This window comes from Globicephala melas, chromosome 8 (genome assembly GCF_963455315.2).
Source record: "Globicephala melas chromosome 8, mGloMel1.2, whole genome shotgun sequence".
In the NCBI taxonomy this organism is placed as follows: Eukaryota; Metazoa; Chordata; class Mammalia; order Artiodactyla; family Delphinidae; genus Globicephala; species Globicephala melas.
In genome coordinates, this window is record NC_083321.1 from 107076053 (window position 1) to 107217915 (window position 141863).

Here is a 141863-nt window from a genome sequence, read left to right on the forward strand (position 1 = left end):
CTAATGAGAATCTGCTGTATAGCACAGGGAACTCCACTTCGCTGTACAGTAGAAACTAACACAGCACTGTAAAACAATTATACCCCACTAAAAATAAATAAGTAAATATTCACCATGATGTAAAGGAAATGTGCGTATTTTCACATCTTGGTATAACGCCACTTCAAACATACCCAAGGAAGTCAGGTAAACCACCCTCTCTGCTGTTTGCTTGCTTGCCTTCTTCCTTTTTTCTCTCTCTTTTTCATTCTTCCTCTTTCTTCCTTCCTTACTCCCTTCTTCCCCTCCTTCTTTTTTTTTTTTTTTCTGACAGCTTAAATTCCTCCTGACATCAGTCTAAGTGCTCAGGCAAGGAAAGCTAATTATCAAATTTCCCTGCTAAAGAAAATAAAAAACATTTCAAAGCCAAGTAAAAAATATCCTGTGATCTATTTTACATCACCCATGCCCTGTTCTCTTCCAACAGCAAGTACAAATCAAGACTTAGCCAAGAAGGGGAATGTCTGTTCTTGTGGAGGGCATCACAGCTTATGAGACACATTCACATGCGCAATTTTACCTGAGTGTGACGGCTGTGAGATGCACACAGGGCAGCTGCCGTTATCCACATTTAACTGACGAGGAGCCTGACTCTCAAACATATTAATTTCTCAAGAGTGACCGGGGTGGGGCTGGGGGGTGAGTGCTGCTGTGTCCCAGGCTCCACGGTCTAGGCGTCTAGGGTCACAGGCTGCCAGGGACCCTGGCTGTCCAGCTCCTGCCAGCAGGACTTTCCTTGACACCGGAAGCTGGCCCAGGAGCAACTCCTTGCTGTGTTCACTACATCTCGTCTTCTTTTTTTACTCAAGGGTAGATGATTTACAAAATTATATTAGTTTCAGGTATACAACATAGTAATTTGAAACTTTATAGATTATATTCTATAGTTATTATGAAATATTGGCTGTACAATGTACCATTGTAGCTTATTTATTTTATACATAACAGTTTATACCTTTTAATCCCTCACCCCTATATTCCCCCCCTCCCCCACCAACTGGTTACCACTAGTTTGCTCTCTGTATCTGTGAGTCTGTTTCTTTTCTGTTATATTCATTAGTTTGTTTTAATTTTTAGATTCCACATATAAGTGATAACATGCAGTATTTGTCTTTATCTGACTTATCACCAATTTACATTCCCACCAACAGTGTACTAGGGTTCCCTTTTCTCCACATCTTCACCAACATTTGTTATTTGTGTTCTTTTTGATAATAGCCATTCTTACACGTGTGAGGTGATATTCACTGTGGTTTTGATTTGCATTTCCCTAATGATTAGTGATGTTGAGCATTTTTTCATGTGCCCGTTGGCCATCTGTATGTCTTCTTTGGAAAAAATGTCTATTCAGGTCTTCTGCCCATTTTTTTATCAGGTTGTTTAGGGGTTTTCTTTTTAATATTGAGTTATATTAGATGTTTATATATTTTGGATATTAAGCCCTTATTGGTCATATCATTTGCAAATATTTTCTCCCATTCAGTAGGTCTTTTTGTTTTGTCAAAGGTTTCTTTTGCTGTGCAAAAAAAAAAAAAAAAATTAAGTTTAATTAGGTTCCATTTGTTTATTTTTGGTTTTGCTTCCTTTGACTTAAGAGACATATACAAAAAAAAAAAAAAATTCTACTACTTCTGTCAAAGTGTTCTGCCTATGTTTTCGTCTAGGAGTTTTATGGTTTCCAGTCTTACATTTAGGTCTTTAATACATTTTGATTTTATTTTTTATGTGGTGTGAGAAAATGTTCTAATTTCATTCTTTTACGTGCAGCTGTCCACTTTTCCCAGCAACACTTATTGAAGAGGCTGTCTTTTCTCTGTTGCATATTCTTGCCTCCTTTGTCATAGATTTGACCATAAGTGTGTGGGTTTATATCTGGGCTCTCTATGCTGTTTCATTGATCTATATGACTCTTTCTGTGCCAATACCATACAGTTTTTATTACTGTAGATTTATAGTATAGTCTGAAGTCAGGGAGCCTGATTTCTCCAGCTCTGTTCTTCATTTGGGGTCTTTTGTGTTTCCATACAAATTTCAAAAATTTTTGTTCTAGTTCTGTGAAAAATGCCATTGGTATTTTGATGAGGACTGCACTGAATCTGTAGATTGCACTGGGTATTACGGTCATTTTAATAATATTGATTCTTCCAATCCATAAGCATGGTATAGCTTTCCATCTGTTTATGTTGTCTTCAATTTCTTTCATCAGCATCTTATAGTTTTTCAAGTACAGGTCTTTTACCTCCTTAGGCAGGTTTATTCCCAGGTATCTTAATCTTTTTGATGTGATAATAAATGGGATTGTTTCCTTAATTTCTCTTTCTGCTATTTCATTGTCAGTGAATAGAAATGCAACAGATTTTTGTATATTAATTTTGTATCCTGGAATTTTACTGGATTCATTGATAGGCTCTAGTAGTAGTTAGTAGCAGCTATTCTGTCTTTTGGTTGGAGGATTTTGTCTATTTACATTTAAAGTAATTATTGATATGGATGTTATTATTGCCATTTTGTTAATTGTCTGGGGGCTGTTTTGGTAGGGGTTTTTTTTCCCCTTTCTTCTTTTGTTCTCTTCTTTTGCAATTTGTTGACTGTCTTTAGTGCTATGTTTGGAGTCCTCTGTCTTTTTTGCATGTCTATTACAGACTTTTGGTTTCTAGTTACCATGAGTTTTATATATAGCAATATATATATATATGTGTGTGTGTGTGTATGTGTGTAATTATTTTAAGTCGCTCATCTCTTAAGTTCAAACTTATTTTAACAACCCTGCATTTTTACTTTCCTTGCCTCACAATTACTGTTTTTGACATCATATTTTACATCGAATTGTTTTGTGTATCCCTTAACTGCTTATTCTGGATATAGTTGATTTTGCTGCTTTTTGTCTTTTAATCTCCCTACTAGCTTTGTACATGATTGATTTACTACCTTTACTGTATATTTGCCTTTACCAATGAGCTTTATCCTTTCACAATTTTCATGTTTCTAGTTGTAGCCTTTTCTTTTCCACCTAGAGAAGTCCCTTTAATATTTCTTATAAAGCTGTTTTGGTGGTCCTGAACTCTTTTGGCTTTTGCTTGTCTGTAAACTTTTGATCTCTCCATCAAATCTAATTGAAAGACTTGCTGGGTGGAACCAAGATGGCAGAGTAGAAGGACATGCTCTCACTCCCTCCTGTGAGAACACCAGAATCACAAGGAGCTGCTGGACAATCATCGACAGGAAGACACTGGAACTCACCAAAAAAGATACCCCACATCCAAAGCCAAAGGAGAAGCCACAATGAGACAGTAGGAGGGGCACAATCACAGTAAAATCAAATCCCATAACTGCTGGGTGGGTGACTCACAGACTGGAGAACACTTATACCACAGAAGTTCATCCACTGGAGTGAAGGTTCTGAGCCACACGTCAGGCTTCCCAACCTGGGGGTCCAGCAACGGGAGGGGGAATTCATAGAGAATCAGACTTTGAAGGCTAGTGGGATTTGATTGCAGGACTTTGACAGGACTGGGGGAAACAGAGACTCCACTCTTGGAGGGCACACACAAAGTACTGTGCGCATCGGGACCCAGGGGAATGAGCAGTGACCCCAGGGGAGACTGAACCAGACTTACCTCCTAGTGTTGGAGGTACTCCTGCAGAGGCGGGGGGTGGCTGTGGCTCACCATGGGGACAAGGACACTGGCAGCAGAAGTTTTGGGAAGTACCCTTTGGCTTGAGCCCTCCCAGAGTCTGCCATTAGCCCCACCAAAGAGCCCAGGTAGGCTCCAGTGTTGGGTTGCCTCAGGCCAAACAACCAATCCGGAGAGAACCCAGCCCCACCCATCAGCAGTCAAGTGGATTAAAGTTTTACTGAGCTCTGCCCATCAGAGCAACAGCCAGCTCTACCCACCACCAGTCCCTCCCATCAGGAAACTTGCACAAGCCTCTTAGATAGCCTCATCCACCAGAGGGCAGACAGCAGAAGCAAGAACTATAATCCTGCAGCCTGTGGAACAAAAACCACATTCACAGAAAGAGAGACAAGATGAAAAGGCAGAGGGCTCTGTACCAGATGAAGGAACAAGATAAAACCCCAGAAAAAAAAACTAAATGAAGTGGAGATAGGCAACCTTCCAGAAAAAGAATTCAGAATAATGATAGTGAAGATGATCCTGGACCTCCGAAAAAGAATGGAGGCAAAGATCGAGAATATGCAAGAAATGTTTAACAAAGACCTAGAAGAATTAAAGAACAAACAAACAGAGATGAACAATACAATAACTGAAATGAAAACTACACTAGAAGGAATCAATAGAAGAATAACTGATGCAAAAGAACGGATAAGTGACCTGGAAGACAGAATGGTGGAATTCACTGCTACGGAACAGAATAAAGGAAAAAGAATGAAAAGAAAGGAAGACAGCCTAAGAGACTTCTGGGACAACACTAAACATAACAATATTCGCATTATAGTGGTCCCAGAAGGAGAAGAGAGAGAGAAAGGACCAGAGAAAATATTTGAAGAGATTATAGTCGAAAACTTCCCTAACATGGGAAAGGAAATAGCCACCCAAGTCCAGGAAGCGCAGAGAGTCCCATGCAGGATAAACCCAATGAGAAACATGCCGAGACACATAGTAATCAAATTGGCAAAAATTAAAGGCAAAGAAAAATTATTGAAAGCAGCAAGGGAAAAATGACAAATAACATACAAGGGAACTCCCATAAGGTTAACAGCTGATTTCTCAGCAGAAACTCTACAAGCCAGAAGGGAGTGGCATGATATACTTAAAGTGATGAAAGGGAAGAACCTACAACCAAGATTACTCTACCTGGCAAGGATCTCATTCAGATTCGATGGAGAAAACAAAAGCTTTACAGACAAGCAAAAGCTAAGAGAATTCAGCACCACCAAACCAGCTGTACAACAAATGCTAAAGGAACTTCTCTAACTGGGAAACACAAGAGAAAAAAAGGACCTACAAAACCAAACCCAAAACAATTAAGAAAATGGTCATAGGAACATACATGTCAATAATTACCTTAAATGTGAATGGATTAAATGCTCCAACCAAAAGACACAGGCTTGCTGAATCGATACAAAAACAAGACCCATATATATGCTGTCTACAAGAGACCCACTTCAGACCTAGGGACACATACAGACTGAAAGTGAGGGGATGGAAAAAGATATTCCATGCAAATGGAAATCAAAAGAAAGCTGGAGTAGCAATACTCATATCAGATAAAATAGACTTTAAAATAAAGAATGTCACAAGAGACAAGGAAAGACACTACATAATGATCAAGGGATCAATCCAAGAAGAAGATATAACAATAATAAATATTTATGCACGCAACATAGGAGCACCTCAATACATAGGCAACTGCTAACAGCTATAAAACAGGAAATCGACAGTAACACAATAATAGCGGGGGACTTTAACACCTCACTTACACCAATGGACAGATCATCCAAAATGAAAATAAATAAGGAAACAGAAGCTTCAAATGACACAATAGACCAGATAGATTTAATTAACGTTTATAGGACATTCCATCCCAGAACAGCAGATTACACTTTCTTCTCAAGTGTGCACGGAACATTCTCCAGGATAGATCACACCTTGGGTCACAAATCAAGCCTCAGTAAATTTAAGAAAATTGAAATCATATTTAGCATCTTTTCTGACCACAATGCTATGAGATTAGAAATGAATTACAGGGGAAGAAACGTAAAAAACACAAACACATGGAGGCTAAACAATACATTACTAAATAACCAAGAGATCACTGAAGAAATCAAAGAGGAAATCAAAAAAGACCTAGAGACAAATGACAATGAAAACACAATGCTCCAAAACCTATGGGACGCAGCAAAAGCAGTTCCAAGAGGGAAGTTTATAGCTATACAAGCCTACCTCAAGAAACAAGAAAAATCTCAAATAAACAATCTAACCTTACACCTAAAGGAACTAGAGAAAGAAGAACAAACAAAACCCAAACTTAGTAGAAGGAAAGAAATCATAAAGATCAGAGCAGAAATAAATGAAATAGAAACAAAACAATAGCAAAGATCAATAAAACTAAAAGCTGGTTCTTTGAGAAGTTAAACAAAATTGATAAACTATTAGCCAGACTCATCAAGAAAAAGAGGGAGAGGACTCAAATCAATAAAATTAGAAATGAAAAAGGAAAAGTTACAACAGACACCGCAGAAATACAAAGCATCCTAAGAGACTACTACAAGCAACTCTATGCCAATAAAATGAACAAACTGGAAGAAATGGACAAATTCTTAGAAAGGTATATAACCTTCCACGACTGAACCAGGAAGAAATAGAACATATGAACAGACCAATCACAAGCAATGAAATTAAAGCTGTGATTAAAAATTTTCCAACAAACAAAAGTCCAGGACCAGATGGCTTCACACGTGAATTCTATCAAACAGTTAGAGGAGAGGTAACATCCATTCTTCTCAAATCCTTCCAAAAAATTGCGGAGGAAGGAACACTCCCAAACTCATTCTATGAGGCCACCATCACCCTGATACCAAAACCAGACAAAGATACTACAAAAAAAGAAAATTACAGACCAATATCACTGATGAATATAGATGCAAAAATCCTCAAGGAAATACTAGCAAACAGAATCCAACAACACATTAAAAGGATCATGCACCATGATCAAGTGGGATTTATCCCAGGGATGCAAGGATTCTTCAGTATATGCAAATCAATGTGATACACCATATTAACAAATTAAAGAATGAAAACCACATGATCATCTCAATAGATGCAGAAAAAGCTTTTGACAAAATTCAACATTCATTTATATTAAAAACTCTCCAGAAAGTGGACATAGAGAGAACCTACCTCAACATAATAAAGGCCATATATGACAAACCCACAGCAAACATCATTCTCAATGGTGAAAAACTGAAAGCATTTCCTCTAAGATCAGGAACAAGACAAGGATGTCCACGCTCACCATTATTATTCAATATAGTTTTGGAAGTCCTAGCCACAGCAATCAGAGAAGAAAAAGAAATAAAATACATATCAGAAAAGAAGAAGTAAAACGGTCACTGTTTGCAGATGACATGATACTATACATAGAGAATCCTAAAGATGCCACCAGAAAACTACTAGAGCTAATCAATGAATTTGGTAAAGTTGCAGGATACAAAATTAATGCACAGAAATCTCTTGCATTCCTATACACTAATGATGAAAAATCTGAAAGAGAAACTAAGGAAACACTCCCATTTACCACTGAAAGAAAAAGAGTAAAATAACTAGGAATAAAACTACCTAGGGAGATAAAAGACCTGTATGCAGAAAACTGTAAGACACTGATGAAGAAATTAAAGATGATACCAACAGATGGAGAGATATACCATGTTCTTGGACTGGAAGAATCAATATTGTGAAAATGACTATACTACCCAAAGCAATCGACAGATTCAATGCAACCCCTATCAAATTACCAATGGCAATTTTACGGAACTAGAACAAAAAATCTTAAAATTTGTATGGGGACACAAAAGACCCCAAATAGCCAAAGCAGTCTTGAGGGGAAAAGAAGGAGCTGGAGGAATCAGCCTCCCTGACTTCAGACTGTACTACAAAGCTACAGTAATCAAGACAATATGGTACTGGCACAAAAACAGAAACACAGATCAATGCAACAAGATACAAAGCCCAGAGATAAACCCACACACCTATGGTCAACTAATCTATGACAAAGGAGGCAAAGATATACAGTGGAGAAAAGACAGTCTCTTCAATAAGTGATGCTGGGAAAATTGGACAGTTACACGTAAAAGAATGAAATTAGAACACTTCCTAACACCATACGCAAAAATAAACTCAAAATGGATTAGAGACCTAAACGTAAGCCCGGACACTATAAAACTCTTAGAGTAAAACATAGGAAGAACACTCTTTGACATAAATCACAGCAAGATCTCTTTTGATCCACCTCCTAGAGTAATGGAAATAAAAACAAAAATAAACAAATGGGACCTAATGAAACTTAAAAGCTTTTGCACAGCAAAGGAAACCATAAACAAGACAAAAAGACAACTCTCAGAATGGAGAAAATATTTGCAAACGAATCAACGGACAAAGGATTAATCTCCAAAATATATAAACAGCTCATGCAGCTCAATATTAAAAAAACAAACAACCCAATCCAAAAATGGGCAGAAGACCTAAATAGACATTTCTCCAAAGAAGATATACAGATTGCCAACAAACACATGAAAGGAGCTCAACATCACTAATCATTAAAGAAATGCAAATCAAAACTACAGTGAGGTATCACCTCACACCAGTTAGAATGGGCATCATCAGAAAATCTACAAACAACAAATGCTGGAGAGGGTGTGGAGAAAAGGGAACCCTCTTGCACTGTTGGTGGGAATGCAAATTGATATAGCCACTATGGAGAACAGTATGGAGGTTCCTTAAAAAACTAAAAATAGAATTACCATATGATCCAGCAATCCCACTACTGGGCATATACCCAGAGAAAACCACAATTCAAAAAGACACATGCACCCCAATGTTTACTGCAGCACTATTTACAATAGCCAGGCCACGGAAGCAACCTAAATGCCCATCAACAGATGAATGGATAAAGAAGATGTGGTATGTATATACAATGGAATATTACTCAGTCATAAAAAGGAACGAAATTGGGTCATTTGTTGAGCCGTGGATGGATCTAGAGACTGTCATACAGAGTGAAGTAAGTCAGAAAGAGAGAAACAAATATCGTATATTAACGCATATATGTGGAACCTAGAAAAATGGTACAGATGAACTGGTTTTCAGGGCAGAAATTGAGACACAGATGTAGAGAACAAACATATGGACACCAAGGGGAGAAAGCGGTGGGGGGTGAGGGTGGTGGTGGTGTGATGAATTGGGCAATTGGGATTGACATGTATACACTGATGTGTATAAAATTGATGACTAATAAGAACCTGCTGTATAAAAAAATAAATTAAATTTTAAAAATTTTTTAAAAATTAGAAAAAAAAGACTTGCTGGGTACAGAATACCTGGTTGTAGGTTCTTCCCTTTCATCACTTTAAATTTATCTTGTCACCGCCTTCTGGCCTGTAGAGTTTCTGATGAAAAGTTAGCTGATAGCCTTATGGGAATTCCCTCGTATATAACTTGTTGCTTTTCCCTTGACTCTTTTAATAGTCTCTCTTTACCTTTAACTTTTGTCACTTTGATTACAATGTGTCCTGGCATTGTGTTGATCTTGTATGGGACTCTGCACTTCCTGGACTTGGGTGACTGTTTCCTTTCCCAGGTTAGGGAAGTTTTCAGTTATTATCTCTTCAAATATGTTATCAGCCCCTTTCTCTCCCTGTTCTCCTTCTGGGACCCCTATAATGTGAATATTAGTGCACTTGATGTTGTCCTGGAAGTCTTCCATACTGTCTTCATTTCTTTTTATTCTTTTTTTTTCTGTTCAGCATCAGTGATTTCTATTACTCTGTCTTCCAGTTCACTGATCCGTTCCTCTGTATCATTTAGTTTACTGTTGATTCCTTCTAGTGCATTTTGCATTTCAGTTATTGTATTCTTCATCTCTGGTTGTTCTTTATATTTTCTAACTCTTTGTTAAAGACTTCTAACTTCCCACTCTGTTCATCCATTCTGTTCCCAAAGCTCTTTGATCATCTTTATAATCATTACCTTGAACTCTTTCTCAGGGAGACTGCCTCGCTCCACATCACTTAGTTCTTCTTTTGAGGTTTTATCTTGTTCCTCCTTGTGAAACATGTTCCTTTGTTGTCTCACTTTGCCTAACTTGCTGTTTTTATTTCTATGTATCTGTAGGTTGGTTCTGTTTCCTGACTTTGGAGAAGTGGCCTTCTGTAGGAGACATCCTATGGGTCCCAGCGGCCCACTCCCCTCTGGTCTCCAAAGCCATATGCTCTAAGGCTGCCCCTGTGTGGGCTGTATGGACCCTTCTGTTGGGGCAAGCTGACTGCTGTGGGGTCCTGAAACTTCTGTTGGCTTGCTTTTGGATGGAGCCAGGGCCAAGCTGTTCCCAGAGCTGGTGCTGGCCTGCTGGTGGCTGTGGGGCTGCAGTTTTCCTGGGGTTGGTGTCAGCCTGCTGGTGGGTGAGCCTGGTCCTGAGACTAGAGCAGGCTCATTGGTGGGCAGGGCCACATATTCTGGGGCTGGTTCCTGCCCTCTGGTGGGCAGGGCTGTGTCCAGGGGAAGCTATGGGCTCAGAGTATCTTAAGGCAGCCTGTCTGCTGGTGGGTGGGGCTGTGTCCACGCTCAGTTAGCTGCTTGGCCTGATGCGTGCCAGCACTGGCAGCTACAGGCTGTTGGATGGAGATGGGGCTGGGTCCGGGGCTAATAACCGAGAGGGAGGATTCCACAATGACACTCGCCAGCACCAGTGTCCATGTGGTAGGAGGAGCTCCCATAAATGGCTGCTGTCAGTGCCTGTGTCCCAGGGGAGCTGCAGTGGCCTCCTGCCTCTCTGGGAGCCTCTCCAAGATCAGCGTTGGGTCTGACCCAGGCTCCTTTCAAATTACTGCTTCTGCCCTGGGTCCCGGAGCACGTGGGATTTTGTGTGTGCCCTTTAAGAGTGGGGTCTCTATTTCCCACTGCCCTCTGGGTCTCCCAAAAGAAGCCCTGCTGCCCTTCAAAGCCAAACATTCTGGGGGCTCATCTTCCCTGAGCAGGACCCCTGGGCTGGGGAGCCCGACGTTGGGCTTGGACCCCTCATTCCTCAGGAAGAACCTCTGCAATATTCTCCTGTTTATGGGTCACCCACCTGGGGGTGTGGGACTTGACTACATGGCTCCTCCCAACCCACCCATCTCATTGTGGTTCCTTCTTTATACCTTTAGTTGCAGACAATCTTTTCTGGTAGGTTCCCATTTTTATCATCTCTGCTTGTTGTTTTGGCAAGTCTGTGAGAGGAGGTGAGCTCAGGTCTTCCTACTCGGTCATCTTGGGAGCTCTCCTCTCTACATCTCTTCTGAACCCCTCTCCGTCCCCTCACATTTTGTTGACAGAAAGTGAGATCAGACATCTTCATTCTTCATAACTTCAATAAAGCCCAATTCTTGTTGTGTTCTCCATTTTCCAGATGGAAAAGTTGTAACACAGTAAAGTGACTTTTCCCTAAGACTTTTCCAAGGGTGGAGTCATCTTGAAAGGACATCTCACATGTCTCCTCAATTTCAGGCAGAACCACCCGTCAGCTTGGCATCCAGAGCGAGACAGCCCTCCGCCCCTCCATCTCCTCCACTCTCTGCCCACCCGTCAGCTCTCAGGTTTGCCCAAAGTCTGGAGGGAGATCAAACAGAGCAGTGAAGCCTCAGCACATGGGTCATTTTTTAATGGCAGGGGGTGATGTGAGGATGAATTTCAGAGTTTGGGGCCAAAGAATGAACCTAGAAATGGGTTTGTGTTGGAATATGAGTGTCAGAGGAGGACTGGAGGGGATGAGGTGGAGGAAGCCGGGGAGGGAAAGAGAGCTGTCTGCTTCTGTCAGGCCCGGGCTCCAGAGCAATAGAGATATACTGGGAGTTCAATTTCTGTTTGCCTGAGCCAAGGAGAAAATCTAATTAAATATGGTGTCTGAGTTTGGAGAAGCCGGGATGGGGCTGGAATATAAAGCATGGCAGCTACCCATAGATCATAGGGCAATATTAATAAACCCACAGAAAGGGACAGCAGGGTCCGCTGGAGGTATTGATAAAATGCAAAGCAAAGACAAAGCCGGTGGGGAATACTGCGTGGTAATGCTGATAAAGGCGTACCAGGGACGCCCCCACGTCTGTGGCCCTGAACTGCAGTGAGCGCGGCCCTGCGCTCGTCCCCGCTCCCTTCCCTTCTGCTCTTCACCCCGACTCCGGCTGCACTCTGTTCCCCACAAGCATGCAAACTCAGCATCCATGTGCTCTCCTGAGAAGGACTAGAGGCAGGACAGTAGACGAAGAATGAACAAGAGGAATAAGTGAGTCTCTGTGTCAGCAGGAAACATCAAGGCTACAGAAGGCCCTTCTCTGCAATCTCTGAGAGTGGCCAGATGCACACTGCCTCAAGTGGAGGAAAGTCTTGCCCAGAGGCGAGGGCTGCCTTAAGTGACATCTGTGGAGATGTTCTTTGCTAGGTTGCCCATCATGGGCCGGACACTCGCAGAATTCCCCAGCCCTCTGACACTTCCAGAAGTAAAGCAAAAGCCCCAGGGACTTCAGTTTTCAAAGAACACCAGGAACTCCTTAAGAGTGTAGATCAGTGGGGCTTGGGGTGAGATTCCTGGAGACACCTGTGGCTCCTTCCTGGCTCCTCTGGCTTAGGGGGCTGGGGGGAGTCTCTTGGTGGGTGGAAGCACCACCCCTGCACCCCTCCCCACTATGCACGCTTTTCTTTTTCAGTGGCCACTGTCACAGAGCTAGGCTCTCAGATCTTAGCTGAACTAGGTTGTTCTTTTGTCTTCTGCATTTAATTGCCATCAGCTGGTATGTTAGGACTTCACCTTATTTTGCTAAGCTTTCTGTGCTATAGCTAGCATCTGCTTGGACTATTTTCAGCAATTTCTATTGTGTATTAATCTGTGCTGTCTACGATGCTGCGTTCTTTCCCAGGGACTGTGTGTGTGACCGTAACAGCAGTTGTCACTCCAAGTAGATCCAGTCTGCGCACATACAACCAAATTTTAAGTCTAACCCTTGACCTCCCACCCACCTCTCCACAGCCCACCTCCACAGCACCTAGCAGCCTCTTCTCGGGAACTGAATCTAGAATCAGGCAGTGCTGGGTGAAAACCCACCCCAGCACTTAGTAGCTGTGTATTAACCTCTTGGACTTCTCTGAGCCTCAGTTTCCTTTTCTGTTAAATGGGAAGGACAATCGTTTCAACCGCTCTGGACGAGGTATAAACAGTAAGTGAAACAATCCATGGGAAAAGCGCTCTTCGAGTTCTGAGACTGAGACTCTTATCTGGCCACTGGCCTGGAGAAAGGGAAGCCGTGCGGCAATGAGCAGCGAGCCCAACTCCTGCAGCAGCAGCGGGCACCTGCGCCGCGCGTCACAGCTCCCCGCGGCCCTTCTCCACCATTTTATCTGATCGCGACAAAATCTTATAAGGTTTGGCAGCACAGCTGTCACTGTCTTCACTTAGTAGATGAGAAACTGGATCACAGAAGCACCAAGAGATCTTCTAAGATGCAAAGCTGATCGAGTCATTCTGCCGCTGCTTTAAGCTTTTGCCTTAGGAGGGAGGAGCAGAATCGCAGTCAGGGCTAAGGCCCACCTCACCTGACCCGGGACATCCTCACGGCCTCCTCCTGCGCCATCCGTCCCCACTCTCCAAACTAGCTGCGTGGCCTTGTCCATCTCCCAGTGGACGCTGCCATCTCCCACATCCTCTGCCATTCTGCTCACCCCGCTCCAGCCATACAGCGGTTCCGTGGACAGGCCAAGCCCACCTGTGCCTTGGGGCCTCTGCCTGAAACCTTCTTCCCCAGACGTCCGGGGCTCACTTCCTCACATCATGCAGTCCGTCCTCAACATGCACCTCTGCAGCAAGGCCACCCAGGGCTGTGTCACATAAAAGAGCAATTTCCAGTCACTCCCTCTCTCCTCTTTCTTCTTTTCTTCCCTACAAGGCATAGAGCGTCACTAGACCAGTTATCTACTATCCACCTATCTATCCACTTAACTACCTATCTACCTATCTACCTACCTGCCTATCTATTTACCTATCTATCTACCTACCTACCTGTCTATCTAACAATCTACCTATCTATCCATCCATCTATCTGTCCATCTACCTATCTAACTATCTACCATCTATCAGTTTGCTTACTGTCCACCCCCTGCCCTCACTAGAAGGAAGAGCTAAGACCTCCTTTTACCCACCACCCTTAAGTCAGATCCTGTAAGAGTGCCTGGCAAACAAAATGTGCTCAACAGACAACAGGAGTCATCACTGCTGCTCTCATGCTTCATCCTCATAATAATCTCACGCACATAGAGGCGGTGTTTAATGGTTAAATGAGCAGGCTGGGAGCCACACAGTATAAGCTACAGTCCTGGCCCCTCCGTGTACGACCTTTACCATCTTGCACCAGTGTCTTCACCTCCCCGTGTCTGACTCGTCGCCTGTGAAGCGTGGGTACTGGCAGCACAACAGCGTACGGCTGTTGAGAGAAGTGAACAATATGACCGAGCTTACATCAAAGGCTGAGTAGGTGTTACCTATTGCTGCTGTGATGATCGTTACCGTCACCATCAGCATTAACCCTGGGAGTCAGCACAACAAATGATCCTTTAAAAATAAAATTTAAAAATTTATAAAGACTCCAAGAAGTTAACAGCACAAAGTCACAAACGAGCCTCCAGCGGGACAGGAACCAGAGCCCCACCAGCTAACAGCCAGGGTTGCTGCCGCCATCCCCTGCTGCCCCCTTCACCACAGTTGGACACGCGGGCAGACTCCTGCCCCGGTGCCACCCCACCCTGCAGAGAGCGGCCGTAGCCACAGACACACACACTCTCTTCTCCCCGTCCTGAAACAGACGCTGCATGCCGCCCGTCCAGCCGCCACATCCACTCTTCTTTCCCGTAACAGAACCTCATTTGGGGGGACAGCCATGCAGCCAGGCCCAGGGATGAGCCACCCACTGCCCTGACACAATCACAGAACCTGAATTCCCCTGTGCCATTCCTGGCCAGTGAGACGTAAGGGGATGCAGCTGAAGCCTTGGGGGAATTTACAGGACCCCACCCACTGTCCGCTCCAGACACACTGTCCCTCAGCCAGCTGTCCTCACATCTCCTGAAAAAAGGACTCCAAGCTGCCACCCTCTCTGTCATCACCCACCACGTTCACAGCCTCGCGTCCAGCTTGGACCCTTCTCCGGGGCCTTCGTTCGTTCATTCATCAACACCTGCCCGTGCCCAGCACCCGGCTGCTGCTGGAGAGGCAGCTGTGACAGGGCGGCCATCCCTGTCCTCGGGAAGGTGGCTACACTGCTCTCAGCAGCTCAGAGCCCTGCTTCAGTCTTCAAACTGCCTCCCAACCACCCTACGGGACAGGCAGAGCAGAAATCAGTGTGTGTGTGTGTGTGTGTGTGTGTGTGTGTGTGTGTGTGTGTGTGTGTGTGTGTGTGTGTTTCTTTAAATGTTTTAAATGAGTCTCAGAGAAATTAAGCCACTTGCCCTTGATTAGACACATTTAGAAAGTAACAGAGCTGGGACTTCAAGTTTGGTGTTCTTTCTACCACAGGAAAACTTAAATTCTAAGAAATACAATTCAAAGAGGACTCCTAGGGTCAGAGACGTCCCGCAGTGATGGAGGAGGCCACTCACACAGCCACCCGCTCACGTCCAGCAGCACCTGCGGTGACCGAGGGTGGGGGGATGGGAGGGAACTGGGCCCGTACTCAGGGGATCATGTCCAAGTAACCAAAACTCGCAAGACCCCACACCGAGGGTCCTTCTCTGGGGAACTCTTCTGCCTCTTTGCCCGTATTTGTTGTCATTGTACCCAGTCCATGAAGAGCAGGAGAGGGCTTACTCCTGGCAACAGAGCAGGAGCCCTGATGGGGCCTGTGATGCTGAAGGTGACAGGAAGAGAGAACGAGAGAGGCCCCTGAGAGGAGGAAGTCTGCGAGAGCTGTTCATGCCCGTCTGCTCTGTCAGCCTCTGTGTTCCTTAGACGGCCTTTCGTGTTCAGTGACAAATGTAAACAGCAATCCCAGAGGACGGCCCCCAAGGCTGTTCATCGCTACAGGGACCCTCACCCCAGTGACCTTGGGGAGATGCTTCCTCCACTGGGGTTCATTCGGGCCTCACACACCCATGAGAGATTCCATTCGGAGAGGAGGCCCACAGTCTGTACGTCAGACCTTCCACGCCCGGGGGCGGTGGTGGGTAGGGGCACTGTGGAGAGACGCAGGGGTCAGTACCACAGACAGGGTGTGGGCCAGCCAGGGTCTGCACCTCCAGGGGGTCGGCTAGGCTGCACTGCATCAGCTCAGCCCCTACTGGGCACCTACTGAAGATGAACAAAACACCAATCTTGCCCTAAAGAATCTTACCATCTAGCAAGTCTGACAGGACCACAAATGAAAAAAAAAAAAATTTAAATACAGTATGAAAAGAAATTATGCTAAAGAGAGAGACAGTGAGATATGGAACTAAACATGATCCTATTAGCAAGTTAGGAGCAAGGAGAAAGAGGAAACATTTCCAGGGGATGTGGCATTTGAGCTGGGCCTCAAAGGGCGAGTGGAATGTCCAGGACAGGGACTGGGGTGGGGGGCATTCCAGCCTGAAGACCCAAGGTCCACACCGAGTCGTAGGAGAGGATGAAGCCTGCAGGACAGCCCACTGGCGTGTGGACAAGCAGGGCCCTCACCATCTGGGAGGGTTGGGTCTGACCTAATGGGCATGGGCTGTGGATTAGGAGAAACTGGAGGCCCCATCTCGTCATTCACAATAACTCTGGGAAGTAAAGAAATGCACGGACCGAAGACGGGAATGACATACATATAATCCTGCCTACCACCTGCTCACTGAGGAACGTTTGTCCAAACCGAACTTCCCGATGCAAAACCTGGAGGGTCCTGGGGTTGAAGCTGGGAGGGTCTCAGATCTGGGGGTCTGGCAGGGAGGCCGCCTCGACCCACAGTGCAGCTTCCTCCTCTCCTCTCGTGGGCCTTTCTGCCTGTCGCGAAATTACGCTTGGTCACTGACAACATCCCCCAGGCTTCTCCCCACTCCTTCAAAGCCCAGGGTGGTGGATGCCTAGATGGAAACACAGCTTTTCTGATGAAAAAGACCCCTGAGAGCTGGAGGAAAGGGAAAGTTACCATTCTTTCTGTGCTGCACTGACTGTACCCACATCACTGGGATCTCAGCGGCGTGCAGGACACCATCAGAAGCTGCAGGTGCCTTGCTCTGGCCCTGCTCAGAGTTACTTTGACTCCCATTTTACCCATGAGCCCAAGGCCACAGTCAGCCCAGTCTTCGAGTCCCTCAACGCACCTTGTTGAGGGACTCCTACGTGGCTCCCAAGGCCAGGCGACCGGACCCAGGCCTCAGAGCCAAGACCCAAGACCAGCTGGACCCCAGAATCCTGGCCAGGCACAGAGAGCAGGAGGGAGAGAAAGTACCGATCAAATCACAGTTGCTTTCCCCGCTCCAACAACACGACCACCATCGGTTCTGGGCAGGGCTTCGACAGTCCCACCCCCAGGGCAGTGCGGGGAAGGGGGTGTAGACACCTGGGCTGATTTGCCCGAGGACTCCTGCACATGCTGGAGCAGTGGAGGTCAGGGAGGGGCGGCAGGGCACACAGCACAGACTGTGTGCTGGCTCTGCCACCTCTGATACCGCCACCCTGAGAGGGACACTCGCACCTGACAGAGGGGACAGCCCACCGCTGGAGGAGCTAAGGGACTCAGCCATGGCCACACAGCCAGCAAAGGCAGAGCAGGGACTCAGTGCTGTTGCCCGCCCCCCTCCCCAAGAGCTGGCAATGGCCCCATAAAAGGCAGCCGAAACAGTGCCAGCCCCAAGGAAAGCACCTGGGTGCACCCTTTGCTTCCCAAGGCCTCACTGGTCCTGATGGCAGGAGACCCGCGTAAAGAAACGCACACACCCCAGGCTGACACTTGAGCGTCTCCCCTGCAGGAAGTAGAGACAACTCCCTCCAGGAAGTACTCAGAAAGCGCTAGAAACCTAAGGGGCCCTGGATGGAGGCGGGGGATGAAAGGTGAGAGAGGCAGGAAAGTGAGGGTGTGGAAGGGACTAGAGCTGAAGAGGGCCCCGGGGGAACCACGCTCTGCATGACTTGTCTCTCTGTTTCTCTCCCTTTTGTTAATTCTGGGACCAAAGCAGAGCAGGATGCCCCTGGGTGGTCATCAGCTAATTGGCCAAAGATGCTTCCACAGACCGGGTAGAGGAGGCAGCAACGAGAGCAGCACGTTCCCTCCCAGGCTGACCCAGGAGTCCCCAGATTCTCTTCTGCCAACAAAGGGCCTGAGGACAGCTGTCTCAGAACAACCTGCATGGGCCTCATAAAAATGCAGGTTCCTGGGCTCCCTCCCCAGGCCACCCAGTAAAATGAGTCGGGTGGTGCTCAGCAATGTCCACTGTTAACAAGTGCCCTGGCACTCTGGTGGGATTCTGACGCCCACCAGCTTCGCACAAAGTGGACACAGGACTTAGGTCCTGAAAAGGGACTCCAAAGGCCCAGCACTGGTCACAGTGACGCTCCTTCCTTGGCTGCTATGCCCTGCGTAGCCCCCATCCCTCCCCTCGTGAAGGGGGCCCTGGAAGCCCCGAGTGGTGTGCAGGCAGGGACTGGGCTTTGTGGACTAGGAAGGTGACCGCCCTCCTCCAGCCTCTGCCTGTGCAGCCAAACAGAGCAAGGGGCCTCCTCCCCCATAAAACTAAGGCCTGAGGTCCTCTACCTGCTCCCCAAACCAGGGGCCCCGAGTGGGCGGAGGAGCTGAATGCAGGTGCTGACGGAGGTGCTGGAAGCTGGTGTGCCCTACGTGGGGGACAGTGTGATCAGAGGCACCGGCAGCTGGCAACACCAGGGCAACAGCACCCTCTGCTGGACACAGGATACCACATCACCCTCCTGCCTGGAGCAGGCCAAGCCTGGCGCCTCTCTCCCCAGACCCCAAGGGAGCTCAAGGCCAGAGGAAGTACCTTTCCTCAGTTGGCACACTGACCCAGAGAAGGTCCCTCCCCAGGGTGTGGGGCGTCCCCGGGTCCAGCTGGTCCCCAAGGCAGGTCTCCAGAGCCCGCGGAGCTAGCAAACCTCACCCACCTGAGGGGCCAACCTGACTCGACCATGCGTGGGTCTGAAAACACACCCCTCACACACCGGCTCCCAGAAGCGCTCCCAACAGCTTTATTTTCACCAGACGTTGTCTGGCGCCCCAGCATCTTTAGATGCACCCAGGGCCTGCCACTGTCCAGCGCCAACTCCTGGGGGCAGTGGCTGAGCCTCCCTCTGGGAGTGACAGGTCGCCATCTCCCCGCCCCCGGAAGGCGGGAGCTCCTGGCTCGGGGCCCCCCCCCCCCCCCCCCCCCGCACACCACACAGCTCCTCCTGGGACCAAGCCCTTCATTCGCGGGCCTCCAGGCCCACCCACAGAGAGCTGCCTTAGGAGGGCGCCCCAAGTGACAGCCCTGCAAGGGTGGAGGCTCCGAGGGGAGCACTAGGAAATGGCACTGCAGACCTGGAGGTCCACACTCTCGCCTGAGGCCCAGCAGGGCATCCCTTCCACAGGCGGGGGGAGCACCTGAGCCGGCCGCCCTCCCAGTGCTACCGCGAAGCAGAGGGAGGGCGGCTCAGCCACACAGACAGCCTTTGCCATCTTCCCCTCAAATCCCCCAGGCTTCCCCACCCCAGCCAAGCCCACTGACTGGGGACCCTGCACCTGCAGGCCTGGGGCCCGCCCTCCTTGACAGAACCGAGCCCAGCTCCCGCTTTGCCCTCCAGCCACGGGCGCCCGCACCCCGCACCCTGGGGTGGTCTAGGAGCTTGCAGAACTCGCCTGCACAGGCGGGAGCCCATCCCCTCCCTGTCTGGCGCCCCACATTCAGGTCCTGGTTTGCCTGGGCATCCAACACCTTCCTCTGGGCATGGACCAGAGCCACCCCAGCTCTCGGTGGACATCCAGGGCACAGAATAGGCCTCCGTCCTGGGGGTCCCCATGACGCTGGGCCCCTCGCACCTCACTCTGGGTGACAGACTCAGGAGGTGCTGCTCCCACGTCCGTGTCCCAAGGCTCCACTTTGCCGAGACCCAGTCTGTCTTCTGAGGCACCAGAGGCCAAGGCTGGGTCTTGGTCCCGTCTCTTCCTAGAATTAAGTTCCCCGTTAGGAAACGACATACATCCCACCGCCAGCAGCACCTCCGCCAAGTCCCAGGGAAGGCCGCCATGTGCAGCATGGAGACCAACTCCCCGCCCACCTGCGCCCCCCCCCCCGCCCCACCCTCCCCTCCCGGAAGGATCCATGACCCACAAAGCCTTTATTAGCTCTTTCAGCTTCATTTAACTACACTAATGGCTTGGTCACAGCTGACTGGTCCCAAATTTGCCAGTGATTTTCTTTTAATTTACCGTGGCTCAGTCCCCCTGTAATACAGGTAGAGGAGGCATATTTGTTCCCAAACTCCCCTCCTGGGGTTAATCATGCACAGAACAAAACTCCATCTGAGCCACTTAATGATTTCATTTCCACCCAGGGTCTGGAGGAGCTGCGGCTACAACACCAACGCAGGTCCCTCGCTCCGCACACTCCATGTGCTTGAGTGAGAGGGCGGGCCAGCCGGGCCCAGGACTGCGGTCTCCCTTCCTTCCCGAGGGCTACAGCGCCCCTGCTCCTCCAGGTGCCTGAAGCTGGAGCCGAGGGCACACCGCCCGCCCCCGCCCCCGGCCAGCACGCACGTCTGGCTCCTTTCCTCGGGTACCCTGGCAGGTTCCACGGGGTTCTCTTGCACACACCTGTAGGCTACCCGCCTCCTCTCCTGCTGTGATCTCCACCACACCCTGCCTTCCAAACATTCAGGGCCAGGCCCACGTCCCTAACTGTCCTCCACACCTTCCCGCAGGGTGTCCCCTGCCTAGAAGACCCCTCCTCGTTGCCGAAGCCTGGAGAAGCCTCTGCTAAATGTCCCCTCTCAGGGAAGTCCACACTTTCTCTCAAGCAGAGACCACTCCCTCCTCTGCTCTCCCGTCTATGCTCACACAACCCTGAGTTATGTCTGTGCCTGTCGGCCTTCCACCACCCTGAGCCCCTGAGGACGCCACAGAATGTTCGCCTGGGGAGCCGCTCACGGCTGCACGTAAACGCTCAGGACGCTTCGAGTCAGTAGCCCTACCGCAGTTCATGGATGTGGACGTGCACTGTAGTCATCATTAAACTAAGATGCTCAAAGGCTTCCCGTCTGCTCATGCTTCCCAAGTGGCAATAAGATCTAAACCCTGAGTCGCACACAGGCTTCACCTTCCGGAAACCTGTTTTTGCATGGAAATGGCACCATCTGGTGGTTTCCGGCAAAACTGGCGCTCAGTTTGGACTGTGGAGCACGTGTTGTCCCTTCACTGAACTGTGACCCAGGAGCCTGAGGCTGAGAGGCCTGGCCAGCTGAGCGTCTCTTGGCGCCTCCCCAGGAGTGTGAGGAGAGGTCGGGAAGGCAGAGCTTCTGGGACTGCAGAGAGTGGCCCGTGGACCTCTTCCCTCCCTCCATCCTCCTGCCGAGGTCTGGACTGCAGCCCTGCCCGCAAAGGTCAGCCTGGTCCTGCCCCAGGCACTCTCAGGGGCCACCCCTCCAGCCCAGCTCTGTCTGTCCATCCACCTCCTGGACATCACATGCAAGGCCACATCAGGACCCAAACTGAGCCTACCCCATGAAACCCTTCCTGCACAGTGCACCCCTGTCGCCAGCTGTCCCCACATCCCTCCTTCCCTACTCTGCAGGTGCCACCATCACCAGGTCACCTCCGTCCTGTCTCAAGCCCATCCCCTCGCTCCCTGGGGACCCCTCCCGGGCTCCTCGCCCCCAACCTGCACCTCAGCCCGGTTCCACAGGTAACACTCCTGGGCTTCCCATCTCTGCTGGGGCAAGGCCCCACCCGCGTGGCCTGGCCCGGGTCCCTCTCAGCTCCCTCCTCTGTGTCCCTCTCCCTCCGCTCCTGTCCAGCCAGAGCAGCCTTGCTGCTTTTCCTCCTGTCCTGGAGCTCCTGCCTGGCCAGTTCTACTGCCGCTCTTCTCACTCCCCTCCTCTGCTACATGAACAGGCAGAGGGAAGCTGGGAGGGGACAGGAAGTGATGGGAAGGAAGTGCAGGCATTCCTGACCTCTAGATATAGTGGGGCAGGGGCTAAGGAACCATCCTACCTCTACCCCGTCCCCTCCACAGTGTCGGGCTGGCCAAGGTCACCACCACCACCACTACTGTCCACCGGAACGACCCCTCACCCCAGCATACTGCACAGTACGTACTGCACAGTGGTATGGCCTGAGACGGCCTGCATTCCAATCCTGGCCATGCATCTAATGGTTGTGTGGCATCAGGAAAGCCACTTAACCTCTCTGAACTTCCAGTTCTTCACCTGCAAAATGAGGTGATGATTTTAAAATAAGCGAAAGTAAATCTCAGTTCTCTTCTCTGATCAGGGCAAGTTCCCATTATACATAGTACTCCTTTATGGTAGTTGAGAAAATTGTGACTAATGTAGTCTAAAACTTGTCTCCCCTGTCAACCCAAAAGTTCCACCAGGACAGGGACAGGGGTTTTGTTCACTGCATGCTCCCCAGCCCAGCCCAGCCCAGGGCCCACACACAAAGTGGCTGGGAAGGGGGGCCTGGAGCCAGAAGGCTAGGCTGGGCTCCATCACTCCTCTATCGCAAAGTGACTCTGGTCAAGGTAACCACCTCGCGGTCTTACGTGGTCTCACGTGGTCTCCTCGCTAATAATAAAAGTACCTACACCAGAGGGCTGCTTGGGTTAAGTGCTTATAGTCTCTGGTACGTGCTAAGAGGTCACCAAACACTGGTTGTTATTCTACTAGACACTCAGTAAATGTGAGACGGTACCTCCAGTCTCTGGTCTGTGTGTAAAGAGCTTGGAAGTCCTCACCCATCCTCGCAATAAGAGAAAAAGCTGAATAAACCAAAGAGCAACAACTCTTCCCAGATCCATCAGAGAACTAAGGTCACGGGGCAAACCGCTGACCTGAAACTAGGAGAGACAGACAGGTGGATACAGAGACTCACAATGTACCAGAGCAGAACCTCCAGGAACCAGGGCCAGGGAGCAAGGCTTAAACTATAGCTGATGGACTACTGGTAACTCAGTGTGGACAGGCTGGAGAGTTAACAAGTCCAGGAGGCCAGTCTTAGGAAGGACCTAAGGAACCCCACCAGGAACCCCACCCCTATCTCCCAGCAAGAGGAGGGGGAAATAGCCATTTTGAAATATGTCTTAAGCATTCTGTTTTCCTTAACAAAGGCCTGCTCTCAAGGAAAACTATTTTGCCAGAGCCTACCTGGCCGAGGGAAGGAAAATATTCAACTGTAGCCCCCTCCCGCTTTCCCGTCCCTCCTGAGGTAGGAGTTGGAGGAGAAACACATGTGAAGGTCACAGGCCAGGCGCACAGGTTAACTGAGACCAAGACCAAGTTAGAGGATTACAGGATGCTCCCCTCCCTGCCCCTCACACCTCACCACATCAATAGAGCTCCTGTAAAGTAAGAGGGGATTACACCTCAAAGAACTGCAAGCTTCAGGCCCTATTTAAGGAAGAATCTCTAGGGAAACCCAAAGACAAAAAGCAAGGACATGAAAGGAAATTTTAGCCTCTGACACCACAGCTGCTGGAAGGAGTAAACACAGCCTGACCCCTAACCAGACAAGTATAAAACCTCACACTGAAGGCCTGTCTACCTCAGTTCCTCTATCTCATTCATCTTACCTGGCTTTCAGCAAAAAACTACAAGGTATGATGAAAGGTGAAATATACATTCTGAAGAGACAGAGCAAGCATCAGAACCAGACTCAGACATGGCAGAGAGGTTGGAATTACCAGACTGGGAATTTAAAACAACCTTGATAAATAGGCTAAGGGCTCTAGTGGAAAAGGTGGACACCATGCAAGAACACATGGGTAACATAAGTGGAGAGATGGGAACCCCAAGAAAGAATCAGAAGGAAATGCCAGAAATAAGAACCACTGAAATAGAAATGAAGAATGCCTTTGATGGGCTGATCTGCAGACTAGACATGGACAAGGAAAGAGTCAGTGAGGTTTAAGAAACGTCAGTAGTAATTTTCCAAATGGAAAAGCAAAGAGAAAAAAAAAGGAATGAAAAGAAGTGGAAGAGAATATGCAAGAACTGGCGGACAATTACAGAAGGTGTAACATTTGAGTAATGGGAACACCAGGAAAGAAACAAAAAGAACAGAAAAAATATATGAGGTAATAATAGTTGAGAATTTTCCAAAATTAATGACAGACCCCAAACAACAAATCCAGGAAGCTCAGAACACCAAGCATGATAAACACCAAAACATCTACACCTGAACGTATATTCAAACTGTAGAAAATCAAACACACACACAAAAAATCTTGAAAGCTGGGGTGGGGGGACCTTACCCAGAGAGGAGCAGGATAAAAACACATCCAACTTCCCTTCAGAAACCATGCCAGCAAGAAGAGAGTGGAGTAAAATATTCAAAGTGTTGGGGGGGGGGGGAAACCCCTAGACTTCTGTATTCTTCAAAGCTGGCCTTCAGAATGAAATGGAAATACTTTCTCAGACAAAGGAAACTGTTGCCAGCAGACCTGCCTTGCAAGAAATGTTAACAGTTCTTCAGGAGGAAAAAGGATGTAGGTCAGAAACATGGGTCTACATAAGGAAAGGAAGTGCTCTAGAGGAGGAGTAAATGAACATAAAATACTTGAGTGAAATAGACATGCCACACCTTCCCCAGGAAGTCCTCCTGCCCCAGCACAGCCCTGCCCCTAACACCCCAGGAGCCCCAGCTAGCCTGCTTCACACAATGGTAGGGGCCTGTCAGCTGTCTCCCCGCAAGGCTGAGAGCCTGTGTCCCCAGAGGCAAGCCCGTGACGTGCTCAGGGTCCAATGAATGAATGATGGCAAAGCACTCACACCAGAGGCTGGGATGGTGGTTAAATAGAGCATCTCTTTATCAGCAGTTCAGCAAGAAGACTCCAGTGCTGCCACTGTCACAAGGAAGGGCTCACCCACTGGATTCTCTCTGCCCAGGTGTGGTCGCTCCTCAGGTCAAGGGGGGTTGGACATCCTTCCGACACAGGCAGCTCCTTGACCCTGAAGGGCATCAACCTGGGAGGCAGGGAAATGCCCAGGGGCGCATCACGGAAATGTGCGAAGCCTGACAGGCAGGGCTGGCAATGCCTCCTTAAGCCCGCTGCTCTCGACATTCACAGAGCAGGATGCAGGAGTGGGAAGACCCACGAGGAGGAGGGGTGGTGTGTCAGGCAGAGCTGGTGCGGGAGCCCTGGCTCTGCACCTTCAAACACAGAGGTGCCCGCAGGCACCCCCGACTCCTCGTCCCTGCTGACGTTAGCAAACCACTGACACGGCGCTTGCCACGTGCTGGACCCCATGGTCCACAAGGCAACGTCCTGAAGTCAGGAAACAGGCACCAGGGCATGAAGCAATCGCCCATGCTGGAGCTGGAAGAAAGCCATCACCTGCTCCCCAGGGTGGCCTAACCTGTACTGTGAGTACAGCTGCACCACCACACCCTCCTCTTACAGTCATTTGGGTCAGATGAGAAACCTGGGCAAAGTGTCTTGTGCAGAGCTGGCATACAGTAAGCGCTCAATAACTGCTAGCATACACCTCCACGGCCCTCCTCTAAGCATGCTGGTGGCCCCCCCATCAGCCGCCACGATGATCAGCATGGGCTCTACTGCGTGGCAGGGGTGCAGCAACCTTTCCCGGACAGGTACCTCCTGGAGAGGCAACTCCTGGCCTTGGCACGCCACCACTCCACCTTCCAGAGCAGCACGAACAGCCGCTGCCATGACCGCTGGTGCCGTGTGCAGGCCGAGAGGCCACACGAGCCAAGGTCACAGCCCTGATCGGGGGCTGGGCCAAAACCTGTGCGCCCTCGCTCCCACCCCAGTGCTGTGTGACCCTGTGACTCAGAGAGGGGTCAGCAGACCAGCAGCAGCTACACCCAGACCAGAGCTGCACGTCCCACCACAGCCTCGACCGCCCAGCCCCTGAGACCCCGGGGCCCATGGACAACTGAGAAGCACTGGTCTGCGACCCCACAGTGAAGACTCAGAGACGCAAACCTGACCTTGACTCCAAGTCCTTCTGGAAATCTAAGAGGCGTGGCAGGAGCCTCAGGCAGCTGCCTGCTCCCTGACCCCCAGTGGCCCAGGTGCAGACCCCTTGCTGGTATTCTCAAGCGCCACCCAGTGCGCCGGCTCCCTGCCCAGGGAGGCCGTCCTCTCGGCCCGGCCCCTCACCTGTCAGCCCTCTCACCTGCTGCTCTCAGCAGTCTGAGTAGGAATTTGTCTTGTGAAGCTCCTGAGATGCCTCATCCGTAAGATGGCATATGCTGCAGGGGACAGAGGAGAGGAGAGGAAAGGCAGTGGGGAGACCACAGGGCGGCAGAGCCCCCCCGAACGCACACACCCAGACCGTCGCACAGGGCCGGGTGGGCCGGCAGCCCGAGCCTTGGCCCAGGAGCTGAGTCCCGGGAAGAGGCGCTCAGCCCAGAAGGGTCCCTGGCTTGGCCGGGCCCAGGGCTGGAGCTAAGGGAGACCCACGGAGAGGCCAGCAGCGCTCCACCCACCTGCCCCCAGTTAGGACACAAATCAACTCCTCTCAAACACTTACCTTCGTCTCACCTGCTCTATCCGTTCTCGCATGGCATCATTTCTCACCTCGCTTGGCACTTGAAAGATACGGGTACGGCTGCAAAACACCATCAGACGTTGGGGTTCCCGGGTTCCTTCTCTTCTAACCAGTCACCGTGGAACCTCCAGGGTTGGAACCACGGGGGACCATAGCTCTGACCCTGTCACCATGAGCTTTTGAGCTGCACCTTCACCCTCCTTGTATCAGTAACACAAAGCGTTCTTTTTACTAACCAAGTACCCCTGAGCCCCCCAATGATCCTGGGCAGGTAGCAAATGGTCCTAAGGAGAGTCAAGGAGACAGAGAGGTTATGCGCTTTTGCTAGAGTTACAGAGTGAGTCTGAATTCCTCTCCAGCTTCGTCACCAGCTCTCTATCATCAGCATTGTGCCACAGTCACTATGATTTAGAGATCCTTCTAGAACATTCTGTCACAAAGAAGCTGCAGGCTCCTCTTTGCTGCTGTTTTTGTTTCATTTCACTGTTCTGGACTTGCCTTCCTCACCACAGTCCACTTCATGTCCTTCCCAACTCCACACCCCAACAAACCCTCACAAACCCTCCACTCCAGGAAAAGCAGCCTGCCCACTGGACCACCATTCTTGTGCCCACCGGACCACCCCATGCTTGACAGTGCCTTCTGGGTAATGCCTTGCTCTAGGTGCTTTGGGGTTTTCCCTGTGAATTCAGCTTTGATACCGCCTATGAGGACCCGCAGCCCAAACGTGCTCCGGAATATGGCTCATATAAAATGGAGCTGGTCAGTGCCCAAAGAGAGAGAGAAGAAAGGACAGAGGGCCTGAGGGGACAGGGGGATGCCTCCGAGAAGAAGGGGACACAGAGGCTGGACGGGGTGGGCCAAGGTGCCAGGCTCCTGCCCGTGTGGAAGGCCCTACCTGGCTCGGGCTTCTGTGTGTCCAGTCCCTGCCCAGACACGGGTCAGCCCAGGTGAACGTCCTGCTAGGAACCCTTCTGAAGCCTAGGCAGCAAAGCCGAGAACCTGTGCAGCCCGGCCCCCTACTGTGCCCTCCTACTGGTGTCCCCAACATGTCCTTCAGTGCTCACATGCTTCTCCATGCAGGTCACTTGTATCCTTTCAAATGGGGAACTTGGTTTATGTTGTTCTCTCTTCCAGAGGCCCTAGCAAACATCAGGTGGCCAGTACACATCTACCATATAAATGAGCATTCAGTGGTGCTTCATAAAGGGGTATGCAACCCTGACTACGTACTTAACGAAACTAATAGGAGGATGCCAAAATCAGTGGATCGGAGGGAGAAGCAGGCTGAGTTTATTGGTTTAAAATCTCCACAGAATATCCAGAGTGGAGAACTTGTATGCAGAAAATTGACTGATTTCTGTCCCGTGTCTCCAAAGCTGTAACCTACTTACGCTACACAGCCAAGCTCTAAAAAATACCAGAGGATGATGTTCAGATTGTCCAAACCAAGGAACTGCAACAGCTAGAGCAGGTAGCGTGGCCAGGTCAGGGGAGGACAAGCCTCCCACATGCAGGGTGGTGGACGGGGGACAGTCACCAATGTTCATGATTTGGGCGACCTTGGCCGGCTTCCATCCAAAAAAACCCTTTCCCAGGGAGGCCTCAAATTAGACCATTCCTCTTATGCAATTCTTGAGCATTTGAATCCTCTTTTAAAATGCTAATGCCACTGGAAGGGGTAAACACAGGAAAACTGTACATCCTGAAGCAAAAACAAATTTCTTGAGAAACATATCTTCCTTGATAGGAGACAGCAAAGCTGGCGATGGGGGCACAGAAAGGAAGTCAAGTCCAGAGATGAGAGAGGGCTCCTTCACAGCGGGGGGAAGCCCAGTGGAATCCCACAATGACTCTACTGGGAAAAGAGACCATCCCAGAAGGAGGCAGGGAAGCATGTGCCGAGGCAGTGAGCCAGGTTCCAGGCCCAGCTCCCCTGCCTGGAGTCTTGCTCTTCAGAGCCAGGAAAGGTGGTGGCGGTGTAGATGGTCTGTGCAGGCTGGGGCTGACAAAGCAGCTACTGTGGAGCACAGAATTCTAGCCTCAGGGCTGAGAAACCTCCTCTCACCTCCTCCCAAGACGAGGGCTTTGGCTTTTGCACTTTATGAGCCTATTTTTTTTTTAACATCTTTATTGGAGTATAATTGCTTTACAATGGTGTGTTAGTTTCTGCTTTATAACAAAGTGAATCAGTTATACATATACATATGTTCCCATATCTCTTCCCTCTTGCGTCTCCCTCCCTCCCACCCTCCCTATCCCACCCCTCTAGGTGGTCACAAAGCACCAAGCTGATCTCCCTGTGCTATGCGGCTGCTTCCCACTAGCTATCTATTCTACATTTGGTAGTGTATATATGTCCATGCCACTCTCTCACTTTGTCACAGCCTACCCTTCCCCCTCCCCACATCCTCAAGTCCATTCTCTAGTAGGTCTCTTTAAAGTGCAGCCACTTCTGGACAAATCAAGTGCAAAAACAACAGAAATCTGAAATTTATTCAGAAGCATTTAAGAAATGGTAAGCAAGCCCAGTTTTCCAACCCCTCTAGTCATTTTAAAATTTAGCAATGAGCTGGGCTTTCAAGATAGCAAAAATATTCCCTTAAGACCCCAAAGTAAGGGCTTCCCTGGCAGCGTGGGTTCGAGCCCTGGTCTGGGAAGATCCCACATGCCGCGGAGCAACTGAACCCATGTGCCACAACTACTGAGCCTGCGCTCTAGAGCCCGCGAGCTGTAACTACTGAGCCTGGGTGCCACAACTACTGAAGCCTCCATGCCTAGAGCCCATGCTCCGCAACAAGAGAAGCCACCGCAATGAGAAATGAGAAGCCCGCGCACCGCAATGAAGATTCAACGCAGACAAAAAAAGAAGAGACCCCAAAGTAAGGCTGAAAAACTCAAAGGAGTCAACGTCTCTAGAGAAGGAGGGCCGAGGGTTTGTGTTGGCCAGTAATCCCAAAGAGGGGGGCTTGTGCTTTCTCTGCTTCCCCCTCCCCACAGCGTGCCGAGCTTGGGGCAGATGAGATGCTTTACCTCCATCTTATGAACTGGATTCTTGTTCTTTCCTCCAGGACCTCCTGACTCTGGTTTGTTAACAAACCAGACTTTGAGAGGTGGTGCTTCACCTAGGAAATCCGGGTGGAGTCCAGTGGTTACTGCGCAGCAAGGACCCCACGGCCAGGGTGGAGCCCAGCCTGGACAAGCTCTGCCCACTTGCCCAGGACCCTTTGCGGTAGGACCCACCTCCCCCTTTCCCTCCCCTTGCCCCCTCCCCAGGATGGGCGGCTCAAAGGTTCCATTACCTCATCTCTGGTCACATGTACATCTTGGCCATGCGTGGGAGGGCAGTTGGTGGACATCTTCTCCTTTATGTCCTGGGAAGCCTCTTCTTCAGTCTGAAAGACAAGCAATTTCCCTCAGAAAGTGTCACTCTATCTGGCCCCAATTCTCCCTCCTCTTCCTTTTCCTGTTTCTTCTTCCCCATCACAACACACACATGCGTGCCCACACAAACACGCCGTATCGCACAGTTCCTGCTATTAGCTCGTCTACTGCTACCTTCCTGTGGAATTCCAGGGACTCAGTAAGTCATGGGCCCAAGGTCCTCCTGAGACACCCTGCAGTGGGGCCACGCATCTGAAACCCCCTCCCCTCCTGTGTGCCTGAGAAGCAGGGCGGGGCTGGTGGTGACGCCAGCCCATCTCTGGCGAGGGGACAGCCTGGGTCCTTCTGGACATGTGGTGAATCAGACACGGCTCTAGGCAGGCTGGTGGGCAATGAGCTTGGGTTTCCTGGTTGTAGGGGGAGGGAGTCCAGCTCCCTGCACCCACTGAGGTCAGCTCTCTACAATCTGTGGTACCCTGAGTCCCAGAGGAATCTCACTCACCTTTTTCAACCAATGCTGTACTACAGACACAGCCTCGCTCTCCACAACTTCCACGTCCTGCAACAAAGTGGTAAGTCGATGCCCTCAGAATACAGAGAGACCCAGCCCCTCCTCCATTATCCACAGTTAGCACTGTGAGATCTTCTCTCCAGAAGTGCAGCAGGGGCTCAGAGGGGAAACGATACCTGACACACTTTCCACGTGGCTACCACCAGCCCCACTTACCGAACTGACTTTCGGTGGGAAGGGGAACCCGGCACCTTTCCGGGCGAGAATGTACACAATCCATGTTGTAATTATCATCTTTGGACTTACACCAGGCCTCCTTCGTGGCTCCCTCCTTCCACTGAAGCAGGCTGAGAACTCCTCTGGCACAAGGAGGTCCTTGGAGGGAGGTGCCCACCTGATTGGCTGGCCAATGATGATGTGACAATGACCTCCTTTAATCCCCAGGGTCAGAGTATAGAAAAGAAAGGTGAGGAAGTGTCCACATTAGTGATGGCCACAGCTCAGAAATGGAGGTAGGAGGTGGGCAGTCAGGATATGAGCCTGAGAAAGATACAAGAGGGAAGTTACTGAATCAAAGATAGAAATTATGGAGGGTAAGGGAGGCTTATGGCTGGTCACCCACTCTTGAGCACTGCTGAAGCAGAAAGAGATTTTATAGTCAAAAGAATACATTTGTAACAAAATAACCTGGGCCCTCTAGACATTCGTTCAAACCACGCCACAGCATTTCTTATTCTTCCTCTTACAAATGGGGAGAAAGGGCCTGTCCGCCCAGAAAACATCAAAGATGGAGGAGCACAACTCTCAACAAGGACGTTTTACTTTTGTGTCTATTTTGTTTACACAAGTGATTCAAATCACAAAAAATAATCCAAACAATAAGAGGTAAAGGGTAAAAAGTGTAAGTGCCATTTCTTGTGAAGATATTTCCTGATTTTCCCAAGCCACCCACAGTGGACTGCCTAGGTGGAAATGGAAGGGGGGCTCTGTTGTGACTTCATAGTTGGGGGCAAACAATTGACAGGGGCTCAGAAAACTGCTATTCCCATCTAGAACCTTCACCAGGGAAGTGAAGTTCACGATATCCTAAAGCAAATGTTTAGCTGCTCTCTAAAGTAGTTGTAGCCTAACCCTGAGACTATTCTCAAGGTCTCAGAAATGAGGGTTGTAATCCTGTCTCCACCACTAACCTGTTATGCGATGTTGACAAAATCATTAGTCCCTCTGGTCCTAGTTTCTTTGTCTTCAAAATGAAAAGAAAAGGATAATGTTTCTAGTTTTCTTCCAGCTCTAACAGTCTATAAATGTTCTATTCCGATTCTTCTGAAGAGTATAGAAAACCTTTATCTCACTCTCCCCAACGTCCCTAAAATAGCCACTATATCTCCTCACTCTCAACAAATCATCTCAACTTTACATCTTCTCTAGGCTATGCCAAGGCAACAAACAAGTCCCCAAATGAAAGCCGAGACTCAATCTCACTCTCAAAACACAAGTTCAGGGTAGCTGTGCTCCACTTGGTGACTTAGAGATACAGGGATGAATCCGTCCTCTGGCTCCATGCTGTCAGCATGTGACCTCTATGACTGCCAAACAAAGGAAGAGAACACATGGAGGAATAAAATCACCTCTTCTGTTCCAGCCCAAAGGCTTCTTCTTAAAGCTTTTTGGCCAGTATTAGTCATATGACCCCAAACCAATGCCAAGGGAGACTGGAAACTGCAAACCAAAAGATGAAATTACTCATCAACACCTCTGTTTCTGCTACTATCTCCTAAAAACTCTTTCCATCCTTACTGATGTAATTTCATTGTTTGAATACTTAAAACATCAATGTTATTCAAAAATTAAAACTACATGAAAAGACAAACTCAGGGAAGTTCCATCTCCTTCCCTGTCTCTTCAACTTTGTTCTTCAGAAGGATTTTCATAAGTTTCTAGGCTGTGCATCTGTGTTTATGTTTCCAAAATGAAACACATACATAAATCTATTCTCACATTTTATTACTATGTTATGAAATGCATACAGTAAAATATATAAATACATTCACAGCTCAGAAAAAAATTTTAAGCATGTGTGCACACACGCGCACACACACATACGTGTGTTTATATACACACACGCACACACATACACATGTTTAACCACCACCCAGATCAAGACATAGAACATTTCCAGCACCCCAACAGGCCCCCAGACCCACAAGGGAACCAACATTTTGACATCTATCACCATAAGTGTTTTGCCTAGTATCCCACTGTATTACCATAACACAAATTATCTATCAAATTTACAACTGATGGACATCTGTGTTATATCTAGAAGTTTGACGCTTTTTAAAGTACTGCTGCTACGAACATTCTTTTACCTATCTTTTCCTTGACATAATCACTAAATCTTCTGTACATATACATAACAAAGAGCAGAGTTGCTAGGTCATAGGCTTTACATATATTTAGTACTAGTATATAACAGAGTACTGGGGACTTCCCTGCTGGCGCAATGGATAAGACTCTGAACTCCCAATACAGAGGGTCCAGGTTCGATCACTGGTCAGGGAACTAGATCCCACATGCATGCCGCAACTATGAGTTCACATGCCACAACTAAGGAGCCCATCTGCCGCAACTAAGGAGCCAGTGAGCTGCAACTAAGGAGCCAACCTGCTGCAACTAAGACCTGGTGCAACCAAATAAGTAAATAAACAAAATATTTAAAGAATAAAAATAGGGGCTTCCCTGGTGGTCCACCTGCCGATGTAGGGGACATGGGTTTGTGCCCCAGTCCGGGAGGATCCCACATGCCACGGAGCGGCTGGGCCCATGAGCCATGGCCGCTGAGCCTGTGCGTCCAGAGCCTGTGCTCCGCAACGGGAGAGGCCGCAACAGTGAGAGGCCCGCGTACCGCAAAAAAAAAAAAGAATAAAAATAAAAACAAATTCTCACAAAATGTTAAAAAAACAAAAGAGTACTGCAAGGCAGTTGTACAAACTACTGCCTGTAATAGTTACTTCATGTTTCTGCCACCACTTGTTATTGTCACTATTTTAAAGTTTAGACAGATGATTGGAGTTATAATGCTAATCAGGAATAGTTTACTTTTCACTTAAGTGATTAATGGCATTATGCATCGGAGCTACATGGTAACTCTATTTTTGAGGAACTGTCAAAATCTTTCCTAAATGGCAGTATCATTTCACATTCCCTCCATTAATACATGAGAGTTCCAATTTCTCCACATCTTTGCCAACATTGTTAGCATCTGTCACTCTGATATGAGACATTCTAGTGACTATGAAGTAGTATCCCATTGTGGTTTTGATTTGTATTTCCCTAATGATTAATGATGCCACGCATCTTTTCATGGGCTTATTGGCCATTTGTATATCTTCTTTGGAGAAATGTATATTCAAATCCTTTGCCATTTTACAATTGACTTATTTGTCTTTTATTGTTGAGTTGTAAGAGTTCCTTATGTATTCTGTGTACAAGTGTCTTATCAGATACATGCTTAGCAAATATTTTCTCCTATTCTATGGGCTGTCTTTTCACTTTCTTGATGATATCATTTGAAGAACAAAGTGATCAATAAAGTCATCATTTATCACACAAAACGATGAAGTCCAATTTATCTATTTTTACTTTTGTTGCTTGTGCTTTTGGTGCCATATCTAAGGAACTGTTGCCTAGCCCATGGTCATGAAGATTTATTCCTTTGTTTCTTCTAATAGTTTAACACCTGTAGCTTTTACATTTATGTCTATGGTCTATTTTCAGTTATATACGATGTGAGGTGGGGGGGGTCCAACCTCATTCTTTTGCATGTGGAATCCAGTTGTCCTAGCACCATTCGTTAAAAAAAGAAGTACTTTCTCCATTGAACTGTGTTGGTACCCTTGTCAAAAATTAATTAACTATAAATGTAAGGGTTTGTTTCTGAACGGTCAACTCCTTTCCATTGATATATGTATCTATCCTTATGCCAATGCCACACTGTCTTGATTACTATAGCTTTCTAGTATGTTATGACATTGAGAAGTGTGAGTCTCCAACTTTGTTCTCTTTTTTAAGATTATTTTGGCTATTGTGAGTTCCTTGCATTTCCACATGAATTTTAGGATCAGAACTGTCAAGTTTTGCAAAAAGAAAAAAAAAGCCTTGGCATCTTGATAGGGATTGCATTGAATCTGTGGATTGATTGGAGAGTACTGTCATCTTCACAACAATCTTCCACTCCAAGAACATGGAGTGTTTTTCTATTTATTTATATATTCTTTAATTTCTTTCATCGAAGTTTTGCAGTTTTCAATGTACAAGTCTTGTATTTCATTTATTAGGTTTATCCCTAAGCATTTTATTCTTTTTGATGCTATTGTAAATGGAATTTTCTTAATTTCATTTTTGAATTTGGCATTTCTTCTATATAGAAATATAGTGGATTTTTAAGTATTAACCTTGTACTTTATAACTTTGCTTAAATCATTGTTTGTAACAGTCTTTAGTGGTTTTCTTAGAATTTTCTACATACAAGATCATGTCTTCTATGAATAGAGATAATTTTCCTTCCTTTCCAATCTGGATGCCTTTTCTTTTTCTTGCACAACTGCCCCAGCTATGCATTGTTAAGTAAAACTGGAGAGAGTAGATATTCTCTTCTCACTCCTGATTTTAAGAGAAAAGCATTGTCTTTTATCATTAAGTATGGCATTAAATGAGGGGTCTTTGTAGATGCCTTTTATCAAGTTGAAGACTTTTCCTTCCTATTCCTAGCTTTTGAGTGTTTTTCTCACCAAAAAGCATTGGATCTTGCCAAATGCTTTTTCTGCATTTGAGATGATCATGTGGTTTTTGTCTTTCACTCTATTAATATCATATATTAATTTTTGATTTTCAGATGTTAAATGAGTCTTGTACTCTTGGAATAATTCCACTTGTATATAATTCTTTTTATATGTTGCAGGATTCAGTTTGCTAGTATTTTGTTGAGGATTTTAGATCTAGATTTATAAGAGCTATTGGCCTACAGTTTTATTTTCTTGTAATGGTCTTGTCTAGTTTGGTATCAAGGTAATACTGGCCTCATAGAATGAATTGGAATATGTTCCCTTCTCTTATATTTTTGGAAAGAGATTGCAAAAGATGGATAATATTAAACATCTAAATATTTGGTATATATTTAACTTTTTAAGAAACATCAAGCTTTCTTCAAAAGAGGCTGTGACATTTTACATTCCCACCAGGAATGTATGAAGGTTTGCATTTCTCTGTATCTTTATAACACTCATATTGTCTTTTTATTTTATAAATTTATTTATTCTTTGGCTGCATTTGGTCTTTGTAGCTGCATGCGGGCTTTCTCTAGTTGCAGCGAGTGGGGGCTACTCTTCGTTGCAGTGCGTGGGCTTCTCATTGCAGTGGCTTCTCTTGTTGTGGAGCACGGGCTCTAGGAGCACGGGCTTCAGCAGTTGTGGCACTTGGGCTCAGTAGCTGTAGTGCATAGGCTTCGTTGCTCTGCGGCATGTGGGATCTTCCCAGACCAGGGCTCAAACCCGTGTCCCCTACATTGGCAGGCAGATTCTTAACCCACTGCACCACCAGGGAAATCCCTGTCTGTCTTTTTAAGTCATAGCCATTCTAGTTGTTGTGGAAAGAGGTATATCATTTGGTTTTAATTTGTATTTTCCTAATCATTTATAATGTCAATAATCTTTTCATGTGTTTATTATTTGCATACGTTTTTTTTAAAATCTTTTGGCCGCACCACACGGCATGTGGGATATTAGTTCCCCGACCAGGGATTGAACCTGTGTCCCCTGCACTGGGGGTGCAGAGTCTTAACCACTGGATGACCAGGGAAGTCCCTACATATACTTTAGTTGGTGTAATATCTATTCCATTTTTTATATCAGGTTTGTCTTCTTTTTGTTGAGTTTTAAGTTCTTTATATATTCTGAATGCAAGTCTTTTATCAAATATATGATTTACAAATGTTTTCTCCCAATCTGTAGCTATTCTTTTCATTTTCTTAATAGTTTCTCTCTTTTTTTGAAAGGAAAAAGCTTTTACTTTTGATAACATCAAATTCTACGTTTTTGACGGAGTATGCTTCTGGTGTCATATCTAAGAACTACAAGGTCATGAGGACTTTTTCCCTATGTTTTCTTCCAGAAGTTTTATAATTTTAACTCTTATATTTAGGCCTATGATCCACTTTGAGCTATTTTTTGTGTGTATAGCATGAGGAAGGATCTGAATATATCGTTTTGCATATAAGTATATAATTATACCAGCATCATTTGTTGAAGACTATCCTTTCCTCCCACTCAACTGCCTTGGCAGCTTTGCTGGAAATCCAATTGACCATAAGAGTTTATTTCTGTAACTCAATTTTGTTCCATTGACCTACATGCCTAGCCTTACACCAGTACCACACTGACTAGATAATTATAGCTTTATAGTAAATTTTCAGACAAAGTAGTATAAGTTCTCTTTCTTTTTTTCTGGCTATCCTAGGTCCTTTGAATTTCCATGTAGAATTTAAAATTAGCTTGCCAATTACTTCTTTTTAAAATACTGTTGGAATTTCAATAGGCATTGTTTTGAAGCTATAAATCCATTTTTTCTAAGCTGTCTACTTTGTTGGCACAAAGCTGTTCATAGTATTCCCACAGAACCTCTTTAATACCGTGGGGTCAATGGCGATGTTCCCTCTTTCAATTCTGATTTTGGCAATTTGTGTCTTCTCTCTTTTTTTCCTGCTCATCTTAGCTAAATATTTGTGTTTACTATTGTTGTTAATCTTCTTGAAGACCACCTTTTGCTTACATTGTCTTTCCCTATTTTTTTTCCTCTGTTATCTTTTGGTTTTCTATTTCCCTGATGTCTAATGCAATCTTCATTATTTCCCCCTTGTGCTTGCTTTGGGAATAAATTCTGCTTCAAGAATGCAATGGAGAAATTCTGCCTGAGTTTCCAATCTGTGGGCCTGCCCTGCCCTGGACTTGCCAGCCTCCACAATCACATGAGTCAATTCCTTAAAATAAGTCCCATAGGTAGACAGACAGGTAAATAGATGATATAGGTACAAAGATGACATAGCTAGCCTATTGACTGCTTCTCTAGAGAAGCCAGAATAATATGAACTTTAGTATCAAGAATAGCTCTGGAAGAACAGAATTCTAAGGATGTTTTCTGAATTGGCTCTGGGGTTTCTGGAATTGGTTCTCCAGAGAGCATTTTCCATGACAAGATGTGGTAATAGAGATATTCATAATATAACTATTGGATCCTCCTAATCAATACTTATAAGAGGTAAGGTTCTAGGTGACTGAATTCGATACTTTAGAACATTTCTGTGTAACAAGTATAAGGAGTTTGACTGGCTGCTCCTAATTACAGTAGACAAAGTGGGGAAAGAAAAGGATGAGCTTAGGGATTCAGATTCCCAGTTTAAGTACTGCATAAATGACCTGAAAGTTTCAATAGCTTCCCTGAAGGAAACCTTTATCTCCTGTCACAGTGCTGAGATTACCTTAAACCAAACCCGCAGTCTCACCCTGCAAGTGGCGAAATTACAACCCAAGTTGAGTTTCCAGCCTCACAAGGTGTCTGCTGGTGCCGTGAAGGTGTTGACTGAGAAGTAATGGGATCCTGAAGACTGGAATGGGGACATATGGGCAGATCCTGATGAAGCTGGGGATACTGAACCCTGACATTCTGCTGAGTCTTCTTTTCCAGCAGAAGCAGTCCTTTCACCAAGTTTGAAGAGATTAATCCTGCTTTGCCTCAGGAAACTGTAATGGCCTAACCCAAGATACTTGCCTTGCAAGACACTGTTGATTCTCCACAGGACCCATCCCCACTACCCCTATTGGCTTTTACATTTGTAATTGCACTCAGCAGTCCTTAACAGGTGAGGGACAAAGTGTGTCCCACAAGGAGCTGCACTACACTCCAAAGGAACAATGTGGGGCTTCCCTGGTGGCGCAGTGGTTGAGAGTCCGCCTGCCGATGCAGGAGACGCAGGTTTGCGCCCCAGTCCGGGAAGGTCCCACATGCCGCGGAGCGGCTGGGCCCGTGAGTCATGGCCGCTGGGCCTGCGTGTCCAGAGCCTGTGCTCAGCAACAGGAGAGGCCACAACAGTGAGAGGCCCGTGTACCGCAAAAAAAAAAAAAAAAAATGTTATTTTTTCCAACTTCTACATAAATAAATCTGGGGAAAGTGTGTGGGTGAATATTAAGGGTCTAAGATAATGGTGGAAGGAACCTAAAGTCAGATCTGGACCAATTTATTGATGCGGGTCCACTGAGCAGATTCTCATTTAATATTACAGCTTGAGGAGTTAGAAAGCGTTCTAACAGTTTGTTTGGTTGAAACATGGACCAGCAGGTGACCTACACTCAATGAATTTGAAATGCCAGAATTGCTTTGGTGTGCTTTAGAGAAAGGTATCCAAAGGTTTAGGGAGGTTGGAATGCTCGAGTGTACTTATCACGTAAGGCATGCTCACCCACCCTCGGGTATCCAGAGGACACACCTTTCACCATGACTGTGAGGAATAAATCTGAGGGGAGCTCCAGCATCCTCGAAGAGCTCAGAGGTCACACTTCTCTGTAGGTCAGAAATTACAGTGGCAACTGCTGCCACCGAATTGGGGGGATATACATGCAATGGGGTGCTTGGATCCTGAGTAGCAGGGGCCAAGTGGCAACACTTAATCATCAGAGGCAAGGTGGGCATGATTACTGTAATGGGCAGCTGAGTGAAAGCAGTAATAAAAAGCCTGACTAACAGAGACCTATGGTATTGGCTAGTTGCTCATGGTATCCTCAGATGTAAAATAGATGGGCGGTCCACTAAATTCTTGCTTGATCTATTTAAGTGGGAGAATTTTAGGTCAAGTGAACAGAAGTCAACTTGAATCATAAAAACAGAGCCATGGTCCCTTGACCAATTGTGATTTGAGCCAGTGTACAGACCCAGAACTCCTTGAATAAGGGAGAGGCCAGATCCCCTTAAGGAAGGACCCTGCTACACTACGAAACACGCCTACTATTAACCTTTCTCCTGCCCCCACCTCGAAGGGACTTACAGCCTTTTACCAGGGTGACTGTGCCTGGATGGAAAGAAATTAAACTTTTCAGGGATTACTGGACACTGACTCTGAACTAATACTAATTCTAGGAGACCCAAAAAGTTACTGTGGTCCCTGAGTCAGAGTCAGGGCTTATGCAGGTCAGGTGGTCAGTGGAGTTTTAGCTCATGTCGATTTCACAGTGGGTCCAGTGAGTCTCTGAACCCATTCTGTGGTTATTTCTCTACTTCCACAATGCAAAATTACAATAGACATAATGAGCAACTGGAACAATCCCCACACTGCTTCCCTAACCTGCAGAGTGAACGCTATTATGGTAGGAAAGGCCAAGCGGAAGCCATTAGAACTGCCTCTACCCAGGAAAACAGTAAACCAAAAGCAATGTCACATTCCTGGAGGAACTGCAGAGATCAATGCCACCCCGAAAGACCTGAAAGGTGCAGGAGCAGTGATTCCCACCACATCCCCATTCAACTTGCCTATTCGGTCTGTGCAGAAGACAGATGGACCTTGGAGATTGGCAGTGGATTACTGTAAACTTAACCAGGTGGGGACTCCAACTCAGTTGCTGTTCCAGATGTAGTTTCGCTGCTTGAGCAAATTAACACATTCCCCTGTACCAGATATGTAGAAATCGATCTGGCAAGCACTTTTTTCCCAATGCCTGTTAGTGAAAACCCCCAGAAGTAGCTCTGCCACTAGGCCTGTGACCCAGTAGTTCAAGGGTGCTTGAACTACCAGTGGCACATAGGGAGGCTATCCGGAACCTCTGGCAGCCCCTACAGGTAAGTCACAGTGGGAACCATTAGGATTTGGCAGCAAAGCTCTGCCATCGTCTATGGACAGCTACTCTCCTTTTGATATACAGCTTTTGATTTGCTCTTGGGCCCCAGTAGAGACTGAATGCTTAACCATGGACCACCAAGTTACCACGTGACCTGAGCTCCTCAGGAATTGGGTGTTGTCTGACCCACCAGGCCATAAAGTTGGGCATGCACAGCAGCACCCCGTCAGTAAATGGAGGTGATATCACTGAACTCAGGCCCAGGCAGGCCCTGAAGGCACAAAAGAGTATGTGGCCCAAATGTCCGTGGTCCCCACTCCTGCCACGTTGCCTTCTCTCCCAGTCTGCACCCATGGCCTCCTGGGGAGCTCCCTATGATCAGTCAACAGAGGGAGAGAAGACGGGTCTGATTCACAGATGATTCTGCAGGATATACAGGCACCACCTGAAAGTGGGCAGCTGCAGCACTGCAGCCCGCTCCAGGAGAACACGCTAAAGGGAGATCCTCCCAGCAGGAGAACTTGGAGCAGTGCACCTGGTCGTGCACTTTGCTTGGAAGGACAAGTGGCCAGACCTGCAGTTGTATCCTAATTCATGGGCTGGGGGTAATGGTTTGGCTGGTCAGGGAACTGGAAGGAACATAATTGGAAAACTGGTGACAAGGAGGTCTGGGGAAGAGGTATACGGATAGACCTCTCGGAATGGGCAAAACACATGAAGACATTTGTGTCCTATGTGACTGCTCACCAAAGGGTGACCTCAGTGGAGGAGGATTTTATTAATCAAGAGGACAAGATGACCCGTCCTGTGGCTCCCAGGCAGCCTCTTTTCTCAGCCACCCCTGTCATCGCCCAATGGACTCATGAACAAAGGGGCTGTGGTGGCAGGGATGGAGGTGATACATGGGCTCAGCAACATGGACTTAACTCGTCAAGGCCAACCTGGCTACAGCCACTGCTGAGTGCCCAGTCTACCAGCAGCAGAAACCAATACTGAGTCCCTGCCATTGTGCCATTCCCTGGGGTGACCAGCCAGCTACCAGACAGCAGGTTGATTACACTGACCTACATCCATTATGTAAGGAACAATATTTCGTTCTTACTGGAATAGACACTCACTCTGGTCGTGGATTTGCCGTCCCTCCACACAATGCTTCTGCCAAAGTACCATCAGTGAACTTACAGGATGCCTTATCTACTCTCACGGTGCTCTACACAGCACTGCTTCTGATCGAGGGACCTTACGGCAGTTGCAGTGCAGCCATGGCCTATTCTAGCACTCATCTCACCACACTCCCTTCCATCCTGTAGCAGCTGACTTGCTAGAACAGCGGAACGGCCTTTTGGAGACTCAACTACAGCACCATCAATGTGGCAACACCTGGCAGAGCTGGGACAATGTTCTCCAAGAAACGGTACACGTCCTACACCAATATCCAGTGTATTGTTACTCCTCCCATAATCAGGCTTCAGGGGTCTAGGAATCAAGGGGTGGAAACGGCAGTGGCACCATTCACTATTACCCCTAGTGACCCACCAGCAAAGTTTTTTCTTCCTGTCCCCATGATCTTATGCCCTTCTGGTCCAGAGACCTTAGTTCCAAAGAGAGGGCAGCTTTCACCAGGAAACAGAAAGACTCCATGGAAATGGTACCTAATTCTATTGCCCGGCCACCTTGGGCTCCTCATGTGCATCTGAATCAAGAGACCAAGCAAGGAGTTATCCTACTGCCTAGGGTGAGGAAGAGATGATGGAGCACAGCAGACAGCCCAGTTCAGGCAGAAACTGTTAATGGCCCAGACCCTGTTATTAATTTACCAACGTTGTCCTTCATATTACGCTTCTGTTTCACGCTTAAGAAAATAAACCCTACCCCAAGGTCGTGAAGACAACCTCATGTCTTTTCCTAGAAGCTTTCATACTGATACCTATGTTCCATGTCAAAATCGTCTTGTGTGACGTGTGATGACTTAGAATCACGCAGTGCTACCACAGAACGTGTCTAACGAAAACCCGTGACATTAGTGGACCCGTACACTTTGCACCCAAGCCGCTCAGGGTCAATTGCATGTACACACAGCAGTGCCAAGGAGCCGGGCGGGGGCGAGCATGGTGCCTGCCTGCCCATGGCCCCGCAAAGGGTTACCTTCAGCTTCCGGTTCCCTCACCCTCAGGGACAGCTGTGACCAGATGCAGGGAGCCCTCTCAGCCAGGAAGACCAGGCTCCTGCACCCTAGAGCTGGTGGTCGCTGAAAGACTCTTTCTCCACTGGGTACCTTCCTGGGAGTAAGAGTGGGGCCACCAGACCCAGGTGGTAGAGAGGTGGCCGCTGGTAGCAGTCATGAAACCGGGGGCAGACTAAACGGCCCAGTCGTAACACCACTGATGTCGTAAACCTGGGGTCCACACGTAAACACCCTCAGTCGTAAACCAGGCCCAGACATGAACCCACCAAGTCATGAAGCAGGCCCAGACATAAACCTGGGGCCCAAATGCACCAATCCCCCAGTCGTAAACCTGGGGCCCGGACGTAAACCGCCCCCAGTCATAAGCCAGGCCCAGACATAAACCTGGGGCCCAAATGCACCAACCCCCCAGTCGTAAACCTGGGGCCCTGCCGTAAACCTGAGGCCCAGACGTAAACCGCCCCCAGTCGTAAGCCAGGCCCAGACATAAACCTGGGGCCCAAATGCACCAACCCCCCAGTCGTAAACCCGGGGCCCTGCTGTAAACCTGGGGCCCAAAGGTAAATCGCCCCAAGTCATAAGCCGGGCCCAGACATAAACCTGGGGCCCAGATGCACCCCACCCCTCAGTCAGAAACCTGTCCCAGCAGTAAACTTGGGGCCCTGCCCTAAACCTGGGGCCCAGACATAAACTGTCCCCAGTCGCAAGCCGGGCTCAGATGTAAACCTGGGGCCCAGATACAACCTCCCTGAGTCGTAAACCCGGCCCTGCGGTAAACCTGGGGCCCAGACGTAAACCACCCTCAGTCATAAGCCAGGACCAGACGTAAACCTGGGGCCCAGATGCACCCCCCCCAGTCATAAACCCGGCCCAGCAGTAAACCTGGGCCCCTGCCCTAAACCTGGGGCCCAGACATAAACCGTCCCCAGTCGCAAGCCGGGCCCAGACGTAAACCTGGGGTCCAGAGGCAACACACCCGAATCGTAAATCTGATCCAGCAGTAACCCTAGGGCCCTGCCGTAAACCGGGGGCCCAGACATAAACCGCCCCCAGTCATAAGCTGGGCCAAGACGTAAAACTGGAGCCCAGAGACAACCCCCCTGAGTTGTAAACCCGGCCCAGCAGCAAACCTGGGGCCCTGCCCTACACCTGGGGCCCAGACGTACACCACCCCCAGTCGCAAGCCGAGCCTAGATGTAAACCTGGGGCCCTGAGGCAAACCCCTGAGTCGTAAACCCAGCCCAGCGGCAAACCTAGGTCCCTGCCCTAAACCTGAGGCCCAGACGTAAACTGTCCCCAGTCGCAAGCCAGGCCCAGACGTAAACCTGGGGCCCAGAGACAACCCACCTGAGTCGTAAACCTGGCCCTGCCATAAACCTGGGGCCCACACATAAACTGCCGCCAGTCGTAAGCTGGGCCCAGACGTAAACCTGGGGCCCAGAGGCCACCGCCCCCTGAGTCGTAAACCCGGTCCTGTCGTAAACCTGGCGCCCAGACATAAACCGCCCCTAGTCGTAAGCTGGGCCCAGACATAAACCTGGGGCACTGAGGCAAACCCCTGAGCTGTAAACCCGGCCCAGCGGCAAATTTGGGTCCCTGACCTAAACCTGAGGCCCAGACGTAAACTGTCCCCAGTCGCAAGCCGAGCCCAGACATAAACCTGGGGCCCAGATGCAACCGCCCTGAGTGGTAAACCCGGCCCTGCGGTAAACCTGGGGCCCAGACGTAAACCTTCCCCAGTCGCAAGCGGGGCCCAGACGTAAACCTGGAGCCCAGAGGCAATCCACCTGAGTCGTAAACCCGGCCCTGCCGTAAACCTGGGGCCCAGACGTAAACCGACCCAGTCGTAAGCCGGGCCCAGACGTAAACCTGGGGCCCAGAGGCAACTCACCTGAGTCGTAAACCTGGCCCTGCCGTAAACCTGGGGCCCAGACGTAAACCGCCCCCAGTCGTAATTGGGGCCCAGACGTAAACCTGGGGCCCAGGCGTAACCTCCCCACCCCCACTTAACTCAGAAGCCGGACACCAGCCAAACCCCCCACCCCGCCCCTGGAGCTGCGCTCCTCTCTCATGAGGGGACCGCGCCGTCAGATGCTGAGCGCCTAGCGACCCCTGGGTCAGACCCATTGCCGGCCCCTCAGGCTTCTCCATTACCCTGAGGAGCCTCTGACAGGACGCCCGGCCATCATGCGACTCCGTGACAGGACGACTCCGTGACAGGACGGCCGCCTGATGGGGAGTGTGCACCGCCCTCAGGTGGGGTCTGCGGTTGGAGCCCTCGCTCCTCGGGTGCGGTCCCTCCCGACGGGGGCGGGGCGGGGGGTGTTGATGGCGAGACCGCCGCCCTCCCTCCCGACCCGGGCCACTCGGCCAGGTGCCTGGGAGGCCTCGCAGGGTCCGGGCAGCTCCGGGGGCTGGTCCGCTGCGCCGGAAGCCCCGTGACCATTTTCACGGTGTCTCTGGTTTCGGGGGTTTGGTTTTTTTGGTGCTGAAGATTTTCTGTGTGTGTGTCATTTAGCTTTTCTCTTACGCTGAATTATGAAATATGTTTAGGAGGATGTTTTTAAATCTGAGATTACAGCACACTTTCTGCTAGTTCTTTTATGATTTTATTTACCTCATAGGTTGTTCCTAGACTCAGAATTAGTTTGGTTAAACATATGAATTATCCAAATTTAGGTTTTTCTAGGTGGCTGTACAGCCCTAGTTCCTGAAGTATCAATCGTTTCCCGCTAATTCGTCCGTCTGTTTGCGTCTCTGCTGACAATTACTTGGGGTGTACACAGAGCAGTGAACTGCTAGGTCGTTTTCTGATTCTGCGTTATACGTTTTGAGGGGCTGCTTTCTGCAGTGGCTGCAGTGTTTTATATTCCCCCACGCATTGCATGAAGGGTCCAGTTTCTCCACATCCTCACGGACACCTTATTCTATACTTATTTCCTTAGATTTTTATTTATTTTTGTTGTTATAGCTGTCTTACTGACGTGGTGTGTCATTGTGGCTTTGAATTGCATTTCTCTAATGACTAACCATATTGAGCATCTTTTCATATATTTATTGGCCATTTGTATATCTTTGGGTAAGTGCTTATTATAGTTAAAGTTTTAATTGGGTCATCTCTCTTTGTTGTTGAAGTGTAAGAGTTCTTTATAATATTCAGAGTACAAACCCCTTTTACATACGCTATTTGCAAAAAATATTCTCACATTCTGTGATTGTCTTTTCACTTTTTTGATCATGTCCTTTAAAGCACAGAGGTTTTCAATTTTAAAGTCCAAATTCCTATTTTTTTCTTTTGTTACTCATGCTTTGGGTGTCATATCTAGGAATTCATTGCCAAACCTAAAGTCTTGATGATTTACTCCTGAGTTTCTTCCAAAAGTTCAGTAGTTTTAGCTTTTATATTTAGGTTATTGATCCATTTTAAGATGATTTTTGTATGTGGTTGATGTAGGGGGCCCACTGTCATTCTTTTGCATGTGGATATCCAGTTATCCCAACACTGTCTCTCAAAGAGACTGTTCATACCCGTTGACTGGTATTGCCATACTTGTCAAGAATCAATTGGCCATGGATGTATGTGTTTATTTTTGAAATCTCAATTCTATTTCATTGGACTAGAGTATCTATTCTTATGGCAGTACTGTATCATTTTTTATTACTGTAGCCAGCCTTTGATTAATTACCAGAGTTCTGAAAGTGTTGATTATGAAAATTTTTGCCATTTTTTTGTTGCTTTTTTTTTTTTGAAGGTGCAAATTTTCAGAGGTCATTATACTCCCATCCTCATGGATGACCAGTTTGTGTTCGTTTTTGCAAATATGTACAAAATTGTTCAATAGTCATTGTGTATTTCAAACTTCATCATTGTAGGAGTATTCGTTTCCGTCTCTCTCATTTTCTTTTTCCGTCCCTAAATAAAACTTTGTCTGATATTCAAGTAGTAACTCTGGCTTTTTGTTTTTTTTTTTTGGTTGCAATGACTTGTGATGTCTTTTAACATCATTTTATTTTATTTTAATTTTGAACTTGGAAACTAACTGCAATTGGAGACATCCCATCCTATTTGTAAAACATTTTATTTTGCAGTATAATATACAGAGAAGAGCAAATATCCTAGAAGTATGCCTTTCAAAGAACTTTCACAATCTTGACACATCTGTGTAAATAGCATCCAGCTCAAGGAAAATAACGTTACCCAAACCTCAAAAATCTGCTCACATTTCCCTTCAGCTGTTTCTACCCTTTAAGGGTAACCTTTATCTTGACTTCTAATAGTATAGGTTAGTTTTGTGGGTTTTTTTCTTTTTTTGTGTACTGTATGTAAATTATGTATTTACTCTGCGTTTTCTTTTGTGTGACTTATTTTGCTAAACTTTATGTTTGGATGTTTCTCTCATTGCTGTGTGATGTTGTAGACCATTCATTCACATTCTGAATATTATTCTGTTATGTTAACTATACCATGATTATCCAGTCTTCTGTTGAAGGGCACTTGAGTAGTTGACATTTTATGGATATGAGAAATAGTGCTGCTAGAAACATGCTGGTCTGTCTCATGGTGCATGTATGTTTGGGTACATATTTATTAAGTGTAATCTAAGAGTGAGATTACTGTATACGAGTATGGGTATGTTCAATTTTAGTAGGCGCGGGCAAAGAGTTTTCCAGCAGTATTTCCAGTTCATTTATATGAACTCTATAATACTTAGCATTTTAATCTTTTTATAAATTTTAGCCACTCTGGTGGTGTTGTGGTTCATTGTGTTTTTCATTTGCATTCCTCCAATCAAGTTGAGCTCCTTTCATGTGCATATTTTCCGTTTGCATACATTTTTTCAATTGCCTTTTCAAGTCTTCTGCCCAGTGTACTACTGAATTTTCTGTTTCCCGTAGTGATTTCTAGGAATTCTTTATGTATTGCGGATGTGAGTCTTTTGTTGGTTGTATGTATATATTACAAATGTCTTCTCACACTTTGGGTGTTTGTTATGTTCTAATAAACAAAAGTTCTTAACTTTGAAAAAAAAGGTTCATTTATCTTTTCCATTCATATAATCCTTATCCACTGAATTGGAGTAATGCCTTTGTCATAAACAGATGGCAGTGCATTGTAGAGCTATTTCTGTGTTCCCCTTTCTATTCTTTTAATCTGTCTCTTTTTTCTTTTGGCACCAATAGCACAATTCCTTAATTTTTATTTTATCTTTGGTCTTGGTATCTAGTTATGTAAATCCTCCTGCATTTTTTTTTTTTTTTTTTTTTTTTTTTTGCGTTACGTGGGCCTCTCACTGTTGTGGCCTCTCCCATTGTGGAGCACAGGCTCCAGACGCGCAGGCCCAGCGGCCATGGCTACCGGGCCCAGCTGCTCTGTGGCATGTGGGATCCTCCCGGACCGTGGCACGAACCCGTGTCCCCTGCATCGGCAGGCGGACTTTCAACCACTGCGCCACCAGGGAAGCCCTCCTCCTGTATTTTTATTCTTTTTCATGATCATCGCGGCTATTCTAGGTCTTTTGCATTTCCATGTATATATTTAGAATGAAATTGGCAATTACCATAAAAAAAAACTTCTGGAATTCTGATTAGCATTTTATTGATTCTGTAGCTCAACTTGGGGAGAAATGATATATTTTTAAAGAGATTCCCATTCTTCAACATGCTGTATCTTTCCATTTTTTTCATTCTACCAATGTTTTATAGTTTTCAGTGTAGAGAGTTTGCATATCTCACTAGATTTATCCCTAGATAGCTGATATTTTAGTGCTACTTTCAACTTATTTTCTTATTTTAGTTCCATTCTATTTCAGCTGCTTAGTCAATAATAAACAGATTTTTTATATTGTCCATGTATCCAGTAACCTTGTGAAATTCACCTATTAATAATGGTTATTTATAGATTCTTTTGGATTTTCTACATATGCAATCATAGGTGAATCATGGGTGAATTCACCTATGATTCACCTATGAATGGGTCATAGGTGAATAATGATCATTTTTCTTCCTTTCCAATTATTATAGTGTTTCTTTTTCTTGCCCTTGTGCCGTAGATAGTAGCTTCAGTGAAATGTTGAATAGAAATGGTATAAACAATCTTTGCCTTGTTTCTAAACTTAGAGGGAGGGGTGTTCACTATTTCACCACTGAATGGGTACTAGGTTTTGAGCAGATTCCCTTAAGTATAGTTTCTTCTATTCCTAGTTTGCTGAGAGTTTTTATCCAGAAATGGTGTTGAATTTTACCACTTTTCTTCTGCATCTGTTGAGATGATTTTAAGGGCTTTCTTTTATTCTGTTATTATGGTGAATTACATTGACTGATTTTCAGATGTTAAACCAAGTTTGAAATTCTGTGATACTTGTTTAGTGCTTATATAAATATATACACATACATATTTTATATATATGTATGTATAGTCTCATTAGATCTTTTGCATCTATGATAATAAGAGATAATTAGCCTGTGATTTTTTTTTGTATTTCCTTGTCAGTTATTGGTATCAGTATTATGCTGAACTCATAAAATAAATTTAGAAGTGTTCACTATTTCTCTTCTCTGAAAGAATAAATGTATGATTTATATTATTTCTTCCTTATGTGTGTGGAGGAATTCATCTGTGAATCCATCTATCTGGACCTGGAGTTTTCTTTATCGGATAGTTTTAAATTACAGAATTAACTTCTTTAATATATATATATATATAGGAGTTTTCAGATTTGCTTTTCTGCTGTGTAAGTTTTAATATTGTGTTTATCAAGGAATGTATCCATTTTATCGAAGTAGTTGAAATTATTGGCATAAAGTTGTTCACAATACCCTTTTGATATCTTTCTAATATTTGTAGAATTTGATGTGATTCTACTTGTTTATTCCTAAGAATGCTAATTTATGATTTCTGTGTTTTTATCTTCATTAATTTTGCTAGAGGTTTGTCAATGTTATTAATCTTTTCAAATAACTATCCTTTGTTGATTGTCGTGTGTGTGTGTGTGTGTTCAATCTCAATAATGTCTACCCTTATTACTTTTTTCCTTCTATGTTCTTTGGATTTAGTTTATTGTTATTGTTTTAGTTTTTTGAGATGGTATTATCACTGATTGTCAGCTATTTTTGTTTTCTAATATATGCATTTAGAACTAAAAATTGTCCTCAGAACATTGCTTTAGTTGACAATAATGATATTTTCAATAACAACCAACCCAAAATATTTTCTGACTTACATTGAGGTTTCTTCTTTGACCTTTACGTTATGTAGAATTGTGTTCCTTAACTGAAAAGCTTTTGGTGATATTCTAGTTATTAATTTATAATTTAATTCCACTGTATTCAGAAAACTACTCTGACTTTGGTCTTTTGAAATGAACTGAGGTTGGTGTTCTGGCCCAATGTATAGTCTATTTTGGTAGCACATAAAAGAACAAGTACATTGAAGATGTTGAAGGTCTGCATATGTCAGTCACTTCAAGTTAATTGATCATGTTGTTCCCTTCTATATCTTTAGTAATTTTTTCTTTACTTGTTTTATAAGTTACTGAGAAAAATATGCTAAAATTTCGAACTGTGATTGTGCATTTGTCTATTTTTTCTTTTAATTCTGTCAATTTCAATTTCATAAATTTCGAAAGTATGCTATTAAGAACATACGAATTTAGCATTGATGTGGCTTGCTGTTAAACTGCTACTTTATCATCATTAAATAGCCCTATTGATCAAAATTAATATTTCTTACCTTAAAGTTGACTTTAATGTAGCTATAGCAGCTCTCTTTTTGTTAGGACTCTTTATATTTTTAAATTTTATTATTTCCCATCTTTTTGTTTACTTATATAATATGCTTCTACAAAGGGTATACAGTTCTGGGTTTTTATCCAGTCTGACAGTGTTTATCTGTTAATTGGATCATTTAGTTCTTTTTAAGTCAATGTAATTACTAATACATTTTAAATAGTTTTAAGATTAATATCTTATGTTTTTCTATTTATATAATCTGTTCTTTCCTATCCTTTTCCTTATTTTATTTTAGATCACATATTTAAATTATTTCATTGTTTACTTAGAGGTTGGCTGTTCCTTTCAGCACTTTAAAGATATCTCCACTGTCTTCTGTCTTCCATTGTCTATGTGGAAAAGGTTGTCATAAATCTTATTGTTGTTTCTTTGAATTTAATGTTTTTTTTTCCTGAACATTTTAAGATTTTTCTCTTTATCTTTGGTTTTCAACAGGCTATGATGTGCCTGGTGTGTTTTGCTTTGTATTTATCTTCCTTGTGATTCATTGAGCATCTCGAATCTGTGGGATAGCTTTCACCGGTTTAGGAAATTTCTCAGACAAGATCTCGTCCATGCTTCTGCCCACTTTTTCTTTCTTCTCTGTCAGGGACTCCACTTACATGTATATTAGACCTTCTAGTTTGTGTCCCACATGTCTCTTTTGCTCCATTCCTTTTTTTTTTTCTTTTCTTTTCTTTTTTGTCTCTGCACTTTGGTTTGGATATTTATTATTATCCTAGATTCCAGTCCCCCAACCCTGTCTTCTGCCATGTGTAGTCTGCTCTTAAATATATTTTTCTGCTAAACATTTAGTTGTTCCCTTTTAAGATTTTAAGTTTAGCTTTTTAGGCTACCTCCCCATGCAGTTTCAAAATCAGGCAAATATCTTGAGGAAAAGGCAGGTTGAGTATTAGAAGACGCTCCTCTCTCTAGCAGGACTTGGTCTCCTTAGTGCCACGAAATTACAGGATAGTTTATTCTGTCTTTTCCAAGTCCGTGGCCTAGCTCTCCAGCTATGCACAGCCCCAGTCTCAGGAAAACATCTATTGGGAAGAATTTACCATACATTTGGAGTCCCTTGAGTTTCCAATCTGTCACACCAGCTCTGTGTGATCCCTAAAGCTTCCTGATTTCTGTTCTCCCAGTAAAGTTCCTCTGAGGGGGCCAAGACTAAATGTAAGGCTGGGCCTGGAATCAGTAAATACCTCCAGAGAAGAAAATCACTGGCAATGGTCAGCTTTCCTCAGAAGGGCTCCATTCTCTCCGGAATTTCAATTCTCTCCTTCATTTTTGCTTACATGATCTCCAAAGTCTTTTAAAATACACTTTTGTAATATATCTGGCTTTTTAAAGTTGGGCTGCTGTCATCCAACCCGGAAGAAAACCTACTCTTATTTTCTCTGCCTTCTTGCTAAGAAAAGCGCACGCACACACACCAACCTTGAAAATACGCCCCCCCCAATCATTGTCTCCTGGTATTCATGCCCTCGTCCAGTCGCCTCCCACTTTGAACATGGCTGGACTCTGTGTACATAAGGTGAGTTTAAAAGACATTGCAGCCTCTGCTTTGGTCTTTCCAACTGCTTGATTTGGGGGACGTTGGAGGACTTCACGTGGAGAGTCACTGGCCTCCACCAGCAGCCAGAATCAACTTACCAGTCACGTTGAAAGCAGATATTCCAGCCCCAGGAAAGGCTTCATGCCTGTAGCCCCAGGCTACAGGGGAGCTTGGCAGCCACTCCATGAGAGACCCTAACCCAGAACCACCCAGGGAAGCTGCTCCCAGATTCCTGATCCACATAGGCGCAGAGAACAGAACGGTGGTCACCAGGGCGGGGGAAGGGAAGTCGTTGTTCGGTTGGTGTGGAATTTCAGTTCTGCAAGATGAGATCTGCTGGATGGCAGAGTTGCAGTGCTGTGTTGTGTGCCCAACAGTGTGTTATAGGGTAGATTTCATGTTAAGTGTTCTTACCACCCAAAAAAGGGACACAAGGAAACTTTTGGAGGTGATGGAGTCACAGATGTATACGTATGTCCAGACTCTCAAATTGTATACATTAAGTATATTACTGAACACAAGTCCATGTGCCTGACACACAGTGAGGCCAAACAATACCAAACCGTCAGAGTTTGGAGTAGAAAAATGTTTATTACAGGGCCATGCAAGGAGATGGATGGCTCATGCCTTAAAAACCCTGAACTCCCAGAAAGCTTTCAGCAAAGCCCTTTTATACGTAAGGTGAGGGACGGGCGTGGTTTGTTGTTTCAAGCTTCTTGGTGTGAGATCCTTTGTTCCTGAGGTCAGGTCATGGTCAGGTAATGATATTCCCTTAAATCTCCACCAAAACAAATGTTATTCTCGGTTCTGACAAGCAAGGGCAAGGTCCCAAGTCACAGCTTTCACCCTCCGAGGTCCAGGTCCTGGCTAAGAGACGGGTGTCCCTGCTCGAGCCAGTTACCCTGTCCGGGAGCATTCGTCCAGCACTCAGTCTGGGTCCTCCCACCAGTGCCCAGGCCCGGCTGAAGAGGCAGATCCTAGCTGATGGTGCACCCAGGACCAGGTCCCCAGACCCTGCCCAGACGTCATCACTGAGGGAGCCAGGCACCCAGGACCCAACTGGCCCTCAGGTTCTGCAGGCCGTCCAAACGGGGGTTGGGGGTGGGGGGCAGGTCCTGCAGACTGCAACCCATGCAGACTTCCACTGCCACTAGGTCGCGGAGGCGGGGATGGGGGAGAGGTTTGCCGCTGCCTCAAGGCCTGGGCCCAGCCTGTGGGCGGCCATGGCAAGGGCTCCGGAGCTCTGTGGGGCACAGGCCCCAGCCTTCTCCCCGGGCTCCAGCTCACACGCCGGCCCCAGGGAGAAGGCCACAACCCGCCTCTTACCGCACTCTCGCAGCCAGGACCACAACCCCGCCAGCCACTGGCCCAGGGGGCCTCTAAACCCAGCACTGTGGTCCCTCGTCATGGTTGCCTGGTAACGGCTGTGCGCTGCCCCGCTGCTATTACAAGTATGTGCACTTTTTTGTACATCAATTATACCTCAGTAAGGTTATTAAAAAAAAGAACTGAGATAATAAATATTTACTGTTGCTTAAAACCATTAAGTTTAGGAGTAATTTGTTATGAAGCAACAGATAAATAATACTAAATGTATATATATGCATTTTTTGCACCTTTTTTCAATTTAATAGTATAGCCTAGAAGTTATTCCTTGTGATTTCATAAAGATCTTTCTCATTCCTTTTGTAGTTTATAATACTACATTGTGTGCCTGATTGAATCTGCCTCTTGTGAACGTGCCTTCCAATATTTTGCTAGTGAGATAACACATTAATAACCCTGTGCACGTTTGTTGTCGTCATTGTTGTTGGAGGTGGGGCTTCGGGGTAAATCTGTAGAGGTAGGCTTGCTGCTTCCATGTGTGATGTACGTGTAGTTTTGTCAGATGTTGCTAGATTTCCCTCCATGGGGTTGTACCGTTTTTACTCCCACTGGCAGGATGTGAGCATACCTACTTCACCAGGGCCTCACCAACAGAGTGCTTTACCAAGTTTTTGAACTTTTGCCAACCTGACAGATGAGAAATGGCATCTCTGTGTAGTCTGATTTGCCTTTCTGTAATTATAAGGAAAATTGAGCGTGTATTCATTTGTTCAAGAGCCATTTACATTCTTTGTGAAGTCTTCACGTGTTTTACCCATTTATCTATTGAACACTTAGTTTTTACTTTTATTCTTAAAAGTTCTTTATACATTAGGTATCTTAGTCCTCTGTTTATGCTATATGTTGCAAATATTTCCTCCCAGTTTATCATTTTCATTTTGGCCATGCTTTGCATGGCCTTTTTGCCATGTAAAAATTTTCCTAGCTTTCACATGGTCAAATTTATTAATTTTTTAATTGCATCTGGATTTTGAGTCATAGTGAATTATATAGGAATTCATCCATGTTTTCATCTAGTGCTTGTGAGAGTACATGTTTTTACATTTATGTCTCCAATTTGGGGGGAGTTTATTAAGAATATCAGTTTTCCCTGTGCATCAGTTATTGATTGCTCAATAATGCTACATTAAAAAATCAACTATAAAATGTTGTGGCATATAACAGTAAGTGTTTATTCCCTATCCTTCTGGAATCAGTTAGATGTCAGCTAGGTATCTCTCCTGACCTTGGCTAGGCTCACCCACACATCTGGGGATCAGCTGGTCTACCCTGGCTTCCTATATCGGCTGCCTCACACTGGAGCAGTAAGAGCAACGTGGCCCTGCTCCGTGTCCCAGTAGTCTTCCAGCAGCTACCACGGACGTGTTCTCGAAGAAATGGCAGAAGCACAGTAGAGCAAGCCTTAAAGCACAGGCTCACTCAGACTTTTGCCTGTGTAACAGCTGCTGAAATCCCAGTGGCCAAAGTAAGAAACCTGGGCTTCCCTGGTGGCACAGTGGTTGAGAGTCTGCCTGCCGATGCAGGGGACACGGGTTCGTGCCCTGGTCTGGGAAGATCCCACATGCCGCGGAGCGGCTGGGCCTGTGAGCCGTGGCCGCTGAGCCTGCGTGTCCGGAGCCTGTGCTCCACAACGGGAGAGGCCACAACAGTGAGAGGCCTGCGTACCGCAAAAAAAAACAAAGTAAGATACCTGATCAGGTCCAAAGTCAAAGAGGGAAGGCTAAAAAGCTACACAGCAAAGGATTTGAATACAAGAAGGGGTAAAGAATTGAGGGCATCCACTACATCCTGCGGTCTCCTAGATCTAGTTCATCCTAGATCTCTCCTTATCATCTCAGGCTTCTTGAAAGTCTTCATTGCTCACTGTCTCTATTTCCTCATCTCCCCTTCTGCTGTATTTTGGCTTCATCTCTTCACCTTTCTGCTAGAACTCTTTTCAACACGGTTGCCAATGGGCTCTAAATTGACAAATCCAACATGCATTTTTGGTCCCATTTTATGGGACAGAACATGTTAGTTGAGCATTAATCTAAGTCCTGATTCTGCAGGCAGATGTCTGTGCCAGACTCTTCCAACTGCCCCTCAGGACCATTCTCCACTCTGTTCTCCCTGCTCTCTTCCACTGTGGGTTACATCAGTGTACTCCTGTACTAGTTGGCTTCAGTCTGTGGAATCCTTGTCAGGAGATTGGAGGGAGAAAGGAGCATAAGGTCAATGTATTTGTTCCCTTGGTCCCATACCTGTGGTTATCTGGGGCTGGCTATGTCCTTTGTTACTGCTCCTCTCAAGGTGGCCTGCTCTGTGACTCCTTCTCCTTCCCAGTTATGGTGACCTCTCCTTCTCCTCTTGCCTCCAGGCCTAGGATGGTGTCAGTCAGCCACTAATTGCCCTCGGCGCCTGCACTGCCCCACGTCTCTTCCTACGCCCTCCCACACCTGTGAGATAGTGCCTGTATAAATAAGCCCTCCTCTCATCACCTGTTTCCTGGTGGAACTCTGACTGCCGCAGCGTGGCATCATGCATCACCCCCCTCTCCGTCTCGCCATATCCGTTTACATTTGGGCTTGGGTGGTGCGCCTCCTCACCTAATCACACCCAGTATTTATACTGAGGTAGAGAGGGAGGAAATGGAGGCAGTTCCTGATCCCTTTGAGATTCTAGGAACTGAGGTGTCCTCACAGGAAACAAAGACAAGCACATAAAATAGAAGGAGCTGGCACTTCCCGAATGCAGTGTGTGGCTCTCTCCAGGCTGTGGAGCTCAGCACTAACGTGCATCCTTCCGGCCTACTTGGCAAATAAGATATGGAGTCATTGAAATGTACGCTTTCAGTGAAGAGCTAACATGACTTTCACCCCAGCTCATGAAGACGTGCAGGTGATATTTACATGACCTTTCTGTTATCCTTGACCATACTGACCACTTCCTCCTTATTGAGACTCTCCACCCCCTGGTTCTCCTTCCCTTTCTGACCTATCCTGCTAGGTCTGCTTCTTAGGCCCCCTTTTCTCTGCCTGCCCCTTAAACATTGATGTTTCCCAGGATTCTGTCTTTGGCCCCCTGCTCACCCCTCTCGCCATGTTTGCATAAGGAATCTCAGCCACTTCCATGATCTAACATGAGGCTCCATTTGTTCTTCTTCTGCAACACATTGACTTAGGGGCGTGTTGGAAAAGCCAGGGTCGGGCGAGGAACCTGGTGGATCCCAGGGAGAGCTTGGTATGCAGAGATTCTGAGCCCCAGGGGGTGGGTAATTACAGCCATGGGACTATGCCTAGTCTCTCTGTCCTCCAAGGAGCAGAGGGAGAGCTGAACACGTGAGCTGCGTCTTCTCTTGTCCCAAGCCTAGAAAGATAAGAGATGATCAGGAAGCTGAGAGGTTCATCTTGGTGCCTTGAAAGAGGGTTGGAAACTCCCTGCTCCAATATTGCTTTCACAAGGAGCCAAAAAATGATATTTGCAGATAGGCATGGTCCAGAGACTGTATCACCTATGATTCTATCTGAGAAGAGAACTTGAGGAAAGACTTTACTCTCAAAAAATGTTTTCAAGTCAAAGACTTTAAGATAGAAGATAATGGAAAAGAAACAGTGGTAGGTACTAAACACATACAAATTCTTATATATGTACATAGATACATTCATAGATATCATTTTATATACATATGTAGTCAAATATATTGAAAATGAACATTGAGAATGTGTAATTTAAGAAATAAAAATTCTTAAAATTTATCTATTGCAAGATAAGTTCTAATAATTGCTTAGAATAAATATACTAAGCTATCTCAGCAAAACCTAGATATTAGGTGGGGAGGTAGAAATGTTCAAAGATGTCATTTCAGATCAGGAAAGAGGAAAGTAGGGATGTGAAAATGTTCTCAAGCCTTATCATGTGCGGGGTGTGGGAAGCAGTCAGATAACAGGTGGGGAAGGACATATAGACTTAATAATTAGGAAAAGGAATATAATCATTAATGGAATGGGAAACAATAGTTAATTTAATAAAGGGGTAAAATAGCAATAAATAGCAACTGAAAAATAAATAGCAAACCTGCAAAAATAAGGAAAAGGAAAATCAGGAAACCACAAAGTAAAAAGAATAAAAAATATTAAATAAATTAGAATGCTATATAGTGTAACAGTTGTTACTCAATGTGAATGAACTGAATGTTCCTTGGAAAAACAGACCCTGTTAGACTGAGTTAAGAAACATATTTATAGGGCTTCCCTGCTGGCGCAGTGGTTAAGAATCCACCTGCCAATGCAGAGGACAGGGGTTCGAGCCCTGGTCCGGGAAGATCCCACATCCTGCGGAGCAGCTAAGCCTGTGTACCACAACTACTGAACCTGCGCTCTAGAGCCCACGAGCCACAACTACTGAGCCCGTGCGCCTAGAGCCCATGCTCTACAAGAGAAGCGACTGCAATGAGAAGCCTGCACACCACAACGAAGAGTAGCCCCTGCTCACTGCAACTAGAGAAAGCCACGCACAGCAACGAAGAACCAAAAGCAGCCAAAAATAAATAAATAAATTTATTTTTTAAAAAAAGAAACATATTTATAAATATGCTATTTAGGAAAAAAAAAGACAGCATACTTTAAACAAAGATAAAGGTAAAAGATAAAGGTTGGAGACTTCCAGTGTTGGTAAGAAGGCCAACCAGATAACCTAAAAGCTTCCTGCCTCAAGGTCCTAGAATGCTGGATAAAATAAAACAAGCATACTCTTGAATGCATAGCCGAGTTTATAAGAAAGCATGGGTTATTGTCAGTAACCAAAAAGGGAATTGGAAACCAGAGTCCTAAGCTTGGGCTGATGCCATAGTTGACCTAAATGGGGGTGCCTGTGGAGGGAGGGGGTTGGGGGGAGGGTCCAGACCTGTAAGTAAAGAGCTGAGGTTTTAACACTGAGTGGCAAGCTATGAGTTGTATGCCTGCATAAGGCAGAGTGTTGCCCTGACATGTATGTAAATCCAGGACCCCTGAAAGACCACATCCTCTTGGCAAGGAGGCTCATGTCAATCAATAGCACTTCTCCGGCGATGGGGAACCTGTGAGCCATTAGCTACCAACACTCTAAGAAGCTGGGGATGGATGCACTTGTCCAGTGTAGGGGATCTGGGTGGGACACTAAAGCACCACCTACTGTGCTCCCAAACCTTTAATTGGTGTCCTGGGAGACTTCCACTCAGCAGTCATCAAATTCTGCCATGCTGTCAGAAATTTCCTGCCTCCTAGGCCAGGATTCATCAGTGGTCACTGTCCAACTTTCTCAGCCACTCTGTCCCCACCATTCCACTGAGGCTACCCTCGTCAGCATCATCAGCCACCTACCTCTATGCTGCCCAAACCTAAAGTCACTTCTCTGTACTTACCTGAATTTTCTTCACTCAGTGGCTTTTAGTACCTCTCTTGCGCACCCCTTCTCTTCTCTTTCGACCCTCTTCCTAGGATTCACATGCCACCTCTCTGAGGATGATCCCCCAATCTGTATCTCCAGCCCCAGTCTCCCTCTGGAATTCCAGACTCATATATCCAGTTACCTACTTGGCATCTCAAAAACGTTGTCTAATATCATTTCAGATGTTACAAACTTGACTTGCATCCCCTTTCATATCTCCTCTTCCTTCAGTCTTCTCATTCTCAGTCACCCAGGTAAAAATGTAGGAGTCATTCTTGATTCCTCTACCTCCCTCACCACTCACATCGCCTCTTTCAGCAAGCCTGTCAACTCTTCTTACAAACACGTCCCAAACTTACTTCTCTCCATCTGGACCAGGACCACCCAGGTCTAACATGCCGTCTTCTCAGTGTTGACTACATTAGTGGTCTCTCACCAGCTTCCTGCTTCTGCTGTTACTCTCCTGCTCTTACCACTGGCAGTTAGAGGGATCATGCCTTTTCCCAGTCTAAAAGTCTCCAATGACTTTGCATCACACTAAAATAAAGTCTGACTCCTTGTGCTGCTTTACAAAGCCCTGGCTTACCACTCCAGCCTTATCTTCTTCTCTTTCCCTACACACCCAGCATCCCACTGCTTTTTCTGTTCTTCAGACGTACCGAACTCAGTCCTGCTCTAGGGTCTCTGCATTAACTGCACCCTCTACCTGGATGATCTTCTCTGTAGAACTTTACCTGGCTGGTCTATTGGTATCACCAATGAGACAAGGCTTAAATGTTACTTTGGAGAAGTCTTCCCTAACCACCCAGTTTAAAGCAGCCAACCAGTTGCTCCCTCTGTGTAATGCCCATTACAATGTAATATGGATGGGTTGATTGACTGATTGATTGGCTGGCTCCCTACACCAGAAAGTAGGCTGTGGGAAAGCAGAGACTCTATCTGCTGGTTCCAGGTCATTCTCCTCCCCTTCAGCCTGTCCCTCCGAGGTGTGAGCCTTTCAAATCTACCACCTTTCCCCTCTCCTCATTGCTGACATCTCCCATCCTCAAGACTCCCTTTCATTCATTGATGGCTTCAGCCCCTGCCTCAGTCTTCCTCTCCTTCCAGCTCTGCCATCCCTCTCAGTGATGCTTACCTAGGTGATCTAGCCACCAGCCTGGCCTCCTAGCTCTTGGAGCTCCTCATCTTCAGTGAACTTTTCTCTCACCCTGCCTGAGCCATCCACTCCCACAGTCACACTATGGACCTGGTCATTACCAGAAATTCTTCTTCCTTTAAATTATGAACATGTCTTACCAAGACCTCACCACAGGCTCCTATTCTTCAAGTACAGTGGCTCAGCACTGCCCCTCCCCCAAAAAACAGGTGTTAATCAAGACTCCAAACCACTGGACCCATCATCTTATATTTGTGCATATGAGTCTTGTTCTCTTATTTACTTATCAACTTTAGATTCCATGGTTTATTATGGTTATTATTTTATAATCTCCCTAAACTACCGTGTCCCTCTACCTCCATCATACGTTCTGAGAAAATCCACTAGTCTGGTTAAACCCCAATGTATTATCACAAACCTCAGATTGACACAGAAAACAGCCCAGCAATTCTCAAGTAAGCTCATTTACTCTTCATAGTTTTTCCACCACCATGACCCCTCAGACTTTTCCTCTGATAACCTCGTCTCTCACTTCATAGGAAAACACAAGTCATCAAAGGAGAATCCCCCCACCAATTCCCATGACATCTGGCATCTTCCTCCTTCCTGTCCCAAACAATAAAATAGCTCAGCTTTGCTCAATGGCTGGTTCATCCGTGTGTGGTCTGGATCCCCTTTACTGTCGTTGTAGCAAGGACCTTGTTACTTTTGTTATCACCTCTCTCTCGTCATTAGTTTCTTCCTCTGTTGGTTCATTCCAGCAACATAAAAACGTACTTTATTTTGTTGTTGTTGAAACGTAAAAACATACTTTAATATCTCCCGACATAAAAGTGAGTAAAGCTCACCCTGTGACATCATGTCCTCATTGGTAACCATCCCATTTCTCTGTTCCCCTTTGCTACAAGGTGTATTAGCTCTGTCTTTTTTCTGTATTCTGATGCTTTTTTTATTCTGGAGCCTTGACAACCCTGGAGGGACTGCCTCTCCCGAGATTAGCCACTTTCCAGAGAGAGCAGATAACTTGCCCATAAGTGCACTTTTCAAATACAAGCCAACCAATCCAGTGCCTACACCGCAGCCACCTCCTTTATCAAACTCTCACACTCCAGGCCGTCATTCCCCACCCTAACCACCCCAGGGCCAGGTACCAAACAACCAGTGGCAGCCCCTATGCCCTGTTGAAATTACTCAAATCAGCCCATCCTAAGCCTGCCACCCTGCCTCGCCCATTCCTCCCCCTGGAGACCACAATAAAGGCTCCTACCCACAGTCTCCCCCAAGCCCCAGCTCCTGACCACCCTGGTGCTTCCCCATGTGGCCCGTTATGGCATGGGATGTCTCCCTTCCTGGCACTGTAACAAACTGTTTTTTTAATGGCAGTTGTCTCTTGATCTGCTGGCCTGTCCTATATTTTAAAACACCAGGCTTCCAAAAGTGTTGTCTGCAGTGTCTCTAACTGCTCACTTCCCATGCCTCACCTTACTCCAGCCTGGTGTCTATTCCATCATCCCACTGACGCTGCTCTTACCGAGGTTACCAATAACCTCCTCGTCCAGTGATGCCAAATAGGTGTTTTCTGACTAATCATTCATTCTTTCAGTAAGTTTTTAATAAGTCCCTCTTTTGTGATAGGCACTCGGGCCCCAACAGTGAACAGGACGGACAGGGCCTAACCCCCAAGGAGCTTACACACTACTGAGGCAGACACACGATGAGCAAGTGTATCAGAGTGTTAAGGGCACTTAACAGGCGACACTCCTGCTGCCTTCAGATTGGCAACCCAGACAGGACGAACAGGAGCTGTGTGCCTCTCCTTCTCAAGAGGGCCGGTTCCAGGTACACCCTCCCAAGGAGCAGCCTGGTCGGCCCTAGCACCATGCACCAGGCCTCTGCAGCCTGGGGAGGCTCCAGTGCAGAGTGGCTGCCTTGCAAGGAGAGACTGTAAAGGCTCTGGCACATCCTCTCCTCGCTGTGCGGGTTCAGAAAGGGTGTGCTTCCCCTCAGAGCCAAATGAAACAAGGGCTCCAGGACAACCCGTCCCAGCAGGAAAGCGCGTCATCTCGTCATCTCTCTCGTTGGAATGGCCAGTGGCTGAGCCGCAGAGCCTGTGACTCAACCTAGGGCCTAAGGGGGGCCCTGAGGGACTGCCCAGCGCCCCTGACCCCTGACTTTTGAGCCTGTATGCCACCCCGCACCCCGCCGTGTTTCTAAAGGAGGGAACCTGGTAAGACCAACTTCCTCAGAAAGGTTAAATGGTTTGCCCGCGTTCATCAGTTACTAAATGGGAAGCCGACATTGTAAATGCAGATGGTTTAGGGGCTGGGGCTGAGGCATCAAGGAGAAGGGCACGGTTTCTCAAGAGCAGAGTGATCCGGAGCTGAGATCTCAGGGTCCACTGTCCCCGGCTGGTGAAGAAACCAAAGCATCTTGAAATCCTTCCTTGACAACATGTTTGTAGACAAAGGGTCTGAGGCCCCTGACCATAGAGGGAAAGGATTCAGTGGAAATAAGGGAAAGGGCCCCAAAAGGGGAGGCTGGGGACACAAAAGGAGCTTTGGCTGGTTTACAGATCTGACCCGGCCACACCCTGTACCATGCCATCCACAAGGTGACAAAGGGTCCCTTCCTGCACCAGGACCAGCCCGGTCTGTCCCGCAACCTAAAAGCAAAGGGTCTGGATCCCTGAAATCAGCGTTCTTGAGGTTTATAAAGTCCATGAAGCTTCCTTGGCACATGGTCTCTTCCACCTTTTTTTGTCACCGTAATTTACCTGAATTCCCATTAATAGGTGTATTGACATTGCTCAGTAGGGCTCCAGAGTCTCATTCCCCTACATGATCTCACTGGGGGACACAGATATCCTGGGACTGGTTTGTGTTAACTGAAAGTTAGCCTAAAGGAAAAAGTACTGGACCAGGACTCAAGACTGAGGCCTCTTCTTGCTTTCTAGGCAACTTCTTGCTGCCTTAAAGCCTTTGTGGAACAAAGAGGAGTATGGAGGGAGGGAGGGAAGGAGGGAGGGAAGAACGGAGGGATGGTATAGGCAGTGGGGGGGGGGAGGAAAGAAGGGACATTGGTTGGTTGGCTCTAATGGGTCTCACTGCCCACTCCTGTCTCTAAAAAAGAGAGACCACCACCTGTTTTACTTAATCCATAAGGTCACCATGGGCACCAAATGAAATACATGTAAAAGAATGTTCTAAAGTGTGGAGCACTGGGTTAGCATGAAGTTAGGGACAATTTAAAAATAGATTAAAGGCCCTTAAGTAACACAGTTTAACACAGAGGAGGGCCTCCTGACCTAAACTATTTATTTCTCCTCACTACTTAATTTTTTTAAAACTTAGCTTTGCCACAGAGCTGACAGATCTAAACAAAAAGGTTCATTTCTGTCCGTATTCTCAGCCATCCAGGGGTCTGCCCCGGCTCACAGCCTGGTGCAGAGGAGTTTGAAGCGTTGGCACTTTTGTGTGAAAATGGGAGACTACAAAACACTTTAAGTATCTGCTTTCAAAAATTAAGACCAGAGTATATGAAATACCAAAAAGATTTTCATTAAGGCTCAAAAAGAAAAAGGACCAAGGAAACAGACACTAGGAGAATTGTGACAGTTCATTGAGGCAGAGAAAGCCAGATAGACACTAGGAGGCGCTCTCCCGGCACAGCAGCCCTGGGGCGCACAGCTTTTAGGGCATTTATATGGAGACTTTTTACCACGGCAGGTGTTTTTAAATTTGTAGATGGACCTGTTTTTTTTTTTTCGCTGGTGGGTTGGCTGTTTTTTTCTTCACTTGGAACCATGAGCATAAATAGAAGTATCATATTTTGGTATTTGCCCTCCACCTAAAGACCAGATGAAACTAAAAATAAGCATAGTAGGAGCTGATAGATTACCAGAGTATTGCCGAGACAGAACATAGGAAGAGAGGCTGTTAAGGAAGAGGAGGGGTGCCGGTGCGGTAGGGGAAGGTGAGCTGATCTCGCAGTTGGTCCCGCAGATCCACCCCAGGGCCGACAGCCTCTCCGAGTCGGAGGAGGCGCTGCACCGCTGACTTGTACGTGAATGTTGCCGCAGGCCCGTTAGAGCTGGGACCCGCTCAGACAGGTGGAGTCAGGCCCCAAGACTGTCTTCATCACACAACTGAAGTGTCAGCTGTCTTCTCCCTGTTCTTAAAGATGTCAGGCATTGTGAAGTCTGCAAGTTAAAAACTCTATGAGTGGTCCGTTCAGCTTTTGCTCAGGGGCTGACTTCTGTCCTTGAGGGCCCCCCGCCAGCACTGATTCAAACTGCGCCCACACCTCCTCCTCACTCCACCTGCCCTTCATCCTGCCCTAGTTTCTTCCCAAAGCTAGGATCACCTTATTCTACAACATGTGATTTTCTTACTGCGATAATTGCTTGCTGTCTGTCTCCCTACCACTAGAATGTAGGCCTAGAAAGGTAGGAGCCTTGCCTACTTGTTCATGATGGATCCCGAGTGAATTGTACAGTGACCCACACATGATCTACCCTCAGTGCACGTCTGCTCAGTGAATGAAGAGTATTTCCTTCACCTCCAGCCTCAAATCCTTTCACAATCACGTTGAGCCATGAGTTTAAAATCTGGGGTCAATTAAGGAGACCAAAAGCCAGAGAGGTGAGATTAGATGTCATCAGAAAGTACCTCCTAGGTATAAATAAAAGTTAGAAAACGAACTTTTTTAGCAAATGTTTATTTATATCAAAATACAAAACATTTCTGAAGCAGAGTAATGTTACATGAGAAGCAGTTAAATCCTAAACTTCTTTAATTTTAACTTGCAACACTCCCGGCATTCCTTCACTGGCTACACATCTTGTCTCCCATTGTGCCCTTTCTTTTCCCTTTGCTTGTTTGCCCATGTCTGTGTTTGCTTGTTTTGCTCTTTAACTCACTATATGAACATGCAGTGTTACTGGCGATGCATTGGTTAGTATCCAGCAAGCCTGGAAATGCCAGCGAGGGGAGCCTGGCACAGTGACCTGAGCCGAGGCTAGCCACAGGTCCTCTCCTGAGTCTGGGGTGTCACTCAGCTTTCAACTGGCAAGAGCCTAAGGCCAAAGGTCACTGTCTGTGGTAGGCAGGGCAGGCTTTATTGCTTAGGCCACAGAGCAGGCGTGGCCAAGGGGCACCTCTGGCCGGGTCTTCTTTGTGGATTGGGAAGAAGGGGTTGGGCAGCCTGAAGGGGTGGCAGCTGGAACAGGCCCAGGACCAGGACGGGAGGCCAGGGGACCCTGCAGGAGGAACCCCTTCTCCAAGAAAGCAAGCTGGAGCTGGGAAGGAGAAAGGTTCTTGCCCGTCCTGTGATTTGGTGGTTGGAGGTGCCTGCCTCTTGGACGGGCCCGTTATAAATGCTTAGACTTTGGAGATTTTGAAGAAAAAGCACCTGGTTGAGAGTGTAGCTATTTCCATAAACCTCCATTCCCCGACAGAGAGGAAAGGGAAGGAGACAGGAAACGGGGGAGGACACCCTACCCCTCTCATTACAACCAGCCCACTCCCAGAGCCAGCCTGGGTCTCCCCTTCAGGCCCCCGGTTGGTGCATTCACTTTGGCATTGTGCACCTGTAGCACACCTACACACATATGCACACACACACCCCAGCCCCCCCACATGCACACACATACACACACACAAATGCCTGGTGTCTTTCCAGAGTCTACTCAGGAAGCAGAATGGTGTCCCATCTTCACCATCATCCTCCGCTCCAAGGGGTCTCCTTGGCCCCCAGGTCCCCAAGACCTGGCCCCAGGCTTGGCACACACTGGCATTCCCAGGCTTTGAGAAGAGGGTGACAGAACAGGGCACTCACCAGAGACAGGTTGTACAGAGTGTAGAATATGTTCATATAAGGCTTTGGTACAGCACCGATTAAATGTTCTTATCGTTTGATTTCTAAGTTGTCTCTTAGAAGAAAAAAAAAGCTTACTGAAAAAATAGTGTTTTTATTTACTTTTGAGTTACATACCTGAAGTTCAAAAAGTAAGCCTCTAGTTGCCATTCAGATTCACACTCAAAGGTGTTCTGTGTGCATCTGTACAATTTGTTGGTTTGTCTTTAATGGTTAACCAAAGTCAGCCAACCAATACCATGAAGTCAGCTGCCCATGATAACTGACTTTTTCCACTGCATACATACAGAAAAGAGAGAGAGAGTGAGAACACAAAAGCCACCCCTACGTCTCCCACCCCAAACCCCTAGGGGAATAATCAAACAGAGGACAAAATACAGCAAGATTTAAGGAACCAGTTGGACGAAGGAGGTTCAGCCCAGCTGGCCTCTTCAAGAACAGCACCATAAAGCACCCTAGCGCAGTTACGTTGTAGTACTCAACATTCAAGAAATGGAAATGAGGTTTGAAGGATCTTCACGAGAAGACCTGGCATGGATGGGGGCAACCCCCAAAGAAAGCTGAAGAAGGAAAAAGCGTTTGCTATGAGAGCAGGAACTCCCATGACCAAACCGAGAGTCATACCCAGATTCCTCAGAAAAGAACTAATGCAAGAGGTCCCGGGCAGACAGAGGCGCAGGGCTGTTGGGGTGTGGTGAGGTGGCCGCGGGACCCCTCCCCGCCCCCCTCCGTGTCTACAAGCCACTGGGTGAAATGAGGAGAAGAAATCCACACACGTTTCCAGGTGCGCAATGGAAGTATCATACCCAGGGTGATAGAGTCTCTCCTGGTGAAAGAGAAAAAGCTGGAGACGAGAGGAACCGGGCATCACTGACATGAAGCCGATAGAGTCCCTTCGGATCAGCGGCTGTGAAAAGGAGGAGCAACTGGTGAGCGCACACCCACCTGCGCCCCTACCTCTGGCCCCGCAGATGACGGTTCGGAAATGAAATCTGAACGAGGCATTAAGACCTCTGGAGACTGATGTATACGACTTGGCAAGGGGGGCTTTAAACTGCTATTCTTCCCTAAACCAGCCATTCCGTCTAAAGTCCCAGCAATCAAGACCCCTGCACACAGCGACCCCTCCCAGGCCCTGGGCATGGCGGCACAGAAGAGACCCCTACGTGCCAACACCGGGGCCAGACCCTCAGGGACAGGGAATGTGCCATGTGGGTTCTCCTGTTCTCCCACCTTCTGCCTTGACGTTGCCCAAAGTGGGTCAGCATGAATACCTACAGCAAAGAGGAGCGGAAGGGCCAGAGGGCAATGGGCAAACCCCGCTTCCCCAAGCTACTACTCGATGACCGAGGAGAAAGGATACGGCCCACGCTGATCCCTGGGTGAGCAACGCCCAGTGCATCTGTCTACTCCAAACCCTGTTCCATAGAGCGGACAGAGGTAGCAAAACTAAAACAACTCTGTAGATGCCCCCACCACCTACCAACAGGGAGAAGCACCAACATTCAGTATCCCTTCCACCACATGGGGACCGAGGAGTATGGCACGAGCACGTGGGCCGGCGCGCGGCTCCAGCCCCCAAAGACCTAACCAGAGCACCCATGCCACCCGCCTGTCTTAGCAACTGAGAGGTTCAAAGACAGAAAACTTTGCTTACTCCACATATAATCAAATCTCAATCCGTTTTGCCCCACCTGCCTTTGTGAAAGGCTGGTTCTTCAGAGAAACTGGAGATCTCGGCTGGGCTATCTATCCTTTCCCCGCCAATGTCTACCGTTTCGCCATCTTTCTGAGACTCAGGGCCAGGATCACAGACCAGGTAGAGATAAACATCACATCCCTTCCAAGCTCTGAAATCTCAAGGTAGGGCTATGTCCCTTGTCTTCACTTTTCTTCCCATAAATGAAGACTCCAATTGGAGGTAGAGGGATGGGATGGGAATGCACAGGTCAGTGACTCCTTGATGCTAAGGACCACATCTAGGCTTTCATATGGAAAGAAGCAAGAGTTTGAGAGTAACCCCAGACCCAGTGGGGTACTAACCCTCTGAGGGGCCTGTGATGCCGAGGTGATCTGTTTCGCTGGTTGCATGGTACCGGAAGTGGGACAGGGTCTGTGGACAGAGAGGATCGCTCTAAGAGCTAAAAAAAAAAAAAACAGTAATGGAAAGCCCTCTTGGTGTGGAGTTTTTGGCAGGTTGGAAAAGGGTGCAAGCCGGGAAGGGACATAGAATGTGCTGCTTTTCCTCTTGTTCAACCTCCCTGAAAAATCTTACAAGAAACATCTGGCCATATCCTCCTTTGGCCTCCTGAGAAGACTGCAGGAAAGATTAGTTACCTGCCAAGGATGGACACACAGCCAGTGGGACCCAGTATTGGAGCTCCCCTGGTATTGCATGGACAGAGCCCATTTTCCTTCAGTATCCTTGGGAAATGAGAATGTCTTGAGCAGGAATGCAAGGGACTAAGGACAGTGCCTGAGTGAATGCCAGGGCCCCTAAGTCTACAGTATGGTGGGAGAAGGGTCAGGAGTCAAACTCAAGCTCCACCCCTACCTACTCTTCCCATTAATATCCCAAATGTAAAAAAATGCCCTTCCCATGGCTGAGGTATCTGAATTCCTCTAATGACCAGATTCCACAAGACAAAAGCCCTTGGCTAGCATGACACTCTAGTTGGGGAGGAGGGGTTAGTATTGCATTTTTTTAGTTGACCAGCAGGGTGTGGGCAGAGAGACTGCCTCCACAGGTCTCTCCTGGCTGTCTGCACCATTTGGCCCTGCACCAGCTTCAAACACATCACTCTGAGCTCTTGGCAAGTCGACAAAAAAGCTAGCACCCAGAGACGACTGCTGAGGCTGCAGTGTACGTGGTCCTTGCAGCATATTTGAGGTCTTGAGTTCTCAGCGAGGTATTCTTCAGGGCACACAAAGTTTCTTGCTCAAGTGCCACTGAGTGCCTACTCCCCAGAATCTCCAGTTCTGGGTCAGACTCTACTGATACACTGTTCAGTTCCGGAAGTCCCAGGCCAGGTGCCAGAAGGAGGGTCCAGCGGCCCCATCCTCCCCATTATGCCCCAGGTTCTCCTCCCACTTCTCCTCCTCCACTCAGTGTCCCAGGATTGGACCATTCTGTTTCCAATGCCACCTATTTTCCAATTAAAATAATAACTGGAAAAAGCGTCTATGATGTATTTATACCAGACACTACACCCACACTGGTTCCAAGAACCTGCAGCAAGAATGACCAGGGTGTTCTTCTCCAAGACCAAGCCCATGCCAAAGGCCTCACAGAACTCTCCTGAGATGCCTGCAGGGGTGCTTGCGTCAAAGTGCTGCAAACACCTGCAGGGGTGCTGCGTCAAAGTGCTGCAAACCAGGATAGGTACTGCTGTCAGCCCCCAGGTAACCTCGATGAGGGTACCACCCCCAGCAATATGGGGACGGACTCAGAGTCTTCCCCTCTCCACACTCACTATATTATGCACCTGTGCCAAAGCTTTCAAGCCGCAGTGTCTCCTCCCAGTAACAAGAGACGCTGTGGATCCTGGCTCTCCAGGACTATCAGATCCAGTAGCTTCCCACAACCCTCGGCTCACTTGTCCTCTCTGCGGGAGCACTGTTTGTTTTTTTATTTTTTAACTTTTACATACACATTTCCATCAGAAAGACCCAAGCAACTCTGAACAGAGAGTGTCTCAAAAGACGAGGCATGGAGGATGGACGGTGAAGGGGGGGCACCAAGGCATGAGCTAGAATCCCAGGTCACCCCAGGTGGTCCTGCCCACACAACTCTAAGCACAAGTACAAAAATAAAGCCAACTATGACTGCATATAGATATATAAACAAGCTAGATAGACAGACTTTATATAGGCTTTCTGTCCCTTTATATATGTGTGACGAGGGCATGAATCCCCGATCCTCTCGCCCGGCTTTAGTCTCTTGCCCTCCCATTTCCCACTCCCCAGATGTCCCACTACCTGAAGCCTCCCAATCATGACTGTTGCATTCTACCCCTGCACCCGCCCCCCCTTACATAAGCTCCCCTCTCTCCTTGAAATAGAACAAATTATATATATTTATATAATTTTATATACAATCTCCATAAAAAATACACTAGAGGTGGTATATTACTCATTTCACCCTCCTACCAAAGTAGGAGCTGCCTCGCAAAGAAAGAGTCAACCAAAAAGAGGATCTCCTAGGCCTGAGGCTACTCAGGCCAATTAGTGTGTCCCTACAAATCTCTTCTACATATATACACACTCAAATACATACCACAAACACACCACACATACACACCACACCACAAACATACCATACACACCACACAACACACCACATACTACATGCATAGGTACACACACATACACCCCACCCCACACACACCCCACACCCCCCCCCCCACACACACACCATGCAAACGTCACATACCACATGCATGCGTGCGGGGACTCTCTCTCTCTCTCTCTCTCTCTCTCACTTCCTGAGCCCAGGAAAGGAACATGGACAAGACAGCTGGCTGGGGCTAGAGACCAGGGAGATAGCCTGGTGACTGCAGAGAGACAGGTGAGACAATCCCACCTCTCTGCCCCAGCCTGGACACTGTCTGTTCACAACAGACCCCTCTTGGTTCGCAGTAGGCAATAGAAATATTCGTTGAGACTGACTGACAATTTCCCTTCCAAAGACTGCAAGATGGCCGTCAGGAGGTCTACTCCCCACACCAGAAACAAGGTCTCTTAGATGCCATAAGCCAAAAAGGACCAAAAAGCCCCTAAGCCCTCATCAACCAATAGGAGGAAAGTCGGCATTTGCCCCTTCCTTCTACGTATGTTGCACATCATCAAAAGCATGCTGGCAGTGTTTGTAAGGCTGAAAATGCAAATCCCCCCTCCCCAGCCCAAACCTTCTCCCCTCTCAGATTCCCTTCCCCACCCAACCACTTCCCCATCATAAACCATGCACAAGGTCAGGATCCCTGGAGCCGTGAAGTGGGATAGGAAGGAAAAGGAAGTAACTGGTGTGCATATGGGGCGGAAGGGAGAGGGTGGCCTGGGTCCTACAATAAAGACGGGGAATCCAGTGCCAGGGAGGGGAGGGATTGGTAGAGCATATGTCTTCAAGCTCCAAAAGAAGAGGCCCAGCAGCCATTCATGTCACCATCAAGTGGGATGGGAAGGACAGATGGCAAAGGACCAGGGACAGGAACTGAGGACTTGTACCACTTCTCCCTAACCCCCCAGTCCAGCTCTCCCAGCCAGTGATCTGAAGCTAATGACTGTTTCATCAGCCTTCTTCGGAAACCCTAACTACCACTGCTGACCCACCACGGAGGAGACTGTCCAAGTGATTTTATTAATGGCTGCTGTTCTACCCCAGTATTTAGCAGTCAAGATGCACCAGCTCTTCTAGAACGTATGGGCAGCCAGCAGTGATGTTTGCACTTATGCCTCACTTTTCCTCATCCTACACAGAAACCCTTGGGGTGTGGGAATGTCTTTGGCTAAGAGTCAACCTATTGATTTATTCTTCTAGCTTAAAATGGGTCATAGAAACACTTCTACCCGCTCAGTAACCCAACAAACAAAATATTATACTTGCTCATGAAAAACTTATTTGAAAGCACAGACAGGGGGCCCAGAAATAAAGCACTGGACCAGTGTGGATTCACTGCCAGTCAGAGGGGGTGGTAATGGACACCCCTAACCAAACATCGAGTTGCTAAAGCGCTGAAGTCCAATCTGGGCATTGATCCTTGGTTTATCAACTTTTTAAATTCTGCCTCTTGACGTGAAAGGAGGCAGGTTTGGAGACATCAAAGAGGACAGAGGAATGGCTGGTCTGATTTCAGGGTGAACCCTTTCACCCTCCTACGTCCACCAGACTGCTAGCTTTCATGTCACAAAAGAAGAGAGGTGAGGACGAAAGCGGTAGGAACACAGCCACTGTGTAGCTCTGTGATGTGCTGCAGTCTTGCCCCCTCAGGAGGAAAGGTGTAACCCAGCCTCAGTCCCTCCTCTCCTCCCCCAGCGACACTGTCTCAGGACCAGTTTCAGAGCATGGAAGAGGCCAGCTGCCCTTCTCCTTATGAGAACAGATGCAAATCCCTAAGAACAGTTCTTCCTTCTCCACTAACACAGAGCTGCTGGTAGCACAGGGACCCCAAGACAAGTCTCCCAGCTTTGGGCATGAGGAGTCCCCACAAACTGACATCACAGAGAATACATCCATGCTTGGTTTGGGCACTCAGCGTCGTAGGCTGACTCTAGAGGGAGCAAGGACGTCCAGCCAAGAAGCAAGACCCCTTCGGGATCCAAGACTCACCCCCAGGCTTCTTTCAATGACTGCATCGCCCCCCGCAAAGGTCTTCACTGCCTCCACCCCACCCCAGGGCAGCCTCTCCTCTTTCTCTTCCTGGGGCCACGCCCAACCTGTACACGGCACCCTGAATAGTAACTAAGTTACCACGTGCCCAGAGAGAAAGGTAAGCTTGATGTCCCTCGCTTTGGTCTTACTGTCACATCCATCCCCGCCTCCCACTCCGGGGCCGACCTGGCTGTCTACTCCCCTTCCGGCCTTACAGACACGCGGCAGAAAGCCGACCTCCTCTCCACACTCCAGCTTTCTAACGCCCTTCCCAAAACACTCCTGGGTCCTCTCCTCAAGGCAACAATGCAGACCCACGGGACTCCAAGCCTCCAGCCTCCCTTTATTTTGAAGATAGAAAGGTAGAACTGAGCCATGGATGCCCGCTTCCCAGAGGGGCTGGGGGACGAACTCAGGGGAGCCCCCAGGAACTCTACCTTCCTGCTGTTCCCCAACAATCCCTGTGATGCCCCCGCCGAAAGCTCTGTCACACGCAAGCAAAGCAAGCCTCGGGTTAACTATGAGCTTTTCTTTCCCTATGTTTCTCTACATAGTAATAAAATGTACTTTATGTACAGTTCCTTCCCCCAGCCCACCCCAATCCACCAAAAGGCTTTTTCTAACAAAATTGGAAGAAACAGCTCCAGCTATGCACACCTTGGCCCCGAATTCTAATCCTGGCGAGTGACAAAGTCGCCCTGATGCTCTGTGAAGTCTGTTTCCTCCCTGAAGCTATCTTGTCAACCTTTAAAAAAAAAAACAAACCCTAGTCAGGAAATTTCACCTGTTAATCCTACCAGGTTTCCTCTGCATGAAAAGGGCAAAGGAAAACAGGTGAAATCAGTTTAACCCCAAATATTTTAGATCTCAAATCAAAAATAAAGACAGTATTGAAAAATATTAATTATGCCTCCAGTCCACCCCTGCTTGAGACACCCCCCTGCACACGACCATGGGACATGGGCTCCTGCTCAAAGGGGGCGCAGACCCTGCCCGCCCTGTGGGATGAAGCATCCTTCCCCTGGAGAAAGCGGAGTCTCAGAAGGCCTCTCAGACCCGTGTCTCTGAGGAAAGCTGAGGGAGACAGGCTGGGAGCTCACAGACAAAGTTGACCACCGCGTGCTGGGCGGGGCCCACACTCAACCCCAGCTGGTCAGCTAGCGAATCAAGAAACAGGAAACCCACTTTCCTTATTAAACAGCTTATGGCATCACTTTACCCTTTCCCCGGGCTCCGAGTCACCTAACCTGAAACAGCTGCAGTCTCCAGGCAAGATGCAGGACGAAGGGGCAGGTTACTTCTATGCAAGGCTACCAGATCATCCAAGGGGCAGTTTGGAAGACACCTGATCTCCCATGGACTGGAGCATGAAAGTCAGAGGAAGCTTCAGAGTCGTCACTGCAGTTGTTCAAGGGCAGAGCGCAAAGGACATCTGGTCCTTAGAAACGGCTGCACCCCACGATGCAGACATTCACGAGCACACCCTCTCGCACATGCTCACACTCAGCACTTCAGTGTGTGCCTGTGACATCCCTGTCTCCACCTCGTGGACAGAGGGAACTGTATTCTGCCAGTTTCCATCGCAATCCTTACAGGAAGTACTGAACCAGCTCCCCAAGGTGCAGGAAGGCTGCCAGTCTCCATGCACACTGTCACAAGAAGGAAGCCCTCTTGGGAGGAGAAATGAGTCCGAAGCTGTTGAGAGATAGGTCGGCCTTATGTCCTTCCCCAGCTTTGGGGACACCCAGCCCAGCTGCCACCCAGTGGCCAGCAAAAAGCACAGCTCCAACCATTTGGTCTTATCTGCTGAGGTACAGGGCACAGCCAGAGAAAGGAAGGAAGGAAGGAAGAAGTCAGCACCTTTGTCACCACTGGGGATGGCTCATGGGCGGGGCCCTGTATGCCACCGTAAAGCAGCAGAGCCTTCCCCCATCTCCTCTTCTGTTGTAACCTCGGGGCCTACAGTCCCAGCACGGGGCTCAGAAAGGGTGGCCTAGTTCACCCTGAAGACACACAGCCCTGACGTCCCACGTACAGTCCAGCAGGATCTGCTCTGCTCGAGAAACAGCCACCATGAGAGTGCGCACAAAGGCCACAACCGACCCCAGGGCCCAGAGGAGGTGCCCATGTGTCCCCTGTCGGGCACGGTGGCAGAGGTAGTGCTGCCTCAGGAAGGAAGCAGAGTCGCTACTTCGCTGGAGCTGCCGCCCGGAGGGTGGCTTGGACTTGGACTTGGTGCCCAGCGAAGTGCACTGGCCAGATGGCGCAGGTTCCACCCGGGGGCTGGGCAGTGGACACGGCGAGGCTACAAGTGCTGCCCCTCCCACTCCTTTCTCCACGATGTGTCGCGTTTGGAAAGAAACTGTGGTTTTTGTGACTTCTGAGGCAGAGCCTCAAGGGTGGAATTGGTCCCCACTCGCTGGGCAAGAGAAGGAAGCACGGGGCGGGTCTGCGTGGCAGCAGATTCACCCCTAGGATGGAAGCTCCCCGGGATGTGCAGCTGCCTGCTCTCGGGCCGCCTCGCCTGGGTCACCGGGCTGAGAGCCACAGAAGTCTCCAGTGCTTTGACTGGGCCAACATCCAAGCAGGCATCTGGGGACAAGGGATGTCCCCAAACCCACCAAGACAGCAGCACCAAGAAGGAAGTACTTGGCAGAACCTGATAGCCCCCTCGATTCTCGGGTGGCCGGAAGAGCAGGCTCCTGCACGAGAGGAGAAGGACGCCAGACGCACCCCAGCCACACTGAGGCCTTCTGCCCTGTCGAGGGCAGCGCCGTTACCTTACTGGAAGAGAGAGATACATCTGTAGTCACTGTAAGACGACCTCGCAGAAGCTTCTGGGTGCTAAGAGTCTGAGTTAGGACAAGAATTCGGCAGGGAAAGGATGGAGCCTGGCTCCTGCCTCCCACCCCTTCCAGCTTCACTCCCAGGCCTCAGCCAGTTCTATATAAACAGACCTGGGGGAATAGGGGCCTGAGCACCCCCAGAACCCAGAATCTGAGGCCCCCCAGCTTTATCTGATCCCATCCTGTGGGAGCTCAGGTCTGCGGCGGGCTGCACGTGGGAAGCATGGAGAGGAGCGCGGGCGGGCTCCCCACACGTGGCAATTAATCAATCTGGGGAATTAGCTCCCACAAAAGGAAAGGAGGAATCCAATCAGGGCTTTGGAACAGCGCTCCAGAGGGTGCGGAGCCAGGCTGGGATATAAATAGAGCCACGGCGCCTGGTGCTCGGCACAGATGGCTCCAGAGTGGGAGGCCCTCGGCCACAGGGCTCCAAGCCTGGCTGGACCAACGGGCTGACGATGAGCTTGAGTCTGAGCACAGGGCCACCTCCCGGCCCCGCTGCTAAGCAGCTTCTACTTCTGAGCCAAACCATGAAACGAAGAGAGATGCCTGTCTGGCCGTTCACCAGCCACCCTTCTTCACCCAGAACCAAGAAATAAAGGCTGTGTTTAGTTCTGTGGTAACTCACTGCTGAACCCCCCAAAGCAGGCAGCAGGAATCATGGCAAGCCCCTACTTCCACTCTGAATGGGAGAAGGTCAAGACAAACGGGGAATTCAGCTGAGAAGGCATGAATCCCACTTCAGAAGGACTCACTCCCGAGATAGAGACACCAGGGCCCCCGCGAGCCCCTCACAAAGCCCACATGCCAGCTGCCCTCTCCCTCCTCCTTCCACTGACCACAGAAGTAAACAGCATTTGCTTCCACGTACATATATATACATAAAGAAACCCACAAACTACACACATACGCATTTGCATCTATATCTATATATATGTAGAGTCTGGAAGATGGCAGGAAGTCCAGCCCTCTTTCAGGACTTGAGAAACTGAACAGAAGCAGACAGCAGTGAGAGCCATTGCTTCCTCTTTTGCACTCCAGAGATATTTGAGGAGGTGGGAAAAATCCATCCAGTGAAGAGGGGAAGGCGGGGGAGGAGGCATAGCTCTCCCTGTCCCCAGTTCACTTCCCGAGCTCTACACACAGCCACGGCGGCCAGTCTGCCCTCAGCCCTCTCTGCTGGACACGAGGCCAGCAGGCCAGGATGCAGAGGAGACACCCGCTCAGGCCAAAGGGAGAACAAGCAGAACCAGGGTCTGAGCAGCCCTGGAAACTAACGACCAGGCCACCCCTCCACTGGCAGGAGAGGACGAAGCCCTGCACACCCATCACCCGTGCCCACCCTTGCCCCTCGGCCAGCATCCTCGCCCAGGGGACGCTTAAGTTGTGGCATCACAGCAAAGTGGCGTGGCCAGGATCATCGTGCTCCACGCTGCTGAGAATTGCCGTCTGGTCTTCCGGAAGCTGGCGGTGGCACAAGTCTGAGAGTCGGGCAAAGGGGTCGGGCCGGGAATGTCTCTTCTTCCTCCGGAGGCAGACAGCTTCGTCGGGCCACAGGACCTGAGAGTTTGGAAGGTTCTGAGCCTGGGAGGCAGAACCATCTGAGGAGGAGCAGGTGCACACACACAGGAAAAGAGAAGACAGTGGTGAAAGGGAGAAGGCAGCCTCACACACCCAGCCGTCCTCTGCAGGGCACGGTGCCCGGCCTCTAGGGTTACACGCCGGAATCACCCAAGTGCAGAGTGTGCAGCAGAGGAACCACGAAGGGCCAGTGCCCGGGGCCACCCCAAGTGCTGTCCTAGTGAGAGCCAGGAAGCAGGACAGCTGTGGCTGTACTTCCTGCAGATTCACAGATCTAGTCAAGCAACATCTCTTTTTCATCTTGTATTTAATATTGAATATATTCAATACCTTTTATCTAATATTTCTTCTATTTATCGATATTAAAGAAATATTCATACGTCTCTTTTAGTGCCTCCTGGGTACCAGGCATCATTCTAGGTACTGCGGTTGGGACTCAGCACACTTTTCCCCCCCACCGCCTCCCCCAGGCAGTGATGGACGTCACACAGATTTTATCCATAAGCATTAGAGTCAGGTCTGGCCCACCCTGGACTGCCAGGGCCATCCCTCTGCCTTATGGTCCTTCTGGGGACACAGAGGTAAAGCCCTTGCATTCTAGAAGATTATACTTCAATGTGGCAATGGGGAGGAGGAGACAAACTATAAAGACTTAAAAACTACAGATATAAAACCGTCAGATACTGCAAGTGCTACCAAGGAAGATAAAATAGGATCACTAGACGGCAAATGAACGAGGCACTGCTTCTACTCTGAAGGAGTAACCCCGAGGCGAGTCTTGAATTATGAACCTTCCACAGACCTGGGGGAGAAGTGTTCCCATGGTGTGAAAGCCCCAGGCTGAGAGCAAATGTGACCTGCTGACCGAAGGAAGGACATCGCGGTAACTCAGAGCGAGCAGAGTCGGTGAGGCAGGAAGGGCGGGCAGAAGTCTGTTCTGATTGCAGGGGGAAGGGAAGCCTCTGGAGGGTTTTAATCAGAAGCGTGTGTGTATGTGTGCATGCGTGTATGTGTGTGCACACTCCCGGGACTTTCTAAAAATCACTCTGGTCGCTGTGTGCTGAATACACTGCAGGAGCCAGGACGGAGGTAGGAGGGCCAGAGAGGAGGCCGCTGCTCTGGGCAAGGTGAGAGATGGGAATGACTCGTAATCTAGCTTTAGCATTTGAGACAGAAAAAAGTGGTCAGATTCAGGATGTGTTTTAAAAGTTAAGTCAACAGACCTTACCAGATGGACTGGATGTAAGACGTGAAAGGAAGAGGGTCAAGGATGAAGCACCCTGAGCAACTGGGCAGGTAGGAGTGCCTTTTATGAAACTGGGAAAGAACCGAGAAGCACATCTGGATAATCAGTAACTCTATTTTGGACACGGTAAAGGCTTACAGGACATCCAGCTGCATGTGGAGCAGGCACCTGGAAATATGAGACTTGAGCTCATGGACAAGATCTGGGCTAAATACGGGGGGCATCTGCGAGTTGTGGACATATGACAGGAAACAGGACCACTGCAAGCAGAACAACAGAGAATATAGGCATCTCGTGGGACTTTTTTGCAAAAAAAAAAAAAGGATAATAGATAAATGATAGGTAGGTAGGTAGGTATGTAGATGGGTCTTAACCTGAAATGGGCTTAAATGGGTTGAAAATTCAGCTTGGGGCTCTAATTTCTCTCCCAAAACCTAAAAAATTCATTTTCTTTCTCTCCACCTCAGTATTCCAACCTATAAACTAACAGGATAATAGTACCACCTGAAGGCTAAGTGAGAACTAAGTGCTCACTGCCTCCCAAAGATTCAAGGGCCTCTGTGTGTCACTCTTCCATAACCCAGCCTCTGCAGAAAGCTGCACTCTGGTAGATAAGGAAGACTGGCAAGGAAGCTGTGCAGTGGTCTTCCTGGACGGCCTGTCACAGCACTTCTAAAACCACTGGTAAAAAGACAGCACGTGATAAATATTTTCTAAGTCTGAAAAACGGCTGAATTATTTTTGCATTATATTAGAAGCTACCTATCGCTGCTGGATAAACATCACACATTTCAGTAGTGGTGTCCTTTTCATGAAATACGGCAATTTCACTCTATCTCATGGAGAAAAGTCTGGCCAGCCCGCAGAGGCTGAGTCCATGCCACAGTGACCCCTTAACACTGAGTAGGACCCCAGAATTTCATGTCCAACCAGAGGCCTGAAATGATAAAGAGGAAATATTTAAGGAGATAGGGATATGTCCAAGGCATATGACAGAATGAGAAAGAAAAGTACTATTTATGTTGTTAAAAAATACAGGGGACTTCCCTGGTGGCGCAGTAGTTGAGAATCCGCCTGCCAATGCAGGCGACACGGGTTCGATCCCTGGTCCGGGAAGATCCCACATGCCGCGGAGCAACTAAGCCTGTTCACCACAACTACTGAGCCTGCGCTCTGGAGCCTGGGAGCCACAACTACTAAGCCTGTGCGCCACAACTACTGAAGCCCGCACGCCTAGAGCCTGTGCTCCACAACGAAAAGCCACCACGATGAGAAGCCCGCGCACCGCAATGAAGAGTAGCCCCCGCTCGCCGCAACTAGAGAAAGCCCGCGCACAGCAACAAAGACCCAACGCAGCCAAAAAAAAAAAAAAAACACTGAAACCATGCCATGTTTTCTAAAGGCGTATGCAGAGGGTTCTGAACACACATCCCCCCAAGAAGGATGGTTCCCAGGTTGGACGAAACAGAACTGGGAGGATGATCTGAGACTTTTAACCTTACTTTTCTCATTTTTTGATATGAAAATTCTATTTGTGTATTCCTTGACAATTAGTATTAAAGAGAAGCAAAGAACGAGATAAGCTGGAGGAGTCGATTGTGCAGAGAACCCAGGGCTGGGATCCTGAGCCAGACAAGCCCGTAGTGGCGGGTCAGGGTGGGAAGACAGGAGCAGGGTGCTTCTCGACATTTACCGGATCGTTTCTTTGACTTCGAGGAGCCCTTGGATGACTTTTTGGGCTTCTTTATCCGCTGGTATTTCAGAGCCTCCAGCCTCTCAGGTACAGCAGCATTCCCAGGAGCAGGTGGATGTGTCCTGGAAGGGACAATTGGAGAGGCACAGGTCAGCTCCCGGACGGGAGAGCTTTGGAAGAGGAGCTGGAAGAAAGCCAAGTAGCTGACCCAGAGGAGACAGAGCACAGCTCTACGGAGTCCCAGGTGACCAGCTCCTTGACACCTGCCTTCCTGCTGCTCCTGGAAGAGAGAACCCCAATGGAGAGCTCCAGCAGTGGGAGGCCTGCTGCAGGTGGACACCAATCTGTAGAGCCATCAGATGGCCTAGGAAAGGGAGAGACAGGCTTTAATGGCGAACCCATCACACGGCACTCAAGCTGGGGCAAGGAAGTCGGAGAAGGAAGCAGCTGGGATGTCTGAAGTTTGTGGATCATCACAGTCAAGACCTTGAAATGAAAAGTAAAGGGCAGATTAAAGGACCGGAAGAACAACCCCACCCCACTGACTGTCCTCCTCCGGGAAAGACAGGGCCGGGCCAGATGGGAACCCAATGCCCAGTGAAATCATCTCTTCCATCGCCAAGATTCATGCAGAACCCCGGCAGCCAATAGCAACTAACAGTTGTCGTCCACCAACATTTCAGCAGCAGACTGGGCTCAGGCTTCATCAGTCATGTGAGAGAACAGAAGAGGATGGAAGTGGATTGTGACGGTGAGAGTGTCCAAATCAGGCAGGCTTGCAAAGCCCTTGATATCCGCAGCAGGTATCCAGTGGATCCATATTTTAAGATTCGACAGAAAAACCAAGGTTATGGGAGAGGAGACCACCTACGTCAGCGTCTCTTTCTGCCCCGGTTGTCGAGTGGGTGTAGCCGTTTGCCTAACAGAGCAACTGCATGGTTAGGACAAAGGCAACAACTTAACTGGAGCCTGTGCTGCCCAGGTGACAAAGGGGCCCAAAGAGAGCTGAGACGATGGACTGTCTGTGACAGTCTGCGCTTACCGGAGAGAACTGTTCAAGGATCATAAAAGAAGAAAATCTAGAAGACATGGATCAATGCCATTTCTTCTCAAAGTAAGCCAAACTTGGACTCTGAGGAGTAAGGGGGAGAAGAGGGAGACAGGTCGCTCTTTCTTTCCCTCCAGTGCTGGCATTAGCACGCCATCAGGGAAGCAGGGACACTCCAGGACCCTGGTGGATGGGGGCGAGTCACACCTCCCTCTTCCACCTCCCTCACAATCAGTGGTGGGTAAATGCTGACAGGAAGGAGTAGACAGCCAAACCTGTGAGGGGAAAAAAAGCCCCCAGTGGTGAGCAAGCAATCTAAGGTTTAAAAAAAAAAGAGGGGTGGGAAGACTACAGCCGCATCTCCCCAACATCAGATATCTCTGCAGGGATGAGAAAGAAAAGCATACAGACTAACTGTAGATAAGCCTCTGGTTCCTGGGGTTTCTTGCGCTAACTGACAGTGAAGTAACCTACATCTTCTTTGATGGATGCCATCATTCCAGCATCCTTTAGTAGATAGAGCATGGAGAAGCTCCTCCCAAGTTCAGGTCAGAGACATTAATTTTCAACAGCCCCCTAAGAGCACAGAACTAAGAACCCAGCTACATGCACACACGGTTTCAGAGAGAAGGAGTCCAGCTCACCACTGGAGGTCGGGTCTTCACCCCGAAGACCTGCCTGCCAACTCCCCCTTCCTTCCTCTTTCACAAACCCCACAGCCTACCCATGGAGACCCTGCACAGCAGCAATAGGAAGGAAACTTGGGAGGCAGACAAAGGTTGGAGATGGCCAGGGCACGAGGGAGCATGACTTCCCAGAGCTGATGCAACGTCCTCACCCCCCGCTCATCCTGGACTAAGGCTTCTTCGTGCTGCCTAAAAGGAAAAAGACATGAATCCACAGCTCAGTTCATCTGCCTCCTGGTCCTGGCCAGAGTCTTCCAAAAGGCCATACAGATGAATGGTGTACAGTCTGAGGAGGTGCATGGCAAGCAAGTGGACCCAGGGTCCAGTAAGCAAACAGCGCAATTCAGGGTGACCCTCTGGGCATGAGAGAAATGGGTACAGGGTGCCCCCGAAAACTCCTAGGGATGCTCCAAGCCAGCTGAAACTTCCAGGGACATTATTATTACAAGCAACATATCACTACTATTACCACTTTTATCATACAGCATTTACTTACCACTTACCACGCCAGGCACTGATCTATGTTCCCTGCAATAATTTTCTTTAACCCTTACAACATCCCTAAGAGGCAAATGCTATATTGATCCCACTTTTCAGATGGAGAAACTGAAGTTAGTTTAGAGAGGTTAGGCAGTCTATCTTATAATCCAGTTATCATGGGGTAAGAGCCAGGACTCTCAACATCAGATAAACTGCGTGTCCAGCTTCTTCCCAAGGGAAACAGGTGCAGAAGCTGCATGGAAGGAAAACACTGCTTTCGCGCGCACCTGAGCAATCAGCCTGCCCTGCACGCGCTTGCTGCCACGGTCACTGACATCCTCTGCTTCGGTGGCAGAGCCAGAGAAGGCAGCCCAGGGAGGGGGAAGGCTGGCTCAAGTGATGCCCTCGGGCGATGATTCCCGAGCAGCAACAATCCACTGAGTGGGGGAAGCCAATTTTCCCCTGTGAAGCAGCCAAGCTCCAGCTCTTCCAAGGCACCTGCTGTCCACCTGTTTTCGCGTTTGGCTTGGTGCTCAGGCTCAGATGCACGACAGGAGAAGGCTCCCCAAGGCACTGGAACACTCTCCCGGTACAGGAGGCAAAAAATAAAAGCAAGGGTCTGGAAGGACGGGAGGTACAGGGGAAGGGGCAAAATGGGTCTTTATATTCAGCTAGTTATGTAGAAAAGTCACGTGAAATGTGTCCCAGCAGACATCAAACCACCTCCCTTCTCTGGGAAGGGGGAAAGGGGGGCCATGTCCCCTATCAACACCAAGCCCCCCAGGGGACTTTCAGGTAATGGGCTTTTGATGCCGATGACGTTCAGACAGTAGGAGGCTGGGTGAAGCAGCTGCATCCCATCCCTGGAACAAGGCAGCAGGTAGTCCAGGGCTGGCCAGTGGGGTGCCCTCCAGGGAGGCAAGGCCGGAGTTCTCTTTCCAGTCAGCCCCAGTTCTTCCAGAACACGCAAGAATTCAGCAAACTTGGACCCCATCCCCCAGAAAGTACGAGCATTACTGGAAGGTGAAGGCCTGAAATTAAAGCCCAGGGGCTTCTCCGGACCGTGTTCCCCATGAACCCCAGTTCTCTGTCCCACAGGTGTTTCTTCGTGGTTCACACCTACCAAAGACAGCCTGAAACTGACCTTAACACTCTCTTTTTCTCTCTCTCACCTGTTATAAAATCCGTACAAAATCCAAATCACAACCAGATAGCCCCAGAGGCCTTAGTGCATATCTCTATGCTCACCCAGAGCAGGGGAAGAAAGACACAGCCAGGTTCAAAAAGGCAAACCACAGGGCAGGACAGTCGAAATCCTCCGGACTTTTCCTGCCCTCCTGCCCCAAGAGCTGGCCGTTAACCCTGGCGGCTGCCGTGCCCGGTGACAGAGCAGTGATGAAGGAGCACTTCCTTCCTCTCCTGAGTGGACACTCTGCCATCTGACTACAGGACTGAGGCGGAGACCGAGGACACCCACTCACATCCACGGTGTAGCCAGGACATGGGTGAACCCACCCTCTGCCGCAGCACAGCCAGCCAGGAGTCCGGAGATCAGTGCCCACCACTGCGTCCACAGACAGCCCCCCTCTGGTGGGGCAAGTGTGTGGCCTCCGAACTCGGCAGAGGCTTTTACCAACGGGACCTCCTTCCCACGGTTCACCCAGTACAAGGGGCCCCAGCACGCTCCCAACCCACCTGCCTCGTGGAGGCCAAGGTCAGTATGAACAGGAAAAGGGATCAGAGGGGAGGCAAGAACAGGGCCGCTACTGGTGTCAGACAGGGAACGGAGAGCCCCATCCACAAAGGGACAGGTCCGAGAAGGGAGCTGGGAGGAGGAGGAAAGGGGAGAGGAGGCGGGGCGGGGCGGGAGCAGAACAGGGGAGAGCAAAGGAAGTGGGAACAGAGCAAGGACACACGTGGACGAGACGAGTCACACCACCTCCAACGAGACCCAGCGGGGACACATGCAAAGGCAGTGTGAGGGTGGCGCCCGAGAAGGAGCCTGGCTCCTGCAAGGGCCCAGCAGGCTCCACCCAGAGCTCTCGGCAGGCAGCACGGTGAGGGCCTGACTCCCCAAGGCTGGAGAGCTGGCCGGGCCAGGCGGAAACCACCCTGCATCGCGCCCCTGGTTTCCTGGTTTACCACAGCAGTGAGAGGGCACCCAGCCCCCAGGTCTGGCAGGTGGGGACACCGGGGAGGGGGTCACGAACCGGAACGGGGCCCAGGCCCAGGCACTTTCCCAGAGTGGAGTGAGAGCTGGGCCTGGAGTCATCACTCCTCTGGGGGCAGCAGGGGGGTCACAACTGGGGGCAGGGAGGAGAGCAGGAAGGTGGAGGGCGGTCCCATCACTGTCACCCCATTGGCCGCTCCTAACTACACCGTCCCTGGTCTCCCCGAGCTCATGGCTGCGGCGTGGCACCCAGCCAGCCTCACACAATCCCGCGACCTCTGGCTGCAGACACTCTCGTGGCACGGCCGTCCTGTTTACGGGAGGCCATCCTTACGCCCAGAGGAGACCGATGGTCCTGAGTCAGGACCGTTAGCCCTCCTGCCGTCTCCAGGTGGGGAAGGGATGCAGAGACTTCAACCCAGGAAGCCAGAAGCGCCCAGAGGAGGCTCCCTCTCCCATCTGAGTGCCTGGTGCCTGCGTTTGCTTGTTGCCACAAGCACGGGACTGGCGTCCACGGCAAAAGGAAGATCTTGTCAGCGGCCATGAGACTGAGCAGGCCTCAGGGGACCACAAAAACCTCTCAGAGAGACTTGGCACCCCTCTGCTGTCAAGCTCCCGAGACCTCCACCTGGAAGGAGTCGCCCACATGGAGAGCAGAGCTGCCTTCTGCCCGGGGGCCTGTCCTCTCCGGCGGAGCTCCTCCAAGACCCCTTCCCGGAGCTGTGGCCCAGGGACATCAGGAGTGGCTACTGCAGGGGCCTTGAGAGCAACGTGAGCCCGCGGGCGAGGTCCACGCCTCAGTCCTGTGACAGCCAACAGGCTGCAGAGCAGGCTTAGGAGCCTGCCCCTGCCCTCAGAGGACCACAGGTGGCCTGGCCCTGAGAAAGACCCGGCTGGTGAGGAAAGGAGCAGGGCCGTAGCCCAGCCGCATGCTCCTGGGAGGACCGAGCATCAGCAGGATCCCGAGAGGACAGTGAGGGAGCGGCCACCCCAGGGGGAGATCTGCACCCGGGGGCCTGAGGGAGGAAGGGGGTCTCTACGCCTGCTACTGGGGAAACCGGGCAGAAAGGGGCCGGTGCTCCGAGACACCACGTGCCCGACCAGGTTTCCAAGGTGCAGAGGTGCAAAGTGCTCGTAGGCATTCTAGGCCCCTGAGGGTGCATGCAGGGCCCCAAGGGCTTCTGTGGGAAGCTCTGGGCAGCAGGATGGCGAGGTGTCTGAGTGCAAAAACTGCAGGGAGGCTCTGGGAGGGGCTCAGAAGCTGCAGCGAGGCAGTGCGAGCGAGGCCCGGCAGCTGTGGCAGCAGCAGGGCGTGGGGACCCAGAAGCCACGGGCCATCGGGGCGGAGGCTGCCGCCCCACAGAGGGGTGAGGGCTGTGGTCTGGATTCCCCTATGGAGGAAGCGCTGGCCCTGCGGAAGCCCGTCCGCTGGTCCGCCCCCTGCCCACCCACCCAGCCGGAGCTCCCTTACCTATTGAGCTGAAGAGAGGCTTGTCTCGACAACACTGCCCAGATAGCTGAGATCAATCAGAAACAAAGCGGTTATCAACATGGGTGCGGGGAACCACCCACGCACACCCAGAGGGAAGGGGAGGAGCACAGGGACCAGAGAACCGACAAGCGAGGCCAGAGAATGGGGTGAGCAGTAAGGAGAGAGACAGAGACCCAGACGGCACGATGGGACGAAGCAGATGAGGGCTGCACAAAGCACAGACGACAGGGCACAGCCCCCCGCATCTCCTGCACAGACAGCACGCAGCTCTCCTCCACCTCCCGAGCTGCTCCCCACCTGAGCCGGGGTGGGAGGTGAGGCTTGTGCTTCCAGGTACCAGAGTGGGGGGGGAGGGAAGAGGGCAAGGGAAGGGCGCTGGGCTCCCTCCTCTCGACCTCCTCCCGTCTGCCTACCACCAGGCCAGCCTCCTCTGGACTCTGCTCCCCTGCACAGGCGGCCACATCAAGAAGAGACCAAAGGACGGAACCGGGGCAGGGGTCAGGAGGGATGGGGGACTACGGACGGTGCAGACTCTTCCCAGCAAGTCGGGCCAACCCAAAGAGGATGGAGAAGGAAGAGAGACGGACAGAAGGACGGACTTGGGGAGGAAGTAGTGGGAGGAGGAGGGAGGAGAGCAGAAGAAAGACCAGAGAGAAAGAACACGGGCAGGCGTCCAGGCTGACTGGTACCTGGCACACCAGCTGCTACAGTTTACAGTGGGCTCCCCCAGGCCGGCTGATCGCAGGGGCTTGTCTGTCTGTAGCTCCCTGCGAGGCACACAGGTTGGGGTGGGGCATGTGGCTTGGGCACACGGTTCAGAGGCCTGAGGTTTTGCTCCCAGCCTCCAGGACGCAGCCTCCAGGGAGGCTGGGGGGCCAGGTGGGGGCGGGAGGCGGCACTCACTAGGCTGCTAAGGGCAGGAGGGTGGGGACGGGAGCCTGGTGGTCCAGGGAAGTCAAGCCCCAGGGTCCTGCTTTCGAGGAGGAGAGGCTGAGGAAGAAAAGGAGGCTGGATACAAGGTCTCTGGGCCAACCCTGGAACCGCCCAAAGCCAGGCTCACGGGGACGTGGTGGGCTCTCCACTCCAGAAGGCCCCGGGGGACCACTCATGGGGACACACCACACATCCCCTGGCCACGTCCTCTCCCCCGGCCCCCGGATGGCCTCCTGAGAGCTCTGGGCTGGATGGGGAAGACCCCTCATGCCCCTGGCAGGGTACCTGGGCAGGTAAGCCACACCCCCCCCCCAGTGACCACTCCCTGCCGCTGCCAAGACCAGCGCTCCTCTCCCGAAGGGATGCTGCAGCGTGTCCCGACAAGCCCTGTCAGTCGGTGGATGGAAGGGTGAGGGCAGGGGAGGAAAGGGGAGGAAGATGACCAGGCGGCGGTGGGCAGGAGAGACGGCTCACACTCACCCTGCGGTAGGTAACGGTGGCGGGGGCGGCTCCGGTCTGAGCAGCTCCTCCCCCACCCTCCGAGGGGAAGGCGTCTGTCCAAACACATCCAAGTGGTCCACAGGCCCTGCGGGGCCCGGCGGAGGGGAGGGGTAGCCCGTGGCCAGAGCGGTGAAGCCCACGGTGGGCCGGTAGCTGGGGCTGCCGCTGCGGCTGCTCTGGGACGGGGAGCCCGTGGACGGCGTGGACTTGCGCGAGAAGCTGACGGCAGCCGGCGGCTGCAGGGCGGTCTCCGACACCTCAGCGGGCTGCAGGAGGCCGGGGCGCGGCCGGGCCCGCGCGGCGAGCTCGGGGGAGCTGGTGCGCGAGCCGAGGGGGCTCTGGGTCAGAGGCGAGAGCCGGGAGGGCTGTAGCACCACTTGATGTAAACTGGGCTCGGCGCGCCTGGCCTGCCGGGGGCTGGGCCGGGGCCGGGGCTGAGGCTCATACCACGGGGTGTCCAGGCCCAGCGCGCTGGGGCCGCCGTGCGCCCCCGGCTCGGCCGGCTCGGGGTAAGGCAACACGGGTATGCCCATGCCTTGGCTGGTGTGTCTCAGCTGCCCTTGGCTCACCAGAGGTTGCACAGGCCTGTCCTGCCACTTGGCGGCGGGGGGCACTGGGGCAGGGCCTCTGCTCGGCGCCTTGCCAGCCCAGCCCTTGGGCGCCTCCAAAGACAGGATGCCCGGGTAGGCTGCGGGCACCGGCAGGGAGGCGGGCGGCAGTCCTCGGGGGAGGCCGGCTGCAGGCTGCAGACTCTCAGCCACATCACACGGGTGCAGCTGGTGGGGGAACACCACGGCCGGGGTCTCCAGTCCCCCAAAGGGGAACTCCGGCCGGCCCCAGGGCTCTGGGGAGCGCCCGCCGGTGGGCGTCTGAGTCAAGGGCAGCGTGCTGTTGGAAGCGTTCTCTCCGTTCTCCTCGGGGATGGCGGGGTGGCCGAAAGGCCCCTCGGTGTGCAGAGGTGGCGAGGACATGACAGAGCTCAGGGGGCTGCCCACCTCCGGCATGTAGAAGGGCGGCGGCTCCACCTCCCCAGGGCTGCTGCTGCTGAGGTACCCGTAATACTGGCCGTGGTGGAAGGGCTGGGGAGCGGGTGGCCTGGCTTGGCCAGTGGCCTGGAGCCGGCCCTCCAGGCCGCCAGGGCCCTCCAGGCTGCGGCGCTGGAACCGAGGGCTGTATGCTGGTGGTGGCAGGTAAGACTCCTGGCTGGATGACAGAGGGGTCAGCTGGGACTTGAGGGCGGCCACAGACGCGGGCACCAGCGGGTCTTCATTCTCCTCGTCCGACTGGCGGAACTCAGGGTACATGTCGGTCTCCTCCGCAAAGGGGAAGCCCTCAATGCGCCGAGCCTTCGCAGAGGGTTCCACCTCGGAGGGGTCCATCACAAAGCGGCCGTCGGGGCCCCTGCTGATGAGCTCGATGGGCGTGGTGGCCTCCGCCTCGGCCTCCGCCTTGGCCACGCTGTACTTCTTGCTGCTGATGGCCCTCTTGGTCTTCTTGTACAAGGACAGCTCCTTCTCCCGCACGGGGCTCAGCATCCTCTTGGCCGCCGGCTGGGCCTGGTCGTCGGAGGACTCGGACGGGGCGCGGAGTGTGCGGATGCTCTCGGGGCTGACCTTGCCGGAGGACAAGCTGGGGACAGGGAGAGAGCAGGAGGCGTGAGGAAGCTCAGAGGACACTACTGCTTTCCGTTCTCCCTGCAAAGTACCACACGCGCCTAGGAGGATGCCAGTGAGGAGGAGGAATGCTGGCGGGTGGCGTGTGCCGGCGTGAAATACTCTGGCCGACTCTCAACTCTCAACTGTCCAGGCGTGCGCTGTCCACTTTCCAAATGGACACCTCGTTTCCGCGTTTATTCTGCCTGTTCCTATGTTTGCTACCTCTCTCCAGTCACACCTGCAACTTCACTCCCAGGTTGCTCAAGGAATGCAAGCTCATTTTAAGAGTAACTTAAACAAGGCACATTAAGACGATACATCTGTTAGGATGGAAAAAAAATCCAAGAAATGAACAGCTCATCTACCATTTTGGGTCATCTACACTACTGCTCCCCCATTAGTGCGGACAACTTAAAATTACCGTGCAGATCAATTAAGGGAAAACAGCTTAGAAACACTGTCATGAGGCGGAGCGAGCCCTCCACCCTCCACCCCAGATGGCCGTACCCTGTCTCTCTGGGGCTAGACCACTTACGGAGACTCCAGGCTCTTCCTGCAGTGCGTGATGGAGAGTGGAGGGTCTGGAGGGAGAGAGAGGGGAGCCCGCTGAGGCCTGACGCCACACAGCCCTCCCCAGCTGTCAGCAGGGCCCAGACCAAAGCCCCGCAGGGAAGCAGCACCCTAGCACCTGGCACGTCTGGGTCCAGGATCACGTGCCCCCACCGGGTCTTGCCTCCACCCTCGTTTCGGTCCCAGCCGACTCTCCCACCATCAGAGCAAGTCCCATCGGCAGCTCTGCCCACGAGGTCCCAGTTTCCCTGTTTTCAAGGCGACACCTACCTTTCTTGCGCTTGAGCTTCCGCTTGCGCTGCCTGTTGACAAAGCAGGCGGCCAGGGTGCTGAACAGGATGGCCGCAGCCAGGAAGCATATGGTGGCCACGATTCCAGCCAGTACCGGCCGAGCCAGGCCATCTTCGGTCAGGTCCGGCTGCGGGAAGATGTCTGGGGGGATGGGGGAGAGCACGGGTTAGATCCTCCCTCCCCAGGGCCCCAGGTGGTTCCCCACCTGTGTAGGACAGACATCACTAAGGCTCCGCCCTAAAAATGAAGAGGTGGCGTGGCGGGAAGACGGAGAAGAGGGCGTTTACAGAGCCGAGGAATCGCTACCTTGCTTGTGGAGAGGAAACACCATCTGTTATCTCTTCCCTGTGGGACGCCAGCTCTGTGATGGTCTGCGCTGGCCCAGCACCTTACCTGCCACCCTCACCTACCAGCACGCTCTACACGGAACCCGTGACTAGCTGACTGGACACTGCAGGGGCCTAAGCGTCACACGGGCATCGTGACTCCCACCAACCTCTCTATAGGACCAGGGCCCAGAGGGTGAAACTCTGCAGCAGCAGCAACAGGGCTGTTGCTGCAGAACGCAGGTGCCCCTTTCTAACCATCACGGTGCAGGCGGGCAACTTCTGCAGGGGGTCAGCGTGTCCTGGGCACCACAGGCACGTGCTGGCACGGATCGGGGCATCAAACAACGTCCTTGTTCTACAGGCAGAAGTGAGCCTCACTTGGTGCCCAGGTCCGCAGAGCTCAGAGTGACAGCCGAGACTGGACCAGTCCACTGCGTTACGTGTCACCTGACAGTTGTGTTAATAAGTGCTGCTCTACAGGCTCATCAAAGGGGAAGCCTATGTATCTTGATACATTTGGCCAGAATCCATTGCCATGTCAAGGACAGCGAGGGATTAAAACAATCCAGATCGTGCTGACTGGCTGAGTGGAAAACAAGGGCTCAGCCTTTGGAAGTGGGAGGCTTCAAGACAGGGAACGCCGAGGGAGCTGCATCCTTGTTTACCACGGGAACCTCCCGACTGCCGGGAACGAGACATAAAGCCACCGAATGCAGAACAGTTCGTGAGAGGCACCCCCAAACCCTCAAGTCCTCTCTTCTAGCTTGGCTGCAGCTCTCTTCCCTGGAGGGAAGCCAAGACAGAAGTACGCTCGTCTCTGCTGCTACAGCAGGCACCTCCGTGTAGAGAAAAACAGCCCCACAGTGCCTAGTATACGCGACAGAAGTCACAGCCGCTCCCCACCGGCTTTCTCGCCCGCCCACCCCCCGCCCTCCCCGCTGCCCCCATATCTCCACCAGGCCCGAGCACGAGCTTCTTGGCCCAGCTCTTGCCCACTGCCTCCGAGGGTCTCTGCGAGCGCTGCCCGAGGACGTGAGCCACTGCTGGATCACTAAGCAAAAACCTCTTCCCAGACCAAGGGAACCACTTCTGGGAGAGGGGCCTGCTACATGTGAGGGAGTGTAGCTGGAGAAAGATGTATAGAAATGGGACCAGAGCCAAGAGAAAGAAAGATAAATGGAGAAAATGCTGGGGAGTTGGCTTTATTTAGCCTGAAAATATCTACGGAGAGGAAGGAATGGAGGAAAACAACACCAAACAGCAATTTTCCAAATGAAACACCCTAATTATGAAGCCATCTTAACGAGAGGCGTCAGTAAGTACTGCTGACCTGTTTCTGTCTCTTTGCTCCAATTCGCCCCCCACCCCCAAGAGGATGACACCAGAGGAACAGAAATGTTATAGCAAAAGGGCTTAAGTCCTTTTCAACTATTCTAACAAGAACCTTAACTGGATTTCTCTCTGTGGTTACCTTATAGAAACGGTCACGAACGCAGCTCTTTAGACGGAGAAATCCTACCCACCTGGCAGGCTTCAGCCGGCGCTTTCGCTCTACTTCCAGCTCAACCTCTTCCCATAAGAGCTGTTCCACAGACGCCGCCCCTCCCCCAAGTACCTGTGCTGGAGACGCCGGCGATGTTGCTGGGCTCGCTGATCAGATCCTGCATGACAGCCAGGACCCGGAACTCGTACCACGTGTCCTACAGCCCCAGGGAGGACACCCCATCGTCAGCCAAGCGACCTGGACCTGCAACAGCCGCCCATCCTCCCCCCACCCCAGCTCTGCGACTCGGGAGTATCTGCCGACTTCCATGGGATGAATACTCCCACCGTGGCCGATTTCAAGCTACCAACGTGAGGTCACTGAAAGCAGAGTTGGGCAGAGATGCCACATGGGCTCTCAGGAGTGCAGGGAACATAGGTGGGACAGGGGGCCACTGAGAAATACGCTGCTGCCTCTCCAACTAGAGAGACCTCCCGGGTTAAGGGGAGTCAGCTGGAAAAAAGCACCGTCTTCTCCTCCAGGGGCTCGGAATTGCTAACGAAGGGACCCTACTCTGGGCAAGTGGAAGACAACCCTTCTGGGAAGCCTCTGCCCACGTCAGACTCCCGCAGGGAGCTGGGCCCCCAGCCCACCCTGGCTCGTGTCGGCACCTGGAGACCCCTCAAGCGAGAACGGCACTCCCGGCGGCCACAGGGCAGGCCCTGAACCTGCCGACCTCAGCTGCAGTGATCTGAGGATCCCAAACCTGGCAGGAGACCTGCGAGCACAGGAGTGCAGGTGTGGGACGGTACGCAGCGGCCCACACACACCTGAGCTGGGTCACTCAAAGCTTCCAGTGATTCTAGGAAGAGTCACGTCACTTCCGGAATTGAGAAAAGCAGCGGGGAAAACGCTAGGCACCTCACCTGGGACAGGTCCCTAGCAAAGAAGTCCCCATCAGTGCCAGGTATGGCGTCATCCAGCGTCTCCCAGCGCTCTCCGACGCGGAACTCCAGGATGTAGCGGTCGATGGGGAAGCTGTGGTTGGCAGGTGGGAGCCAGGACAGGAGCACACCCTGCTGGGTCCGGTTGGCTGTGAGGCACCTCGGTGGGGTAACCAGCACCAGGGGTTCTGGAGTTGTGACAGGGAATGCTGCGGGGGAGGGAGAGGTGATGGCGGGGTTGCCGAGGCCGCTGCAACCCCTCTACCCACACGTCCCTGTGGGGGCAGTGACCCCAGGGCGATGAGGGCCACATCCCCAGGGTGCAGGCATCAATTCAGGACACGTGTCCCATGAAGAGCCCTCGTGACCCAAGGGAAGGGGGCAGGGTGGGTGGGCCCGAGCCTCCTGACTCGATTTCCAGAGCACTTCTGACGACACACACAAGGGCATCAGGTCCCGTGAAAGGAAAAGAGTCAGGAACTTCAGGGAAGAAGGAAATGTAATTATCTTTTGAATAAGACAGTATCTTTGAAAAGATACTATAGGGACTTCCCTGGCGGTCCAGTGGTTAAGACTTCGCTTTCCAATGCAGGGGGTGTGGGTTCGATCCCTGGTCAGGAAGCTAAGATCCCACATACCTCAGGGCCAAAAAACCAAAACATAAAAAACATAAGTGGGCTTCCCTGGTGGCGCAGTGGTTGGGAGTCCGCCTGCCGATGCAGGGGACGCGGGTTCGTTCCCCGGTCCGGGAAGATCCCACATGCCGCGGAGCAGCTGGACCCGTGAGCCATGGCCGCTGAGCCTGCGCATCCGGAGCCTGTGCTCCGCGATGGGAGAGGCCACAGCAGTGAGAGGCCCGCGTACCGCAAAAAAAAAAAACAGAAGCAATAGTGTAACAAATTCAACAAAGACTTTAAAAATGGTCCACATCAAATATATCTTAAAGAAGAAAAAAGATACTACAAAATGTATCTTGCATTCTCTTCCAAGGAAGAAGGAACATCTTCCCTCAGCACTGCTCACTCCATCCGTTCCCCTCTGGCCCAGGTGGAAAAACAGGCCCCAGGGCACAGGGCTTCGGGGTGGGGCAAGCCTCGGCAAGAAAGAATGTGGGACAAGGCTGGCGTGGGGCCGCCTGGTCACAGCCAACCTCTCTGGCCGCAGACAGGGGCCAAATGCAACAGCAGGCGGGCAGGGTGAGCCGCTGGGTCAGGGAGGAAGAGGTGGCCCTACGCCTGCCACCAGACGAGGCCGGGGGCCAGAGGAAGGGAGCAGCGGGAGTGCAAAAGGAGGAGGAAGGACCCCCACCACCCCGGGAGGCCACAGAAAGATGCAAACACGGGGCCAGTAAGGAACGATGGAACTGAAGCTCTTCCATCCATCTGAGGACACGTCAGTGCAGCCCACAACGCTCAGACGGGGCACGAGGCACCCTGGCCCGGACAAACCCCGTGGGACGGTAGGATAGACCCTTACTGGGAGGTCAGTGTTGGTTGTATAAGGCACTTAGCAAGGCGCCCGCATACAATGGGCAGGAAATGTCTGCTCTCCATCCCAGCCCCTCCAGGAGCATCCCGGCCCGGCCTCACCTAAAGTGTTCACAGTGACCACCTCACTGAAGGCGCTGGTGCCCAGCTTGTTCTGGGCCAGGACACTGAACTGGTATGCTGTCTCGGGCTCCAGGGCATCCACCAGCAGCCAGCTGGGTCCCGGAGGCACAGGCAGGGACAGCCAGTCGTGGGGCCCAAACCGTGCCCGCTTCATCCTGCCCGAGAGAGAAAGGATCGGGAACGAGGGCGCGGGGTGGGTTACACTGGAGACTTGAGAGGGCACACAGGTGCTGGAGTTGGGGGCGCTGCCCCAGCCTCCCCAGCTTAGAGGTCAGGAGCAGGTCACAACCCCCCAGCTGTGGCTGTGCCGGTCCCCATGAAGCCAGGTCCCCAGCCACTACTGGCGCCTATTCTCTGAAAAGGGACCCTTGGCGTTACTGATGCTCGAGATACTGGTCAAATTACCAATTGCATTCTGGGAGAATCTCACCCTGGTCAGAGCCCTAAGAGTGGCGCAGCCCTGGGAGTGAGGACGCTGGGAACAAGGCAGGTACCAAAGTGGGAAAGTAGGGATGAGCAGGACCAGGGGGAGGCCGGGTGCCCTTGGCCACCCGGCCTCCCGGGGACAGCCAAAGTGGGACCTGCGTGACCCCGAGGGCACAATATGTCCGAGTGGGCTTGAGTCACTGAGGAGGAGCTGGGCGCAGGACAGAAATAATCAGTGCTTCCCCACAGTGGGGACCAGGACCCACCCCTACGGCTTCTGGGTTAGAGGTCACCAAGGAAGGCCGCGCTGTGGCTACAGAACACTGGAACCAGGGGTGAGGGTCGACCCTTGCTCTGCAGCCCACTTGACTCCCTGCAAGCCATGAAGCCGGCGCCCAGGCGCAGCGCCCGGCGCCACCACGGGGAGGACACATCGTCCCGTGGGATTGGCCGCGCAGTCCCTCAGCAGCCTGAGGACCCCCGTGGAGGCCAGGCCCCTGCAGGCTAAGGGCTCACGGCTCACAGCTCAAGCCTCTGCCCGGGAATCGGAGCGGAGGCAGCCGAAAGCACAGCAGAGAGAAACCAGCGCTGGAAGGAGGCCTCCCCAGCCCCGTGACCGCCCTTCCCCCGCCGGCACCACAGCAGGCAGCAGAGTGACAAAGCGAAGCAGAGCCGCAGGCAGCGAGGGAACAGTCCACGCCCAGACCTTCAGCTCGGGCCTCCCCAAAGGCGGCCACACGCCCTGCCCTGGCCACGCAGCCGCCTGGCAGCGTCCCGCCTGCCCTGGGGAACAGGTGGGCATGGGAGGGGGCTCCGCTTCAACTCCGAGCCCCCCAAGCTCACCACCTAGGTCCAGTGGGCATCCAGAGCTCAGAACACCTAGGTAATCAGAGGCTGGGGAGCAGGCCAGGTCCCTCTGACTCCCTGCTGCTGAGAAGTATACGGAGGGCTCTCCCTGAATCTCCAGGCGCCCCCGACCCAACCTGGTGAGCCTGGCTGGGGCTACACACCCAGATGAGACAGGTCTGGAAAGGAGGAGGTGAGGGCTCACCCTCCCGACTCGAGGATGTCACCCATGATGCAGGTGGCCAGTGCGTGGCTCAGGAGAGGGATGTGGGGAGAGAAAATCCTGAGGGGAGGGGTGGACCTCGGCTGAGGCCTCTCCTCCCAGCTTTTCTACACCTCCTGTCCTCAGCCTGCTTCATGCATTATTAAGATGTCTGTTTGCCCCGAGGTTTGGGAAAGATCTCAAATCTCTGCACTTCGCTAAGTGAACGTATAACCAGGTACAAAGACGACAGACACACGGTCCTAGGGAGAAAATGCACATGTGCAGAAAAGGCCAGGAAGGTGAGCGCCACTTCACACTGGGTTTCTGGAACCACTGGTGCAGGGTCAGAATAAAAGATCTATGCTTGTGGCTGACTGTCTTACGATGCCCTTGAACATCCGGACTCTCTTCCAGGCTCCAGAGAATAGAGCAAGCTGGAGGAGCAAGCCAAGGACAGGGAGGGGCCGCGAGATCAGCTGAGGACGTGCAGCACAGGGTGACGGACCATCCAGGCCCCAGCCCCGCCGTCATCCCAGACACCCCACCCCCCTGGAGCCTGGTCACCGGGCAACACACCCCACCATCCGGAGGGAGGTAGGGCAGGTGGAGAGCCACACCCTTCTCATAACCTGCCCCCTGACCCCAGGGACTGATGAGGGGTGGGGGTGGGGGGATAAGCAGAGAGCAAGGCGTGCGGGGGTGACTCACAGAGGTCCGTACCAAACAGAGAATGTCTGCTCAAATCCTCCATCGTAGCCTGGCTCCCAGGACACGTTGGCAGTTGTCATGGAGACCTGGACCCGGACACTGCTCGGGGCATGGGGGCTGGTGCCTGCAGGCCAAGCGGACACCTCAGGCGGGAGGAACTGAGCCCGCGGAGCCGGGCTGGCTGTGACCTCGTGCACCTGGCAAAAGCGGTGCCCCGGGGGAGACGTCGGGACAAGGACGCTCTGAGGAGCTGCGCCCAGCCCTGCTGGGTCATGGGGCTGGAGGAGGAAAACCGTCCCGCGGGCAGGCTCGTCCTTCCAGCAGGAGATGCGTGAGCATCAGGAATAAGGGCCGGAGGGAAACCAGCCCCTGGTCATCAGCCCCGAGAAGGCCCGCGCTCGTCTGGAGAGCATCAAGTGCAGCCGACGGCCACAGGTGAAGCCCAAAGGCCCCCGTCGCACACGGCTCTCTGGCCTGAGACCCAAACACCAACGTGAGAGCCGCCCACCAGCCCGGCACGGCAGTCAACACCTCCGGCAGGAGCTCGAGCCCTGGGCCTACCACTCAGTGCAGTGACGCCAGGCAGGGCGTCCCCCCCAGACCAGCCTCGGTCTCAATGAGCGAGCGTGGGGGGAACACCAGCTCCCACCTCACACACGTGTGTGACGAGGCGCCCCTAGGTGCTGAGCCTAAAGCTGGTGGTAAATGCTCAAAAAGCACTGGCTGTTGTCACGACTGTGGCTGTCTGTCCCCAGAGGGGCAGGGAAAACATGCAGGCAGAGGAAGCGGGCACACGTGCCCGGAGCCCCAGGTCAGGGGACCCCTGTGCCAGGCCCAGCCGGACCTGGGGGCAGACAGCCCCACACCCAGAGCCCGGCCCGCCTTCCCACGCCCCATACCGACGACAGTCAGGTGGGTGCTGGCAGTGATGCTGGTGACCACATTGGTGGCGCTGCACTCCCACTGCCCGTGGTCCTCCTTACTCAGGGCGCGGAACTGCAGGCTCCCGCCGGGCAGGGCGCTGTGCTTGCTTCTGCTGGGCTTCCCTACCTTGGCCAAACACGGGGGCGGGGAGGAGGGGGGGAGGAGGGGCAGGGAAGAAGAGAAGCCACCAACACTCAGGGGTCCAGGAAGGACAGGGGCGGCACCGGGCCCCAGCCCGCAGCCCTCCCTGCCCGCCCCCACCCCGCGCCAGGAGTCACCGTCGCTACTCGGCCCCCGCCCCGTGGGAACAGCGCCGTTCCCAGGCCGTGCCCCTACCGCGCTCCCCAGGAGCCCCGGAGCCCAGAGGTACCTTCCTCCACGTGATGACAGGGAAGGGGTCCCCGGCGGCGGCGCAGGGGATGACCAGCTCCCGGCCGGCCTCTTGCCTGTACTCCCAGCCTGGTAGCACCGTAAAGTATGGGGGGTCCTAGGAGAGCACGGCGAGGCCGTGACGTCGGGCATTTCAGGCGCCCAGTGCCCGCACGGAGGCGGCCCGCAGCCCCGGCCTCACCTTCAGGACGAGCCTCGCGGGGGAGGACTGGCCCATGGTCCCCAGGGTGTTGTAAGGCACACAGGTGTAAGTGCCAAGAGCCTCCTCTGTGGCCTCCTCGATTCGGATGGAGCCGTCCTCCATCAGGGTCCAGCCCAGGTTCTGCTGGGGCACAGACAGCGCAGGGGAGCTGGCGTCAGGAGCCGGCGCTCGGCCCAGGCCCCTCAGCTGGACCTCAGCTGCTCCTCCGTGTGCAGGCTGGAGGGGGGGGGGGGCGTCTCGCGATGCGAGAACAGCCAGGCCCTGCTGGACTCGGCCCACGGGAAACAGCTCTTTGCTCTCCCCAAATCCTGGGGGGAGGGGAGGGGCCCTGGCAGGAACCAGATCCCCAGAGGTAGCACCTCAGGGCCGGGGGCCTCCCGCGACCGGCACACGGCCCTCCGGCACCTTCTCAACCTGCAGGGGGCGGCCGTCCTTGTTCCACTTGACCACGGTGGCCGGTGGCTCTGCGTCCACAGGGCAGCGGATGTAGCCATGAATTCCCACAGGCACATAGATCACGGGGGGCATGTTGAGGACGCGGGCTGGGTCTGCAGGGCCGCGGGTGTGGGGAGGGAAGCAGAGGTGAGAAGGCAGGCGGTGGGGAGGCGAGCCACCCCGCAGCCCAGGGCCCCCCACTCGGCGCAGTGCCAGGTGTCGGCCCAGCGGGGGCCACGAGATGGCAAAGCCCACTCCCCGGGCTGACCGCCCAGAGGCCACAGCAACCGTCCTGTCTGTGCAGCCCTGCATTCTTAAGAACACCCGTCTGAATGCACGGAGGCACCGCTGCTCCTGCCGGCCTGCAGCTCCCCCCACACACCTCCGCCCGGAGACGCAACAGCCGCCGGGACGCATAAGATAGCAGCATCCCTCCCGAGTGTCTGTGGGACCCCAAGCCCTTCCTCGCCCCACGTCCTCTGCGGACGGCGACCAGGGGCGGAACCACAAGGCTGCTTTTCTGCCCTGCCTCGGTTTCCCATCTGTGCAGGTGGGGTGCAGAGTCAGCCACGGAGCTGCTGGAAGTTTCTCAGGACAGCAGGAGCAGCAGCTCTGTGACGTGGGTGAGCCGCCCGCCCCCCCCCCCGCCAGGCTCCCGGGCTCCCACGAGGGCCATGGAGGAGAAGGACCCAGAACTGCCCGGGAGGCGGTGAGGATGAATGGGCGGCTCTGTTAGCGTCTGGAGCCCTTCAGAGAAGAGCATTGCATAAATACCAGGCCGAAGTATATATTTAGACATGGCTTCCTACTTTCGTATGGTAGATTTTTTTTTTTTTCTCCTCCAAGGTTTTCAAAGGGTTTATGAATGAGAAATACTCTGAACACTGCTTTTTAGCAGAAATAAAGATCCTTGTCTCACCCACCTGAAAATCTCACCCAACAGGTTCTCTTTGAAGGCAGGAAAGAGGTAAAAAACGACAAGTGGGAGTGGGTGATGGTGCCAGAGGGAGACAGAGAAACGCTTCCCTCAGCAGACACGGCCACAGCCTGGAGGACGGAAGCCTTGGTCCTGGTGGATCATCGTCCTTTGGAGACCACCCCTGCCGGCCCTCTCCCTCCGCCACTGCCCCCTCCATGCCCGGGTGACACAGGCAGAGAGGTTCTGCTCCGCAAGGAGCCTGCCCCGCCCTTGGCACCTTCACAGCCTGGGCACACAGTAAGTAACTTGTCAGAGCTTTTTCTCTCCTGGGTGGGACAGGCCTGGGGTTCTGAGCCACACAGCTTTCCTTAGGCCTCACAGCTCTTAAGAACTCGGGACGCATAAGACAGCAGCTGAAAGTCGTCCTCGGCTGTGGACAGCGGAGAGGAGGCCTCTGCCCGCACCAGCAGCATCACCGCGTGAGGGTGTGAGGTCGGGACACGGGGGGCCCACTGCCAGGCCCATGCTCAGCCCGCCTCCCAGGGTCACCAGCTGTTCTAATGTCCTCAGCTCAGATGCCACCTCTGGGCCACGCCTCTCCAGATGGTCATACTCTCGCCCGCCCCTCCGTGTTGTGGGAGGGAGTGGTTCTTGCACACGAGCCCTTGTGTGATGGATAGCCTGTCACCTACCACGTCAAGAGGGGCCTTTATTGTCAAAGTGACGGAGCCATCCTCCAATCAGGAGGAAGAGATTAGCCCTCAGCACTCATCCTCTCCCCCACTCGAGACCAGCAAGCTGAATGACGCTGCACAAAAGCGCTCGGTCGTTCCGGCCCAAGAGCAGCCCCTTCCCCTGGGTCTCGGGCAGCCCTGGAAGGCGCGGCAGGGAAGCCACCAGGGGCCCGCTGCTGGGGAAGCGGATTAGTCACCCCAGAGAGGATCTGTCCCCCTTGCCCACCCAGCAGGGGAGCAGAGAGCGGCAGCAGAGCTGCCCCACTGGGTCTGAGCCACATGGCCCTCAGATACTAAGAAAAAAACACCTCATTCAAGGTGCGGACAGAGGAGCTGGCCAGCGCCGGCACGAGGACGGCGTCCAGAAGGCCTGCCTGTCCCTGAGCCCAACCGGGGCGAGGCTGACGGAATGGATTAGTGGACACGGGCGGCCGTGCGGCCCGGAGAAGAGCCTGGCGGGGGCTCGATTCACCTCCGCTGGCCAGCCCGGGTCAGACCTCCTCCCGCGCTGTCCCGTCCCCGCCTCGGCCCCTCCTCCGCCCACACTGCCTCCACGCAGCCCTCCAGCCCCCCATGTGGCCAGCGTGGCCTGAGCCTGCCCCACTCACACTGCACGGTCAGGTACGCCGAGGCCGAGGGCGAGCGTCCCAGGCTGTTGCTGGGGACGCAGGTATACTTCCCCGCGTCCTCAGGCTTCACCCGGAAGATAATCAGGGTCCCGTCGATCAGGATCCGCACCCTCAGCTTCAGATCACTGCAGGGACACAGAACACAGGACACAATGGCAGGGGGGGGCTGGGGGCGGGGGGCAGGTGTCTTCCATTCAACACTGGGACGACATGCCAGTGAGTCCTCCGCACGGCTGAGGAGGGGGACAGGCGCCGTCTGCACACACACTGGCCTCAGCATGAGGGACACATGGACTGGATGCCCCCAACCCCTGCCAGCTCCCAGAGCCCAAGGGCAGCCCCTGCTCGGAAGCTTCACCCCGAGGGGGCCTGGCTGGGCCCCAAGGGAAGGGCGGGCACTCACTTCTGGAAGTAGACATTCTCGTCCTGCCAGTACCAGGTGTAGGTAAGGTTGCCGGGATAGGCCTCTGCCCGGCAGGTGAGCAGAGCATCCTGGGATATGTTGACAGTGATGTTCTCAGGAGGGGAGACGATGAAGGGAGGTCCTGGGGGGACAGGAACAAGCATGACTTCTCCCGGCGGGGGGGTTGGGGGGGACCACAGCGCTGGGCTCCCAGGAGGCTCCGACCCTCAGGAAGGGGCACCCCAAGCCCTGGGAGGGACAGCGGGGAAGGCACTGGTCCAGGAGCTGGCAGCGCAGCCAAGCAGTTGTCATGGAGACACATCCAGCTGCTGCCTGTGCTCAGGTTCTTCCTCTCCCTGCAAGTCCCAGGGATGCAAGGGGTCCGGAGGTGTGGCCGTGTGCTCCCAGCCTGCTGCAGACGCCCGCCCCACGCACAGGCCCGCTGTAAACCTGGCTTCCGAACAGCCAGTTAACCCCTACTCAGGCACGCACACACGCGCGCCCGCACACATGCACACTCACATACACACACGCACACGGCCCTCCCTGCCCCTCCTTCTCTGCAGTGGAGCCCAGGGCAGCACATGTGCAGCAAAGAGAAAGGAACCGCCTTGCCTCTGGAGGAGTAAGAGGCTTCGCGCTGACCAGATAAGGGTGACGGGCGGGTTGGGGCAGGGGAGGAGAGGGGTGGAGCTCCAGCAGCCCCGGCAGTGCGAGCCTTCCAGACAGGCCCGAGTCGCAGAAGCAGCGCACAGCCGCCACCCGACCCCTCGAGCAGGATGGAGGCTGCCCCCTGTGGGGGCTTCGAGGCCCCAGGCAAGGCAGGCCGGCATCTCAGGTGCTGACCCCACAGACGCCAGCCCCACCAAATGCCCTCCGTGTTATTTAACCCTCTGGGGTTGGGCGGAATTCCTATCTTTATTTACTGATGCCATCGTCAGAGGGTGGAGGCCTGAGAGAGGGCTCCTCCCCCGGGGAAGGAAGAGGCCCAGCAGGATGCCCTCCGGACATTCAGAGAAAGCAGAAACCCACTCGGCATGGTGCGTCCCGCCACCTCACGGGAGGGCCGCCGCAGGCCACCAAGGAGCCCCACGATATGGAGAGGAGCTCCCACCACCCCCAGCTGAGCCACCCACGCCCTGGAAAGAACCCCCCAAGCTCAGTGGGGCCGGAACTCTCTGCCAGAGGCCCAGGGCATAGAGGCCAGATCGCTCTCACCTTGGACGAGCAGGTGGGTGGTGTGGATGGCCTCCCCCTGGATGCTGTACGCGCGACAGGTGTAGGCACCTCTGTCCTCCCGACTGACCGAAGTCACCGTCAGGCTGCCGTCACTCACCTGTGGCCGAGGAGAGATGGGCTCAGCTCCCAGCCCTGGGCCCGCCAACCCCATCCCAGGTGGAAGTGGCCTGGGGCCCATGCACCTGGGGACACGGAAGCAGGCTTCTCCCTCCGAGGACACGGGTGCCAGCCGCTCCACCTGCCGCCTCCAGCCCCACCTGCGCCTCCGCAAGTGTGAACTGTCACGGGGACGGAGGCGCAGGGCAAGGAGGAGTGGGTGCAGCGGCCGCGGCAGACCCACACTCACCTGGTACTTGCCGCTGGCACCTAGCAGCATCCCCTCCTTCAGCCAGGTGACGATGGGCTTCGGGTTCCCAAAAGCTGTACAGGTCATGGTGATGCTGCTGCCCTCCTTGGCCTCGATGTACTGGGGGGGGGTTTCTGTAAAGGTGGGAGGAGCTGCAAGAGACCCAAGGCGCGGGGTGGGGTCAGCCAGCGGCCCTGCACACAGCGAGGGCCCTGCGCTGGGCCACTCCACGAGGCCGGCGCCCTCCAGGAGGTCGGAGGTGACACAGGTGGCAGGCCCTGCCTTGTGCGGGGGGACCTGGAACTCAGCATGGCTGGATCCCATGTCTAAACTTCCCCCATTGCACACACCCAACTCCCAATAAAGGACTGTTTGTCCAGCACCCACAGGGAGGCCCCCATGCTCAGCACCAGGGATGCGGCAATGAATGAGGCACCCGTCACCCCACGATCGTCCAGACGCCCCTCCTCCTGTAACCCCAGCCCAACCAGGCCCACGGTTCTGGGACATTTCCCGTCTGAGCCCTGTCAGGCCTAGCACAGATCTCAAGCCAGGTGACAAAGACTCGCCCAGGCTCTGCAGCGACAACCCCCCACCAGGCAGACGGCCCGGTCCACGGGCTGCTCACTCCTGAATTCTCTAAGACTGTGCCAGACTGTCCCCAGCACCTGCCTCGGAGTTCTGACTAAAATCCCATCCGGTACGAATAACACACTCTGTCTCACCTGTCTGAGCTGCCTATAGAAGCCACCCGATCAACCCCAACCCCCTGGACGATCATGCGGGGTCTTCTGGAGTGGGGGGCACTGCTGACACCAGCCTAGGGTCCACAGCACCAGGCTCAAGGCTCCAAGTTCAAATCCAGCTGCCACTCGCTCTGTAACCCTGGGCTCAGCCACTCTGGGCTCTACCTAAACCCCACCCTCAAGACCAGTGGCAGGAATTAGCGAGGTAAAGTCCGTGAAAGGAGCAGGTAAGACGTACACATGTGAAATGGTGGTCATTCTGTCGTCACTGTCATTGCTGTCGGCCGCCCAGGGCTCCTGAGGCCCTGACGAGAAGCTGTGAGAGGGGTCTCCTCGGAGGCTGCCCTGCCCCAGGCCCAGGACACGCCAGGGGTCACGGCCACCCACCACCTGCCACCAGCCTCACCTCCCGTTGCACACCCCTCAACTCTGCTCCGACACATCAGTCCTCCCGTCTTCCTACACGTGCCAAGGACTTCCGTTCCTGGGGGCTCTGCGTCGGCCACCCCCCTCCTGGGCTGGACCCACATCTCACCCTTGCGGCGCCTGCTCGCCTTTGCTAAAATGCCACCTCTGCCTCACCTGGTCAGCCGGGCTAGGAAGGCACCTGCTGCATTCCTGTCTCCTCAAGACTGTTTAAAGCACTTACGACCAAGTCTCCTGAGAGCAGAGATTTCCAAGAATCCCACTACGTGCCCAGCTTTTAGCGCAGTTCCTGGCACGCAGTAGAGTCTCGACAAACATTGGTTGAACAGACGGATGAATGCAATGAAGGAGCCACACACCTGCGCACATGCGCGCGCACACACACAGCAGAGCAACACAAATGCAAACGCAAACCCGAAGACAAGACAATGGCGAGACGGCTTTCTTCGACGATCTCCCCACCCCTCCGCTGAGCGTGGCCGCACAGGGGGCACAGGAGTGAGGACTGGGTGACCAGAAAGCAGGCTTCATCACTCACGACACATCCTTGAGAAAGTCCATCCTCACCCAACGTCTAATACACCCAAAGTGATGGTAAAACTCATTCCAAGTCCTTGCAGAGGGAACCTGGCATCCGAACCCCAGGCCCCTCCTGGCCTGGCCGCGCACTCACCCCAGCAGAGCCCTCCCGCCACGCCTGCCCTTGAACTCCAGCTCACACAGCCATGGCCTCTGTTACCTCTGCGTCACACTTAAAGAAAAGATAATATGATAAATTACATCCTGAAGTGACCAATTAATTACTAATTACATAATTACTTTACTGTTTAGGTGCTAATCAGGAAAGCACTTGGAACAATTTCGAGTTTTCCGGATTATTTACTGGATCAGGTGTGAGCTTACCAGCTGCACTTCTAGGCTTAATTCTTCTCTACAAATGCCCTATAATTAATCGTGCACGTTAGAAATAGGCTGGTCTCTCCAAGCAATTCATCGACCTAAAGCAAGGTTTCACTCTGGCTTTCCAGGTATTTTATACGCAATAAAGAAACAACTGGGCTTGTTTCCTCCCAACTGGTCTTCGAGAAAACACAGAAGGAGAATAAGACAATCTGTGATTCTAATTTTTCACTTTCCAAAGGTGATCCCAGTCAGAAATGCCTGACATTAAATATTCTAGTTTGGAAGCAACGGAATGTTGGTGCTCCGAACTCTTTCCTTCGATAATGGAAGTATTTACACGGGAAGGAACCTCAGAATGCAGGAGGAAGAAAGGGTGAGATCGCTCACGTTGGGAGGTGCCTGTGGTGTCCACCCTTGGAGAGGGAGGCCCCTGGTGAGGGGAAGCATCCGATGATGAGCCCCAGTGCTAAAGCCTGACCCTTCCGTTGCCTAAGTGCACTGGCTCTCCTTCCTCTGGGCCTCCAGGCATGCTGTTCCCTCTGCCCTGGAACACCCTTCCCGCCTCCTGCCCCCGCACCTGGCAGACTCCTCCTCCCCGAAGGGTCTCTGCCCAGGGCTCACTGCCTCAGAGAAGCCCTCCATCCCTCACGCTCCCAAAGCCCATACTGCAATCCTCTCTGGACCTGACTGCCTCGTGACGTGTCCTTCAGAGCTGGGTCTGGGTCACGCCCACTGCGTTTCCCCACAGCCGGCCAAGTGGATGTTCAGAAATGTGTGTTGAATGGGTGATTGTGGGTGTATTCCCAAGGGCTCTCCGACCACCACAGGCCACCTCTCCCAACCTGAGGCGCCTCCTGTGCTACCCAACTTCATCTTTTTCTCCCCTAAGGAGGAGGATAACCAGCATTCTGCACACGATGACCCTGCGCAGCCAACCTTCCAGGCGCGGTGCCAGACGTCTTCACCCACAGCGTTCCCCTTAACCTTCACAACAGCCCTACAAACAGGCTTTGTTCTTGGAAACACAAAAGGGAAGCCCGGAGAAATGATACGGGTGCCAGAGATCAGACAGCTAACGCGGTGGATCCGTGAAATAAGCTGAGTCTCATCGGGCCGCGTTCCATGCCGGTCCATCCGAGCAATGAGGAATTCCCAGCCACGAATTTCGCCTGGTGCAGACGGAGCCCGAGCTCTAACAGGACACACGACTCTAACAGGAGGAAGCTCTGCGTCCCGGCTTGCAGTGTCTGCGCATGCCTGCTTCTCTGCTCGCTGGACCGGACCCAGCAGTGATGTGAGGGGAGGAGGTGAGGCTGCAGGAGGCGTCGGCCCGCCTCGGGAAAGGGCAGAAGCAAGCAAGCAGCGTGGGGCTCTTGGCTCGGTGCTCATCAGTGACGCTGTCAGCAGCAGGTTTACCTTCCTAATTATGTTCTGCTTGGGCTAATATTAAGCCGTTTTCATTCTGGGCACACACAACAGCTGGCGTCGAAAAGGGATGACTCAAAAACTCGCGGGTGGTGGGGACAGCCCAACCAAGATTCAAAATAAGCCTCCAATCGGTCTCTGGGGACTGACCAGCAGATGCGCCTGCGTCCAGGGGCTCACGCAGCCTGGACCACTGACCCAGGGCCACCGTCCCTAACTTCGCTTTCCAGAGACCAGTGCTCTGGCTAAAACACTCTGTTCTTCCAGGGCCCTGGATGGGTTTTCAAGGCGGAAGGAGCACAGCCTGACCCGACCCCACAAGGCAGGGACCCTCGAGGCTCAGAGAAACTTGCAACCCAGGCAAGCGCCCATTGCTCTCTCCAGACCGTGGCACCCAGGGTCACAGACATCACACCCAGAAAGACGCAAGCAGTGGGGGGCGTGTCCAAAGCACACCTGTTGACACCTCAATAACCAGTGCAGCGTCTGCAACACGCGGTGGCTGAACACGTCGGCTCATAAACTGAAGCAAGAGTAACTGTATGGTCAGAAAAACAAATCAAAGGGCTTTCCTGGTGGCGCAGTGGTTGAGCGTCCGCCTGCCGATGCAGGGGACACAGGTTCGTGCCCCGGTCCGGGAGGATCCCACATGCCGCGGAGCGGCTGGGCCCGTGAGCCGTGGCCGCTGAACCTGTGCGTCCGGAGCCTGTGCTCCGCAACGGGAGAGGCCACAACAGTGAGAGGCCCGCGTACCACAAAAAAAAAAAAAAAAAAATCAAAGCAAAAACCCTGCTCCCCTCCACCATGGGGACCACTTCTTCCACTTTCTGCCGGTTCCGGCGCCCCCTGGCTCCTCCGGAATGTCCCCTCCCAAGCGAGGGCTCCCAAGGGCACAGGGGACCCTCGGTCCAGGGAAACCCCGGCCCCTGGGAAGCACGGCACAGCACGAGGGCAGTAAGTACCCGCGGGCATCAGAATGTACCCTCCGGACCGGGACCAGCAGGATCCCCGCCCGGCCCTGGGTGCGCTCTGCTGCTGCGGATCACCCAGCGTGGGGACTGGCGCCCAACGGTTACTGAGGCGAACGGTCTAAAGGAAGAGGCTGTAACGGGGAGGTGCCCGGAGAGAGCCTCCCTGCGGCTGCTCCCAAGTCCGCCCCGCAGATCCTTAACCCTACCAGTTTCGGGTGCCGGTTTCCACCTCCCTGCGCTGGGCTCTGACGACCCCGCCCGCAGCAAACGCCCTGGTGCCGGGAGCTGCCAGGCCTCTGTGCCCATGGCCCCCAGGGGCTCCAGGACGAGCGAGGGGGCCTGAGGCCCCCAGCCCAGGAGCGCCGGAAGGAGGCGCACGCGCACGCACGCACGCTCACACGCCTGCGTGCACAGTCACGCAAGCACGCACCACGCACGTCTGCCCGCTCACTCGCACGCACGCACACTCTCATGCCTGCACACAGGCACGCGCACGCACAGGCCCACGCACGCACCGTGGATGGTGAGGTGCACCCAGCTGCCGTTGTGGAAGGTGTCGTACTGCTGGTCCAGCAGGAGCACCTTGCACTCGTACCAGCCCTGGTCCTCGGCGCGCACCTGCTCCAGCCGCAGGGATGCCTTGTCGTGGAGGCTCGCGCGGCCTGTGGAGAGGGGACAAAGTGGGTCAGGGGCGCGCAGAGCACCCTTGTGACCCCAGCCCGCCGCCGGGCAGGCCCAGAGCAGGGCGGCCCCGAGAGCCCCAGCCTCGCTGCCCGCCAGCTGCACCGAGAAAGCCTCAGTTCCCTGCAACTTCCCATTCTCTTGGAGCCAAAGAAAGGCAGAAGGGATACGGAGCTGGCGGGAAGGGGGCCAGAGAGCCCAGAAGAAGAGGAGCGGGACCCCGCCCCAGCAGGTCCCCGTGGCTGCCACGCCCAGCACCCTGTCTGCCCAGCACTCCTGTGGTGGGCAGAGAAGAGGCCGCTGGGGACAGGGTGCCGGCGTCCCCTCCTAGTCCTGTCGCGGAGGCCAGAGAGCAGAGCTTTCATCCAGCCAGAGCCCAGGTTCCGAGCGTGGCCGCAGGGCCTGTAGCCCAAGAATGAGGAGTGGCTGGCAGGCGAGCAAAGACCGGAGCCGCCCTCCCTAACTCCGTTCCCTTCCCCAGAGCAGCCCTCGGGGTCCCCCCTCCGCTCACTCTCCACTCAGGCCCACTCCTCGCCCCAGTGTCACGACCTCCTGTGCTTTCCTCCTTGTCTCCTCGGTAGTGGCAATCTGCCTACAAACCAGACAGTCAAAACCAACCAGGGCCGAAGAGACACAGACACAGGAGGAGGAAGAGGGAGAGAGAAAAATAGAAGCTGAGAAAAATGCAATGCAGACCTCAGAAATCAGAGGTAAAGATAAAAGCTGTGTCCCACCAGTTTCCTCTCTTCCTTTAGACCCCAACACACGCGCATGCGTACACACACTCAGACATGCATGCACACACACAAGCCCACGTGCAACCCTCGCACAGGCACACACGCCCCTCACTCACACCGCCCCACGCCCTCCTCCCTGGCGGGCAGGCCCTGACAGTGACTCAGTGAGGCCACCACTGGCAGGAGTAATTGCAGAGCAAGACAGCACTGGGGCCAGGAGGAGGGAGAAGGGAGGCCGGAGGATGAGGCACCTAGTGGAGCAGGCGCCCAGACACTTCCCCACACTCAGGACTGGATGAGGCCCCAACTTCAGAGCCAGAGGGAGGGAGTGGGCAAAGCCAGACAGAGCAAACCCGGTGGCCACCATGGCTCTGATGCAGCTGCTCCTGCCGAGCCAGCCGCCCTCCCGCCGGCTTCCTCTCCCACACATCAGGCTCCTGGGCTCCCTTCTCCTCCTCTGGCCTTGGCCCCTGCGGCCCAGCGGGGCTGTGCAGGAAGCTCTGTGTCTGCCCCACCTCCGTGTCCCTCTCCTCACGCCACTTAATTAAAACCTACCAGAGTGCAAAGGATGGGAGGACAGAGACAGCGACTGGAAAACAGAGATAAGAGGCCCGTCGGAAAAGACAAGAGGCCACGAGACACAGGCAGGAGGGACGGTGCGGGGGCCCTGGAGCCAGGCGGGAAGGCCTTACCTGCATACTCAGGGTCCACATGGGGCGGGTAGTAGCCAAACTTGATGAAGATGGGGATGGGCACCCCGAACTTGAACCACTCGACGACATAGGGCGGGGGCTGCCCCGTCACCGGGTGGACCACGTCGCATCGCAGGACCACGCTCTCGCCGGCCCTCGCGGTCACGAACTCGGGCTCCTCTCGCAGGCCGTGGGCACCTATCGGGACAGCCACACGGGGACACAGGGAAGGAGGTGAAAGGAGATCCTGCCCGGCCCCCCCAGAGGCCACCCCTGCCCTGCCAACCCCAAAGAGCGGAGCCCGACCGCGCCCTCCCCCATGACACCCCCGCCAGCTCTGAGGAGCGTTGCCACTGAGAAGGTGGAGGGGCCTCGGCCCCTCTGTGGACACCGTGGCCCGGGCGCTGCAGCGGGTGAACATGGGACGTCTTCCTGCACCAGGATGATTCCCAATGGAGCCTGGCAGGGGCTGCAGAGGCAGCCGCCGTCCCACGCCCCGCCCCCAGCTCAGCCTGATGTTCACAGCGCGAAGCAAGAGTGCTCCATGCAGGAGCGGGGAATCCCTAACAGGCTGCGCAGAGTGCTCGTGGCATCAGCAGACGGAAAACCCCGGGGGCCGGAGCTGGCCTTTCTGCCCCTCCTCCCTCGGTCCGCCGCGCGTGCCGCAGAGGAGGGAGCGGGAGGGGCCTCCAGCCCGCCAGTTTCCACGCCCCAAGCCTATCAGGCTGCGAAGCCCCAGACATCACCATTAATACCGCAGGAGACTAGGGACGCAGGAGGGGGACCCTGGGGCTGCTAACCTCAGCCAGCTAAGGGGAACATCCCCACCTCCGGCAGAGGACGAGGCGCACGGCTGGATAGGGCTCGGCCACCCTCCCGAAAGGGACTGGAAGGGACGGGAGATGAGCCGGGAGAGGCTCCCCGGCAGCCCCACCCCCAGTCCAGCCGCAGAGAGAAGCGGTTAACCCAGGCTCCGCCCCGAGGCCTGCAACCCCACCTCCAGCCCAAAGGCACCTTGTCCAGCTCCCTTCCAAAGTGAAAGAGGCCCCTTCCGCTGCCTTCCCTCCAGTACCCACACTAACCCCCAAACCCCAGCCCTTCCACCCCGCCCCTCCCCTCCAGTCCCGGTTGGACCCCTCCAGGCAGCACCAGGGACAGCGGCTGCTCCGCGGAGGCTCCCAGCCCGGGACGCCCAGGAGAGCAGCCCCCGTCCTCCGCGCGCCTCTGGGCCTGATTCTGACCACCCCTTCCACCCCTGGGGGCTCCGGCCCCGCACCTCTCGTCCGTCTCTCCTTCGTGTCTCTGTGTCTTTCTGACTCTCTGTTCGGCTCCGGATCCTCCTCCAACGTCTGTCTCGCTGTGTCTCTGTCATTTCTCTCTAGCTCCCCGCTGCATGGGTGATTCTGTCTACCTGCCTGTCTCTCCCCACCTCCCCGTTTATATGTCTCTATCAGCGCGTGTGTGTGTTGGGGGAACGTGTGGGGTTCCGTTCGCCTGTGCCGGGGAAGGGGTTTTGCTTTTCCACTGCCCGGTCTCCGTGGTGAGCTCTGCCTCCACCTCTCTGGGTCTGTGTCTCTGTCTGTCTCTCCTTTTCTCCCTCCCGCTCCAGCTCCCTCTCCTCCTGCAAATTGCGGAAGAAGGAGGAGGCAACCCTTCCAGAAGCTGATTGGCTACCGGTGACATCACTGTTTTCTAGAGAAAGAGCTAAGATCACAGAGTATTTTTGGAGCAGAGCAGACTGTTGCCCTCACCTGCCTGAGGCCCCAGCCGGTTTTCCAACCCTCCCAGCCCTGCTTTAGGCTAAGTTTGAATTCCAGCCCCTCAGGGAAAGCACAGCAGGCACCCCCACCACACCCCAGGGGCACCAGGTGGGGACAGAGCCCGCGCAGCACCCGGGCACAGAGGCTGCTCCTGGACCCTGCAGGGATGGGCAAGGAGCAGGCCACCTGAGCAAGCAGGGAAAGCAGCGCGTGTGAGCGCGTGTGTGCGCGTGTGTACGTGTGTGCATGCACGTGTGAGTGTGTAGGCTCTGGAGGAGAAGAAAGGCAATACAGGAACCAGGGTAAGAGGAGGGGGCTCCTCCCGGGGGCCGTCACCTGGGGGGCAGAGGCCTCCACAGAAGGGGCTCCTTCCCAGGCTCTGGCCCCAGCGCCTGGGGCAGGGGGCAGGGGGCAGGGTCGCTTGCCCCCCTCTCACAGCGAAGGCTCTGGAGGCTCTGGCGGGGTGAGGGTCTGCACCTGGGCTGCCTCATTCTCACTGCATAGCAGCGAGGCAGCCTCTTCCACACCGGCCCCCGCCAGCCTGGACTCAGGGCTACGCACCCACCCCACCAAGGCCCACTCGGGCCTCAGCCCCGCCTCCACGGTTCTTCCCGAGGACCCTTCCACCAGCGGCCGGCAGCTGGGAGAGGACACGGTGAGGCCAGCAGTCCAGAGACGGGAGCAAAGCCAAAAGAGACCCGCTTCCCAGGAAGAAGGCCGGGGCGGGGCGTGGTGGGGGGAGGCCCTGCCCCAGCTCCCACGCTCAGACCAGCCCTCCTGGCTTTCTGAGTCCTAAAATATTTGTCAGCTTCCCTCATCTCCTCAACACACACCCACACCCACACACACACCCACACACACATACACACACACACAGCGTGTGCTCTCACTCCATCACCCACGAGCACTTCCCCTCAGCCTGAGCCTTTCTGAGCCAAGCATGTCTAATAAAACACTTTCTCCAGAAAAGCTCACTGCAAAAAAAAAGTAAACATTCCTGGCAGCAGAGACCGAAGAGGGGCTTGACGGAGGAGAGAGATGACCTCAACCCTAGGAGGACACGACCCAAGTCGAAGAGTGAAAGAGAGTCCAGGGGCAAGAATGGAGACAGATGGTAGGGTGCGAACAGACAGAGACAGAGAGAGACAAACAGACAGAGAGATCTCAGAGGCACACAGGACTCAGCCTGGGACACAGAGACACAGGCCTTCAGAGGACCCAGAGCCAGGAGGGGGCAGAAGGGAGGCCGTTAGTCCAGGAGCAGCAGGCTGCTCACGGTGGCTGGCTCAGAAGGCAGCAGGAAAGAGGGGGCAGGGGAAGACAGGGATGGGTGGTGACCTGAGTGGGAGGGCTGCAGCGGGGGGAGGCCCCAGACCCCTCCCCAGCACAGAAGCCTGCAGCAGCGGAGGGACAAGGCCGGGAGCCTCAAAGGGACGCTGGCATCTGCAGGGTGAGCACCGCAGGGGTGGGAGGTGTCCTGGATGCCACACACCCCTTTCAGAGAAGGCAGGACACAGCTGTACCCGGAGGGGCAGAGCAAATTTGCATCTTGGGGACACACCCTGGTGGGCAGAGAGGGCAAAGGAGGACGCGGTGCCCCTGCGGTCTGGCTGACCTTTCCGAAAGCCCACTGGGGACAAACCTCCTGCTCTCTGGGCCAGGTGGTGCCCGGCGGGTAGCCGGGTCCAGGGCTGCCACTGGATCCCCCGTGAGCACAGGACCACGGGGCATCCAGGGCCTGACGCCCCCACCCCCCAAGCTGGGGCTCTTCCACAGGCGGGGCTGGGGGAGGAGAGGTGCCAGGACCGGAAGGTCTGACGGCGGGAGAGCCAGCCACCAGGCAAACCCGGCTTCCTCTAGGCCGCTCCTACACACCAGGCCCGTGCTGGGTCGCAGCGCTGGCTGACAGGCGTACTACCATCTCCATTTCACAGGTGAGCAGGCTGGGGGCCCCCTGGCTGGCTCAGCCGCCCGCCGGGCAGCAGGTCGGAGCAGGTTCCAGCTGCCGTGTCTCCCCTTGGCCGGGCCACAGGCCCAGGGACCAAGGACGAAGGCCCCTCCCACGCCGACCCAAGAAGCAGCCCCCTCCCCTCCGCACACTCTGGACAGGTTCTCACAGCCAGAGCTCTGCAGCCCTGGACCCAAGCAGGACGGCGGGGTGCGCCTGGGTCAGAAGACAGCTGCTGGCACTGGGCTGAGCCCCCTCCACCTGGGACCCGGGAGCTCGGGCTGGGTGTGGCGGCGGCGCCAGCCTCCTCCTCTGTGAGTACAAGTCCTCAGGGAGCCTCCCCTCCCCCGCCCACCCCAACCCCCAACCCCGTCCCCCTCCCCCTCGGGCACCAGGCTCCCAAACCACAGGCCTGTTGTCTAATAATACCAGCGCCAGCCACCACCTCCATCTGCCAGCCTAAAAATAATCCCTGCTGAGCCCAAAAAAGGCACAGCCCCCAACAGTCCCCCAGTCCCTCCTCCCTGACACGCCAGGGGGTTCCAGGAGATTCCAGGGAGCTTGTGATCGGGCTCCCCGGAACAGCACCCACCCCCTACCCGGGGGGCGGAGAGCCAGAGGCTTGCACGAGGAAAGCTGAGGACAGACATACCACCCAAAGCCAAGTGTGATGCGGAGGAACGGCCGTGTCCACGTCAGGCCGCACCCTGGTTGTCCTTCCCAGGAGGCAGGCGGGCCGGAGGGCACCGGGACAGCCTGCCTCCGGCCAGGACCTCCACCCCCTCCTGGGCAGATCCTCCTTCTGCGGTCTCCCCAGTGCTGACCTCAGGCCCTTCGGCCCCCACTCCCCATCAAACTCTCAGGGCCCAAGTCAAAGGTCGGTTGAGCCCAGCCTGGCCCTGGCTGGGAACCTTTCCATTTTCTCTCGAGGCCCTGGGGGAGGGGCAGGATCTGCAGGCCCCCTCCTCCGTGGGCACCTCTCCACCCTGACCCTCCTGGCCCAGGCAGCCCGAGAGGCAGCAACGACGCTATTAGCAGCCTTAATTTGCTCTGGGCTAGATTGTATTTCCAAGAGCCTTTCCCCAGGAGCCACTGGCAGGAAGCAGTCAGCAATCCAACCTCCGCTCTGCTCCTGCAGCGGCTCCTCCATGGACAGACCCAGCGACACCCACCCTGCCCGCCTGCCGGGCGGGTACAGGCCTGGTCCAAGTGCCCGTGAGCCGGGAGAGCCCTCGGGTAAGGCGCCAGGTGGTCACGAGTAAGCGGGGGATCGAAGCCCGTGTCTGCTCGTAGTGAAGCGTCAGCACTCCCTACTCAGAAGCCAGAAAACAGGACAGCAGCTGCCTTCATATAGTGTGTGCAAGTTACCTGCCACAGCTGGCGGCCGGGCCTGGACCAGGAGGGAGCTCAGGGGCGGGGCGGGGTAGAGGGTCGGGCAGAGAGCAGCACCCAGTCCCCTCCCTTCCAGGAGGACAGGCAGGCTGGCTGAGACCTCGCTCACAGCCTGGCCCACGAGGAACTGCTCTCCAAAACCTTCATGGAGCCCCCGACTCTGCTCACCAGTCTTCTGCTTATTCACGCAAGAGAGAACAGAAAAGCAGGAAGATTCCTAAGAAAAATAGGTCAGCTGCCTCGGGCAGGCTGGGCTCTCCCCTATGGGCAGGGCCAGGCTACAAGCTGCCTCTGCGCCCGGCTCCCCAGGGACCCAGCCCCTTCTCCACTCAAGAGTCTGGGCTACTGGGCAGCCGAGACCAGAGCCCACCTTACAAGACAGACCCGTCTTCTGCATCCCTGGGGCTCTGCCCGTGTGTGTCCCCACTGAGGCTTTCTCTCGGGGAGTTCAGACATCCTTCGACCAGCCCCTGGGCTGAGCCTCCAACTTTGGGGGCTTCTGCGCTGCCCAGACTCAGGTGTGGAGCAGGGGGCAGGGAAAGTCAAGCGTCTGCTCCAAGTCTAGCCTTACTGCCACCCACGGCCACCAACACTCAGATGGGAGTGATGCCCCACCTCGTTCCTAGAGACTCTGGGTCGCCTGTCTGCTGCATTCACGTGCACATGCAAACACACAGCTGCACACACTGCGTGCACACACGCACACACACACGCGCGCGTGTGTGCAGTCACCTCCAGCAGCTTGCACCAGTGACAGCTCTTTCCACAATTCAGATCCACTCTCACACAAGCTGCTTTACCCATCCTCGGGCGCAGACAGGAGACAGCTGCTCCCCGAGACCCGAGCCCAGCCTGAGGAGGCATGGGACGTGCAGGGGGGCAGGAAGCCTTTCAGAGAGGAGAGAGTTCGTCCCTCTCGGGCCTCACCCCCTCGCGCCCAGGTCCGCCCTCACTCCCTCAGCGCAGCAAGGCTGTGGCAGCCAGGCCCGAGGAAGGGAGATCTGAGGGAGGAGAGCACAGGGCCAGGAGCCAGGACAGAGGGCAGCCAAAGCAAGGCTGGAGTTCAGCACCTCCCGGCCAGGCAGCATCTGCTCCTTAGGTAACCAGATCCCAGCTTTCTGTCTCAGAGCCTCAAACCTGAAACCACCAGCCCTGGGACCCGGCAGCTCCAGGTCCAGCACACGCCGATCTTGGGGCCAGCAGCTGAAAGCTGATTCTTCACACACACACCCTGCTCGGCTTCTCCTGAGCGCAGCCTGCCAGACACACCCCTGCCTCTAGCGTGTGTGCTGGAGACGCACACACATGCCACTTGGCCACGTCCCGAGCCAAGTCCTGCTCAGCTGAGAGGCTGCCCGTGGGTCTTGCTAGCAGCCTCCAGGCCTAAACTTCCTCCCTCCCACCTTGGCTGCCAAAGGGAGGGAGGAGGGTCAGGGCCAGGCCAAGAGTACAGGGCACTGGTCCAGCTACCAGCAGGATCTGAGTCAGAACCCACTTTCTTTGGGGACACTAGTCATGCAGGATTTGTAGTCAACAGGAGGAGGCAGCCTTGGCGGTAAAGGCCCGGGTCCTCCCCCCAGGCTTGTTCAGGAAAAGTCTGGGATGCAGAATCCAATAGCCATCTTCCAGGCTCTTCTGCACACCCTCCCCAAGCTCTCCACTGCCCCCCGGACACACGTGACTCATCCCTCCCTCTGTCCCAACCCTTTCGCCCCTCTGCTGGAGCAGCCCTGCTCAGCCAAACCCTAAGGCTGGCACCGCAGAGTCCCTCCCCTCAGGAATCTCCCGGAAGTCACCTCTGCCAGTCGGAGAACAGCTGAGCTCACACAGCAGCATCTGAATGCTGGCAGTGTGCAGGCAGCAGCCTCACAGGCCCGTCTCCTGCCCCCGGAGGCTGTGCGTGACGAGCTGCTTGCCTCCTGGGCTCCCTGCATCCTTCCCACAAGGCTCTGGCCACTGACAAAACTCCAGTTTTACAGATCTTTCAAAGGATTTCCGAGCAGCCCTCCACATCTCCCCGGGCGAGGTCCACCTGGGAAACCAAACTTGGTTCCCGACAGAGGCAGCACCTGAACTTTACCCCAAGGCATTCCCAGCTCCCAATGCCCTGAATGGCTCAAAGGAAAGAAATTGAGAGGGGGGCCTGGAAGCCCCAGACAATGAAACCATCATCATCATCGTTTACTTACTTTCTTACTTACTAAAGAACGCTAATGTTCACCAAAACCCTACAAGCTCAGGTTGTTAACCCCCAATGAGGCAAGTGACAATCAGAGAAGCAAAGCAACGTGTCCAAGGTCACAGGCCAGCAAGTGGCCGAGCCAGACTTGACTCCAGGTCCTGTGACTAGACCTAGGTCCTTCACCACCACACGCAGAGCCCCTTTGGCTAAAAAGACCCCGAAGACCCACAGGGGTGGCAGGCAGGGGTTCATGTCCAGCCACCGCAGACAGAAGGCAAAAGCTTCATAACCAACAACCTTCAATGCTGGGAAGTCCTTCCTTCTGTCTAGCCGCCTTGTGTGCTGCTGTAATAAAGCCCATTTTCCTTTATTCTGTGCTTAAACTTGTAAAAAGTCCATCCGCCTCCCCTGAAGTCTCATCCCCTGAAGTCTCAGGCTTGGAGGCTATTTCAGAGCCTCCCTTTGGAGTTTCTTTTTTATTCAAAGATCCCAGCACATCCTTTTGTGCTTTCAGCCACAGTCCCATAGCAGGAACATACCAAAAACTGGAGGGGAGGAAGCTGCGGGCATCGGAAGACTACAAGGGAATGAGGGGGTGAGGCTGAGGCTGGAGACGGGTTCTCAAGCGCAGTTCGAACGACCTCACACCCCACTCCACAAGCTTCTGCGGTCACTCTGGCCTCAGTTTCCCCACCTGACAAAGGGAGAGTTTTAAAACCATCCAGGTCACACACCATTTAACAAAATCACCCTTCCCTTCGCCCTCCTCTGTATTCACACACTCCCAAACAGCACGGAGACCTATTCCATTCCAGAAACTTTCCCAAATCACTTCCCCTCCCCCTACACAGCCCCAGACACGGTGAGGAGAGGACCCTCCTGCGCGAGCGCGGCCGGACGCGGGGTATCCCGCTGCGGGTCCTCCTGCTGCCGCCCGCTCCCGGCGGTTCTCCCCGGAAGCCATCCCTCCCAGCCCTAGGAACCTGTCCGCAGCCGGGTCGTGTCTGCGCGCTGAGCACCGTGAACTCAGAGACCCGGCACTTTCAGGCTCCGCTCCTACTTCCATACAAGGGCCGAGAGCCAGGGTGTCACACAGAGGTGGGCAGGTGGCTCTGCCGTCTCCAGAGCACAAGCCCGCGCGCTCACGTGCGCATCACCCAACGCGCGGGCTTCCCTCTGGCCTCTTCCCAGCTCAGACCGGAAAAACGGAAAGAGGAAAACCTCCCTCCGCCCGGAGACGCGGCAGTGGGGACCCCCTTCCGCCGCCCTCGCCCCCGGCCAGCTGTGCCCGGCTGCGGCGCGCTCCCGGGGAACTTTTGCCCGGCCAGTCTCAGGTGCGGCGGAGCGGGGCGCGGGCAGGGCCAGCCGAAGGCAGCCGCTCCTCACAGCCGGCGAGGAACCCCGCGCAGAACCAACTCTTCTCCTCTCGCGGGGCTCCGTGCGCCCCGCCCTGCGAGGGGACCCGACCTCCAGCTGCCAAGACGTGTGGTCCGGAAAGACGCGAGCCGGAGCCAAGCCCCACAGCGGCTCTCCTGCGGAGCGGTGGCGCTGCGCGGGGTCCAGCGTGCCGCAGCCGCCCGAGGACCCGCAAACTCCCCGGCGGCAGAGTTCAGAAAGCCGCCGCCTCCCCAGCGCACGGGGCGGCGGCTGCGCCCGAGAAGGGCACCGGGCGCGGCACCCGCTGTGAAGCCCTGGGGCCAAGGGTGGCGAAGTGGACCGAAGCCCGAGGCGTCCTCTCCCGAGCGCCGGCAGCCCGGGCTCAGGCCCTTCCCGCCGGCCGCGGCCTCGGCCCCCGCCCTCCCCGCGGTGCTCGGAGCGCGCCCGCCGGGAGGGCGCGGGCTCGGCAGGAGGACGGGGCCGAGAGCGCCGGGAGGCGCAAGGGAGGGACACTGCACTTCAACTCACCTTGAGCCGCAAGACCTCGGGCGCTGATCACACTTGCTATCAAAGTGGCCACATACCAAATCATAGTACTACCGCGCGCCAGCCAGGAGCCTCATCCTATCGCAAAGTGCCCCGCGCCGCCTACGCCCCGTGCCGGTGCTCCCGCGGCTCCTGCGGCTCTTGCAGACCGGGCGGCCCGCTCCCCATCCCTCCGCGGCTCCGCTCGGCTCGGCGCGTAGCCTCCCGCCCGGCGCAGCGGCACCTGCACTAGAGCCCGAGCGGAGCGCAGCCAGCGCCGAGGAGAAGCCCGGTCGCACCGCCCCCGGCCCGCCCCCGCAGTCCGCCCATTGGGCTCGGCTCGCAAACCCGGAGCCCGATTGGCTGGGACGCCTGCCCGTCGCGGCGAGGGGGGCGAGCCCATTCAAGGTGCGTTGACGTGTGGCCAGCCCAGAGCCGCAGAATCATGCGCATTGCCGGGGGGAAGGCGCTACCGCGTCTCCGCTTGGTTCTGCTCCCTGCTCCCGCTGCCTGGCAAGTTTCTGGGGGAGGGAATGTGGCTGCCGGGCCGGCTAACGGGACCCTGGAGTCTCGGGTACCCTGCAGGTCTGAGGGGTCGGCGCCCCCGCCCACCTAGTGAACCCAGCATCCGGTTTCCATCCAGCAAAAAGGCGTCCCGGGAGGACGGTGCTGATTCAGTGATGGGGAAACCCGGGAACGGCAGCCTGGGAAGCTGGGAACGTCCTTCGCCGGATATCTTTTCAAAGGGGTCACGCGCTACCGCCACCAACCCCCTCCCTTCCACACACGGCCACTCTTTTCTCCCCAACGCACCCCCTCCCACCCAAACGTGATATTACATTAAGCTCCATCCAGCCCGAAGGCAGGGGGATGACTAAAATGACCTCTAAAAGTCGCTAAGATTTGGGGTGATTCATTGGCTCAGCTGCGGGAGAGTCACGGGCCCCGTCGGGAACACACGTGTGCACACTGCCACCCCCAGTGCGGGTCATAGTTGCTCATCACCACGAAATCTCGACTTTGAGCAGTGAAAGTGTTTGTTCTTCTCCTAAAAAGGCTGTCTCCTCAAGCACAAGGTTCCTCCCCCCTCCCCACCCTCCTGGGAGCCTGGCCCCATCAGCAGCATGAAGCCAAATGGATTTGGGGAGCAATGTAGGGGTCTGGGATGGAGGGACCCAGGGAAAGTGGATTTCTTATTCCTTCAGTAGAGGACAGGGAGGAAACTGGAAGGTGTTCATGTTTCCCAATCTCATCCCCTCCCCCAATGCAGTTGTATTTGCAGAAGAAATAAACGAGTGTCATGGAAACATCTACTACAAACAATCCCCTCACACGGGCGTTCTGAGGCTGAAGTGAAGATGCCTGTTCTTTCAAGGAGTGAGAGCAGTGGTGAGAGGGGCACAGCTCCCCAGGATGGGCTGCTGCCACAGAGGGGAGACAGAGGGGCAGCAAAGGGGAGCTCACTGGCTCTAGGACATGGAGCTCAAAGAAAAACAAACAAAAACAAAACAAGAGGGAAACTTGCTTCTAAGAAAACACACACACACACACACACACGCACACGCACACACACACACGCACACACGCACACACAGACCATGCATCAAAAGTGGCCTGAATACTGGGGAAACAGCCTTCCCTGGAAGGTGAACCCTCTTAGCTCACTGCCAGCCAGGAGATGGAAAGCTGGGACCCCCTCCCCAGCAGCTAGAGCTCTGCCCTCAACGTCTACACGTGACCAGGGTCCTAGGGCTATGAGCCTTAAGGGATCCCTTTGCAGAACTAACGATAACAGGATTCTCTTTCTAAAGCCCCTAAGCAGCTAGCTCGCCTAAAGAGAAATGCTGGGTCCCCCAGGGCCACCCCAGTCCCTAGCCCTTTATAGGCATAAACACGGCAGAGGAGTGGGAAACATTCTTCTAGGGGCCTGAAGGGTAAGGAAAGGGGTGGAGCCACTCTCACCATCATCTTGACTGTATTTGCTTGGTCATTGATTTTGTCCTACTCAGCATGGTAGTTTCTGCTAGGGAACTAAAACTGTCTGTCAGATTGAAAGGAAAAACATAACATAAAGAGCTTAAGAGTGTGAGTTTGGCTGGGAAGGGTTTCAAAAGATCTGAAAAGGGGACTAAATTTCTTCTGGATAAATCTACCAGAAATGCAGCAGAACAGGGGAGAGAAGGCAGAGAGAAAAGGGAGGAAAGTTGAGATTCAAAGGGAAAAGTTAGTGTCATCCTCAGACATGTCTCAGTTTGGTTTCATATCAACTCAAAAGAGATGTACAATGTCAGGTCCCAGTGAGGAACGAGACAATTAAGTCTTTCCCTCTTGGCACGTGGCTAATCTCGGGACCCAAGAAGGATGGGACACGTCCAGTAATGGACTCAAGGTGAACATGGACCCCAGCATCCAAGACGGACATGAGGGAAGGATGTAAGCCACTCCTGGGAGCAGCTCCTGGGTGTAGCTGGTTAGTCACCAGTGTCTCTAATAATGCAGGTGTGTACATCAGGTAAGGGAGTAGATGTCAGCCCTCCTACATTTTGGAAATACAAAATGCTAGTCTTATCAGTTCCTCCATGTAAAACCATCTAGTTACCTACCCACACATCCCCCTGGAGCCCTGAAGGACAGGTGTCTGTGGAAGCTTCAAATCTAGAAGAGGAGGGGGTACTCACTCCCTCCTCACATCCACTGAGCACGTAGGACTCAAAACCAGTTGTTCACTCACTGTCATCCCCCCTTCCTCAGTGGTCCCAGACCTCTTTGTAGAATCTAGGTGAGGACGGCCGTCAGAACAGTTGCTTGTGAGGAAGAGAGGCATCTCCAGGTCCTAGTAATTTACCCCAATGAGCACCAGAAAGGGTGTTTAGTGTTTCTATAGCCAGGAACTGTATCGGTTATCTTGCCATATTAAAAAAAAAAAAAGCCATCCCAAAATGTAGCGACTTAAAGCAACAAGAGTCACTTATTTGCTCACAAATCTGCAATTTGGGCAGGGCATGGTGGGGACAGCTCTTCTCTGCTTCGTACAACATCTGACCAACCGGGGGAGGGGAGCTGAGCGCTGCAGGCGGCTCACTCACGTGGTCAGCAAGTGGTGCTGGCTGGCAGCCAAGGCTGCAGGCAAAGAACTGCAGTTATTCTCCAGGTGGGCTTCTCCGCGGGATGCTTGGGCTTCCTTACAGCATGGTGGCCGGGTTCCAAGAGCCGGCATCCCAGTAGAACCAGGCAGAAGATAGACTTCCCTTTATGTCCTAGCCCTGGAAGACGCATAGCACCACTTCCAGCAGAGTCAAAACCCTGCCCCGATTCCAAGGCAGAGAATGTAGATCGCTACCTCTTGATAGGAGCAGTGTCCACATCCCAAAGCTCGTGGGATGGGAGGTCGTGCTGCAGCCACTGGGGAAATGATACAATTTGCCAGGAAAACAGTCTCCAAAATTCAGCCAAAAATGAACTCTAGAGGAAATCCCTAGAAAGAAAGCATTTGTAGACAGACAGCATCTAGATCTTAGAATTTTCTTGCTTGAATTCAAGCTGCCACCACCAGTCCCAGGCACACAGGGATGTGAGCGTGACCAATTACGGAAGCCTAGCCCATTTATGAAGCAACTTCTTTCACCTTGTTTTCTCTCAATATGCCAGAGACCAGTCAGCATGTTTAAAAGAACTTGGAAGGAGAGAAGAAAATAAACAAAGGAAATTGGATTTCCGAAGTATAAATATCTCATCTTAAGATCTGATGCAGGAGAAGTGGGGAAAATCTTTGCAGGATTCTAAACCTTCTTATCATAAGAATTTTCCATCTCAGCTCAAAATGCTCACAGATCTTTGCAGGCACCTGCAGCCTCTGGCCATACGTTGTTTTTCTGGACCTGAATAGCTATTCTAACAGTCCACTTTGTCCTCTCCAAAAATAAATTCCTGGAGACTTTTCTTTTTAAAACTCAAACTTCATTATGATTCTAATTTCCCAGAATATCCAGTATTCTCCTGCTCAGTTACAGTTTCCCTGGAGGCCACATCTTGGTGAGATGGAGGTGGTGACTGGCCCAGAGACAGATCCGGGCCTTCCTGGCTTAAGACACCTGTTCCCACCACATAGGATCATTTTATGATGTCTCATCCAGATGGGTCCCCAAACATGGGAGGGGGTCTACCAGGACCCCACCTGTTACAGAGCGTGATGCTGCAGAACCGTGTGTATGGTGGGACATAGCAGGTGGGTGCCAGTTCTTGGAATTTTAGCCAAACTGTATTCGTTTCTTGTCTGGCTGAAAAGAGATCAAGTTTTTGCCCTAGGAAGAAAGTAGAGCCATAATTTAGGACGATTTTATCTGAAAACCAGATGATAACCCTCTCAGCCTTACCAACCACGCTCCTCTTCCTTCGTGGCCTTCCAGGCCAGCTCTGAACAGTCTCAAAGAAGACATGTTTCATGTTTGCGGCTTAATGTAAGAATGCAGGAAAGAGGTTCTCCGCTTTGCATCAGATCTGTCCTACAGAGCTTAGGAGCCCTGATGACAGCCCTCCCTGTGAAGTACCCACAGGAATACGCGGCCGTCGCTCTTCAGAAACCCCTCACCATGCCAAAGGCTGCGTCACAGAAAATGATTGACAGGACTCCACCTGAGTCTGCCCTTGCCTGCCCGGAACTAAAGGCCCAGCAGCGAGGCACTGGAGCAGGTGGAAAGCTGTGGCCCTCACTTCCACGCTCTGGCTTCCAGGTGTCTAAAGGGGCCATCCAGCTCTGGCCCTAACAAGCTGGGGGTCTGGGTCATTCTTTTGTCTGAGCCATACTCTCTCCATCCATAGAGGGGGCAGGAGAAGGTAATGGGGATGAGGGTCTGCAGGAGAGGAATCTGAAAGGACGTATGTGCTATTTCTCTGTCTCCGGTTCTGTGCCCCTGCTGCATTACATCGGAGAAAAGCTGGGCCCGGCCTCATCCCAAGACCGTTGACCAACCAGAGATTCTAGTATAGTGTGGAAGCTTCTGCAGAGGCACATGGAGCCATGGATTGGAGCTCCTGGCTTCATTGAAATTGGCAAAAGATTGATGTCAGCGGAGGATCAGGAATTTATGGGGAATCCGCCAAAGAACAAGTCATGCCACCACGCAGGAAATGCAGAGATCAAGGAGCAGGGCTCAGGGCGCAGCAGAAGAAGGAATTCTCCAACTGACAGGCAGCCTCGGAACCAGCTTGCAGTCAGCACTGTGCCAGGCACCGAGGAGGAGGACAGAAGAGTGACAAGCCAGCAGCCCTGTCCCCCGGGAGCTTAGCAGCCATTTGGAAGGATCAGGCTGGGCCCTTGAGCAACACTTATTACTCTGTCAGCGGGGGCCTGGGGAGAGACTGTGGTCCAGGCTCGAACCTCCAGAAGGTGGAGACGGGTGAGAGCTGAGTGGAGGGTGTGAGGAATGAGCTAAACCTTCAGGGAGGGAGCAGAGGAGGCAGGATGGGGAACAGGGGCTGCTGCCAGGGTACCTGTTGGTCTGGGAGCCCCGAGGGCAGAGTTGGCCTGCCTCACTCTCTGCTCTCCGTACCCTGGTGCCTGCCGGGCGGCGGTGCTCAGTGGGCGTGCGTGGGGATGGACCTACAGGCGGGGTGGTACGGTGACACGGGGACAGCAGAGACTGCACTGGAGGACTGAGGAACCGGTGGGCCAGGAAAGGCTGAAGAGAAGCATCTCTATCGGCTCAAGTAAAACCAAGGGGCCAAGGGCGGTGGGGGAGCGGGGGGAACGAGGGGCCCAGGCAGTGAAAGGGGAGGGGCTGCGCTTCCTCTTTGGACCCACAGATGGACGGGCGGGGGTGGGGTGCGGCCACAGCTGGAGGGCTCGAGCGGGTCTATTTCTGGCACACATCCCACCCCCAGCCCTCTCTTTCTCGGGCCCCTCCACACTTGGTTCTCAGCCCCCACACAAAAGGGCCTTGTGCGGGAGTGCTAGGACATGCCCAGGGCATCTTTATTCCATGCCCCCCCTCCCCCAGAGCCTTGGCATGAGCATCGCTCTACCAGGTGCAGGAAACAGGAGGGGGGGCTGGGGACCAGACAGGAGCCAGAGGTCGGGCGCAGATGCAGCCCCGCCCTCCCATCCCCAGGCTCCTCTGCACCCAGCGGCTCCACCCTCACCCCCCACCCCTTTGCCCCTGCCCCCTCCTTCTTTCACTGCCCCCTCTATCACGAGCCCTCACTGCCCAATTTTCTCTCCTTCTCTTCCTCTCTGTTCCTCCCCTCGTTGGGTTTCAGAGTCGTATGGGGAGCCTGGAGACAGAACCGGATTTATTCTTGGAAAAAGCATCCATTGCAGAGGGTACCACAGCAACAAGTTGCCATGGTGCTTGGACACAAGGTAAATATGGTGTAAAGAACCAGTTGCTGGACCCAGAGTCAGGAGACCTGAGTCCCCTCCCTGCCTTGTCTCACCAACAGTGCATCCTTAAGAAAGTTGTGCGACTTCCCTAAGCCTCGCTGGGAATTCCAGAAACGTCCAACCATGTAATCAGCAGCTGGCACTCACAAATGTGTACTGAGCACCTACTGTGAGCCAAACACCCCGCGAGGTGCAGGATGAGCAAAAGGCAGACACATCCTCGTTGTCACAGAACTTACAGCTAACAGCCGATAGGGATGTTCAGAAGAATACAGAGAGCTAACGGTCAGCGCAGTGGCCAGTCCATAACTGGAGGAGGAGGTGTACCAGGAGCCCCTGTGGGACGCAGCTCCTTCGGCGCCGGTTAAAATTAGAAGGTGGTGCTGAACCTCTAACCTTGCTGGCAGCCCAGTGTCTGTTTCTAGGTGGTTAGAAACTAGGAAACAATGTGACAGTGTGAAGATTTATCTGCACAGGAGAGGATTGCCGACCCAACCCGGGAAGAACCAGCTATAGGGAGATTCTGGCGTGTGTTCTGAGAAGGGTGTGTTCCCTGGGGTAGGGTGGGAGAAAGACATAAACAGTGATGAGCGCCATTTTGGAAAGGAGGAGAATTCTTCCAGAGCCCCAACTTCTGAGGGCTTCGAAGCTAAGCTCCCTCCCCCCTCCCTTTCTAGGAAACCCACTTGGAAAAGCCCATGGCCTTGCGGGGCGGGGAGTCATGGCTGCCAGGGAAGCCCAGGGCAGGAGGGTTTGTGGGAGAGGCCAGTTGAGGCGCTGAGAAGATCCCATGGGGGACCCAGACAATAAGCCCATAGAAGGAGGGCTGTGCAGAGAGAGGGTGGGGAGGGGGGCAGGCTGTCATGACGGCTGCTCTCCTGGCAGCCTCCCAAGGTTAATTGAGGGGCACCAAGACGACCCTGCTCCATTCCAACAGGAGGGGGCTGGTTTGAAAAGAGCATTTGCTGTGGGAGAAAGAGTCTTTCTCTGCCCGGGGCTGCTGTCCTTTGTGGAGGTTCTTTGAGGCATGAGCCCTGCAGAAAGGCGCGGGTCACGGGGCTGGGTAGATGGTCTGCAGTCTCAGCAGCAACGGTCCTCCCTGGTGGACAAGAAGGGGGTCCATGGCTGGTTCCGCTTTCAGTCCCCTGAGAGGCTGTTCTCTCTATGCAGAATTCCAGCGTCTGACTGTCCCCCATGAACGACGGGTATTTACAGGGGGCAGAAAGGGAGAGAAGGGAAGAAACAGCTGGAAATCGGGGTGTTTAGAGGGTGGGGTCAGGGGTTCACAGCCCAGGAAAATATGTGGACCCGTCCCAGGTCCCTGCCTAGGTTGAAGCCTTTGGCATGATAACGCCAAGGCTTTACCATGTGGCGTGTTTGTACCACTGGAACCCATCTCTCTCCACAAACACACACAGTGCACACACCTTTGCAGGGACTCACACATGAAAAATCACACATGTGATGCGGGGCACGCCTGTGCCCACCTCCATAAGCAGGATCTCTTCTCACAGCCACGCACGTGTCATGTCCACCTCTGTACACGCCTGCGGAGTGCACATCCTCCCGAGCTCTCACACGGCAGGTGGGTGCCTCAGCCTTCCGCCCCGGAGCGTCCCACGTGCACGGACCTCCTGCCTTCCCAGCCAGGAGGCCCAGCATGGCATCCGGTCCTCTTGCCTAAGTCAGGCCCCAAGGAGCCTTGTCCAGTGACGTCCACCTTCGTCAGACTCGCCCTCAGCCCCGCGTCCAGGCGGCTCTGGGCTTCGCCCCAATTCTTGTCTCCGGGGGCCCAGCTCCCCACCCCGACCTGTGCAGACACTGGGGAGAGGCCACCAGCAGGTGGCGCCAGCAGGAGCCGCCTGTAAGCCCGTCTGGAGGAAAAGCGGCCGTGCAGGTGCCAGGCCCCGTGAGTGGATCTGCCACAAGCACCAGGCCAAGGAGCCCCACTGCCGAGGGGCTGGAGGGGAGCACGAGGAACAGGGGCTCCGGAGAAGAGGGGCTGAAGGTCAGGACGCGGAGGCGCAGGGCGGCAGCTGAGTGGACGCGCGTGCTCACGTTCTGTGTGCGCGTGCCCTGCACAACTGCTGGGCTGCCTGTGCCCGTGGATGTGGAAGACGCAGGTGTGGACAGGCTTGAGGGTGCAGGTGTGTGTGTGCGCGTGTGTGCACCTGCGTGAGCGGCTCGGGGCGGAGGTGGAGATGAAGCCCAGCTCGCGGGGCTCTTCACCACGCCGCACCGCCAGCACCACACGCTGCAGTCGTTCACCCCCGTCCTCACTCTCCACGCCACACACTCCAGGGACACAGGCTCTCACCGCCCACGCGGACAGGTGCTGTGGCACCACGTTCGGACCTGCCGCCCACGTGCTTTCACACATATATGTGGCCCTGCGCAGAACCACGGGGATACGGATAGATGCCTCCAAGACGCTCGCCGGTGCCCAGCACCCGCGTCACGTGTATGCACACTTGCACACTCCGTGCCGTATCCGGGAGCTTTCGGTGCCGCCGCTCCCAGGAGAGATGGCTCTCCCAGCTACACAGCATCCCAATTTCTGAGCAACGAGAGCCCCTGGTCTGAGGATTGTGACAGCAGAGTCAGCACTGCGGACAGCGCCTCCACCTGCCGGGGACCCCTGGGCCATTCTGGAGGGGGAGACTCTGGGTCTCCCTGATCTGCACCCAGAGCAGCACTGGAGTCAGAGACGTTCGAGTCCCAATCCTTGGACTTTGGGGTCTTCTAAACGGGGGCTGTTGTGAGGGTCACATGAGCTGAAGACCACAAGGCCCCCAGCACCATGCCTGGCAGGGTGACGAGGGCAGCAGCCCTGGGTTCCAGCCCATGGCCCTCTAGCCCGGGAGCTGACTAGTCTGTGCAGAGAATACCGATCTGATTGGTAAGAGGGACTGAGAGCTGGTGATCTGCGTTTGAGCTCCAGCCTTGCCAAATTTTAGCTCTGAAACCAGGCCGCTCGCTTACCCCGCTAAGTCTTGAGCTCTCCTTTTATTGACCCGAAGCAGCTAACACTAACCGAGCCTCCTATGCACTGGCCCTGTTCCCAGCACTTTACAAAGAGCAGATCACTGAATCCTCGTGACGCTAGGTGGGACACTCTGTTACATCCCCATTCTGCAGAAGAGGAAATGAAATCCCTTGCCTAAGATCCCACCAGCGGCAGGAGCTGAGGCAGGGCTGGGACCCAGGCAGCTGCCTCCAGAACCCGTGCTCGGAACCGTGATGCTGCACCACCTCCTCCTCGGTGTCCTGTGCACCAGTGACATCATGGGCCTGGCTTGTAGTTTGCAGACAAGCTTGTCACAAACGTGAGGGCCAGTTGTTATGCCTCCCAGCCTGGCTCGTGCTCCGAGTAACTTCCCGGGAGCGAGAACCGGGATGAGTGCCGGAAACAGGACGGGCTCGGTGCCACCGGGGCCTGGCACGTCACTCAGGAGAGAGGGGCTCCACGCCACAGCCGTGAGCATCCTTCACTGGGGCTACACTCTTCTCAGGCCATGATGGCCTGGCACCCGAACGGCTCTGTGAAGCGTTAAGATCATTCTCAAGTCTCCCAGGAAGTTCCTCTCAATTCTAACTGCAGCCTCCCCAGCTCCCTTCCTGTCAGCAGCCACAGCCCTAGTGTAGACCATGTCACCTGCGGTGGCGTATTTGGGAGTTGCTGTGATGGGACAGCTCCTGCTGTAGCCCAGAGCGTCCTAGGAGGGTCTCATAGCAGAGCCAGAGTGAGCGGGTATCAGGCCCCCCTGCCGCCTCAAAAAGCAGGACGTGGAGACCAGGAACTCTGTTTGCAACTGACGTCGGGGAAAGGAGACCCCTGAACAGTCCTTGAACCCCAACCTGACTCATCCTGGAGAAGATTCTCTGATTCTCAGAAATGAATTGCTCCACAGACGTGGGGAAAAGCCCCATCTTTTTGGAAGCTCCCTGCCCCCCGACCTCACTTGCTCCACATAAGACAGACTAGTCACTGTCCGGGGACGGAGGGGCCCTTAAACCCCTCACACCACCCCACCTCCTGCTTTTCCCAACCCTCCTTTCCAGAATCTTCCCCAGCCTGGTCCTTCCTGCCTTCCTCTCCTGGCTGATGACCCATCAGGACAGAGTCCTTTTCTTCTGCCCCTCAAGCTGGCAGCACGAACCCAGCCGTTCACTAGGAATGGCTGTGAGCCTGATGCGATTAGCAGAGCCACGAAGGTGCACAGCCTCCCAGCTGTCTTGCTCCCGCCCCTTTTCCATCTCCTGTCGTGTCCCCCTCGACTCAATCTGGATCCCCCTCCTGCATAAGAAAAACACAGCAGCTCCTCCTCTAAATTCCAAAGAATGAGCTTCTTCAGGAGCACGCACTGAACTGGGGAGGTTGGGAACCCCGTGAACCCCAGACACCCTGGCTCTAAAGGGTCCTTGTCCCGCCCCCTCTTTATTCGTGGCTTGGACCGCCCCCCCCCAGCACCTTCCCTTCTCTTTCCACCTACCGCAGGCCCACATGGTGCCCATCACTCACATCCTCTCCCGACCGTCCTCGCCCTGAGCTGGAACAAGCTTTTCCAGATGTCCTCCTCTCAGCCCCTAGCGCTGTGCTTCTCCACAAGCGGCTCCGGGTCCACCTGCGTTAGGAGCATCAGTGAAAATCTCAGGTCTGGGCCCAGCCCTCCTGAGAAGCAGGAAAGGCCTGAGGACTCGCCCTGCAGAGCCCCTTGTGGCTCAGGCCCACACTTTGAGGACCTGCTGCCCTAATGTGCGGGAACCAGCCTCCAAAGCCATCCTTACTCACAAGCCTTTACCCCAGACACTTGCATGTCTGTGCTGCACTGGAGAATCGCTGGTGTAGCCCCAGGCTGGGCTGGGATGGTGCACAGCTCCACCCCGACTTTCCGCGGTGACTCGACTGTCCCCGTGCACCTGGCCTATGCCTGCTCACCTGTAAGATGGGGTGATGCTTGTTCTCTCACCTTAGGACTATGCTCTAAGGTTCAAATGAGAAAAGAAAAGTGAAACCCTGTGGAGAAGCTAGAAGCCTTGACTAAATTACATGTGTTTTTATTATTATGTAAGCGGTGCATGGGAGGGGGCGGCGAAGCATCTGTCAAGGGCTCCCGTGCTCGTGCCCCGGCAGCAAGGCCAAAGCCAGGAAGCTTGGCCCCCAGCCCTCACCCTGAGCCCGTCCCAAGCCCAGCAAGGAAGGAAGGCTCGTTGGCAGGAGGGCTCAAGGCAGAATCGCTGGGACCCCCTTGAATGAGTCTCCTTTCCCCGGCACCCCAGCTGCTCCCAGGCCACCAGCCTGTCAGGCGCAGGGCCCGGCCCCCTGCAACTGCTCTTCAGCTCTAATCACTCTGGCACCAGCCCTGCAACCAAATTACAATTGATCCTTCACTCCTCCTGGGGCAGTGCCATCGACCCAGAGCAGGGGGATGAATACACACTCCCCTCGAGGAAACCGACGGCCCGAGGTCAAGCCCAGCACAGACCCGCCCACCCAAACTGTGCATGTGAGCACGTGCGCACACAGACGCGCACGTGCACTCGGGCACATACGCACACATGCGTGCGCACGTGCCCAGGAAGGCACACGGATGAGTATGTGCACAAAGGGCACCGGCCACACGTAGGTGTTCGCGTGGAGACACGTAGTCTGATGCCCATTCCTGGATACTCTCGTGCATGTGTACACAAGTGTCCACAGACACACACGCACACGTGGGGGCACGCACCTGCCGTTGGCACAAAGAAGAGGCCCTTTGGAGCCACAGGAAGAGTGTCCTGGCCAAGCGGAGAGCAGAATTCTAGTCCTCCGCAGCGCCTCCCGCCCGCTCCCCGGCTGCACACTCAGGGGCCCGCAGGCTTGATTCACACCCACGTGCTTCCGACACGCCTCGGGCGGAAGCCTCTGTGGCTGTGTGGGGCTGCGGTGCCCACACCTCTAGGACGTGCCCTGTCCGCTAATCTCAACGGGGGCTGGAGCAACGCCCGGCGACTTCCTCCCCTGGCAACGCCCACTGCAGCTCAGCCGGGCTCCCGTTACACCGCCATCTGAAGAGAAGCCTGGTGCGCGTCTGCACCGGGGCCCCAAACAGCGGACGATGAGGTGCCCAGCCATCCAGAAGCCAGAGCACAGGGACAGCCACCAGCGCGCTCCCGTCGGCTGCGGCGTGGGGACCAAGAGAGAGCGTCAAGTGCAGAGCAGAGAGAAGGCAGAATGGGACCCCCGCTCGGTACGGCCCATGCTGAAGCCCAAGGCCTCAGGCTGCGCGGCCCCCTGCCCTCGAGGTCAAGTTCTTCCACTCAGCCTCACACACACCCCCAGGCCACTGACCTCACGCCGGGTCCCCCTCTGGGTCGAGTCACAGAAGCACCGAATGTCAGAAATAGAAAAGGCCCGGGTACTATCGGGGACCCCGCCCCATCCTCTCAATGCCCACCTTTCCTTGAGGACTTTCTGGATAAGTGACCGTCCGTTATGTAAACATGTTCACTGGACACTTGGGAAATGCAGAACCTTCATCCAGTCCCAGGACGAACAGCTCTCAGATTCTCTCCAAATAGAGTCAAAACCTTCCTCCCGACAGCATCCACCACTTGGCATGAAGCAGATTTTAATCACAAATGGCCGGCTCTGCTACTGCGGCTACTTCCAGACAGGGTCACCGTTCACAGCGTCTGCTCACAGCTCCCAATAGGAGGCGCTGTGCAGAGGCGGACGACCAGGCCCCGGGTGCTCTGCCCCTCGGAAGGACGTGCAGGTGACTTTGACCTTAATCGTGCAAGAGGAGACGATGGAAAAGTCCAAGATGCTTTCAGCCTTTGCAGGAAGCCTGACTTGGGTTCCGGCTCTCATTCTGTAGACTGATCTTCCTAAGTGACCGTGGGAGTCCTCTGGGTTCACAGGATCGTAGCAGACGCCACGTCCAAGGTCTGAGACGAGCATGCGGGCTGCCGGGCGCACCTGCTCATGGACGCCCAGCCTCGGCCCAGCTGTAGACTCTGGCCCTCAGCCCAGGAGGCGGGGTCCCTGAAGTCCCCTTCTCCACTTTGTTTGAAGCTTCTCCGCGTGACCCAGCACCCCTCACTCACGCAGAGCCTTCCCAGCCCCTCCCTCTAGGGCCTGAGGACCCTCAGCCACGCCCCTGCCCCACCCCCAGGCTGTAACTGCTACTCATCCCTCCGTCACTCCAGGCAAAACAACAGAGGGTCTGTCTGGGGGAGAGAAGCCTGTGGGGGACCCCATGTCACTCCCCTCCCCACCGTCTCCGTGGAGAGGTTGGAAGCCGCCCCCCACCCCACTTGATGCTGTGATTCCAGGTGTGAGTCAGACCCCGTCCCCGACACGCACCCACACAGGATCGGGATGCCCAGCAGGTGGGGGTGATGTGCCTGCAGCCTTGGCTGTCGGCCTCAGGGTCGCCTGCCGGAGCTTCCGTGTTTAGTCTTCATTTTCTGCATTTGGTAAACAGCAGCCTCTCCATCCGACTGTCTGATCCCCGGAGTCTACGGTCTGAGGCCAGTGGCAGCTCCAGTCTCACCGGGCTCAGCCCCCCGGCAGCCTCAGTGCCTCAGCAGCCCGGATTCTGCACTGGTCTGGGAGGTTCTAGTCGTCCCAACACTGAACCTGCCTCTCCCGCCCTCCAAGAGTACAAGCCCCTGTGACCCTGTAGCACATCCCTCTCTGCTTGGAATCTCTAGAGGGGAGACGTCGTCCTTCTCTGGACCTGGACAAACAAGGGGACGCTGGGTCAAGGGCAGTTTGGGAGTCAACTCAGTGTAGCAGATTCTTGATGAGCACAAACTGTTTGTTTACCCTGGCCCGGTGCCCACGCAGACACGTACACATCAAGGGCAGGGGGAGCAGGGTCTCACCCACCCAGCCGGCTAAGCTCAAGGGAGAGAGGCATGTGGAAGAAAGGGGGCCTTGGGAGGTGGGCAGACGGGCTCGGGCCTGGCTCCAGCGCTCACCGCGGTTGAGTGTGGGCACGCTGCCTACTCTCTGTCTAGGGCTAGGCTCCTTTGCTTTGCCCCTGCTGCCCCTCCTCTCCTTTGTCTCCATCATTCATCTGCCCAGACACTGGGCAGTGTCCTCTCCCCAAGGTCCGCTGGATCTCCTCCATCAGTGCCTCTGTTCTACACTAACCTCTCCCATAACCTCTCTGCATGGTCCATACAAAGTGCTCAGTAGATTGAGGGCTTCCCTGGTGGCTCAGTGGTTAAGAATCCACCTGCCAATGCAGGGGACATGGGTTCAAGCCCTGGTCCGGGAACATCCCACATGCCGCGGAGCAACTAAGCCCGTGCACCACAACTACTGAGCCCACGTGCCACAACTACTGAAGCCCGCATGCCTAGAGCCCGTGCTCCACAACAAGAGAAGCCACTGCAATGAGAAGCCCACGCACCACAACCAAGATCAGCCCCCGCTCGCCACAACTAGAGAAAGCACGCACGCAGCAACAAAGACCCAACGCAGCCAAAAATAAATACATTAAAAAAATTTTTTTAAAAACCAAAGTGCTCAGTAGATTGAATCCATCTGATTCCCATTCCAATATTTCTTTCACACACACACACACACACACACACACACACAGAGGAAGAAACTATTTGTCTTAGGCTGAGTTCCCTAGCCACAGAACCTGAGATGGGGATTCTTGTGCAAGGGATTTATTGGGGTGGGAGCTCCCGGGAGGAAGCTAAGAGGCTAGGGAGGAAGCCAGGAAAGATGGGGTTTCATGTGAAGTCGCACTCTCCCCTGGAGTCCCCAAGCCCCAGCCTTGAGGAAAGGCCTTTGTAACCTGCAGGTCACCCAGGCGGGAACACGACCTCCCCAGTGTTTCCCTGCAGGGCAGCTGCGGCGGGCCTGGGAGAAGCGCCGCCTGGGAGAGGTAGGAAACAGCAGGTGCACTACAGGATGCCTGGAGAGTGACACCTGGACAGACGGGGTCAGGGTCCCCGTGCAGTTGCCTTCCTCCCCCACCAGCTGAGCCAGAGTGGGTGGAGCAGATTCCGGCCAAGACGGCGAGATGGTCACAGCAAAGACTTGGTTGTGCCTGCAGGTATGTGGGGATTAATTAGGCACCATAAAGCCGCAAGGTGTGACCCTTCTCACCTGCCACAGGCAGGCCTGTTGTTTGGGTTGCAGTGAATTCTGAACAGTCTGGTGGGACCCCGGGGGCCACCAAAGGGCACAGCAGGTGGAAGAGGCCTTACTTTCCAAGGCCACCTCGTCTTAGCATCTTCCCAGGAGGCAAGGGGATGTCTGGCACCCCCTCTTTCTGAGCAGCCTGTAGAGAGCTCTGTTCCATCCATAAGCCCGGGAGGGACAGAAAAACTTAGCACTGGGAATGCAAGGGCAGCCCTGCAAAGACACAGCAAGCAGGGGCTGTATGGCCTGAGTCCGTCCTTAGTATTTCCTTCGCCCAGAAAGAGAAAGAGCGGAGCTGGTCAGAGCTGACCTTTCCCAGAGACAAGACACAGCCCAGGAGCCCGCAGGGTGCCCTGGGTCCTTGGGCTTTGGCCAGGAGGGACAATGCCAGAGGGACCTGATGCCTGGGCTTCCCCTTCCCGGGGACTGACGTCAGAGCTGCATGCTGCCTGCCTTAAGGAATCTCCCATCTTGGCTTGTTTGGTTTCTCACCTCTAAGCCAGGAATCTTGAGTCCCACACGCCCTACAACAGACTCCCAGGAGGCCAGAGTCACCAGAGCCGGAAGAGCAGCGCTCTGGGGGCCTCTGGTCCCTCTGGCCTCAACCCCACTGCCTTCCCTTCTCCCACCTCCCCCTGCCTGAAAGAAGCAGGTGGTGATTCCTCTTGGAGCAAATTTGCCCTAAGGGCTATCTGCTCTGGCCGAGAAGAGAAAGTAACAGCAGCAGGTCCCGGAGAATCCGTCTAGAGACCGTGGATGCCAGAGCAGTGACGCCATCACATGCCTCTCCGGCCCCGGGTCCCCGGCAGGCACCCACTCTGCCTCCCAAGGATACAAGGCGAATGGTGGCTCCCTGCTCCCAGGGCCACATCGTACGGGCAACAACAAGGTTGGCTCTGGTCTACAGGGCGGCACGGCGCCGAGCACTGAAGACGGGGTCGCACTTTACAATAGTTAGAGTCCTTCCCACGTGATGAGAAACTGCTGGACATTCAGGGGTAGCCAAGAAGATGGGACTCAGGTTCCAGGGGAGGTGGGGAGATGGGTGACACAGGTGGGGCGAGGAGGGGCATGGGGAACAGAGCAGGTGCACATGCATGGTCTGCCTGGGTCAGCGCGGCCCTGGCCGGTCTCCAGGCTAGAGCCTGTCCTCGCTCCCTCTTGTATCCCCCAAGCCCTCCGGCAAGCGTCACCCCCTCACCTCTCCAACCTCTGGATGCCACTTCTGGTGGAAACACTGCACTGGCTCCACTCCGGAAATTCTCCCTTCTCACTTGAGCGCTTGTCTTAAGCAATAGCCGGAGCTGGGAATGCAGAAGACTGGGGGGAGTCTGAGGTCATTCAGAGGTCAGGCCGCCCATCCCGCTTCCTCCTGTGACGCTCCACAAACCACGGTAACCTAGAAGACTATGCTCAGCGGGGCTGCGGAGCCCGCGCGCCTAAATGCCTCCCCGGCCCCGTGGTGCCCCTGCGTGGCGGACACAGCCAGCCTGGTGTGGTCTTGAGGTCTGGGCCACAACCCCCTGTGGAGGAAGCAACACCCAGAGCGGCCGGGGTCTCCTCCTCCCTCCATCTACACCCACTTCACCAGTGCGGACAGGGAAGCAGAGGTCAGAGCACTTCTCCCTAAGGCGTCTGCCAGGAGCCCCCAGGTCAGGACAGATCACAAGTCCGGGGCAGAGACCACAACTGCAGCACCTGGGCCCCAAACCATCCTCGCCCTTGGCGCATGGAAAGCCACCTCCCTCCCGCTTGTGCATGAAACGAGCAGAGGAGCGCTGGAGCCTCCCCGCAGCCAGCAGGTCCCGATAGGAAACCAGATGCACTGCCCGCCCTCAGGGTCCTCTCGCCCTCACCTGAGCTAACAGTGCGAGAAGCCAGATCGCTGATGCAGCGGAAGACGTCAAGTGGTGTTTCCTGTAGGAATTGCCTCCAGCCTAACGTTGTATTAACATAGCTCTGCCTGGTGATCACCATAGTATTATATACTAATCAGAGGAGAACGAGGCACACTCACCTGCTTCTCTCCACAGTCCAGGACAAGATGCCCTCCCGTATCTGTGCCTCCGCCCCCCGTGGGGGCTGGCCGTGGGCTCAGCACCCCTTCCTGCAGGTGAAGACAGGGGGTCATCTTCTGTCCGTCTTCCAAGCTAACAATGTCCAAAGCCAGAGTTTGGAGCCCACACATCCCGGCCACCCACTGGCCTGTCTTTCATACCTTCAGGTGGAAAAATCTACCAGACAAACTAAGATCCAAGAGAGAAGAAAGAAAGTTCTGATGGTTTGCTGGGATCCAGAAGAACGCGTGCTTACCCGGGCCTGGGCCCCTCGTCCACGGCTGACCCGGCTCTGCTCTGTCAGGCACCCACTCGTTCCCTTAGCAAGGACCTGTTAAGCCTCTGCTCGGCAGGCACCGCTCCTACCCCGGAACTTCATTCCTGACGGAGGGATCGCGTCAGGCCACGGGGACGCAGCTTGAGAGGTCTTGGTCCCTGACCCCTCGCAAGGACACTGACCGACAACACAGGATACTGGGTAGCATTGTGACCTCGTGAGCAGAAGAACCAGGGCGGGCAGTGCGGGAAGAGACAGTACATAGGAACAGCTCCCAGCCCTGACTTCCACCAAAGGGCACCGCACGCAGGACGGACCCGCGCTTCTCGTCACGGGACTGCCACTTGCCAGCGGTGATGGACACAGCGGCTCTGGGGCAACGAGAGCTGTCAGGACACAGAGGCAGTGCAGCCTCAGCAGCACAGGCGAGAAGAGGAGAGTAAAGAGATGAAATCTATTAGCAGCAGGAAATCCATAACTGGGTGTGAGGCCAGGAAAGGGATTTGCAAAGAAAAGTCTGTTCATGGTTTATTTCCTTCTTATCACAGTAAATGGTCGGCCAAAGAGTCCTTGCTCTGTGTTAAAACCCTGCTGTCCTTTCAAAAGTGCACGCAGACACTCTGCATCGCATCTGCCGTGTGTACGTGGGGGCGGGGGGACGCACCCCTCCCACTCACAAGCACAGGGTCTGTGGTGTCTGAGGACTCACACTCCAGTGATGGGTAATCCTAGGACTTGTACCTCGGGATAAACGCCACCCTTTCCCCTTTTAAAGATATTTTTATCATATAATTATTATACAGCAGCAAACGCGGCTCTTTTTTCGTTTGGTGAATAGCTCTAATGAATTCCTACCCACATATAGGTCCATATAACCACGATCCTGATCAGGTCACGTGACAGCTCCATCACCCCCCAAACTCCCTCCACCACCCCTTTGTACTCAAGCCCTCACCCACCCCGCTGATTCGCTCCCTATCACCACAGCGTGTGTCTAACAAATGGAAGCACGTGGTCCGTAGCCTTTCCCACTGGCTTCCTCACCCAGCACGTCTGGGCGAGTCGCTGACCTGTTTCCTGTACCAGCAGCCCACGCTCTGTCTGTTGAGCGGTGTCCCCGGGGGATGGACCCGAGTTTGCTCCCCTGCCCTTTAGGCCGCCTCATAAATCCTTCCTTCCTTCCTCACATCGTGGGCAGAGGAAGAGAAGGGAAGACACCTTGACCTTCCACATCTCTCCCTGAGTGGGTGTGGGCTGAGGTCCCCCGCGGGTGAGCACGCCCTCTGACTGGGGGTGCACACAGACCGAACCGTAACCCTGACGAGCGGACAGTGTGGGCTGTTAGGAGGTGCTGGGTGCTTTGCAGCGGAACAGAGGGCGAGGGGAGTCAGCAGTGTGGGCAGGGGGTGGGCTTAGGGACGGAGAAGGAGACATTTGGGCCAAGACTTGAAGGATTCCTGGAGCCGAGCAGCCTGGCGAGGAGACCCTTCGAGGAGGGGACGTCCCGCTAGAGCAAAGCTCACGACGCACGACGGCTTGGGGGAGGGGCCGGTCCTGCAGGCCTGGGGCTCAGCCTCCGCCTGGGACTGTGACATCCCAGAACGTCCTGGGGAGTCAAGCATGGAAGGGCACCAAAGGCCACCGGAGCACGTGCCCACGGAGGGAGCGGCCTCCCTAACCCACCACAGCTACACCCAGCCCCCCAAGCAGCCCCAAACCAGAGACCCTCGGGTCCTGACCCAAGAGTCTATTCTGCCCCCAGGAAAGTGGCATTCTGGTCACACTCTGCCCACACATCAGCAGGGCGACGCCAGGGGCCAGATGCAGCCCGAGTCCTGGGGGCTCAGACCTCGCCAGGCTGAGGTCACAGGGGCCGGAGTCCACAGGCCTCTGCGGGAGAGACTGCTAAGCCCTCTGAGAGCCCAGAAGGGCGCTAATCCTCGCCTTCTCATTAGCATTTATAGAAGTTGAATTAATCCTCCGTTGATAATCTGGTGGTTATTGATTTTTATTTTTAACTCTTGTTTGATGAAGACAAATAAAGTGCCTTCCACAGCACAGATGTTCCCAGGGGTGCCGAGGAAGGGGAGAGACAGGACCCGGGCATTCAGACAGGACCAAAGAATCTCTTGTGGCCGAGTGAGCTGGTCCTGGGAGCAGGACAGGACATCAGAGTGGCCAGAGTCAATTCAACTGGACAGGGCCAGAGGGGAGCCCCAGAGGGGACCTAGAGGCCCAAACCCCTAACTCCCCAGTTAGGACCACCTGCAGCTGATGGGGGCAGTTCTGATTCACCTTCATCGCAAGCAAGTTAAAAATAAGCATCAATAACCAACAGCTGGCAGAGAGGAGGGGCCGTTTTGAGAAGCAGATGAAGTGGGACGTCCCAAAGCCAGGCGAGGAGGTGCAGTCCCTGACCCCGCGGCAAGCCTGGCCCAGGACCCTTGGGAGGCTGTCCCTTGCCCACACCTCTCAGGACCCAACCCGGAACGGAGCTGCTGTTTGTCCAGGCTGGAGCCGTGGTGGCCACCGCACCAGTGCCTTCACAGTCACGATGGTGCGGTGGGCAGGCCTGGTGCCGGATGACGTGGCTCCAGCCTGAGCTCGGGCTCGTCCCAGCGGTGGGAGCTGGACGCTGTGCAGGCCACAGGGCTTTGGTTAAGGTGTGTCACAGGTATACCGAGAGGCAAGGGCCTGCAGGGGCCAGGTCTCAGCAAGCCTCACCCATTCCTTCATGTTCTGCTTCCCTCAGAAGACAAGATCCACTGGGTAGAGAAATTGGTTTAAATTACAGAAGATAAAATACTTGATTAGACATCTCATCTAAATCAGGGGCCAAGGACTCTGCAGTAATATACGGGGTCCTTGGAATATATATTAAATCCCAACTCTTACCCACACAGAGCTTAAGAATCAAGCTGGGCTGGGCTTCCCTTGTGGCGCAGTGGTTGAGAGTCCGCCTGCCGATGCGGGGGACACGGGTTCGTGCCCCGGTTCGGGAAGATCCCACGTGCTGCGGAGCGGCTGGGCCCCTGGGCCATGGCCGCTGAGCCTGCACATCCGGAGCCTGTGCTCCGCAACGGGAGGGGCCACAGCAGTGAGAAGCCCGCGTACCGCAAAAAAAAAAAAAAAAAAAAAATCAAGCTGGGCTGTTAGAAACACGGAGGAAGCAGAAGACAGACTCTCCCCCACGTCCACACAGACATCGGTGCACGGCTCAGACTCCGTTCTGCCAGGAGCAGGGGCCGGACGATGGGAGAGTGGAGGCTCCATCTTGCATCTTCTGCCCACGACACCGTGTTCAGTCCTCACCGGCCTGCAGATGAGGAAACTGGAACTCAGATGAGCCGCGTGAGTTAGAACCCGGCTGGGGTTCTAAGCATGTCTGTCGCTGTCGGCCCAGGGCCCCGGCGGCTACTCCCTCCACCCGGATGCAGAGCGGGGAGACCTCAGTCCAGCAAAGAGTCTGGACCAGTGGACTCACCAAGTCACCCGGTGGCCGGGCCCATCCCGACCGTGCTCTTGGCTCCAGCGTCTCCGAGTGCATCCGAGGCCCCTAACTGGCCCGTTAGCACGGACTCCAGCCCCCTCCTCACCTGCCCCCCTCAGCTTTCAGCCCCAGGCCGGGCAAGCTCCAGGGAGGGCAGGGCCTGGGTCATCCCCGGGGACAGAGACCTTTCTCCACGGAGAAATCGTCACCTCTCGCTCCTGGCGTGGAGACCAGCTGATTGGGAAGGCTGCATTAACCTCCAGTCAAAACCGCTGTGTAATACGAGCTGTGACAAAATTGTCACGTTAGATGTAGCTGAATAAAGTCTGCTGGGCGGCCGGCAGAGCACCATTTTACATCATTGTGACAGCCTGCATTAAGAAGCTGCAGGCGCCACCGGAAAATTACCTCCAAGCACAGCCCAAATTACAGCCACTGCAGCGCATGCAGCCTTCGTGGGGTGGGAGGCTGCCCGGGCAGGGTTCTTCCTCTCCTGTCCTCCCACAGCCGGGAGGGCAAGAAAACGGCCTTTAGTGCAGTTCGGGGTGTTTAAAACTCAAAATTCTACGGAGAAGATGTCAAAGCTCTTACTGGCTTCATTCAAAAACGTTCAGGAATCGGGCTGCGTCCATCCAGCAGACAGAAAGGGGCTCCAAGGAGCACAATGAAGGACTTCCACAGGCAGGGCGGGGGGAGGGAGTTACCAGCAGCACGCTGGTACGGTTGGCCGTGGCAAAGTCACCCTCCCTCAGGGGCCGGGTGGCAGGGGTCTGCCAGGCAGACCACCTCCCTAGTGCGGACCAGGTCGTTCCACATGGACTGGTTCAAGAGTCCACTCCGGAGAGGCTGAAACTGTGATTAAGTGAGGTATGAAGTCTCGATTTGGGGACGGGGCTTAAGCACACACGATTCCACTTTAGGCCTGTTGTCCTCTTTCTGACGGGGAGACCGGCTTCCTTCCATCTGACCAGGAGCCCCTGGGCTTGCACTTCTGTATGGTCTCCCAGGAGAGCCGTCCGGGAAACACACTGGATGAGGGAGGGAGGGGAGGTGGGAAGTAGGGAAGGAAGGCAGGAAGGGAGGGAGAGAGGGAACAACCAAGAGGCAGGAGCAACCAGATTTCTTAATTATTCGAACAGCCTGTGCTTAAAGGTCCAGGGTGGCCTTCTCCGGAAGTAACCATCCTCACAGGCTTCACAGCAAGTAAGGAAAACTGTGCCTTTTGCATTTTCCCAGCGGGGAGCTCGGATGGCCAGAGACTTCTTGCCCTTGAAAGGGGGAGGTAGTGAGAAATAGGACCTCAGATGTCCTGCCTACGCCCAGCCTTGCAGAGGCAGAGGAGGCCTGAGCTCTGCGGGCTCCACCCCCCAACCCCAGGTGTCTCAAGTACAGTTTGGTGGAGCAGGCTGGGCTGGGAGAGATTGAGGGGAGCGGATGCAAAAGGCCGGGAGGCTCTGAATATTCATGATACTAATTAAGCAACAGCTAATTGGAAAATGTTGGATTTTATTAAGACCTCACACTTATACCACTGCAACATAACAACAGTCATCTAATGGGCACTTTGGGCTCCTTCCAGAGTTTCTTTCCTCTCTCCCTGGCTGTTAGTGTGCAGGAGAGAGCATGGCAGTGAGCAGACCAGGCCTAGGGAGGCGGCTTTACAGCTTGGCTTGGGGCCCTGGAGCAGAACGTTAGACCAGAGGACCTGGGGGCACTGCCCACATCATCAGGGGCGGGGCTGTAGAGAAGGCCGGTCTTCCCCCTCCCCTCTCGGGGGCTCCTGAGATGGGGGAGGCAGGGAGATACACAGAAGGAAGAGGGTGGGGGAGGAGCACAGACCTAGTGTAATGCTTTGCACTCAGCAGACAGTTGGTGCTGATGGCCAAACAAAATGGCCTGGGGGTGGAGTCATGCTGGTCACCCTCCCGAGAGCTGGGACCCAGCCACTTCTGTGCCCCCGGGAGGACGCTTCTCACAGCCTGTGTCAGCCTGAGGCGCAGAAAACAGCTCGGAATTTGGGGCAAACTCCCGTCTACTAGTTTAATTTCCCTACCCTGCAGACAGAAACACACCACTCGCAAGGAAACTGTGTAAACAGGGAAGAGCGCCCTGGAGCCTCTGGGTGGTGCGACGCTGGGGACAAGGTGCAGTCACACCTGCTCTGCTCGAGACTTTCGGGGACGGGGCAGCGTAGGGAGCAGACCAGAGGGCGCGGCCCCGGAAGCCCCTTCCCGGTTGCTTATGAGGGTATCACAGCTCAAACACGCTCCGAGGTCACATCCCACTTGACCATGGAAAGGACAGAGAGGGAGCAACAATAAATGTCTAGTTAGACAATCAGAACTGAGCATCAGAATCTGGGGAAACGGCCACAAACACCCTGATGAACAGTACTGGATTGATCCTCTGCAGAACAGCCTTGGTCACCAGCAGCCGGCAGCCCCCTCCCTGGCACCTAAGACACAGTGAGCCGCCCACGGGCCCTGTGAGAGGGGCAGGGAGTGGAGCCATTCCTGAGGCGATTTCATCGCCCTGCATCCTTCCAGGGACGCCATCCACCACCCTGCCCACCCAGCCCAGCCCACAGAGCCCTTGGTGACCCTCTTGGGGTGGGAGTTCTCCCCCAGGCAGGGGGGCAGGCCTGCTGAGGAGGAGGTGGCCCCTGGCCCCCCTCTCAGGCAAGGTGACGGAAGTCAGGCAGGACAGTGAACGTCTCAGGGAGGGGTCACTCCTTGGGGACTTGTTCACGGGAAAGGAAGACCAGAGGCCTGAACTCTGACAATATCCCAGTGGTTTGCCGTTTTTTAAATCTGGTAAGAAAGGTTTTTTTATTGAC

General features: G+C 53.1%; 2 protein-coding genes across 6 annotated transcripts; both read right to left on the minus strand.

Annotated features, from left to right (window-relative positions):
• Positions 1-26106: 26106 nt before the first annotated feature.
• Positions 26107-30661, minus strand: SPATA19 (spermatogenesis associated 19). The gene is made up of 6 exons (XM_030835492.2): positions 30584-30661; positions 30359-30415; positions 29775-29867; positions 29506-29597; positions 26455-26532; positions 26107-26173 (listed from the first exon to the last, which is right to left on the minus strand). Exons 1-6 carry the CDS (start codon positions 30659-30661, stop codon positions 26107-26109), a joined length of 465 nt encoding a protein of 154 aa, XP_030691352.1.
• Positions 30662-69980: 39319 nt separating this feature from the next.
• On the minus strand, positions 69981-117925 carry IGSF9B (immunoglobulin superfamily member 9B). Of its 5 annotated transcripts, XR_009565024.1 has the most exons (21): positions 117677-117925; positions 108490-108687; positions 106895-107041; positions 101909-102060; positions 101542-101659; positions 100324-100465; positions 99900-100045; positions 97609-97751; positions 97183-97326; positions 96982-97098; positions 96587-96737; positions 95688-95811; positions 93482-93657; positions 91875-92101; positions 91081-91165; positions 89116-89277; positions 88811-88856; positions 86600-88249; positions 85166-85211; positions 79311-79432; positions 76377-76391 (listed from the first exon to the last, which is right to left on the minus strand). XR_009565024.1 is itself a non-coding variant. In XM_030841657.2 (20 exons), the coding sequence occupies exons 1-20, from the start codon at positions 117738-117740 to the stop codon at positions 76183-76185; spliced, it is 4308 nt and encodes a 1435-aa protein (XP_030697517.2). In that variant the 5' UTR covers positions 117741-117925; the 3' UTR covers positions 69981-76182. The 5 variants fall into 5 exon arrangements, 4 of the variants coding, with proteins under 4 accessions (XP_030697517.2, XP_060160298.1, XP_060160299.1 ...); XM_030841657.2 differs by lacking the exon at positions 85166-85211 and having other exon boundaries at positions 69981-76391; positions 95700-95811; positions 97183-97323; XM_060304315.1 differs by lacking the exon at positions 85166-85211 and having other exon boundaries at positions 69981-76391; positions 97183-97323.
• Between the last annotated feature and the right edge of the window lie 23938 nt (positions 117926-141863).

Bases quoted from the DNA above. Each gene is read 5' to 3' on its own strand.
- SPATA19 (XM_030835492.2), bottom strand. From the start codon at position 30,661: ATGATAATTACAACATGGATTGTGTACATTCTCGCCCGGAAAGGTGCC. The intron at 30,416-30,583 runs GTAAGTGGGGCT...ACTTTGTTGCAG, and splicing joins TCCCACCGAAAGTCAGTTCG to GACGTGGAAGTTGTGGAGAG. The intron at 29,598-29,774 runs GTAATGGAACCT...CGGATTTCCTAG, and splicing joins TACATGTGACCAGAGATGAG to GTGAAGCACCACCTCTCAAA.
- IGSF9B (XM_060304314.1), bottom strand. From the start codon at position 117,740: ATGATTTGGTATGTGGCCACTTTGATAGCAAGTGTGATCAGCGCCCGA. The intron at 102,061-106,894 runs GTGCGTGCGTGG...GGTCTCTTGCAG, and splicing joins GGTGCACCTCACCATCCACG to CTCCTCCCACCTTTACAGAA. The intron at 95,812-96,586 runs GTATGGGGCGTG...CTTGGCCTGCAG, and splicing joins CACCCACCTGACTGTCGTCG to GCACCAGCCCCCATGCCCCG.